The sequence below is a fragment of the Heteronotia binoei genome, chromosome 3, assembly GCF_032191835.1.
Source record: "Heteronotia binoei isolate CCM8104 ecotype False Entrance Well chromosome 3, APGP_CSIRO_Hbin_v1, whole genome shotgun sequence".
NCBI lineage: Eukaryota > Metazoa > Chordata > Lepidosauria > Squamata > Gekkonidae > Heteronotia > Heteronotia binoei.
Window position 1 is genome coordinate 65592540 of NC_083225.1, and position 144179 is coordinate 65736718.

Sequence of the window (144179 nt, forward strand, 5' to 3'; positions counted from 1 at the left end):
TCTGTGCGAAATCTGCTATAGTTGACCCAGGAGGCTGAGAGCAAAGTGGAATTTGGGCTATTCCATCAGTAGAACTGGCTGGTTTCGCAATGCCCAGAGAGGTGGAATTGAGATGCAGGCCTTAGCACTGTTTCTTATTCTATTCTCAAAATGATTGTTTAGGAAAATAAATGAGAGCCAGTTTGGTGTAGTGGTTAAGGGAGCAGAATCTTATCTGGGAGAACCGGGTTCAGTTGTCCACTCCTCCACTTGCAGCTGCTGGAATGGCCTTGGATCAGCCATAGCTCTTGTAGGAGTTGTCCTCGAAAGGGCAGCTGCTGTAAAAGGTGGAGGAGATTGTGAGCTCTCTGAGATTCAGAGTATAGGGCAGGATATAAATCCAATGTCATCACATCAAAATGGCTGTCCAGGAAACCAGAGCGCTTACCAGAGTATTTGCCTTCTACATTTAATACATTGTACTGGCTTCTACATTCACTATGAATTCAAGAATAGGCTCCAGTACATGATGAATGTTTCACAGAAGTCTCTAGATACATTTATGCACTTTTCACATGCTCAGTGTTTACGGTTTTTTATTAAGTATTTTAATTCTGCTTTTTAATGGTCATTTTTCTATTGTTTTTGTTTACATTCTTATAAATCCCACTGCATAAGAGTGTATGTGAAATGCATGGGGTGCTATAACTAAATAAAATATTTTCTTTCCCCACAGCACCACTTTTTTTGGGGGGCCCTGAAGAAGCAGTGGGTCACAAAGTATAAGTGATATATGTTTCTCTCTTCTCTGTGATACCTGAAATAGATACTCATACTATTCCTACTTTGTAAGTTTTACTACATATAGGTTGAACTTTTGCATAAGTTTGCTATCTGTGGGATAACCATATTGAAAATGGTAGGATTCTATCAGTTTTAAAAACTAATATTAAGAACCAAGATTACAAGCTGACAGAGCAATGCTGTGATGCGCTTGCACTGCAGTGCCCATTTGCACAGCCATGGTGTCACTAGCCACCTCCCTAACGGATAGGTACACAGTGGCCAAATGAAGAAAGGTGTCCCAACAGTGTTGCTGGGTGTTCATGGTGACTCCACCAAAGCATTCCATTTTGTCATTGATGTGAGATGGGGGTGGGCATGATAGATATGGCAGGCAGACCAATGGGAGCCATGAGTTCAGGAGGCTGAGCTAAGTGACTGTCACTGATGGGGGCAGAGAGAGGCAGGCTATAGGAAGAATGCCCTTCTTCTGCCACACCCACACACCCTTAAAATGACCAGAACCCATCACTAGCCCTGACCATCTGTCAGTGGGGAGGAGGGTATCAGCAGGCACCCCACAGTAGCACTCCACACACAGAACGAACAAGGATCTAGAGGGTACTGATGGACAAGAACATGGATGCAAGAGCACCCTTGTTTATGTTGTTAAGGGAGTCCCCCTGCCAACCAGCATGCCACTTCCACAGGAGGCACAGAAGGAAGAGGCAGCCTCTCAATGCACCCTTGTCTCCCTCCCACATCTCTCACTATGGCAAGAAGCCCCTACAAGTGCCCCAGCATTCACAGTTATATATGCTGTCAGCCCCTCCATTCATTGCCTGCACCTAGAAAAGACTTCCCACCACTCATGATGGCTCTCCAGCCACTCCCACTTTGGCCCATAAAAGCTTGTGTCATGCTATGTAAGACTCATTGTACATGTGTGTGTGTATGTGTATGTATATGGCAGACTGTGGGGCAGGGCTATCCCTCCGGAATTTGCCATAGCCTATTTACTGTGCTTGTATTGGGGCTTTCAAAAGATACAATCTCAACAATGATATATTTCTCAGTATATAATTCTAAATCACTAAGATCCAAAGTTGCCTTTTCCCCCTCTGCTCATAGGATAAACTGCTCTTCATGGAAACTATCTTCCTCTAATGAAAGGGCTCCTGCTCAGGGAAGGAGTTACTCTTTCTGTAACTGGAATATATCTTCATGTACAGCAGGACACCTTGGGATTCATTGTTTCCCACTATTTTGGCTTCTGAGATAACCTTTCAAATACATCATCATGGACAACGTCTTTTATGGTTTCTTTATTTCAATAGTTGTACTAACTTCCTGCTATAGTGTGCATTGTAATTATGAGGCTGACATGTTATGAATCTTAACTTTATAAAACAGAGAGAGATTTTGCATAACTAAGCAGCTCATTTCTATACAAAATAAATGACACCACAACACACCAACCATATACAATTGACTCCATTCCTTTGTAATGCTGTTAAATGAAACTCCTAAAACTTTAGATGCATTGAATTAAAAGCTCCCTCAAAAGACTTTGCTAATGTCCACATAATATATATGATCCATTTCTCCTGCAGTGTAGGATTTATGATCTCACAATAACATTGTCAAAGTGCCAGTAATTCTTGTACAAAATGGCCTGTCTCTAGCACTGCATGAAGACATTATACAAATCTGTAGAACATTAGAATTCAAACTTCAGTAACTGCTTTCCCAAACTGTTCTGATATGTAAGTAAAACTGTGGAATATGATTTATGTTCAAATTAAGGATTCCAATTTATGCGGCATTAAGACTCTGAATATCATTGTTGAACAATATTCAGGTATTCTTTTCACTGTGCACTCTTGTTCTAGTCTCTAGACACACATAAGTTTAGAATTGGCAGGGAAATATTTTGTTTTGCTTTGGTAACTTGGCTAGTTGATCAGATGTGCAGCCAAGAATGATAAAAAACCTCCAACTGTCTCTGTTCAATTTGTCATTCTTTCATCCATCCTATTTCAAGAAGATGGATTATCAGTCTTTTGTGTTCCATTAGACCTTAACCCAGATCTTTCAAACTGGGATGTGCCAATGCATAACAGCAACATCCCTGTGGTGGGTGAATGGAAACCTAAATTTCCTGCTTTCATCCAGTGGGAGAACATGGGTTTTTCAGCTGTCAGGATAGTGTATATTTTAATGATGTGCTTGAGTAAACAAGGCTATAGTTTTTAGTGTTCATTCACCCGCAGCTGCCTTTTGTGTTATGCACACTGACTAGAATTCATCAGAGTATGCATTAATGATGATGTAGTTCCAGTAAGGGGAAGGTCAGTCATATAGCTTTTACATTCAATATGTTTATTAAACTGGAACCTTATAACCCAGGTCTTGGGATGTGGCATGAGTTTAGCATATAGAAATTTATTCAGAGGTCTTATGATTACTTTTTATTGTACATAAAGATAAAGGACAAATGAAGCCTGCAAATATACAGTCTAGCACCCTGTTTTTAACATCCACTTGGCATTCCAAATGGCAGCTCTTACTTCATTTTCAGTCTAAAATTTATAATCTTTGAAGATAATTCTTCTGACTTTTTATCACTTGAGTACATTCTCTCTTAAAAGTCCAATTAAACAATACTTTGGTTTTTAGACCATCTTTATAAGGTCCATGGAACTAGTTCCCCGGGCCCTTATTTATTAATCTCCATTTTCTGTGTTTCAAACAAGATATAGCTAATTAATATCAACATTTGGCAAATTGTATGGTATCTCATTATTTCAGTCCATGCTGTGGCTGTACATGGAAAGTAGTCTGGCAAGTCAGTATGTGACAAGATATTTGTTCAATCAGCATGCCAGAAAAACACATACTGAGAGGAAATTGGTCTAATGGGGTAAATTTTGTCAGGTTCAGTGTTACACAGAGCTATACAAATATGAGCTGAATTATTTTTGGTCCTAAGCATGTAATATCTTGCCTATCAGACCCCCAGATTCACTGTTGAAGTATATTCATTATTTACTTGTTTCATTTACTGAAAATACGTATGTATATGACTATAGCCAAGTAACTTACAGTATAAATGGAATATGCTTAAAATAAATATCAAAGACAGAATAGAACCAACAATTAGCACCCATGAAATGCATCTGAACAGAGAAAAATAAATGTCCTACAATCCTCAGAATGTCCTATAAGCAGCTTTAAGAAATCATAGACTAAAAGCACCCATCACTGTGATGAGGTTGCAAAAATCAGCTTCAAGGGATCTGAAAGTCTTGAGAGAATGCTGCTACCTTCCTTCCACTTCAAGGTTGAAAAAGAAGATGAGGTTGCTGGTGACTGCATAGAAGAGGAATTCATAACAATACGCTGACACTAAGCAGAAATGAGGTTGGGGTACCCTACTTAATACACTGTTGGCATCATTCCTCTCCCCTGAAACTAATCAGTAACTTAGTCCTCTCATAAGTAGAGGTAAAGCATTATAAATTGTACGTGAGCACCCTGAAGCATCAATTGAAGGGTAAAGAAAGGTTATTTGGGTCAGGAACTTAGAGTTTATATGTGGCTTCAGGAAACTGGGGGCGTTTTCGCACTGATCTTAATCGGCAGCGACGTTCCTCTTCACCGCGCAGGATCTGCGCGGATTTTGCACCAATTGCTGCGGAGCACCCGGAAGAGCCGCAAAGTCCCACGGCTTTTGCGGGGCAAATGGAAACCGCCAAAAACCGGTTTCCATTTGCGCCGCAAAAGCCGCGGGACTTTGCGGCTCTTCCGGGTGCTCCGCAGCAATTGGTGCAAAATCCGCGCAGATCCTGCGCGGTGAAGAGGGACGTCGCTGCCGATTAAGGTCAGTGCGAAAACACTCTGGGACTTGAAATCCCTTGAGGGGTACTATTATTCTAGCCACAGAGACTAGGGGGGAAAGCATCAGTAAATACTGGGCAGGAATAAACCTAAATAATTCACTGGACTGTATATGGCACACAGCCAGGACTAACCCAAGAAACAGGGATATATAGAAACCTTGATTTTTCTGCAGTTATCCATACTGGAACTGGATATCCATTGCTGAATTCCTTCTGCTCATTGCAGATCTTTTTTCATGGCAATGAATAAAATGTTGGCCATTTATTCTATTGATTTGTGTTTGCTGTCGTTATTCCACAATGACTTGTGATAAAGAATAAAGAAGCACCTTAGTTAGTTATCTTGCAGTTAAAAATCAGTCCTTGAAGTGCCTGGGTTCCGACAGGCTTAGGTCAATTTAATGGCTTTTTAATCCTTTGTAGATGATGGAAGACGCTCCCCCAACGTCGGATCTCAAAGCTCAAAAAAAGGCGGCTTCAGCCACCTAATTTCAGCTGAGATCAACAACTAAAGGAGTTTAGGCATCATCTTTGTCTAATCTCTTGCTGAGATTAGTGGGCAGGGCCCCCGAAAGGGTCTTTCTGCCCTAAACAAAGGGAAAAAAATCCCCCTTATTTAGAGGGCTGCAGCTCTGCTGTCAGCTCAGACCGGAATTCAAGAATAAAGAAGCACCTTTACCAGGCACCTGAAGGAATGCAGACTCAGTGGCAAGTAAGCTTCTGTGGGAAATGAATTCCAGAACTCAGAAGTCCCTCACTTGATTTCTGAATGTAAAGGCACAGAGAGCAAGATTTCTGATGGTTATCTCATTTGGAAGAGAGTTAAATAAGAGAAAAAGTGATTCTTCAGCTACAATGGAATGTGTTTACCTCTGTGTATATTTTCTGAGGCTATTTCCATACTGTTAATTTCCATGGGTTCTATGCTGGGGGGGGGGGGGGGGCAGGTTTTTGTCATCATGGTGTTTTTCTTTGATTTTTCTGAAATTTGGTTTGCTCCAAAATTTTGGGAAAGATCATAGTAAACCTACATGGTGGCTACTGTGTGAGTTGTAAAATTCGTATTTTCCCATCCACAAGACAGACATTTTCTGTAACACTGCCCCTTGGTGACCATTTTCTTCTCCTGCCTACTGGGGACTTTTGTATTTAAAAACAAACAAAACCAAATCAGCACTAGAGCATTGTTGCATCATTATAATGTTATTCCAACACGTGAACCAGGTTTTATGAATTCCCAGCTTTCATTTTAAAAAATAAGTCTCTAACCCTTTGCATTGCAGAGAGATATATCTGCAACGAAGGGGGTAAAGACTTGTTCTTTTAAAAAAAAGCTGGGGGGGGGGATTACCAGGCACATGTTGGCCCAGTTTGAACTGAGACCATTGTCAGAGGGGAGTGGGATTTCAAGCTTTCCCTTGTTCTACTTTCCTGATCAAAAATGGCCCTAGAGGATCATTTGCCCCATTTATTCTGAATCCTGTGGCATAAATCAGGCATTACAGTACTCCCATAGAATGAATGAAGATGGGCAGCTAAATTTTACTGATTTCAAATTAATTTTAAGTTATTTTTTCTTCACTATGGACTGGTGTAGTGAGCAAACAGGATTTTCTGGAAAGCACTCAAAATATGTTGCCCTGCTAAATGATGACTTAGCAGCTCTCAGATCTTTAAAAGTGTTCAGATCAATTAAAACGCATATCACTAGCCATTTGCTTTACATATTGCTGTTCCTTGGGGTAAATTGTGAGTGGAATAAGAATTCCAGTATTCCCTCTCCATGCCTCAGCCAATGTGCTCACATTCCTAGGCAGTTGCTCTCCTTCTGATCTGGTGTGGAAGGAAGAAAGGAAGGAAGAATGGGCAGGTGGACAGATGGGTGGGTGAACAGACAGACTGACCGATGGATCTGTCACGCTTGGGTCACTGCTCCAAAATGGCTCCAAATGCTGTGAAGGAGAAGGAGGGCCTTCTTGCTTCCCTCATGCACCATTTGTGCTGGCAAAAATAACACAAAAGGGAAACATAAAGTTCTCTTCTCTTGCAGCATTTGGAGCCATTACGACATTTTTAGAGGTTAATCCCCACTCTAACATTTAACTACAAGTAGGGCCGGTGCTGGGGGGTTCTGCCATCCCAGGCAGAGCTTTGCGCCCCCCCCCCCCGCCCTGACTCTTGGGGTGGGAGGCGCAGCAGCAGGCTGCGCGGAGATTAGCACCAAGTGCATCTGCTGCCACACTGCCCCCAACCTTGCCCAGCCTTCCTGGATCCCAGGACGGCTAAGTAGAGTTGTGGCAGCAGCGAGTGTGCTCAGAGCCTCCGAGTGCACCCAGTGCCACATCGCCCCTGACCTCACCCAGCCTTCCTGGGACTTGGAAGTCTGGGTACTCACTGCTGAGGCATCCCATTGAACCCACTCAGGAAGACTGGGCAGGGTCAAGGCAGCAGCAGGCATTCTTGGAGCCAGGCTCCAAGTGCACTCACTGCTGAGTGAGACTATGGCCATTTTTCCACTGACCTTACTCCGGAGCGACATCCCTCTTCACCGCGCAGCGTCTGCGCAGATTTCCCACCAACTGCTGCGCACAACCAGGAAGAGCCACGGCTTTTGCGTCGCAGATGTAAACTGGTTTTTAGCGGTTTACATCTGTGACGCAAAAACCGCGGCACTTCCTGGTTGTGCGCAGCAGTTGGTGGGAAATCCGCGCAGACGCTGCGTGGTGAAGAGGGACGTTGCTCCGGAGTAAGGTCAGTGGGAAAACGGCCTATGTTCAGCCTTCCCAGGGCCCAGGAAGACTGGGCAGGGTTAGGGGTCAGCCCCTTCATTTTCCCCAAATCTGTGCTACAGACCCGGGAAATGCAAAATCAGTGCAGTCCTCAGACCTTACTATGCAGGTGCCACCCACTTTCACATTCCTGAGCCTGCAACAGACCCGGGAGCAGCTGGGCAGTGTGTGCACTCCATGGAGCTTGCTTTCCATTAGGGAAGGCAGACTCCAAGGAGCACACACACTGTGTGTGTAGAGAGGAGACACCTGGTGGCACCTCAAAGGCCAGAGGGTGCCATAGGTAGCCACCTACTTGGCATTCTCCCATGTACCAGCTGTGATTATAAGTCTGATTGGGAACCCATGTCCCAGTGCATGTCCACATAATGTGTATTTTGGACCTAGGTGTGTACCTTGCTTTAGGAATACTCAAATACCTGCTGGTTGAGCTGACGCTCCACCACCAGTTGCAATCAGGGGAACCAACTTTTTTTCCCCAATGGACAGTGCTCTCTTCTCTGTTCAAGCCTATTAGGCACAAACATGAAACTTGTATCTGTGTCCCAGCTCTAGGAAGAAGCCTGGAGTGGGAGATGTAAATCCAACCCTCAGCTTCCATTCCTCCCCTCTTCAAGCTTATTGTGGGTCATAGCAAGGTCACCCCACAGTGAGAAGTTTGAGAGGTAGCTTCTGTTCAGAAGCTGTTCCAAGTTGTTTAGCACAAGTTGAACAACAGATCTAGGATCAGTTCGCTTTTGTTTTTGACAGAAGGTCATAGTATGTTCAGGTGTCAAACATATTCAGTGCAAAATTCACAGCATTCCTAAATTCCACACTGGTGAATGAATAATATGACAATCACAAAACTCCTGTATATGTATGACAGTGGACAATGGGCACAATTCAGAGGAATGTGTGGTTATTTCCCGTGTGTCCCCAAAATAGCTGTAGATCTTTTTTTTTTAAAGAAGCAGCAGCTTCCCCTAAATATACAGTCATATTGATTTTGAAATATTGGGGCAGTCTCATAAAGTAAATGATATAACAAGAAACAAACAACATCCTCTATACTCTTAGTCTTGTGGATCATGGCCAACATTTTCAGCTGCAAAATATGAAATTTAACATTTTTTTAGTATTTCCGAATAACAAAAATATCCTGCCTAATCTAGAGGAAGCCTTAGAAATCCAGTTTAATTCCTATTTTGAGATGTTTTGACAAGCCAAATCTTCAATTTGAAAATCAGAGAAAAAAACTGGGTCCTTGCCTATGAGAAAATATGAAACAAAAAGTTTGAGCCAGAGATCACCAGATGCAGAAGAGCATTGTGCACTATTAGTGCCTCACGTGGTACTTGGATGTGAATACATTGCCACATTCTTCATCAATGGAAATGTTCATTCAGAAACAGCCATACCTGTTTCCACTGTATAAAATTTTCTGCAGACAGAAATGAATACACATCTGCTTTGCCTTGTGCATGAGATTCATTTGCTGCTCATATGCAAGGTCTGATGTAGATTTTTGCACAAAGAAAGAAAGAGTAGTGATTTGTTCTCCTCCCACACAGATTGATCCTATAGGAAGATGGACACAGTGGTTTTTTTCCCCACATGATGTTCCGGGGAGACTGAATATGATGGGGGGGAGACACATGTTATCGAAGCAGCAAGTTCTTCCCAAATACACGTGTTCTCTTGAAAGCAGGAAAATGTCCGACTTGAGGACTGTGGAATCAGCCTATCCTGGAAGGGATTGCAATTCCTTCTGGAAAAGTATGTTCTAAATTTAAAGATGCTAATAGATCCTGACCTATGGTTGGAAGCAGGGCCAGCGTGAAGGAGTAGGCAAAATAGGCCGCTGCCTAGAGCAACCTACTTGCCACGGGGCAGGTTCCTGGTGCCCACAAAACAAGGGAGAACTGCTGGCCAAAAGGAGCCTGGCAGGAAGCTGTGCCTGGATTGTCCAACGCTGCTCCAAGTCCTGCAGAGAAGCAGCAGCAGCTCCACACTGTCCTCTTTGTCTCTCCGGCACCACCACCAGCTCCGCTCCTTGTGCCCACTTCCACCCAGTGGGGAGCTATCAGCAGTGCCACTGTGGAGGCTGGCCTGGTGCCTCTACCCTTGGGTTGACCCCAAGGTTGTCCCTTTCTCACTTGTATGCCATTTCTATGCAGAATTCAAGCAGGGTTCTTTTAAAGAGACCCCCCCACACACACACACACACACACTCCACTTGTGAGGAGATGCACAGCCCTAATTTGTGATTTGGTTAGAAACTCCTGCAACTGCACATCGGGACACACCCCCCACACACACACACACTTTATCGGAGTAAGTGATTTGGGGCTTCGCTGCTGCCCCTGTGCTCCTGGTCCTATCTCAGCTGCCCAACTCACATGACAGGCACAAATTCAGTAGGAGTGGCTGACCTGATAGGGGGATGAGCTTCATCGGTTGAATTGTTTTTCCTGTCAAGGAGCCAGGAATCCTGGATAACACTAAGAGGGAGGATGGCAGTCCTAAAGTGAGGGTTATGTCTCATTGTTTTTGGAAAACAAAGCAAAGGTATTTTGGGTATCTGGCCAATTTTGGTCTCTCCGAGTGACAGAGAGCCCCCAGCCAGCAGATTCTGTTTTGGTTCAGAATAGGGAGAATCTCAATGCCCAACTGGCTTCCTTCCTCCAGCTCTCTTTCTCCTCCTCTCCCCTCCTTTCATTGCCTTGCATTTGTTTGGGGTGGCAGGTTGCTAATCATCTTGTTGCTGTACCAATCTTCTCCCCCCCCCCTAAAAAAAAAAAAAGATCTACAGCCCAACAGCTTCTTTGGGGAGGAAAAACAAAAACTGAAAATAAATCAGGTAGCAGCTAATTGCATGAGTGATTGATGTGCACATAAAAGAAGACATGTCAGGCAGTGGGAGTCTCTCCCAAGCCCCAAGTGTAGACGTTTTCTTCTGGCTGGTGACATTTGTTTCATTCAAAAATGGAAACTTTTTTTTTTTAAGCCAGTTTGGTGAAGTGGTTAAGTATGCAGAGTTTTATCTGGGAGAACTGGGTTTGATTCCCCACTACATGACACAAGGATAGCAGGATAACCTGCAAGGATAACCTTGTGTCAGTCATAACTCTCTCAGAGCAGATCTCTCAAGAACAGTCCTCAAAGAGCTCTCTCACTCCCACCTACCTCACAGAGTGTCTGTTGTAGGGAGGGGAAAGGAAAGGAAAGGAGATTGTAAACTGCTCTAAGACTCCAAGTTAAGGCGGGGTATAAATCCAATCTCCTCCTCCTTCTCCTTTTTCCTCCTCCTTCTTTCTCCTCCTTCTTTCTCCTCCTCCTCCTGCTGGGTAACCTTGGGCCAATCATAGTTCTTTCAGAACTTACTCAGCCCCACCTACCTCACAAGATTCCTGTTGTGGGGAGGGAAAGGGAATGTGATTGCAAGCCACTTTTGAGACTCCTTAAATTAGAGAAAAGCAGGGTATAAAACCTACTCATATTTTTCTTTCCAAGTCCATTGATTTCAAACAGTGTGCAACTCTGTTTAGGATTGCACTGTAAATCTGTTTGCTTGTTAGAATCATATAAGATGCCAAAAATGAAGCTTCATGGAAATTACTCAAAGGACCGAAAACACATGGTTAATACTTATTGTTTGTGAGCTCGTTCTTACTGGAAAAGATTCCTTTTTTTCTGAACTGCATCTCAATGGATTATATTTTACAAAAAGACATAAGAATCAGTAACATAATTCCCTGTGTTCTATAATTATCAGTCTAAACCTGAAGAGTGTGATTTTCCCTCCACTTTCTAACATAAAACACCCACATAGCTAAAGTTCATCCTTCTGTTTGTATTTCTCATAAACAAAGCTCCCAACTGCTGAACTCCTCACACATAAAATATACATCTGGTCTAAAACTGTCACACACTGGTTGTTTCACTGCCTCTTTCTATATACCTTGATCCAAAATCTCTACGATGTCAGACTCACACTGAAATAAAATTTACATTCCTCTGTGCATAGCAAATTAAATTTCCTTCCAGAACAAATAAAGCTGACTTTAAAAAAATCCCTTTTTTGTTTGAACACAGATGTGGATTACACTAATTGGAGTCTTGTCAACCAAATCTCTCCACCACATTGTCAGTCAACCTCACTTTGTTTGCTAAATATGTACCCCATTTACAAATAAAATGAGTTCAGCTTCCTTCTCACACAACCCTTAGATCAAACTTGAAAATATAAATATATCTATTGTTCCTCTGGACTTCCATTTTCTGTGAAGCAGCAGGGGCTTGAAATCCCGATTGATTCATTTGTTAATATTCTGTTTATCCTGCTGGATTTTGAAAGACAAGGATCAGTCATAACTTATTTTAAAATGAATAAGGTCTAATGAGGAAAAGAGATCTAAATATTTATGTTATAGCTGGCAATGCAAAGACTCCAAGGACAAGTCATTCCAGTGCAGAATATCTAAAAGATATTCTTTAAATTTCAGCATGCACAGACACAGACACAAAGGCTTCTTGCTCCAGTTTGGGCTGTCATGTGCACTGGAGCTTATTTCTAAGCTAACACACAGCATTATTGCCACAGTACCAGTGGACTGGAGAGTAACAAATGTTATACCATGATTGGGTTGCCAGCCTCCAGGTGGTACCTGGAGATCTCCAGCTGGCACAGATCAGCTCTCCTGGAGAAAATAGCTGCTTTAAATGGTGGACTCTATGGCATTGTATCATGCAGAGGTCCCTCCCCAACCCAACCTTGCTCCTGGCTCCACCCCCAAAGTCCCCAGGTATTTTCCAACACAGACCTGGCAACCCTTTTTATCCTCACAACAACCCTGCGAGGTAAGTTAGATTGAAAGTGTGTGGGTGACTGGCCCAATATCACCTGGTGAGCTTCCATTGCTGACTGCCTGGGCCTCCTACCCCTTACTCTGAAGCTCTAACTGCTACATCACACTGGCTTTCATAGGATGGCTGTTGTTGAACTGTAGCGAGCAGCCAGGGCTAGGTGACTCATGCAATCATGTGATATTGAGTCATCCCATGGTGCTGCTAGGTCTGACCCTCTGTCAGTGTCCAAATGGCCATGATTAGAATACTGTGGTTCCCTAGCAACTGCCACTGAGGACTTCCATTTTTTAGAGCTACAGGCATTCCTTTTCTCATTCTCATGGTGATGACCACAGTGGTTTAAGAGAAATCTCAACATTACATTGATAATGGTCTTGAATGATGAACCATAAAACAACAAGCTGGTCTTTGTCACTGGCACTATTATTCCCAGTTATCTTTGATGGCACTGTTCAGCAGAACTGTACAATTCTATGCTCCTAAATATCCCATATAGATCACATTGGCCATATCCATTTCTAAAGCCTAAGAGAAAGATTTCAAAATCTTATGGAAACCATTTCTCATTTACAATTGATGCTATGTTCTTATTGTCCATTGCCACCAGTGTGTGTGTGTGTGTGTGTGTGTGGAGAGGGGGGGTTGTCTTCCAAAACCATATTTTTAAAATTATTGAGTAAGTGACAAATTTGTTTTTGTAGGCACACTTTAATGTTACATGTTTAATGTGGCTAAATGCTAGAATTAAGCAAGATATCTAATGAATTCAAAATGGTCTTTAAAGTCTTTTCTATCCCCAGTACATTTACTACAACAACAAAAAGAGTTAACTATTAACATTTTTTTTTAACTGGAGGAAGTTGGAAAATAATGTGGGCTCAAGTTGTAGCTTTAGATGTGGTTGCATTCATGATCCTACTCAAGTTTATTTTCCTTATATAAACAGATAAAAATGCTTATATTAGGATAGCTTTTCCTTTACATTGATGAACATTTTACTGTGCCAAAACTATGTATTATTTATATGAGTAAGGACCCTAGATGGGTAACAATCTTACCCTCTACGTATGTATCTATCCAATAGAACCCAGTATATTTTGTTTTCCTAGAGTTCCAGAAAGTTTTTGATAAAGTTCAACATCAAAGGCTCCTAAGCAAACTCAGGAGTCATGGAATTTAGAAGACAAGTCCTCTTGTGGATAAAAACTGGTTAATTAGCAGGAAACAGAGAGTGAGTATATGGGCAGTTTTTGTAGTGTTAAGCTGTGGAGTACCGCAGGACTTGGTACAAGGTCCAGTGCTTTTAACTTATTCATTAGTGAATATGGAGTTGGAAATAAGTAGTGAAGTGGCTGATGACACTAAATTGCTCAGGGTGGTGAGAATGAGGGAGGACTGTGGGAAGTTCCAGAGTGATCTGATAAAGTTGGGAAAGTGGGCATCGACATAGTGAATGAGATTCAGTGTGGGCAAGTGCAAAGTAATGCACAGTGGAGCAAAAAAATCATAACTATAAATATATATTGATGGGGTCCAAACTGGTGGCAACTGACCAGGAGAGAGACCTTAGAGTTGTGGTAGATAACTCACTAAAGATGTTGACTCAGTGTGAAAGTTTCTCTCCCCCTCCTTTCCGGAAAGGAAGGAAAAGAACTTCCTCCAGGGGTCTCTTAAAAACACATGCAGACCTCAAAGCCAGTATGGCTCAGGGCCCTCACGGCAAGCTTCTTGGAGGCCAGGCAGGAGTTGGCTGTAGCCGTGGAAGGGTGAACTTCGGGGGGGGGGGGGGAGGGAGCTGGCTGTGGCAGGGCAAGCTTCGGGGGTGGGCAGGAAGGAGCTGGCTGTGGTAGTGGCAGGGCGAGCTTCAGGGGGTGAGAGGGAGCTGGCTGTGGCAGTGGCAGGGTGAATTTTGGGGGCGGGAGGGCTCTGGCTGCAGTGGTGGCAGGGCAAGCTGGCTGCAGCAGCAGGGCGAACTTTGGGGGGGAGCTGGCTGCAGCAGCAGGGCGAACTTCAGGGGACAGGCAGGAGCGTGGTGGGTGGGAGGGAGCTGGCAGGGGAGGGAGGCAAACTAGGTAGTTGTCTTGGGCACGGGGGGGGAAGCCCAATTCAGAACGGAGGGTTGCCCTAGGCAACCACCTAGTTTGCCTAGTGGGCGAGCAGGCTCTCTGTGCAACTGCAATTTTTCAAAAAAGCAAATGCTATTTTGGGGATTATTAGGAAGGATATTGAAAACAAATCATCCAGTATCATAATGCCCCTGTATAAATCTATGGCACAGCCTTATTTGGAATACTATATATAGTTCTGGTCACGGCAGCTTAAAAAAAAACATATTATAGCATTGGAAAATGTACAGAAAAATGCAACTACAATGATTAAGGGGATGGTACACCTTCCCTATGAAGAAAGGCTGAAGAGGTTAGGGCTCTATAGCTTGGAGAAATGATGACTGAGGGGGTGACATGATAGAGGTTTATAAAATTATGCATGAGACAGAGAAGGTAGAGAAAGAAGTACTTTTCTCCCTTTCTCACAATACAAAAACTTGTGGGCACTCCATGAAATTAATGAGCAGTAGGTTTAGAACAGATAAAAGGAAGTACTTCTTCACCCAAAGAATAATTAACACAGGGAATTAACTACCATAGGAATTGGTGACAGGTACAAGCATAGACGGCTTCAAGAGGGGATTGGATAAACATAAGAAGCAGAGGTCCATCAGTGTATATTAGCCACAAAGCATAGATGGAACACTGTCTGGGGCAGTGATGCTGTGTATCCTTGGTGCTTGGGGGGGCAACAGTGGAAGGGTTTCTGAAGTTCTGGCTCCACTGGTGGACCACCTGATGGCACCTGTGTTTTAGCCACTGTGTGACACAGAGCGTTGGACTAGATGGGTCACTGGCCTGATCTAGCATGGCTTCTCTTGTGTTCTTATATTCCTTTGTTAGGAACGACGTGTATGAGATTTCTCTGAAGAAAAGTAAAAATCAGGAATATTTGATCAATACATACTGCAGATTTTTTTTAGGAATAATATTTGTATAACTGTTAGGGAAACATCTATATTTTCAGTACAATATTAGTAGTAGGAAACAGCATTCCACTCTAAGGATACATGGGAGAAACTCTTTATAAAAAGTGTCAAAACTGCTGCCTCAGCCTCACTCTACCTCACTGCAGCAGCCTGCGTCCTGCCATCCCTTGGTGCCCCCCACCAGCAGGTAGCAAAGGCCTAGGGTACATTGGCCAGCACATGGGTTGACTGATGCCTGGATCTGTTTGCTCCATGCTGTGCCAAGGCTCTTAAAGCTGCTGTAACCAATAAAGTCATGGCCATTTTCAATTCAGAAGACTATATGCTGTCTCCTTAAGTTCACCCGGAAGTGAGTGGTTGCCTTGCTATCCCCTCACTCCTCAGCACTGGCTTGGCAAGAAATCCCACATAAATTCAACTGCCTTTTTTGCAGCATAAAATGGAGAATCATGTCTCTAAATATTAGTGAAAAGCAAACATGTAAAGGATTGGGCACAGGTCCATAGCATGTCAACAGCTCCTTGATCTTTGTTAAGATTTACTTGTCTGGCTAAAACCTATTACTTCAGGAAGTTTTCAGATTTCACTGAAGTTTTTCTGGTGGCTAAGAGGGTAATTTGCAGAGGTATTCTTTCTGCTGGGTATTCTTGGTTTTATTACTTTGTTTTACCAACGTCTATTGAATCCCATTGTGTTTTTTTGTAATATTGTGACATTGATCTTACAGGATTGAAAAGTGGGATCCATATATAAATTCTCCAAGTCTACTTTTCACACATTATGTTTTCAAAACATGGAATAACACTATAAATGCAGCACACAAAGCTGCTTCAAACTCTGCTCAGGCCCTAGTGGTGCATGGGTGTCCATCAAGACATGCATCTCCATCAACTACATCTGCCGTCAACTGTTTCTACATGAAGATCCCTGTTGCTGGATTACGATGCATGCGCTGGATCAGCCTCTGGTAATCTTCAGACCATTTCATTTCCTATAATTCTCAGCATCCAGTTGGCTCATCTGGATTCCTGTGGAAATATTGTTAGAAGCCTGGAACTTTCAAGCTATTTGCTAAAATAGGGCTTGGGCTAAGATTTAGTTGTTTAAGCCTAGTTTCTTATTAGTAGTCTCAGAGAACTCCTAAAGCTATTACAATCTTTAAGTTTTTTTAAGCACTACTATTCAGTTTTCTAACATCATGGAAAATGAATGAGTCCAGGAAAACCAAAGAATCACTAATATGCAGTATATTGATCTGACCACTAGGTGTCATAGTTTGCCCCACCATTGTAATGCCATCCTCAATGTTGATAGTTAAATTTAAGGTAGATAGGAAGCTGGTGGAAGATGTGATCTCAGAAGTAATGTGTGAATTAGATATAATTAAGCATTTTTCTTAGAACAAACTAGAGGTGCTTGTCTTATTTTTTAATATTATTTGAGGCTATCCACAATTTCCATTTGGTAGTCAAATTTCTCACCAATGAAACCACAACCATTCCACATGAAGCTTGTTGAGGTTAAAGCTAGCAAAACAAAGCAAAACATTATAATCTATTGCATATGCTTGTTTTTGATACAAGTGACATAACATGACCCAGACAAAATTGATGCCATTGGCATATTTAAACAAATTGAACTAAAAGGAAGTTCACAGTTCTGTCCAGGAGATCTAAAATTTTACCATTATCTAGGGTTGCCAGCTTCCAGGTGGGGCCTGGAAATCTCTCGCTTTTACAACTGATCTCCAGGTGGCAGAGATCAGCTTCCCAGGAGAAAATGGCTGCTTTGAAGGGTGGCTCTATGGCATTGTAACCATACAGAGGCCCTTCCCCCCCCCCCAAAATCCAACCTGCTCCTGGCTCTACCCTGAAAGTCTCCATGTATTTTCCAACAGACCTGGCAACTCTATCATAATCTTAGGTTCTCTGAAGAAGCTGGAGGTCAGTTATCTACAAAGAGTAACTCTTTTCTGTGGTGGCCCCCAAATTCCATTCATAGGGTAAAACATTGGATTCTGTCTTCCCAGGATTTGAAGAGGTTATCTGTCTCCAAAAACATTTTGATATGTAGTTCTGAGGGTACTATCACAATGAATTTTTGGGTTTATTCTTTAACTGACTATGTTAAAGGGTCATTTGTATATTTCATATGCATATATACAAGGCACAAGTATAAAAACATTATACTTAAATAATAGCAGACCAATGAAAAGCGGCTAATATTATTAAATTACTTTTATCTCTCACCTTTCTTCCGCCCATGAAAGCTGATACAGGAAACAGAAGCCTCCAGAACATGTCCCTTCAAAGCACTAACCAGACCTAGTCCAGCTGACCTCAAAACCCCTGCTGAAGAGTTTAAAAACTGACTTTCTGGATAAGACTAATAATGTCTACCTGATTTATATACTTTACAAGAATCTTTAAAGAATCCACTAGAAATTGGCCAATGGTCTGTCCATGAACTGTAATTTATTGTCTGCCTATGGAAGTGGAGCAACGTGTCATCAGTTCACTGCTGACTTATGGTGAACCCATAGGCAGATGTTTCCCAAGGCAAGAGACACTGGGAGATCTTCTTGCTATAGTCTCTAAATACAAATTATGATCTCAACACAATGAGGTAGCAGTGCTTCAGTTTTCAATAACATGAACTTGAAAAACATTAATTTTGACAGGGTACAAAAGAAGCAGTCATCAAATTATGCGGTGACATTAATTTAGAAATAGAGATATTATTTAGAAAGATGACACCACAAAGTGATATGAAAAATCACACCATAGCAGGATCATCCCTCCCCCCCCACATTTCATATACCATAAGCTTAATGGGCCATGGTAGTACTTTGAAATAAGGAAAACCATCTGTGTCGTCCATGCACAAGCTTTTTAAAAATCTGCAGCATTTCTCTGAAATCATTAAACATTTGCATTATCAGTTTCTCCTATGTTGTTTATTTTCTAGGATCTATAATAGAATAAGTCAGTAAAAGCCATATTATTTCTTCTAATCATGCCGAGATGAAGTAAATGCAAATACAATAAAAATTATATAGTAAAACACCAGTGTGGAGTGGAAGTGGCCGAGGACCTGCCTACCTGAGGGACCGTCTTTCCCCATACGAACCCCAGAGAGCACTGAGGTCAGCAGGGAAAGACCTGTTGACTATCCCAGGGCCGAAGGAAGCAAGACTGCAGAGTACCCGCACCCGGGCCTTCTCTGTTGTGGCCCCACACCTGTGGAACCAGCTCCCAGAGGAAGTACGGGCCCTGCGGGACTTTGACTGTTTCCGCAGGGCCTGCAAGACCTTCCTCTTTAGTGAAGCCTTCACCAACTAAACACTGAGAGACTGCTTAAATGAGTTTGTTATCTGTCAGAATAGCACCAAGATGTTAATTTTATTGTTTTACTGTTTTTTAGAATTTTAATCAATTTTTATCTACTGTTAAAGTATTGTATCATTTGTTATACTGATTAATGTTGTTAGCCGCCCTGAGCCTGCCTCGGCGGGGAGGACGGGATATAAATAAAAGGTATTATAAATAAAAGGTATAAATAAAAGATATTATTAGTAAACTGGTTTTAATGCAAAACAATGCATAAATTTCATATGTGTTAATAAAACCTTCCAATGCTAAGAGATGAGAAATTAAAACTGATTACTCCAAAACTGATTGTTGTATAGTTTTTGTCAGATAACTGGGATCCCAGAAGCATAAGCTAACCAGAGAACAATTTTAAAAAAGCCTTAAGAAGTGGGATGAGGGGAAAGATTAGCAAAGATAAAAGGATAGTCCTTTCTATCACAATTTTCTGGCATCATATGTAATATTATATGGATGCAACTGAAGGACTGTGTTCTTTCATAGAGGCAGGATGGTAGAAGAAACCATTCAAATTAAAATATTAACAGAGCAATCCTAAGGGGGGGGGCTGAAAGTGCTGGCTTTTTCCATAAATAAAATTGGGGGGGGGGAGTGCTCAGGGAGCCAATTGAACTGCATGTCAATGTATGTCAGAGATATGACAACACAAGGGCCATTTATGTTGCACACAGGCCTCTAGTACCACATAGTTGCTCGTGTGCACCACAGCAGCCACTCATTGGACCAACTGAAGCGTAAGCCCCTGCATTGGCATGGTTGTGGGTGGTTTTAGGGGTATGGCCAGAATTAGTTCCTCAATCTGGGAATGCCCCCTGCCAGAGGTGGAAAGTTACACTAAAAAAAACATGGCATAGCCCATAGGTGCCCACTGAACTTGAAAATCAAGTCTTCCCCTACCACTGCAGCCTCGCTCATTAGGCTTGGAGCTAAGGATAGCCTACTAAAGGCTCAGTCAATCACCTCCCTCCCCGGGGCAGCCAAGCTCCCCAGCACCCAAATGCAGCCCCTCCATCCTACAAAAACTAAATCTGAGAGACTTGGATCTCATTCCCCACTTGTTCCATGGAAGCTAAGTGGGGGGCCTTGGATCCAATGCACACCCTCAGCCTAACCAATTTTACAGGGTTGTTATGAGCATAAAACAGTAGAGAGGGGAATTATGTAAGCCACTAAGGGGAAGGGTGAAAATAAATTGTGTGCATGAACGAAGTTCATTACAGTCTGTCTGCTCCAGAGAGGGGGAGGCCTTCTGAAAGCCATCTCTCAGACATTTCTGAGGGCAACACTGAGGGGGCAGGGGATCACAGGGGTTCCCAAATTTAGTGGCTGGGGGGAGCCAATGCAGTGGACAGACTCAATGTTTTGGAGGGGGAGGGGGTTTCAGAGGTATGCCCATTGGACATATTGGCATGCTGGAATGACAAATGACTTGCATGGTTCCCATTACAATACATCACAACTACATCACTGCACATGAAAGTAATGATGCATGATGAATGGATTTGGTCTCATAGTCTCTGGGCACTGATTGCTCCAGAACAGGAATGGCAGAGCCCAGAGTGGAATGATGCTTATTCCAGTCGAAGAACAGCTCTGCACCTTTGAGGAGGGAACTGAGGAATCTGAGAATTTTGCTGCATTCATCCACATCTGAGACCCTATCAGTGACCCATTCTCCTGCTCTGCCATTGGCAGGGGTGGTACAGAAGTCCCTCCACTAACAGACTGCTTGAACTCCAAATGCACTGACTTTGTCTGCTGGCTGCTGCATAAATTATGCCATTAGGGAATAGACTAGTGTCTCTATAGTCATGTGGCAGCCAGCCACCACAGTGTAGGCGTGCCTCAGGATTGCTCTCCTGTCTTTCCTTTCCATATGACAGAGAAACAGGCATGTGTCACCTTCATAAAATGAATCTTTTCAATGAATATATAATTTATAACGACGGTGAGATTTGCTGCTGTGTAAAATAAAGCAAACAACAATTGTTTTATTCAAACATTTCTATCCCACCTTTCCTCTTGGTTCAGGGTATTTGTTTCAGGGTATAATTATAAGCATGCCCAAGCAAACCCTAGTTCAACTTGTTTCATGACTAATTAGCAAACATGGAGTTCATAAGTTGATAGGCAAACAGTTTTAGCCAGTTGGTGGTTTCCACGTTAATGTATTCATAGTCAATGGCATTACTTTGTGAACCGAATCCATCCCACAGCTATGTTCTGTCTCCACATGCTGCATGAGGCCTTTAGTTGCTTCAAGGAAGAATGCAAACAGATATAAACAACCACTTCTAGAAGGCAAACCAGGTCTTACCACTTGGTATTTACTGAATGTGTGTAAAGAATTGTGATACCATTATGTTAGTAATAATATTTGTTCTGTTTTTGTCCATGTCCAGCCCAATATTTTGAGACAATATTTCCATGCTTCGTCAGGTCCACATTTTTAAATAACTTATCACAACCCTGTGTTGAAAGCCACATATATGAGAACGGGGAGGGACGGTGGCTCAGTGGTAGAGCATTTGCTTGGGAAGCAGAAGGTCCCAGGTTCAATTCCTGGCATCTCCAAAAAAGGGTCCAGGCAAGTAGGTGTGATAAACCTCAGCTTGAGACCCTGGAGAGCCGCTGCCAGTCTGAGAAGACAATACTGACTTTGATGGACCAAGTGTCTGATTCAGTATAAGGCAGCTTCATATGTTCATGTTCATATGTTCAACTGCAGTCCACAATCCACCTAATCCATAGCAATCCAAACTTGCAATGAACTGTGATATTAGACTATTGAATTGTTTCTCAGAAATTATGCAGAGGTGGCCCTGATTAGCATTCCAGTGGAAGACCACAAAGGAAGTCCAAGGTTGCTACACAGAGGCTGGCAATAGCAAACCACCTCTGAATGTCTCTTTCTTTGGAAACTCTACAGGGTTGTCATAACTCATCTGCAACTTGACTGAACTTTACATACACAGAGAGACTCAACCAAATTAAATATAACAGTGTCCAAGCTTTCAAGTCCAGTAGAACCCTTCATAAGGATTGATGTTTTAAGTAAATTAAAAATATGTCAAAAAAGATAGGTAAGAAAGGTGAGTCCTCCTAGCCATGCTGCTGTGAGCGACACTGGCTTCAAGTTATACACAGATTTTTTGGGGTAAGAGGTAATAAAACATTTGAACTCTATCTAGGCTTTAACAAATTCTAACAATTGTCTCTAATTACTTTATAAACCAGTGAGATTTAAAAACCCTTTTTGGAAGACAGCACAGAAAACATTTGGTAGTCTTTATCTTAATTTAGGAGATCAATTTAGGAAGCTGCATGAGGTATAAAGTAAATCAGTCCAGATTTGGCAGTTTATCTTGTACTGTCCCTTGAGCTATCCTTTCCCTTGAAATATCATTTGAACTTTTGACTGGTTTGTAGCAGAATTTTTGTTCACCTGGAGTTGCTAAACCAGTAACAGAAGTTACATTTCTGATCATTATGCTTGCCTCACAATTACATTTTGGCAAAGGTCTTTGTTCATCCACCCACAACGTCTGGAGATGTCTGGAACAGACCTTTTGAAATGTTGTTTAATTTTTACACTTGGATAGCTTTAAGTCCCTTATCCTTTTTTGTGGATATGTGGATGACAGATGTATTCATTTGCTTCTTGTTCTGCCAAGCAACTGCATAGAAGACATAGTCTGTAGCCTGAGCTGGTACAGGGGGCCCATATAATTAATGCTTCTAGTAAGGACCAGAAAAGCTTCAAGCCAAGATGCTCTACCTCTTTCAGGACCCTCGAGATGTATAAGCAACATGCCTTGTCAAAACAATATATTTGGAGCAAGAGACTTCCAAGCATTATAATTTTTCCAGTTTGTTATATTATTTAGAGCATCAGGTGAAACTCAGTTGGGAAGTACTGCTATAAATTCTGGCCCAATTCTTTGTAAACTAGAACTTTGCAGGCCTACGTTTTCTTCATTTGTTCAGGGTCAAAAGTTTTTTTGATGCTGAACAAATATCTGAAAAGTAATCCTTGGAAGAGGTTGTGAATCATTTTGGATTTGCAGCTGATAACATAAATTTTCTTTTCAGTCTCACTTATTTTTAGTGAGTGTAGAAAATCGCACCAGTGATGGGATCTCAGTCTTTCATTTCTCGAAAAATAACTTGATTCCTCACAGAGTTTAAATGCACTGTTAGTACAAGAGCCTTGGGGTGGGAGAGGGGTGGTGGAAGCAGCTTTGTTGTACTTACAATTTGCCATGCTATATATTATCCTGTTGAGAAATTTGTACATCAAAACCTTGACCCAGATTTGCCCAGAAGGCAATGGGAAGCAAGCAGAGACTCTAGAGCACTAGCACAACATGATTACAATAATATCCACAGAACTGTATCCATTCATTCAATTATTCTAATGGTTTTATGCTTTTTGTACTTCTTACATGTTACGACAGGGCCTTTGCCCCCCAAAAGACAGAAAAGTGGTATGGAAATTAAGGAGCAAAATAGATGTATACGAAGCTCAGCTACCATGTATCAGAGTTCGATACAGTTGTGTAACTGTTAGAAAAAAGGAAGTGAGCCATACTGAAGAGATGTTAAGCTATGCATTCACACATTATATGGACAAGGAATCAAGCATATCAATACCATCTACCCATGATACAATTGGGAACAGTGACACTGTCAGTGCAATCCTGAAAGCATGTCCTTCTAAACCCACTGAATTCAATGGACTTAAAAGTCTATTTCCAAGGAATATCTCACTGAAATTATGACAGAGAGATAAGAACAAACAGCATACAAAGCCAGCAACTCCAAAAAGTGAGCAACACCATGCCCCAAGTCAAGTCAAAAACACAGCATATAGTAAACAATTTATGAAACAGTTACTCATGTTACAGCTGAAGAAAACTGAGGGACAATTTAGTCAAGTGTGCCAGTAAATCTATGGCAGTGCACTCTGAAGAACAGCCAGACACAAAAGGAAGACAGCATATGTGTGGCCAAACTGCCCTAAGGATCACCTCAAAAAGGCACAGAGGCAGACTCATGGAAAGCACAAAAGACAGAGGATAAATGGGCTAAAGAGAAAGGAAGAGGCATGGAGGCAACAGAAGGAAAGAGATAAAACAGTGCACAAGCAAATGTGATATAAATTTGGAAAATTAGTAGAGAAGGTTTAAAAAGACAGAGAAGGCAAAAGACCCTACTGCTAAATTCTGTACAAATGCAAATGTCCCTGCTTTATGGGCAATTAAAGGAAAAATACATCCAGCTTCAATGTCTTTGTTTTCCATCCAATTTGGATTAAATTTTCTGGGACTGTATCTCTCAATCAACCATCCTTCTTGCCAAAGATCAGACAGTTAATAGAAGGGGTCCCAATTTTATAAGCAATGTAAAATAAAACACATGGCAATTAAAGTCAAAACATGGGGAAATGAACTGAATGAATGGCATTCATTGTTGCACCCACACACATACAAATGAAAACTTGAAATACAATATATGGACTCAACTATATTGATTCTTGGATAATCTATGTTATTAAAGCATCAATAAAATCCTACTAAGTGCAGGTTGTGGCTACCAGGTAATCTCTGATTGGCACCAGTGGGTAAATCCACCACTGTTCCAGGTTTGGTCAGAAATGCAGCCAGTTTCATTAATCTAGGTTGTATATAAAAAAAATATTCTGAGATGTATTAGGGATGCCAGCCTCCAGATAGGACCTGAGGATCCCCTGAAATTACAGCTTGTTTCCAGACTACAGAGATCAGTTTCCCTGGAGAAAATGGATGCCTTGGAGGGTGGATTTGGCATTCTATCCCACCAAGGTCCCTGTCTTTCCCAGGCTCCATGCCACAAATCTCTAAGGGTTTTCTAACCTGCAGCTGAAAACCCTAACCTACATCCTACCATTCTAGCTGAATTGTAAGTGATCTCTGCATGCATATTCTCACACCATTTTGCCTGGTCTCCTGACCCTCTTCTAATTTGGTGGTAGAAAGGAAGCTGCATGGTTTGCCTCTTTAGCATTTCAGCCTGGCTTGTTTTGCATGCTTGACTATCAAGGCACATTTGACCTCAGAAGATTTATTTTTGTTGTTATTACTCTGACATATAAGAAGTATAGTTGTACACTGTAAGTCAGGGTCCCCGATGTAGTGTCTAAAGGCACCACTGACAGCTCTTCCAGAGCCTACCAAGTGTTTTTAGAAATTTTACAGACCTATTTGGCGCTTTTACCCAGCAGGGTTTCTGACTAAGGGTATGTACAGAGAAAAAACAGCATGGGGGAGGGGGGTGGGCTGGGTAAACCAAACCCCCAAAATATCAGTAAATACTGATATTCCAAATCCTGGTATTGGTATCATACCAGGAATACTCAGCATTTCCAAAAATATTTGGTGGGCAGAGTGTCAGTTTCATTTCCCTTCCACTTCCAAGCAGAGGGGGAGTGAAACTGACTCACTCTTCTTCACCTGAGCTTCCCTAGCCATTAGTCTAGTTTGGTAACAGCAACTAACCCAGCAACTGTATCTTTTCAGCTCACACCCTCTGCCTCTGATGCTCCTGCTTGGTAGAGGGAAATATTGGTGGGCTCATAGTCTGGGTCCTGGTCTTGGCCTTAGTTGCACCAGGATGTGGGAAAACCGATGGAAGTTCTGGTGGAAAAGCATCAGCTACAGGTTCCTTAGGGGACCCTCTGGAACAGATGGATCAGAATTGTCTAATGTGCTCAGATCTCCCTGAGTTCCCTGGTTTTCCTAAGGCCATGGTTCCGGCTGCCCAGGCTCTGAATCTGAGGTGTTGCAAGTTCAGAGACAGCTCAGTGGAAGACAATGACGTCATCTAGTTTCATAAGTACAGTATACACTTATATGTTCAATGTCAATGTGTCCTGGCAATTTACATTATCAGAGAAAAAAAGGAGATTGGATTTATACCCCACCCTTCACTCAGAATTTCAGAGCCGCTTACAATCTCCTTCCTTTCCTCTCCCCACAACAGATACCCAGTGAGCTAGATGGAGATTTAAAAAAAAAAAACTCTAAGAGAACTCCTCTTGAGAGAACAGCTCAGAGAGAGGTCACCCAGCAGCTGCATATGGAGCAGTGGGGACTCAAACATGGTTCTCCAGATTAGAGTCCATTGCTCTTTACCACTACACCAAACTAGCTCATAACCACTACACCAAACAGTTTGACTATATTAGTGTCATTTACTTTGTGTGTGTATGTAGAGAGAGTTGGGCAAATATAATTATTTAGAAAGCATAATGGGACTGGAGTGAGACTGCTTGTAGATTCATTCTCTGGCCAGATGGTGGTGGATAAGTGACATAAAAGCTAGAAAAAATACAGAGTAGTATCATTTCAATAAGAATTAGTGATAGTGGTACATAATATATACATATTGAGATGAAAACAGGAGCATTCTGTTTTTCCTAGATTGGATAAGCCTCCATTTATAGTAGTAGTATGCCAAAATTTTGAGGTCTCTAGTCAGTATTCTCAGTCCTTTCAATTGATTTGTGCCTGACTACAATTGCCATGTCATCAACATAAGCAAACTTCTTGGATATTGTCTTAGGACATCAGACATGTATAGACTGAAAAGAAATGGAATGGTAAGCTGTTATTCAGTTTCTTCTGCTTGCTGGTTGACTGACACATAATTACTCAGAAAGTTCTATCATTCAGCATGTTATTTAGGAATCAAAATAATGTTCTGCAGGGAAAAACTAGTAAAAATCTGTACAACAGGCCATCGCTCCAGACTGTGTCATAAGCAGCAGTCAGATCAATAAAATCTGCTGTCTTAAGACACTTTTGATACCCTAACTCAATGGAAGTTTTTAAGCTGAGAACCTAGTCCGATTTCACACTAGGCTTATTCTGGGTGGAGAGCCCTTTTGCTCCTGGTGCTTCTTGTTATTTTCCCACAAACTGCCTCGGAGCTGCAAGTTGATGTGCTGCTTTTCTACAGCAAGCAAGATCCTCTTACAAGCAGTTTCTGCTTGCCACAGAAAAGCAGTGCGCCAACTTGCAGCTCCAGGATAGCTTGTGTGAAAACCAAGACGCATCGGGGCACAAGGGCTCTCTACTCGGAACAAGTCCTAGTGCAAAATCGGTCCTAGTCTTTACAACTACAATGGGTTCTAAATCCTGCTTTCTCTATAATGACATGTTTGTTAATTCTGTCATTGATTCTGTTCAGAATTAGCCTCTCAAAGAGTTTATAACAGGAGCTCAGAAGGGAAATAGGTCTGTAACTTTCCGCCAGAGCAAACTATCTTTGCTTTCTTTAATTCCCCTGGGAGTGTTCCTGTTCTCATGATGTCAGAGAGAAACTTTACAAGCCACTTCTTAGTGAACATGCCACTGTTGATCAGGAACTCATTATTGATGCAGTCAAAGGCTGGTGCCTTCTGCTCTTGATGTCCTTCAGTACATTGGAAATGTCATCAGGACTGAAATTCCTTGACAGCTCACAGTCTCCAGGGGAGGTGCATTTCAAAGTCTGGAGTACTTTCTTAATCCTAATTGTAAAATCTTGATCCTTTGGAGCTCTAGATAGGGATACTAGATGGGCAGCTACCTGGTTTGATGTTACCTCTGAATTTCCTCTGAGCACAGATGGGCTTGCACCTAGTTTTTTCAACAGACTTCAGGCTTTCCCATTGGAACAGAAAGGAAATGAATCAAAAAGCAAATGAATCAAAAAGCAAAAAGGAGAGTTACAAACCAAGAACATGGACAATTACTAAAAACACTAAACACTAAAATATGTATAACCTATGTAATATCAAAAATACACATATTTATTGTCAAAGGGCTAAAAGTATTTATGGGTCCAACTGTAGCCTCGTTACAGAATAAAAATACCATATACACAAGTGGGAACTATTGTGACCTGATGTATTGCAGCCCAAATAGGCCTTCCTCAGTGGTCAAGCAATATATTTTACATAAAGGCTCATGATACAAAAGTAAAATGATTTACAAGTTGTTCTGTTGCAACAATTGTCTTATGATTGTCTGTCTGCCAGAAGAAGATGCTCTTCTTTGTGAATACAGAAAGATCATTGAAAAAAGAGAGTACCCACAAAGACATGGCTGACATGGGCCTATCCAGACTAAGATCCCAACAATCAGCAGTAAGATCTACACTAATCCTGCAATCACAACATTTTGTTCTAAGGAATGAATGGTTGTGAACATGGATGCAATCAGTTCCACCCAAAATCCATAATCTGATAAACTCCAATGAGAGGCCTGTAGGATTTGACTTGCCACTTAAAGTACAAAAGACAGCTAATTGAATATGAATAGGCTTTGGCAGTTGTGCAGACCTGTTGTTTAGATGGGACAAAATACCAGGACCCAAATGCTACTGCGGTGAAGCCCACCAAACTATTTTCCATTTGTCACAGGAGTGTGCGCTTTCTAGGGAAATGTGATGGAACTCTGAACTCTCTCCAGCTGTGACCAAGTGGATTGAAAATCTAGATATTAATATTTAGAGTGATTGCCCAATCTATTATCATATCCATTGTATCAACTTGGTTAGTTTTTAAATATTATTATATACTTCCTGTGTGTAACTGTGCCATACAATAAATGAATAGTATATACATAGGTTGTATGGATAAAAATAGATAACCATTTGTTCAACATGCATTCCATCAATATCTCGGGTCAAGTAAATGAATGACTGTAACATGCAAAGATCCTACGCATTCCTTCTGTTACTTCCTTATCAAGCTGCTGCAATCTGCTAAAAATGAAATGCTTCATTATTTTAATCATTCCTGGAGCATTGAAACAGGCTTATATCCTCAAATGTGTCTATAGAATTTTGAGAGAGTTATGCCCACTTAAATGAGCCTGAGCACATAGGAGATTTAGAGTTCAGTTTTTTAAGTTCAGTGTAAGCCAAAATGCCCTCAAAACGAGGTTGGGGAATTGTCAGGTGGGCACCTGGCTTAATCAGGATCTTTCACCTGTGTATACAGGATTCCACATCCAGAAATTAATGCTTAAAAATATTAGGGACTCTAATCAAGTAAAACAATTAAAATTTATTCCAGAAAAATATAGGCTTCCATACAAGATAAAATCATACATACAGTCCTAAGAAAAATAGAGAGAGAGATAGAGAAACACATGGGTAGACGAACAGGGTGATATTTACCGATCGTAGTCTTCAAGGAAGGCTCCAATGGCGACGAGCGAGGAAATGGGAGAGAGGACCCGAAACTTGGCCTTAGAATCGGTGATGGATCTAGAAAGTGGAAATAGGATACTGCTAGAAGCACACCTGTGGGTAGCTAGTCCACAGGTTATCTTGAGCCCTTAGGGGATGGGAGGTATGAGGGAGGAGGAAGGTGGTCAGCTGATACATGACCTCTCAAAAAAGGGAGGCTTCGCAGTGACCATAAGGGCTGGACTACTGCGATAGCCAATAGAAAGTTCATTGGTGGCACCTAATTGGATGTCCATAACTGACCAATGAACAGGCTTGGGTCCTGGTTACCTGAGTGAACTTTCAGGTTGAAATGGACCAGGGTGGGGGTGCTCCAAGGTGACAGTACAGAGGAGAATGGGGGAAATCACTGGGTGGAGGTGTGCTTGAGTTTATCACACTTATCTAAGAGGGTGACAATAGATGGCCAAAATGTTATCTAAGGTAACACCCAGTCGGTAAAAAGATACTTGGCTCCGGGTGAAGATGTTCTTCCTCTTCTTCAATCTTCTATTGTCACCAGTGTTTTGTCCAAGGTTTCGCTGGACAAAGACAGTGGCGGTTGGACAGTTGTCCATGCCTGGGGTGGCTCAATTGCCTGCAGTCACAGGTGACATCTGGCGAGTATGTGAGCCATTCGCTTCGCTGGAATAGAGTCTGGCATGGTAGGAAGATAGCTGCGTGTGGTGTTAGCCCTCCACAGTGGATTTCATGGTTGGCGCTTCAAAACCGTTCGCCTTGATAGCTCCTGGCGGCGCAACCTCCTCTGCTCCACGGCCAAGATGGATATCATACGACGGGAAGCCATCTGTTCTCCTGGTGGGCACTCTTGTACCAGTCTCGAGTGCCTTCGTAGCATTATGGCTGCTAATACTGCTTAAGTCCCTTTTGCCCCTGGATAGGTTTTAGTCACACTCTCTAGCCAGACATGTATGAGTTACTTCTCCAGGTGCTCTGGCAACCAAGTTGGTGACTACGATGTTCTGTAAGGGGTTTTTCCTCACATCAGACAGTCCCTGTTTGATGTTCCATTGCTGATCTTTACAACACCTAAATAGTTTCCAATCTCCTTTCTCCAACGGTGGAATTGTCACAAGTAAAGGGATTAAATTACTTCACAATAAAATAAAAACAAAGCTCTCCTTAGCCATGAACTACAATAATATAGGTATTTAGTTACTTGTAATATTCACATATACCAGGGGGCACAAAGTCTTGTGGTTTCTTCAGCATGGGGAATTTGAGTCAATCTACTAGCATAGCATCAGAGCAGCATTGACTCTGAAGCTGTGAGTGCTTTGGATATAGCCAGGCCGTAAAAGTTCCCATACTTCCTATTTGTTATTAATAATTTCTATAGTGCTTCTAGTATGCAACACTTATGGATTGCATTCATCCAGATAACAGCTATGGTAGACGAAGTACCACTATTCCGCATGTGGAACTAAGGCATCAGCCTAATACCATATAGTAAGTTTATAACAAAGCTATAACTGAAAATAGCTATGAGCCTTCCAAAATGTTTGCAACCATATAACAAAAGCTTGCTACGCATTCAACCCAGTTCTTTCTGGACCAAATATATATGTATGTATTATTTATTTATTTGATTAGGTTTCCAAAGGACTCTAGTTCTAAGACGTAGTTACTCCTCCTTTTATAAAATACTGAGAGATGGTTTAACCAGACAAACAGTTCTTGGTCCAGATTCAGTCTCCCAGCAAAGTTACTAGGTCCAACTCATGAAATTTCTGGAAATTTGGGGAATGGTACCTGGGAAGGGTGGACTTTGGAGAGGGTAGTGTTCAGCAAAGATGAAATATCACTTCATAATATCATGTCCTGTGATGTCACTTCTGGTTCAAAGTAAGTGATGAAGATCACTATGTCACTTCCACACAACCTGCCCTTCTGGTGAATACTTTCTTTTTTTTCAAATTGACACTCCCCCCCCCCCCCCCGCCCTGATTCAATGCCAACCCTTTTCTTGCTTTTTTGGGACACATTTGTTTAACTTTCTCCAGATCTCCCCCGAGCCCCAGAGGAGGCAGAAGCGCACAGCCACCACTACCAAGCTAGCTACTTGAGACCCTGGGGCAGGGTCTTGATGCCTAAGGTCAAATGGATGTGCATACGGAGACCTCTGAGCTTGCACTCACCCAGGGATGGGCATGAAACTGCCACTGAACAGGCTACCCAAGCCTTTGAGGCAGTGCGTATGAATAGCTACCATCATCAAGGTGGCTGTTTGAGCCCCTGGAATCATTGTTTGCCATTTCTCCCCACCCCCTGCTTTTTTAGCATAATACTATGTGGTGCCTTATTTTCCTGCTCTTCCAACAGACACCACTCCTGGCAAGATCAACCCTCTGGATTGACCTTTACCACAGAGACTAGTGAAATCCTAGAGTATTGTCTAAGCAACAGATCCCACCCCCCCACCGCTTCCCTGTCTCCCGAGATGGATACTTTAAGCAGAAATGTGCCTACTGGATAGGCTTGCCAGTCCCCAAGTCCTGGCAGGGGATCCCCTGATTTTGCAGGCTCCTCCCTATCATCAGCCAGTGGGGTAAAGCCCTGTCCCAACAAACACCTGTAGATCTCAGGCAGGTTCAGAAGCTTGCAACTACTTCTGTTTTGGAAGGTGCGTGTGCCTTTAAATCTCAGCGCGACTGAAGCTGCAAAGGGGGCAGCAGGAAGAGCTATGTGTATGAGAGAGAGGAAGGCAGAGAACCCAGTCCCTCTGTTTGTTTTGCACTCTTTTCAGAAGCTGTGTAGTATATACAGCATAGCATCTGGTGCCTCTCCTTCAAAAGTATTGGATAGTAAAGAGGAATAGAGGAAACTCCACTCCCTACACCTCTCTGTAAGTTGGTTAAATACAGCAGATTGTTACATTCAGCAACTCCCAGGAGTAAAGGTATCTATACCATTGCCCCAGGGAGATCACAATAGGGTTGCCAAGTCCAGTGAAATAAATATTTGGGGACTTTGGGAGTGGAGCCAGAAGCAAGGTTGTGACAAGCACAATTGAACTCTAAAGGGAGTTCTTCCCATCACATTTAAAGGGACCACACCCCTATTAAATGCCTTCCCTCCATTAGAAATAATGAAGGATAGGGCACTTTCTTTTGAGGTTCATAGAATTGAACCCCCTGGTCCAATACTTTTGAACCTTGAAGGGAGTTTTGAGGAGAACCACCAGATGCTATGCTGCAAATTTGGTACATCTACCTAAAAAAAAACAGCCCACCCAGAGCCCCAGATACCCGTGAATCAATTCTCCATTATACTCTATGGGAATCAGTCTCCATAGGGAATAATGGAGTGCCCAGCAGACATTTCCCTCCCCCTCTCCTGCTTTCTGATGACCCTGAAGTGGGAGGAGGGCCTCCAAACCGTGGGATCCCCTGCCCCCACCTGAGGATTTGTAAACACACACAAAAATGCTGTGAGGTAATTCAAACATTTATTAATATCTTCTTAATTACAGCACCTGATACATCAACACAAATCTTTTCCATAATTTGTCAGAAGAATATACATATGCACACAACTACAGACTTTAAACAACTATTTCTATTAACTTAAAGAAACAGTCCCAATAATTTTCATTCCATGAGTCTTATTCCATTGCCAGCCTCACTTCCTCTTGATAGTAGACTGCTGTCTCACGTGGACTATGGCCAACAATGTACCAAAAGATCACACCCTGGAATTCTGTTACATTGTATTCTTCAAAGGTAACAGTGGCGACATGAATCCTAGGTTAGTTTCATATTTCTGATTTCCTTCTTCCTGGCTGCAACTTAAGTCAGAACTGACGCACATTCACCATTTTTGATTATACATATGTCATAAAGTTACAAAATAAAGTTATGGAATTAAGTATACTCACCCTGTGCTCTAACAATTCTTTCATTCAATAACGATGGCTTCATACAGCACAGAAGGTTCTCATTACGCTACCTGACAGAATACTACTGGAAGTAGGCAAATAGCCCTATCTTCCAGTGTGTTTCAAGTTAGAATGTATCGTATCTTATGAACAAGTTATTATACACATCTTAGGGCTTCCACACATACAGAAGTAGACCTGCTTGAGTGTGTATGAAGTCCTGGGGAAGACTGGGAACAAAAATGCTTGAAAGTAAGGCCTCAGTGGGCCTTGACTGAACTTTAGTGGCCTACCCAATCTGTGCTGCTGTGATGACAGTGGGTAGAATTATATTGGCAGCCATTATACATCCCTGTTATGATTGCAACTACTGACATGGATTAAGAAGGAGGAGAGGAGGAGCAAGTCCTAGCTCTTTGCTTTAATTTCTGCCCTTAAAATACACATCTATTATACTCAACCTAAGTATTCTAGTTCAGTAATTGAAGTAGAAGACTCATAAGCTTTGAATTTAAACAAAATTCATAATGTTTAGAGCCAGTACTCCTTTTTTAAAATCTCATACTTCTTTCAAAGCCAGAAGTGCATGTTGCCAGTAGTGGTTTATGCACAAATGTTTATCGTTCACCTTAATCTTCAACTCTCAAGAAGTTTTCAAAAATGTAGGCCAAATTACATGACTAGTTTGTCAAATGTTCTCATCATATTGGCTTCAACCATATTTGAACTTACTTTGACCTTGAAGTTTACAAGCTAAAGAGTTTGGTTGTATAAGTGAGAACATATAAATATGGAAGAAACAGACAGCTAACTTCACGTGTCTCTGGCAGACCTGGAAGCCAAATGACCAAGTGGAGTGAATAACAAACACAAGAACCGCCTGCAGGTCTCTTGTTTATAACACTTTACTAGATTTGTTGCTTAAGAGTCCTTAAGTCTTAAAGTACTTTGGAGTGAAACTGTGTTTACCCTTTTATTTAATCAAGCAGCATTACTTGTTATATTGCTATATGCACATTGTGCTTTCTTCTACTGGAAGATAGAGCTTAGAAAAGGTGCAGTGGGATAGATTCCCTAGACTTATTTGTAATGTACTTTTAGGAAATGTATTAGGACTGTCAACAGTGTACACTTTTCTTTTAGTTGAGCAAGCATTTCAACAGGTTAAATAATCATTGCATGTTACCAATCATTATATATGACTATGTAAAATATCTGATAGAAGCAGGGCTTTTTCTGAGCAGGAATGCACAGGAAAGCAGTTCCGGCTGGTTTGATTTTAAGGGTATGGCCTAATATGCAAATGACTTCCTGCTGGGCTTTTTCTACCAAAAAAGCCCTGGATGGAATTGCAGCAAGATTTAAATTGTAAATCTTATAGTTTAATAAATGAAAGGACACTAAAGGTCACTATTTTTTCTCATTTCCTATTACAGTAATACATCGAAATCAAAATTCTCATAAAAATAAGCTAATATCTTTCTGAGTTGTGGCAGTTAGCAATTAGATTTGTTCACTCTAGTTACTTAATTAGCAACTTTATTTAAATATTCTTCAGGTGAAAGGATTCAAGGTTGTAGGCATACAATTAGAAAGTCTGTCTTTTGTAAGTGGAAGGATATTTCTATTTATGCAACAAGGTGATAGCTTTGGGGTTTTTTTTTTACTAAATTCCTCTCCTACAGGAGGGTCCACATAACAACAGTCTGCTCCAGAGAACATATACTTTCAGGAACACCTGGGATTCAAGCAGAAAAGAAGAGGCAATAAAGATCAATTCTGTGAGCACTCTGCTCATGACCCATTTTGGATTCAAACTACAGTTCTGGCATCCATATAAGGTTTTGCAAATGAGATCCAGAAACAATATATCTTTTATAGTTATCCATGTTTACTGTGTTAGACACCATGAAACTTCACACCACTAGCCTCCTATGAGACCAGCAGATCTGTTTTACTGCTGTTTTATTCCAGGTATAATTTCATTTGTAAGATTAATAAGCAAAATAGTACTGATTTTCAAATTCAGTTGTTCAAAACAAGTCACAATGTATTTGGAAATGTATTCCACGTTGTATTGTATAAAAATCTTACAATCCTCTAATCCAAAATAAAGTCTGAATATAAATTCTTCACCAATGAAATCTTTTTTTCCATGCCATGTTGCTTTCTTGCTAGGATTGTCAGGTCCCTCCTGACCACTGGTGGAGGATGGGGGTAGGGTTGCCAGATCCAGACTGGGAAACTCCTGGAGATTAGGTATGGAGCCTGGGGAGGACAGGGACCTCAGTGAGGTACAAGGCCATAGAATCCAACCTCCAAAGCAGCCATTTCCTCTTGGGAAACTAATCTCAGTAGTTTAGAGATGAGCTGTGATTCCTGGGGATTTCCAGGCCCCACCAGTAAGCTGGCATCCCTGTTTCTTGCCAGTTATTCCTTAAGAGTCACTTTTATTTCACTAACTAAAATATTTTGCAATACCTTTACTTTAACTTGCTTTATAAATCAATAATGAGACAATCTTTCTGCTCTCAAAGATGAAATATCTATCATACACACATATCCTGGATCTTAAGCCAAATACCGCACTTTCTGCTTCAAAGATGAAATATCTATCATACACACATATCCTGGATCTTAAGCCAAATACCGCACTTCTGAAAAAATACTTTGAGGCAGGCCTCATTTTGGACAGGCACTCACAGGAGCGGAGCTCCAGAAGCTTTACATTTTATTGTGCTCTTTCTTACCTCTCCCCCTCAAAAAACTTGCTCCTAGGCTCCATTGTTTAAACCTCCTGTGAGAATTTTGCTGATCTCTAAAGATTTTACAACCTTTTCCCCCCACAAAAAAATGGGAAAATAACCAAAATATATCAAGTGGACACGAAATCTTCATCATGTCACTGTGGCTACATCCCCCTGTGCAAGCACAAGTTGTTTCCGACTCTGGGGTGACGTCGCATCACAACATTTTCATGGCAGACTTTTTATGGTGTGGTTTGCCATTGCCTTCTCCAGCCATCTACGCTTTCCCCCCAGCAAGCTGGGTACTCATTTTACCAACCACGGAAGGATGGAAGGCTGAGTCAACCTTGAGCCAGCTACCTGAACCCAGTTTCAGCCGGGATCGAACTCAGGTTGTGAGCAAGAGAGCTTGGATTGCAGTACTGCAGCTTTACTACTCTGCACCACAGGGCTTCTAAAGGTAAAGGTAGTCCCCTCTGCAAGCACCAGTCATTTTTTACTCTGGGGTGATGTTGCATCACAATGTTTTCACAGCAGACTTTTTCACGGGGTGGTTTGCCATTGCCTTCCCCAGTCATCTACACTTTACCCCCAGCAAGATGGGTACTTATTTTGCCGACCTTGGAAGAATGGAAGGCTGAGCCAACCATGAGCTGGCTACTTGAACCCAGCTTCCACCGGGATCAAATGCAGGTCATGAGCAGAGTTTGGACTGCAGTACTGCAGCTTTAAACTCTGCTCCACGGGCTGCTTGTGGCTACATAAGAGAAAGTAATTTTAAAAGTATGATGGGATGGGAACAAGGTTTGATTATTACCATTATAATTCAAGAAGCATTTTAAGGTAGATGCTGAGCTGATATAATTTAGTACACCTTCCGGTGATGTCAGGATTATGTGGCATATGCAAATAAGTTATGTAAATGAGTTGTGCTAATGCGCTCTGGCACATCTTTTTCTACGAAATGATCCATGCTTTGAGGCATGTTTAAGATAGTTATCTAAAATCCCTTCATTCAGTTAGGTTTATTTTTTTCTTCTTTACTAGCTTTACGCAGAGATTTCTGATTAAGCTTTCCTTGCCATATATGCATGCTGTAGAGAAATGAAGACTACACATAAATTTTGCAGTAAATTAATACAATTGATGGAGAAACCATCTTTCACAAATTCTGCTCATTCAATTGTATGATGCTTTCCTGTGTGACTGTAGAGTGAGGCCCAAAATAATCTGAAATTAAAAACAGTTATCTATCATAATAAAACAGCATGCAAGAAATATTTTGGGGGATTAAGTGTGTGTTTCAGATAAGAAAATTGAAACGGCATATTACTGATCACTTTTTTATGATTACCCACTATGTTCTCAAAAGTTTTTGAATTTTATCATTCAACATTGATGTCTCTGTATTATAGCAATTTGCTCGTCAAACATGGTTTACTGTTACTGACCATAAAATCACCCAATCCTGATTTGTAAATTGATGGCTGAACTGAACCTCAGTTTCACAATGACATTCAAGGCTGATTCATATGCTGACATTTTAATGAGGCACACATGTTCAGGCCTCTCAGAGTGCTTTTACTAGCCTTTCACTTTGGCAGCTCTTTTTCCTTACTCTTTGCTTTGCATTCCTGGCAAGATGACAAACACTTCTGATGCCATCACTAGTGGCAACACACCTTATAAAAGTAACTCTGTGTCAGAGGAGGAAAAGAATTTATTCTACCGACTGTTTAATTTTTTTCTCCATGGATGTAGCTGCTTGTCCTTGCTCTTCTCCATCCCAATGGGAGGCCTCAGCAGTCAGAATCACTGAATAGTGGCTGTGGTCATAAGGACATTTTCCTGGGAATATGCTCCATTGAATAACGTGGGAATTACTTCCAAGTAGAAAGAAAGTTTAAGTTATTTACATGGTTTGGGAGTGATTTCAGTTGTCTGGAAACCTGTATCTTTAGTGTCTCATCTATGATGGTTCATTCACATTTGGTTATGCAGTCATCAAGTATTTCACATGCAAACATAAACCAGCCCACTGAAAAATGAAATATTCAGTCAGTGATAAAATAGCATTTTTTTTGTAACTTGGAGCTGCCTATCTGGAAGTGATTTAAGGTTCAATTAGAGATGGCCTGGAATTATCACATTTTCAAAGTCAAAAAGTGCGCTTAAGGAGTAAAAAAAGAAACACCTCCCAAAAACAATTGTTTCAGTTTTTCATATGGTTATTGCAGATGCTTCTAATCACTGATTCCATCATCAGTTACTGCTTCAGTGACATTTTTACCTTTTATTGTTTCTTTCTCTTCCACAGCATGACTCCAGCCAGAAATCACTTATGATGATATCACTAGGCTTGCCAGCCCTTAGGCCCCATTGGGGAATTCCCCAGTTTTGCAGTCTTCTCCCCACTGCCAGCCAGCTGGCCAGTGAAGGGAAGCCCTGCCCCAACAGCCATGATATGCCTATCCATCCTGGCAGGTTTAGAAACTTGTGTAATTTGCCCCAGTGAGATCACAAATGTGTAAGTTTGCAAACTGTTTATTTTGGCTGCTTTGTGAGTGTGTGGGTTCACTTTCATTTAGTGGAAGTGCAACTGCTGGAGAACCCTTTGAAAGCAAAAAAGAGGTGGAGAAAATGAAGACTGTACTCAGCGGAACTACACCGCTGTATTGTTATTATTTATTTGGAATGGGAAAGTATCTCAGCTCCACCCCCAAAGTCTCCAGATGTCCTGAGTTGGACCTGGCAACTCTAGATATCACAGAGAAGTCATATTTAATTATATAATGATACATGGTCTTCATGCTTAAGGCCTGATCCCTAGGAGATGTGCCAGAAAGCACATGAGAAATCTAGAATGTTCATCCCAGTGTGCATACAATTGAGAACAATACAGTGTAGATGCACAGTATGCAAGCTGATGGCTTTTCCACACCATGGCAGTTGTACTGGTAAACATGGAAATTTATATAGCTTCCTCAAAATATCTCTGAAAATGGGAATCATTTTTCAGAGACTGCACAAACTGTTTGCAAACTCAGCCATTGTCAGTTTAAGATTAGATCCCTCACCGAGCTGAATTATTACTAAGCATTTTGCCGATTAAAAAGGTCAGTTTTCTGTGGCACAGCAATTACTTTTTGTTCAACTTTCACTTGATACTAGTAGTTTAGAGCAAATCAACTTGTATTCTTTTAAGGTGGATGTTTAATAGTTCACATACACTTTAAATTACATATTACAAAGAGACAATCCCAAAGAAAGGAAAAGGAAATTTAATTAGTCTATTTCCTTACTTGCTCTTATTTAAAACATTTCATTTCATGAAGTTTAGAATTAAACAATCAAGACATCCATTCATCCTGTAACAAAGGCTTTTACTGAGAAGACCACATCAAATAAAAAATGGTTTGAGGTTTCTTGAATTTATCCTTCACTTCAGTGTTTTCCATACAACTTCTTTAAAAAAAAATAATGAAAAGACACCAATAAAATGTAAGAGTTAAACATGCAATCCATTTGGCCAAGCATCAGACAAAGCACATCAAAGATTCTGGTCTTTGTCTTCACTGCTTAGGCTACCTTTTCAGGCTCCCTGACAGATTTGAGATTTTATGTGAGTCATTCATATGATGAGGTCTTTTCTTTTTGTCACATGTACCCCAAACAATGAACAGTTTGTGGTTATATGTGCCCTTTCAGCATTTTGAGCATCGATATGGGCAGTCTTTCCTTTAGAAAGGTTTTCACAAACACACCTGGACTAGGGTTTTTCTTTTTGCTTTTTTTTTTTAAATTGGATTGAGAAAATAAAACTACATGCTTGATAACATGCATCATTCTTCTGGAACTGTTGTCTTCACATTTTTTTCCTTCTTGTCTATCAGACAACAAGTTTATCTACTGCTAGGTTTTAAAAAAAGAAGAAAAAGATTAAACCCAAATAAGCCAAACTAGACACTTAAATCTAAAAACAAACATACTTGAGCTAAAATAGCCTTTTTCGTTTTGCAGAGCTTATACAAGTTTACAAATCTGGCAAGTGCTGAGAGAATGGCGTTTTATGAAGAAGTGACCTACTGTTTCAAAAATGAATCAAGGGTGATATATTTGCCTGTGCTATGGCAAACTGTTGAAAACACACAATTTCTCTCCCCCACCCCAACACAAAGAGAACTGAATTCCTGAAAATCATGTAGACAGTAGTAATAATCAAGCTTTCGAAGAAGCAGACATTCTGAATAAATATGACAGAAAGTTTTCTTATTTTAGAATGTGGTATAAGCTAAGTGCTGTAAATATTTGATAAGGTAATTATTTAGACTCATTGGGAACAATGAGGGAGACAAAAAAGGGGTGTTTTTGGTTATCAAGAAGATCTGCAGAAACTCACCTGTCAACTTTATTTGTTTCCACCTGTGTTTGCTCAAAATATCACAATTCTTAGGAGTGCTAAATGTTAGAGGCGGGCTTAGACTAGATGACTTTGCTTACTTTAAATTAAGCTATATTGGTGTACCTATTTTTTGAAAGCCTACCCAGCTGTCAATGAGTAACATAGTTTAATTGTATAGATTGTGCTATTCAGATCAGTTTCTAAAAAATAGGTGTAAGTCTAAGTGGCTACTTTTGAGAAAGAAGTTTTGTTTTCTCAGTATTGATATGAGAAATTACCAGGATTTTTTCTACTTAATGGCATTTCTACCTGTAATGTACTGGGTTCAGACACAAGTAACCGTCAACATAATTTATTGGCTAGTACATTACAAGACAACATGGCGGGGCTGGATTCCCAATTATATACATTACCTGGAACAACCCACTTGTCAGTCAGGTCCACTCCTGACCCTTTAAACTTCCCACCACAGATCTTCATAGGCGGTTAGCCTCTGTCTCTTACAGTCAGGTGACAGTGGATTCCCGCTGCTCACCTCAGTGCTTGTAGCTGTGCTGTGTTGTAATTTCAGGGGCTGAATTGCAAGACACAACACTACCTTTAGTGTCTTCATTTGCTATCTTACAGTGCAATATTGAGTGCAGTTGGTGGGGATGCAAAGTGCTGTCAACTTGCAAATATGGCAGCCCAGTAGAGTTTTCAAGGAAAGAGACAAAAAGAGGTGGATTGCCATTGCCTACCTCTACATAACAACCCTGGACTTTCTTGATGGTCTCCCATCCAGGCCTCAGATTCAGTGGAAGCTCACAGGAGCACAGCTCTGAACCTTTCTGAGAGTTCCACCTTCTCCTTCTGAGAGTTCCACCTCCTTATCCATTGAATAGTAGGTGCAGCTGCATAACAATCCCTGGATGAGTTCCACCACCTATTTTTCTACAACATGACCCCTGCTCCCATCCAAGTACTATCCAGGGCCAACCCTGTTTAGCTTCCGAGATTGGGCTAGCCCCGTTATACCCCTCTAAATTCATTGACTTCAGTAATTCTAAGGTACATCATTTACATGCTCACCAGATAATGCATTAAGGTGATCCCACATAAGCATAATGTTAGAACAAGAAGAAGATATTGGATTTATATCCTGCCCTCCACTCCAAAGAGTCTCAGAGTGGCTCACAATCTCCTTTACCTTCCTCCCCCACAACAGACACCCTGTGAGGTGGGTGGGGCTGGAGAGGGCTCTCACAGCAGCTGCCCTTTCAAGGACAACTTCTGCCCGAGCTATGGCTGACCCAAGGCCATGCTAGCAGGTGCAAGTGGAGGAGTGGGGAATCAAACCCGGTTCTCCCAGATAAGAGTCCGCACACTTAACCACTACACCAAACTGGCATGTTAGATCATACCATACATACATCCCATTTAGATAACAATAGTTTGTTCATTTGTCTGCAACACAAATGTCTCTGAAACACAGCACTTTGTATAATGGAACTCTGGGTCATGTTTAAGCTGAAGACCCACAAAAGATGAGTAGCTAACCTTATCTAAGGAAAAAGGCTGACATTCATTCTTGACATTCAACATCTTATGTTCTGCTGACATTTCAAAGTTTTATCCCTTGGCAGAAAAGAAAGGTTGGTAGTATCTTTAGTAACTATCAAATTACACTATCCAACATGCTTTCACCATCGTTCAGTAGTTTTTCAAGTAGTTTATTGATCAGTTATCTGGATGCTCAGGAAAGACAGGAAGAAAGAAAGATGATGCTCCCCGTCTTGCCAGATTTGCATTGGTAGTTTCTGTAAGCCAAAATGCCCTCAAAACGAGGTTGGGAAATTTTTCAGGTGGGCACCTGGCTCAGGATCTTTTTACCTGTGTATACAGGATTAACCGTCCAGAAAGGTAATGCTTAAAATATTAGGGACTCTAACTGAGTAAAACCAATTAAAATTTATTAAGAAAAATATAGGCTTCCATACAAGATAAAATACTCATAAAATCATACACACAGTCCTAAGAAAAATAGATAGAGAGATAGGGGAACACATGGGTAGACAAACAGGGTGATATTTACCTATCGTAGTCTTTGAGGAAGGCTCCAATAGCGACGAGCGAGGAAGTGGGAGGAGGGACCCGAAACTGATCAGGAATCGGGGATGGATCTATGCAGTGGAAGTTGGGATACTGCTAGAAGCACACTTGTGGGGAGCTAGTCCACAGATTATAAGGACTCTCTTGAGCCCTTAGGGGATGGGAGGTACGAGGGAGGAGGAAGGTGGTCAGCTGATGCATGACCACCCAAAAGGGGGAGGTTTTGCAGTGCCCATAAGGGCTGGACTACTGCGACAACCAATAGAAAGTTTATTGGCGGCACCTAATTGGGTGCTTGCTCTTGGCCAATGGACTGGCTTGGATCTTGGATATCTGAGCGAACTTTCAGGTTAAAACGGACCAAGGGGAGGCTCCAAAGTGACAGCTGGGGAGAAGAATGGAAAGATTACTTGGGTGGGGAGATACTTAGGACTATTGGACTTATCTAAAAGGGTGACAATAGAGAGTCAAATCATGGCCTAGGTAACACCCAGTCTATACAAAGGAACTTAGCTCTGGTTGAAGATCGTCTTCCTCTTCTTCTGTCTTCTCCTGAGCAGCAGTCTTTGTCTAAAGTTCCGTTAAACAAAGAAAGTGGTGGTTAGACGATTAACCACTCCTGGGGTAGGTAGGTTGCTTGTAGGCCAAAGGTGATATCTGGTGTGTATGTGAGCTGTTCGCTTCACTGGAATGGAGTCAAGCCTGGTAGGAAGATGGCTGCATGTGGTGTTAGCCCTCCACGGTGGATTCCATGGTCAGAACTTCAAAACCGTTGGCCTGGATAGCTCCTGGCAGCGCAGTTGCTTCAGTTCCAATGCTGGGATGCCTGTCATATGGAACGACGGGAAACCATCTGTTCTCCTGGTGGGTACTCTTGTACCAGTCTAGAGTGCCTTTGTGGCATTATGGCTGCTTGTACTGCATAAGTCCCTTTTGCCCCTGGATAGGTTTACCCACACTCTCTGGCCAGACGTGTGTGAGTCACTTCTCCATGTGCTCTGGCAACCAAGGTGGTAATAACGATGTTCTGTAAGGGGGCTTTTCCTCACAGTTTCACAGCTTCAGGGTAAGGCTACCAACTTCATTTGCAAGTGGATAATGCAAGACAGGTTGGGAACAGAATGTAAATGTGGTTTTGCTTCTGAATGCAGTTGTTGTCCACTCTGATCACATTACTTTGAATGTGATGGACATTCTCATTGGGATGTGAATGCTTTCCACTTTCTACCTTGAGCAGTCAATTATGCACATCTGGATTAGGCCATGGCAGTATCAGCAAACTGGCCTCTGCAGTGGGGTTGAACAGCGATTCTCCATAACACTGCTCTTCCTGTGACTACTTTGCCTCCTATTTCAAACAGTGCCAGAATTCACCCCCAATGTGGAAGGTTTATTGCAAGAGGAGTTTGCAAACTGCGGTCCCATATTTCATCTTAGCACTAGTACATTTTCCAGCTCAGTTTTTGTGAGTTTGTTGGTTTGAGCTAGAACCTACCGCCTGAGGTGCATCATCCCAAAAATACCAAGTGGTTGAACCCAGCATTCATAGATGGCTAAGATAAATGATTTATATTACCTACTGAAGAATAACCATTGTACATCGCTTCTGCATCTTGAAGATATAGCCAATTTCAGATGGTCCACCATGTCTCATTAGGCTTTTGTCAGCCTCCAGCCCCTGTTGTGTCTGTCTTGAGCTGTGTTCATGACAATGGCACAAAATCTCCAATGAACCTGATAAATAGTTAACAATATGGTGCTACTTTTATTTCCTAATTTAATTCTAACAACATTGAAGAATAATCATTCTAGTAACACCACTTGCCCATTGGATTTGAAAGTAATTGATTTCAGCTGGGCTACACCAGGGCACAAGGCTTGAGATCTGTAGCCTGCAATAATATCTAGGCTGACATGCCAAAACTAAGGCACTATCTGCAGCTGTTGCAAACTTTGACCCCAAGAAATAAAGAAGTCTAAATGAGTGCTGGTTAAAAGGCACTACAATATATGTGCTATGTCAGTAATTTTAGGCAGATGTTGAAAAGTGTGAAAATACCATGAGACTTAGATGCATTTTCTGCTACTTTGTGATGTGCTTTTTCTGCTTTGCTTCTGGTCCATTATATATACCATCACCATTTTTTTTCCTTATTATTATAAAGCAAGCATACATGACAATTTATTTTATTTTATCCTCTGTAGCCATTAGGTTGGTGATTATGGCTGATCCAAAGATCAAATTATGCTGTAGGATGATTTGCCCAGGCCCCTAACTTACTTCAAATGAAGCACAAGTCTCCTTTGACTGCAGAACTCCTTTGACAGCAGCCAATCAGATGAAGGTAACCAGCCATTTTACCTGATGCTGTCTCTCATATTCAGCCTCCTTGCTGCATCTGAGAGAGACTATCCAATTACACTACCCAACACCCTTTCACTGTCATTCAGTAGTTTTTGAGTGGTTTATTGATCGATTATCTCAATTTACAGAACCTGCCTTTTCAGCTGATTTGATATTTATTGTGGGAGTGTGTGCTGGCATTGGTGGTTTACAGTGTTACCATTTTGTAATTTAGAGTTCTGTGTGTGGAAGTGGAAGTGTTTATCTGTTCTTTTATTATTGTATGTGTAGAGGAATTTGTATGTGGGATATATTTTCTGTTTGCTGGCCCAAGTAACTTAGTGATTTTTGCTCAGATCATGGCAAGCTTTGCAGAGTTGACACAGGAGCTGAGAGTTCCTTTGGCAGCTGAAAAGATTGAAGGCCCATCTAGATGTTCATCATTTTTAGACATACACATATGATAGCTGAGGCTTGCAGGTTCCCTTTGGACAAGCTACAGAAGTGTGTGACCCTTTTGAAGGCTTTTTGTGTAAGAAGGGAGTTTACCTTAAAAGATAGGCAGTCTTTGGTAGGACATCTTAGACTGATTCCTCACTAGCAGTTGCTCCTCCTCCCAGGCTTCTGCTTTAAATGGCTCAAGCGATCAGTTCACCAACAGTTGCTGTGTGGATGCATTTTGATCTGCGGCTTCCTCCAATTTCCCTTGCAGCCAGTCCAATCCAAATGAGGTCCAAGTGGTCTTTCTCATTTTGTAAACACTTTTTTAGTGGGCACTGTTCCCATCCAACAAGCTGTTAAGATAATCATTATTTATATATCCACTAAAATGACAAGAATTCAACAGTTGTAATAACAATCAAAGGCTTACAAAAACTGACTGTAATATAACACAGAAGACCAATACTTTTAACACTCTTATTCCACGCAAACTTCATTTGACTAATAGAGTCAAATGAAGACATGACACACATGGCTGGTGTATGACATTGCTTATTTCAGTTGCTGACTATTTTGAGGATAGGTTGCACTAGCCATCCATGTGGATTGCCTTCAGGACAGATCCACACTGGTTCCAAAGTATGACTTCAGAATCTTAATAGACAAACCACATGCCTTTAAGGCCATCCAAACCTGCTGAGCATGTTTGACTGGTGAAGGCCACTGCAGCCCCAGACCTGAAGATTACAAATTCCTGCATGTGCCTGATGTAAGCAGCTCTTGTGCTCAGAGCCAAGGATGCTGTCACTTCTCTCTGGACCTCAACTGCTGAAGATACCACTGGCTCTCAGGAATCAGTGTGGGGTTTCTGTCTGCCTCAGGCACCAGCTCTTGAAAGTACTGATCCTGGAAATGAGATAGTGTTTCCCCTACACTGTTATGAAGACCTGACATGTGCCATGTCTTAAAGAGAATATTAAACTATAGGCACAGCAGTAACAATTCCCTGATAAATGCATCACCCTCAGGCTGTGTGATGACTCGCCATTAACAACCTGCACAACAGCAATATTGTAGCACCAGAGAAGGACCACAGAATTCCTCATCATGCTTCCCCACGAAGAGACTGCTACTACTATTGGGAAAAGTTCTAAAAACATCAAGTTGCATAGCAGCTTTGCTGTTCCCAACTAGGCAGCCATCTCTGTGCAGAGCAATGGCCCAGAAAATATGTGTCAAATCTATGACCCCCAACAGCATCTGATTGGAACTGGAAATCTTGACCAGCAAGGCAGGCCTGCTTTCAAAAGACCCTCCACTGAAACTTTCCAAGAAACACAGCCACACTAAGGTATCTGCATTCATGTGACCAGTGAATCTACTTTATGGTGGGCTTCCCTAACCCCTACCATGCACCTAAAAAACCCCTACATGGGGCAATCATATAATATGCAAAATTAAGACCCATTCCTCACTGGCAGTTGTTTTGCCCCTGGCTTCTGCTTAACCCAGCTCAAGCAATGAATTCCCCACCAGTTATATTACAGTCAATTTTTGTAAGCCTTTGATTGTTATTACAACTGTTGAATTCTTGTCATTTTAGTGGCTATATAAATAATGATGATTATCTTAACAGCTTGATGGATGGGAATAGTGTCATTTGGATTGGATTGGATGATTTTGGAATATTCATTCCCTGATCTGCAATGTTATGGAAGATTTAGTTCTTTATGACAGTATAGAAACTTAGTGGCCGTTTTCCCACTTAGCGTTTGCTCCCCTTATTCCGCGGCGCAATTATCTCCGGATCATTTTTCTCGTTTTCCCACTAGTGACTCTTTGCGGAGTCGCCCTCCCTGAAGCCCCGGCTCAAATCGTTTTCCCACTGGCGTTTTCCCAGTGGCATCGACTTGAGTTCGATGCCCTGTCAATCATTTTTTTTTTAAACGCCATTCTAGTTGCGTAATTACGTAACAACGTAACAACGCGACAACGTAATAGAGAATCCCCTTTTTCGCGGGCAAACCATCACGTGACGGTTCTGTTTTAATACTGGCCGCAGCAGCGTCCTCCACACTGCCTCGTATCGTCAGAAGCATTCACAATGGAGAATCCTGATGACGAGACTATGGCGCTGCTTTATTCAGCAGTGGAGCTTCTGATTTTGTGTCTCTACGCCGGGCGCCAAGTCCTCCGCACCGGAGAAAAACTCCTCGCTCATGGACTTGGATCACCGAAACCTCAGGTCGCCTCTAGGAAGTCTGACGCCCGGCTTCGGCTGATTAGAGGTGGCAGTCGCCGCCAGGAACGTAGATGGCACTACCTTGCCGGTATCCGGTTCTCGCCCAGGTATTGGGTGTTCCCCCGTGAACTCGGCTGGTGGGAGAACTTTGTGCTTGTGTACTGGGGCGACGAGCAATGGCTGGATAACTTCCGGATGACCAGAGGGACCTTTATGGAGATTTATGCCGCTTTGAAGGACAAGCTGGAAAGGCAAACCACACGGATGAGGTCTCCGGTCCACCCTGAGAAGCGGCTCGCGGTAGCGCTATGGTACCTCGCTACCGGAAGCGCCTATCGGGAAGTCGGTACGCAGTTCGGGATCGGCGTTACCACCGTCCATGGGATTGTGATGGAGGTCTGCGAAGCCATCGAGAAACGTTTGTTTTCAAAGGTCGTGTGCCTCAGTGACGACATCGGAACGGTGTGTATATTTTTTTTTCTTTTTTCCCTAGTTTTGCGTTATAATGTGACATCGATATATCGGACCATGATGTGATTCTCTATTGCTAACACAGTGGAAGTTGAAATATCCCTGATCCATTGTACTACATTTCTCTACAGATTATGGATGGTTTCGGTAAACTCGGTATGCCGCATACGGTGGCTGCTCTTGATGGATCGCATATCCCGATACGGGCGCCTGGGGGCAGATCGGAGGAGTTCTGCAACCGGAAGATGTTCTGCTCCGTGATCCTCCAAGGCACGGTTGATCACACAGGACGCTTCGTGGATGCAGAGTTTGGCCACAGCGGAAAGACCAACGATGCCTTTGTTTTCGCGAACAGCCATCTCTGCTCTGGCAATGATGCAGGGCTCTGGGTTCCGGGGAACCCCAGGGTGACTTTGGGAAATGTAACCATACCAGCGCTTGTATTGGGCGACGGAGCGTACCCCCTTAGACCGTGGCTGATGTCCCCGTACAGGACACCCGTCGGGCCCGTGCAGAAGCACTTTAACAAGAAACACGCCAGGGCCAGGAACGTGGTGGAGCGTGCTTTCGGGAGGCTTAAGGCTCGCTGGCGTGTCCTGCTAACGCGAATGAACGCTCAGTACCGGAGTATTTTCTCCATCGTGACCGCATCTGTGATTCTGCACAATATTTGTGAGGGAAAGGGACATGCGGTCACGCTGGACATTCCAGATAAGGAGATAACACTCCTCCCAGACCCAGAAGAACCAGACTTCAGGGTTATAAACAGGAGGCAGTTAGAGAGTGGGAGGATTGTGCGGGATGCTGTCGCAGAATATATTTATCAAAGGAGATGATTCTTCGGCTTTCTGTCCCGCTGCCTCTCGCTGCCGCTGCCCTTGAATGAAAGACTGCTTTTTCGGTGCTGCGAAGTTACGCTGTTTCAACCGTTCTCTGTATAACCGCCTTAACATTATGCCTGCGTTTGTTTAGACTGCTTCCCGTTTCAGCGAATAAAGCTTTGGGCATTATAAACTACATTGTTTTCATTTACTTTGGTTAAGGTTGGGGGGGGGGAGCAATATTTCGGTGCACCAGTGGTCCTACACGTGCTCCTGGGCTGGCTCTGTTTTTGCCTTGTCGATCATAAAATGCCTTCCCCATGATTGGATGAATGAATTTTGAAGTTGCTGTTTCGCTACATCGAAGGAGCGTTATTTCGAAATGGCGGCCAGAGGGAGAGGAGGGAGAAGAGGCACTTTCTGGCAGCGAGAGGAGGTGCTGGCAATGCTGGACATTGCTGAAAGGGGCGGCCACGCTCCTGAAGTGATGTCCAGCACCCACCTCTGCACCAGCCACGTTTATGAGGCGATAGCAAGGAGGCTGCAGCGGAGGGGGTTTGAACGGACTGCAGCGCAGTGCCGTTCCAAGATGAAACGCCTCCGCTGCAGCTTCATGGCTAGCCTTCAGGCATGGGGCGGTATCCCCAGGGCGTCAGGCAGGACGCCCTACCACGAGGCCATGGTGCGCTTGTGGGAGTTGGCGGGGAGGCCCCGTTGGGAGGACCGCCATCATGATTGTGAGTACCGCCGCACACACAAGACACAGCACACAAACGACCCCTTCCTTCTTTATTACTGCTTGATGGCAGTACAGTACAATTTCCCCCCCCCCTTCCCCCTTCTAGTTTCTGATATGCCTTACTGGTGGAATGTGTGCCAGGGGGAGGCACCAGGTCTGTGCACAGACTACCACCCCCACCCACCCTTCCCTGTTCTGATAAGCCTTACTGGTGTAAAACCATTCTTATCAGAAACTATTTGGATAATAAATAAATAAATCACTTAAAATGTTCTATGGCTTTTTTGTGTTTTATTTATATTTTCATTATTATTGTTTGTATTTTAATTTGCTATTGAACATTTTAGCTACTGGGAAAGTATTTTATAAATATTTTAAATCAAATAAAATTTAAAGTTGTATTTATTTATTTACATTATATTTATATCCTGCCCATTCCATACAGACTCAAGGCAGCTAACAGCATAAAATAGACAGTAAACAGACAATATTAAAACAATAAAACAATCAGATAAACAACAATGCTGCTACTTCAGGCAGATCATATAATATTTTCTTTCTCACACGCACAGATCCTGGGCAGTTTGTAATAAAAGCACTATGGATCCAGGTGTGGTGGCAGCCCTCCCCTATTAGATGTAATATGCCATCCTACAACCATAAAGGAGAAGACTCAAGAAAATTACATTTTCTTATGCTATTGCTATTGCTAATGCTAAGAAAAGAGCTACAATGCATGGTGTTTCTTTGGATCCCGCCACCAGCCACCCTCCCCTGTTATGATATTACTGGTCCAATAAGTGGCACTGCAGATTCCAGTGCATTTCTCACATCTGCTGTGTGCTTTCATTCACATGAGTCTAATTACTTTTTTCTTTTCTATATCCAACCGCAGTCGACAACCGTCCACGAGGCGCAGTGGAGCAGCCAGGCCCACCCCTGGTGGAAGAGGATGATGAGGGTCCTCAGCTGGTTGCCCAGGAGCAAGAAGGTACATTGCCTGACAAAGCAGCCACTTGTGGGTTACTGCACGGTAAAGGCACTAAGAAGCCATGTCCGAGAACATAATAATATGGGTATTAGCAAGCCGGTGCAGAATTGCTGCAAATGCTGCTTATCATGCTCATCAGGGTTGGTGAGGGGGTGAGGAAGGGATTAAGTAATGTTTGAGGGAGGGAGGGAGTGTCAGAAGGGTGGCAGCCACGGAGCTTGCATATGGAGGCGGGAATTTAGCACGAGAGGACGAAAAGCAGGAATGCATATAGCGTCATGCAGATGTGTGTTGATCTTTCTCCAGCACTTAATGATTATTTCTACAAATCTTAGGTGGTGGTGAGCCTGCCCCTGCAATAGCAGAGCCTGCAGGAGAGCAAGAGGCCGCAGAAGGAGCAGGTGGGTTGTAATGCAATACTAATGGTCCTCTCTGGCCAGTGTTCAGTGATGTTGCTACACAATGCACCCATGCCTAAATTTTTGTAACATGCATTGTGTGCTTGCATTTCAGGGCCGCCTGGAGGGGAAGCGGGTGCAGAGCGTGTTGGCCCAGCAGAAAACTTAGGTGGCGGTGAGCCTGCCGCTGCGATGGCAGAGCCTGCAGTAGCTGTGCCGGCAGGAGCTGAGCCTGCAGGAGAACAGGAGCCCGCAGATGGAGCAGGTGGGTTTGCTGAGATAGATAGGTGGGTTTGCTGCAGATAGAAATCAATAGGCATGGCGTGCAAAGTTTCATTAAATATGATGCTTTTCAACCTTTTAAACCGCCCTGTAAGATGATTACAGGAGTGCAGTGCCTGCTGCAATATTAATGGTCCTCTCGGGCCAGTGTTCAGTGATGTTGCTACACAATGCACCCATGCCTAAATTTCTGTAACATGCATTGTGTGCTTGCATTTCAGGGCCGCCTGGAGGGGCAGCGGCTGCGGGGCGTGTGGGCCCAGCACAGGAGCCCCAGCTGGAAGCAATAGCGCGGCTGGACGCCCTCTGCCGCTCCACATGTGAGTGCTCAGTATTTTGCATGATGGATAGTTCTTGTGAGTGAATGGTTGAGAGGTGTGCGTGCATTAAGGAGGATGTTGCACTTACTTGAATCTTTTCTAAATTGCAGTCAGAGCCTTCACTCGCAGGATTGATGCCCTCGAGAGAAGATTCGAGCGCCATTTTGCTCGAATTGAAAGGGCCATTGGGAGGGGTTGGGGTGTTGGGAGGGGTGGGGGTGTTGGGGAATAAAGTTTCATTCTCTTAAATGTGTTGTTAGTTCAAATAAATTATTGTTACTGTTGAAACCTTAAGGTGTCGTTTTCCTTTACCTAGACACTGAACAGGGAAAAGTGCAAACATAACTTTAATAAAAGTGCGTAAACATCAGAAGAACAAAGCAATAGCTAGGAGCACACTGCCTGTGCAGGCATAAACAATGAAATAACATAATAAATAACAACATGCACAACATGTGAACAATGAAATAACATCATATAAACAGGTATAACCAATGAAAAAACATCATAAATAACAACATGCACAACATGTAAACAATGCCTGCAACTCACACCTTCCCTTGATGGGCATTGGTTCTGGTACCCATGAAGGGGACATTGCTGGAAAACACAGCAAAATAAGAAGCATCTGTCATAGACAGCAGTGCACGTTAGAGGCAGCCTAACAATAATCCAATGGAGTTATCATCATATCTTCCAAAGGGAGTGGTTTTAGGGCTCAAAATACACCCTCTGCTTCCCTGTGCAAGATCTTTTCTTGCCCCTACGTGAGGCCGCAACACTGCCACTGGAGCAGGGTGCAGGAGGCAGGATGCTCTGACTCTCAGGCACAGACGGGAGGGTCTGACTATCAGGCACAGACGGGAGGGTGTGACTCTCAGGCACAGAGAGGAGGGGCTGACTTTCAGGCAAAGATTCCTCTGCCAAAACTGGGTACTCTATATCTGAAGGCAGAGTGCCCCGATTATACCTGCAGTCACAATCCAGGTGCAGCTGCCTACGTGTGACGGATGGTGTAGATGCTCGATATGGTGGGGATGTTGCAGTGGCTGGTATCTCGCCCACCCTTCCCTGTGCCCGACCTTCCCTAAAAATTTGGGCAATGCTGCCTAGCATATCAACAGCTGCCCTCATAACATCCACAGTCTCCTTTGTTGCCTTTTCAAAAGCCTTTACCAAAGCCTCCCTGTTATGTGTCTCACGCTCCCCCTGCACTGAGAACCTGCGTTCTTCAGATTCAAGCATACAGTCAAACCGCTCCATTGTGTCTTCATGATCCTGACGGCTTTGATTCATCATCTTCTCAGCCACATTATTCAGCAAGGCAACCCTTCGCTGACGTTGAGCTTCGTTCTGCGCACTCTCTTCCTTTCTTTGCTGTGCTGATGACACCGGCAGATGATCTCCTGAAGCATCTGAAAGAAGAAGGATGGAAAGAGTACATTACCTGGAGAACTCTGGCAGTGTACCCATTGTTTTAGCTATGGTACAAGCTGCCTTAAGTGACATGCACTACTGTACTGCAGGCATTGGCACCGCTGCTTCAGTTTACGCAGAAATCCCTGGAGCATACCTCCTTCCTCTGCTTCCTGCTCCGAGAGGACAGCATCTCCAGATCCTCCAGTTTGGATACTGCACCCTTCTTCCTCCTCAAAGCAACCTGAAATTGATACAACACTCATTCCTTAACATGCAAAGTGCTGAAAAGCCCCTGCCTAGCTTAAAGTTCTTCAGTATAACATGTGTTCAGGAGCAGCATCAGTGTCAGCAATTGTAAGCTGGGCAATAAATCTGAGTTCCACTGAAAGCTTTCACATTTATTTTATTTATTTATTTATTTATTTATTCGGGATTTGTATCCCGCCCTTTCCACTAGTGGCTCAGGGCTGCTTCCAACAATTAACAATTTAACAATTTAAGTATAAAACAATTAAATGCTTGACATTTAACATTAAAACCAATACATTTCAATTCATAAAACAACATAAGACTAATCAGAGGCACTTACCCCCCCGCAAGGACTCCTCTGCTGGATGTTGAGCAGTAAATTCCTGGCTCTGTTCCTGCTCCTGCGACGCATCGCTTGGGGTCATGATGCTTGAGCCTATAGGAATGCAGGAAAATCAGCAGTGTTAAGGCAGAAGGCAGAGAAGTTTTGCGAGTCTAATAAGTGCACAGTACAGTGAGGCAAGCACCCACGTCTCCCTTCATCGAGGGGCGGTTTCATTAAGCTTTTCCCCATGGCTCCCAATCACCGGCGAACCCACAGCGACTCACGCATGTTTGGTAATTTCGTTACTTCAAAGTATCGATATTACGCAGGGAAATAAGGGTTAAAAAAACATATATACTGAGGCATCCTTTGCGTGGGTTTCCTTAGGGGCGAGAAGGGACCCCATACAAATAAAAGTACAGGGCTCAGGGGCACTGCATCGCCTTGATACTCACCTGGAGGTGACACAGTGGTGTGCGTCCGGAGATCAGCAGCGTTGATTGTTTGGAGGTCAGCGGAAAAGATGTTATCTGATCCCTGAAGCGGTAGGTTTTCCTTGTTTGCCTTGTAATACTTCGCCGCCCAGCTTCTCCTCATGTCGGGGGGACGCGCGGACTTATCATCCTTAAGGATGCGGTGCAGCACATCAAAGTGAGCGCAGTAAAATGGGGATACTCCAGTCTTTGCATTGTGGCTAACGCATCTCCTGTAGTCCGCACGCAAGCCCTTGGTCTTTGTTCGGCACTCAAGCGCCGACCTCTTGTGTCCCATGGCATGCATGGCCTTAGATATAGCCTCGTAGACATAGGTGTTTTTGCGGTTAGAGGCCAGCGCATTCTGGATCTTATCCTCGACCCAAATGGACAACAAGGCTTCTGTTTCGGCCTCCCGCCAAGAAACTCCACGAGCCCCCATTGCCTTGCCGCTGGATGCCATTGCACGTAGCTGCTGTGCGGTGGAGGCAGTAAGCTGATCAATGCCGGCCAGCCAAATCTGTCCCTTCTTCCTCCCAGTGTCCAGTTCGGCTCATGCAAGTTGTGACGATAGCTGCTACTCGCCTCATGATTGGCCACTAGCATTTGCAGCCTCCAAGCATTGGCTAATTAACAGTGATGTGGGCGATTCCCTGATCCTCATTCAGCGGTCGCAATTCTCGCGAGACCCTCGCCACAACACCCATTAATTTCTCGCGAGACCAAACATCCTATCAACCCTAATGTATCAACCATAATGTATAATGTTTACTGGAGAAGGGGGGGGGGTGGGGGGAAAGCTAGCCGTGAAAGTGTGCCGCAGATACAATTGTATTGACCCATCGCCGCGGCGAAATTACGCAAATGCAGTCAGAAATAAAAAAATTCTACAAAAACACATTTGGAAATCGGTTTAGTCAACGTAACAATGGAGAAGCGCCGCCGCCGCCAAATGTCTCTGGGCGGCTGGGCTCCCTTTGCCAAGGCGGCGGCGGCAGCGGGCAGCGGGAAGCCGGCGGGGTCAAGCGGGGCGCAAATGGAAGTGAAGTGGGGGGGTTTGAGCTGGGGAGAGTCGAAGCTGCCGGGGCCCCTCCGCCGGCCCGCTGAAACCGCCTCCTTCCCGCTCGCCCTCCCCAAACTAGACCAGAAACGAACTGGCTGGAAAAGGCCTGCTGGGGGGGCTGCCGCGGTCACCCCACCGGGGCCCCTAAAGGGAGAAGAGTCGGGGGATAACGCAACAGCGAAATAACGCAACTATTCCCTTTGTTAATTTCGAAATATCGCTATTACGCAAAACTGTGAAGTTTAAAAAAAAAAAATGGCCGCGCCGGCACTTCGGGGAACCGCCGCAAAAGGCTGATGATTGGCCAAGGGGGTGGATGGGGTGGGAGGACGGAAAGGGAGAGGGTGCCGCCCACAAAGCAGTCGATCCGGCGTGGATGGATTTCCCACATCAAACTCCGCTGAGTGGATCCGGAGTGGATCCGGAGGTTTTCGGAAACTCCGGCAGAATGCTGAAAAACATACTCCGGCGTAAAATCCCTGTAGCGCCGGAGCAAACCGCAGCGCCGGAGCAACATGTGCGAAATCCAAGAGAAGATCCGGAGGTAAATGGGGCGCTACGACGGAGCAAACGCTAGTGCGAAAACGGCCAGTGTGTCTTATTATTGCTTCGATGAAGGACTTTGCACTGATGTTTAACTAAGTACTCTATAGTGTTGGATATATATTGGAAAACTAGATATTTTGTATGCAAATATATATGCTTGTAGCAGAATTATAGCATTTGTATGTGTGTATGAGCTTGAACACAGCACATTGTTTATTGTTATACACTGAGGTGCTGTGAGCCCTTGTTGTTGTACTTTCATTTGATGTGTGCCAGGGCCAGTGTGCTATGTAGCTAAATAATAATGTGAGTGTGGTTTTGTTGGGATATTGCCTTTAAATTAAGGCTGGGGCATGCAAGAGGCATACTTCATGTATTAGTTTTAAAATTTTACTTTATTAGAAAGATAAAAAAGGGTAGGGAATATTTGGATAAAAAGAAATGTAGATAATGCAAACAGTCTCATTGCTAGAGGAAACGTAATGGCTAGTCTTCTCTTCGGTCAGCAACAAAGACCAAAAGATCAGCGATAAAGATTGTAAATACATGCATACAGCATCAAAACAATTTCTACAAACAAGATGCTAACTTACCAAAATGACAGGTCAAAATGCTTTAATTTCATCACAGGAAATATTCCTAGGGAGTTGTATCTTTAGTTAGCAGACTCTAACCATACAATTTTGTTTTTTAAAATAATTTTATTTTTCCTAATAAGAAATACATTTGATGAGAATAAATAATATGTACATCCAATCCAGATAAGGGCATACATGTTCAAGACTAGACTTTCCCCTGTGTATCCCTAGTTAAATCAGGATTTCTGCCAACTTCTTGCTGTCTAACTAGGCTGCATTCAAATAACTGGTGATCAGCCAGAATAGAAGACAGCTGAATGTTGTTTCTTTACTTTTTTTTCCCTCACTGAACAGCTGATCCACTCTTACTGTTATTTTTATGGGCCTAATAGTACTCAGTGCTTATCTGTACATAGATCTAGATTTGCAATCTCTGTGTTCAACAGGAGAAATTTCAAAAATGAAAATGTAAAATATCAAATATTTACATTTTTCTCATTCCATAAGTGCTGTTCATCAGTTCTGAAACAAACTCATGCTTATGGACTGCCTCTTGTAAGGCACCATGGGACCATATGTATTTGGAAAAGAAATAGTGTCAAAATGTCATTTTGTGCCATTTTTACTAACCCAATGAAAAGGATCCAACAGGGAAGAAATATTCAGACTTAAGAACCTGGATCAAAATCTGGAATGCATTGTATTCCTTCAGGGGGTAAAGCCATTTATAAGGTGTCTCCTCTTAGCCATGGGTCTGCTTTACATCAAATTAATAGAACAGCTCATGCTTAACAGTTGTGACCATATGTTCTCAGACTTCTTAGAAATGGCTACATTCAGATCTGTCATCTTATTTTCCTTCCTGACAATTATTTTCATGGCTTTGCCAGAGCATCATTTAAGGATTTTCCTTTTCCTTATTTGTAGCCTTTTAGTGTTCTTTAGTCTACATTTAGCTTTACATTTTGAAATATATTTTTCCAAGTAGGAGATGTTTTATAAAAGTTCTGGCACTTTCTAGATTGAACATTACTGTTATACATTGCTGTTACAATTCCATTAGCCTGGAGCTTTTAGGTCCTACTGCACTCAGGAGGTCTCATTAGGATCTAAAAATCATCAATCAGATCAAGAATGGCTGTTTGTAGCAGCACCCTGAGTGAGTATTTGGACCAAAGGCAAAACCCGAGCTGTCTGCTTGGAAAATTGCATAATCTAAGCGAATCTGTTGTCTTTTAAATGTCCTATAGAGCATAAAAGCCAACCTTTATATAAGGCAGTCTTACAAAGGTTAGTGGTTATAATGATTGTTGCCAGCAAAGAAATACTCAATAACCAAACATAAGGTTTTCATTACCAATGTTTAAAGGGTGGTTAATGGAGAAATAAGTTATAAGTAGATACAGAGAATGGTAATAATAACATTTAAATTCTGTAGCTGTTTGCAGCCAAAAATTCTGCTAGCCAACGTACTGCCAAAGAGAATGATGCTCTCCAGGGTGAGATGGAAATATATTCAAAGGAAACTTGAAGTGTAAATATAACAGGCCAGGTCAATTCTTTATACATATAGAGATCAGCAATAAATGATATGCTATTTGGGTCCAAGATCAAAAAGTGGATCTGGAGCAATCTATAATCATTCCTTTGAACAGGTACAGATGTATTTAGTTTCCATAACATATGTGTTGCAATTATTTCAGAAGCAGAGGACACTGGATTTTTCATACTGTAAAAGTCACTGGAGCCTGAACACTTGGTTCTTCCACAAAATAAATGACTTACAGGGTAAATAATGTTTTATCTTATCATGAATTGTCTATGGCCATGATAAAACAAACATGATTTCTAAAATGTATTTAGCATGGTCCAGGCTATCAAGTGTTTTATGGGGGTTAAACCATACAAACACCTTTAACTGTCATTCTTTTCATATATGGAGCAGAAAAGAAAAAGAATCTGGCCTTTTTTTCTTGTGTAAGAGCAAATATCTTTGTTTCCTCAACATGTTAATCCAGATATTGTAAAGTAAAATAAGTAAAATAGCCTATTCAACTAGAAAAAAAAATATTTAGGGAGAAAAGAGAGGATGGCACAAGAGAAATGAAATAAAGAGGCTTTGCTTTTCCAAATATTGTTCTATGAGAGCCAGTTTGATGTAGTGGTTAAGTGTGCAGACTCTTATCTGGAGAACTGGGTTTGATCCCCCACTCCTCCACATGCAACTCTTATCTGAGAAAACATGGTTTGATTCACCACTCTTCACATGCAACTGCTGGAGTGACCTTGGATCAGTCATAACTCTCTCAGAGCTGTTCTGCATAAGAGCTCTCTCAGCCCCACCTACCTCACAGCGTAGGAAAAGGGAAAGGAGATTCACTCCTTTGGGTAGTGAAGAGTAGGTTATAAATCCAATCTCCTCCTCCTCCTCAAGATACCAAAAATGTAAAGTTAAAAATTCTGCAGATTTTCAACTTGTTGCTATTATTCTATGGGCGTTTTCGCACTGACCTTCAAGTGGCGCGACCACCCTCTTCACACCGGAGGATCTGCCCGGATTTCGCACAAGAAGCGCCGGCGCACCCAAAAGAGCTGGCTACTTCCGTCGCGAAACCCGCTCAAACGTTTTCCTGCTTCTTGGCGGTTTCCGTTTGAGCGGGTTTCGCGACGGAAGTAGCCGGCTCTTTTGGGTGCGCCGGCGCTTCTTGTGCGAAATCCGGGCAGATCCTCCGGTGTGAAGAGGGTGGTCGCGCCACTTGAAGGTCAGTGCGAAAACGCCCTATGAGTTGCCATCAGTATGAACACTATTAATCCTTTAGATATCACTTTTTCATTTTGTTTCCCTCAGATTGTTAACAGTGTCAATGCTGGTGTGGCATAAGCTTTGCTTAAAGGATTAATAGAATAATAGAATTGGAAGGGACCTCCAAGGTCATTTAGTCCAACCCCCTACACCAGAGGTTCCCAAACCCTGGGTCCCAGACCAGGACCAGCCCATGGCTTGTAAACAGCCGGGTCACCACTCCCTGCCCTCTGACACCCCCCCTCGATGCCGCCGCCCCCTGCCCTTCTGAGCAGCACAGTCACTCAGTCACCCCCCCCCCCGCATGCCGAGACTCGACTCGCCGCCACTGCCAGGACCCATTCCCTCCCTTCCTTTCCCCAGTGCCCAAGCCGTGCTCTGCCCCCCTCCCCCACCTGCATGATCAGAGGAAGCTGGAAGGTCCTACCCGCTTCAACAGGGCCCGGCCTGATTCGAAGTTGTCAGAAGAGCAGGCTGGAGGAGGGAGGGGGAGAAGCCTTCTTCAGCATGCTAGAATCAACCCAGCCCTCTCATGGCTTCCCTCTGATCTCGCATGGGGTGGGGTGGGGAAGGAGTGGGCAATGGAGCTCAGCTCTACACCAGGTTGGTTCCTGCTGCCGTTTTCATCAGGTGATCAGCGGAGGTTGGGGGCGCCTTTATACAGCCCAGAGTGGAGCCCTTCCAGACATTGAAATTGACCTGGGATGGGGAAGGGAGGGAAAAGGGGGACAAACTAAGTGGGAGGAAGCGGGAGGCAAATGCCTAGTTTGTCCCCCCTCCTCCCTTCCCCACATCAAGTCAATTTCAATGTCCGGAAGAGTGCCAGAAGACAACCCTATTTGCTTTATTCCCCCACCCTTTCTGTCAGGCAGACTTTTCCTGTCTTCCTTCCTTCTCTCTCTCCCTCTCTCTCTCTGTCAGGCAGTCTTTTCCCCGTCTTCCTTCCTTCCTTCCTTCCTTCCTTCCTTCCTTCCTTCCTTCCTTCCTTCCTTCCTTCCTTCCTTCCTTCCTTCCTTCCTTCCTTCCTTCCTTCCTTCCTTCTCTTTCTCTTCCTCTCTCTTTCTCTCTCTCTCTCCCTCCCCCTCTCTCTGTCATTCTTTTCCCCTGTCTTCTTCCCCTGTGATCCTTGTGCTTTTTCTTGATTTTTATTTTTAAAATTGCATTGCAAAATCTCCCTATTCTCCTACCTTTCCTAAACAAAATATTGCAAGCGTTTTAAGCATGTTTGTACATCATTTCCTGGCTTCACCCACAAAGTCTCCAGGCTCCAGCCCCAAATTTTAGTGGGCCATGAAGGAGAAGCATCAAAATAACCAGGCCACGGTGGGGGGGGGGGAGTTTGGGAAACCCTGCCCTACACAATCGTAGTGTGGTTTAGTAATGAGGAAGCTATGTGTTCCCTAAAGGTATCATATTTGCCTGCTAGATCAAGACTGTAATTAGTTATGAGGTAAGTAGAAATCACTGTTCCATAGATATTTGAATAGATCGAGAAGACATAAATGGAGGAACAAAAACACTTATTTAACAGACAAGAAAATATTTAATAGGATAATGATCTTGTGTGGAAGTGTTTCAGTATATAAAGTCGGCTGCTTTCCCCAGTAAGCGTAACCACATCATAGCTGAGCCTGAGGTAATGTAAATAAACCTGAGATGAGATTTTATTCCCCTTTTTTCCAGAAAGGTTAACTCAGCAGGTTCTTTTTTTTACCATACAGAGCTCCTGTCCACAGAATCAATACATGTAAGTTAGAAATGTAGGGTCCTTAACAGAATGCTTATTTGTCTCACTGAAGCAACATTTCTTTCCTAAGCCAGCCCCAAACCCTAAGTAAAAACGCTTTTAAGCGAATATTTTTATGCAGAGGGAAAAGATTTTTCTTCACCCTTATTAAGCTGATGCTTGTTTACCATCTCCTATCCATTGGAGTTCCATTGGCTCTGACTGGCTGGATTTGCATGAAGCCAAAATGATAAGGATTGGTTCAGAGCCCTGGAAGAGTGGCAGGATTTTGGTGATGATTGCCACAGCATGTTATCAGAGGGTGAAATGGCTGGGAGCAATTGACAGACTTTACCAGGAGCATGTTGGTTTCTGTGAAAGGTTTAAACCAGAACATCCCAGGTAAGCAATGGTGGACTACTGGCACAGTTCTTGCAGTTTCATGCCTTGGTAGGTGGGATCAGTGGGTCAGAGAAGAGTTGCACTGCAACACCTTGGTTTTGACCACTGGCTACAGAGGATGTGTGTGTGTGTGTGTGTGTGTGCAATTGCACACATTGAAGAGAATTGCTCTGTGCTGCCAGGATATACAAAACAAACAAACAAACAAGTACTCTCCCATTTTCTTATTTATTACAAGAAATGATGCAGGCAAACTTCATGCAAAGAAAGTCTCTCCTCCTTTCCCCCCAGCCAAGAAAAAATGACTAGTATTGTTTGCAGCTGTTTTGAATCCTGTTCCAAATGCTTTCAGGAGAATGCAGCTGGAAGGAAGGTGGTCCCTTTTCAGACACATTGACAAACCACTCTTTTAAACAGCTGGAGTTACCATAAGTGGTAATAAGGGTATGTAGCACCATGTGCACAGCCCCAGATCCCTGTGGTTCTGATGCCACCTCTGAAATCAGAAGGTCCATAAGTAATCTTGGAGGTGATCATAAATGCTCCCTCTTTTCATTTATTCTTTGGAAAGTTTATACCCTTTGGAAAACTTATACCCCCTCACTAGCATTCCCTGTTGGGTCAAGGGTAAAGAACTGTTTTGCTCCGTGGTGCTCAGAAATATTGATATGCCCATCATCAATAGGGATTAGCACAAGGAAAGGAAAGGTCCTCTGTGCAAGCACCAGTCATTTCCGACTCTGGGGTGACGTTGCTTTCACAATGTTTCACAGCAGACTTTTTATGGGTGGTTTGCCATTGCCTTCCCCAGTCATCTACACTTTCCCCCCAGCAAGCTGGGTATTCATTTTACCAACCTCAGAAGGATGGAAGGCTGAGTCAACCTCGAGCCGGCAGCTGAAAAGCCAGCTTCTGCTGGGGATCAAACTCAGGTCGTGAACAGAGTTTAGGACTGCAGTACTGCAGCTTAACACTCTGTGCCACGGGACTCTATAAAAGGTAAAGGTAGTCCCCTGTGCCAGCACCAGTCGTTTTTGACTCTGGGGTGATGTTGCTTTCACAACATTTTCACAGCAGACTTTTTATGGGGTGGTTTGCCATTGCCTTCCCCAGTCATCTACACTTTCCCCCTGGCAAGCTGGGTACTCATTTTACTGACCTCAGAATAATGGAAGGCTGAGTCAACCTGGAGCTGGCTACCTGAACCAACTTCCACTGGGATTGAAATCAGGTTGTGAGCAGAGGGCTCCAGCTGCAGTACTGCAGCTTTACCACTCTGCGCCAAGGGGCTCTTAGCACAAACCAGCTGACAAATTAATGTTCATCATGTATTTTGGCTTGTTTGTGGTTTGCTAAGTGATTTTATCATACTAAAGAATCACCTTGAACTTCCATGAATTTTGGTGCAGTTAATGGTGGTTCCAGGACCGGATCTACATGATTTTTGAGGAGGAGCAAAATTAAAAAATGGTGCCCCTTATGGACCCATTCTACCTTATTGGCCCATAGAATATGGACTCCATACCCAATTTGGCACCCCGCCCTCCAGTGGCGCCCTGGGCAAGCACCCCCCTCTAGCTCCCTAGATCCGGCCCTGGGTGGTTCATAAAAAGCAGAAAGCAGGGGTTAAAAAAAAAAAGCAATTTAAACCCTGCTTTCTACTTCTCACAAAAAGCTGCAAGAAACAGACAGCATCCCCCCTGTTCAGCTGTGTGGAAACCTTTGCTTTCTGCTCCCCACAGCTTTTTGCAGGGAAGCAGGGGTTTAAACTTTAAATGGCTCACGAAACTATATGAACTGTGTTGGTTTGCAAACCAGCCTCCTGGTATGTATGGGGCTGCGGTTTGGTTCATGGCTCAGCCACAAACCATGAACTGAACCACAAAAACGTGGTTCATTCCAATCCCTAATAATCAATCTTAAAGTGGCACAAAAACATGTGCCAGAGAAATGTACTTTTGCATAAAGGGAAGACTAGGTGAAGGGGTCTGTCTCATAGCAAAGAAGACTGGATGTGCTCAGTTTGAGATAATGGGGGCTCAGGTGTTTTCTTTCTACTTCAGTGAACTGTTTAAATTGAGATGTTGAATGAAACCCACACACTTTTCTGAGTTATATTTGTGTAGTGTCCAACCAGATGATCTCATTTCCAGGTTTAGAAATGTATGTGTGTACACCCTATGCCAGAATCTACAGCCAACTTCTCTCCCAAGTAATAATCACTAAAAGAGATGCCCCCCATGTATTATAAGCTTCCATATGGATAAAGCTGCAGAGACCGGATTGGGGAAGGCTCAGGGTATGTTTCATTTTCCAAGTCTACATGCCAATAAAGTGCAAAGCATGAATTCCTTTCAGATGCGTGAACCAGCTCCTCAATTGTGTGTAATCTCTACAGATACCCAGGAGACTAAAGTGGAGGGCCTCAGGCAAAGGGAGAAAATACATCAGGCTGAGAAACGACTGGTGCGTTACAAAGATTTGCAATCTAGGACAGAGACTGTTGCCAAACGCCAGCAGGGCTTGCCATTTCTTCTTTGCCAGCCTAAAATGTGTGTCTGGCCTCTCAGAATACAAAAGCTCCAAAGGGGTGTGTGTGCTGAGACCTCTTAAAATGCTCTGAGATAATCCAGGAAGCAGCTGTAGCTGTAGGAGAAAGAAATCTGTGCAGTGAAAGAGCTTGAACTGCACCCCCCCCCCCCTCCATCCATTGCCTTAACATTGAAGTTACCAAAATCAATGTGTTGGAGAGCCAGTATGGGTGGGAAAGGGGAACTGCTAGAAAAACAGAACTTATTTTCCTTTTAATAAGCTTAGAGGGGGGAAATGAGTGCACTCCCCCCACTTTCCATTCTTTACATGTTGCTGCAAATCATAAGGCTTTATATGAGTGTGTATCACCACCAGGCACACTAGAATAGGATTTTTTTAAAAAAAACACCTTAGTTGATTGGAATAAAGAATTTGGAACCAGGCTCCTCTACTAACATGTGTAGTTGTTTTAATCAGAGTCCAAAAATACCTGGTGTGCTGCTTTTTTTTCTGGCAATGAAATGCAGACTGCAATCACACACACTAAATTATGCACTTTCAATCCACTTTTGATGCACTTTCAAACTGGATTTTGCCAGTCCACACAGTAAAATCAATGCACAGGAAAGTGCATTGAAAGTGCATTATTTAGTGTGTGTGATCACAGATGGAGTCTTCCTGAAGAAACATCAAAAGAGTATCAGGTCTATCATTGCCAACTTTTTTTTTTTTTTACAAGATTCCCCACCTGCAAAGGGGAGCCTAAAAGACAGAGCGCTGCCAAAGTCCTCTCGTGCTCCATGTCATCAGAAAGAGACAGGCTTAAGTGAGAACAAGTGGGGCAAAGTATAGAAGGGGCTGAAAATGTATGTGCATCCAGGGGGCAGGTGCTGGACCTGCTGTCTACAGGCAGATATATAAAACCAAGACACCCTTAAAGAACATGGCCTCTTCAGGGATTTGAGCGAAATCATTTCCATTTAATAAATATTTCCCCCCTGACATTTTGCATTAGGTAGCAATTATTATTTCTTTATTAAAAGAAAACAGATGTGGAAGGGGATGGGGGGCTCCTATGGGTATTTTGTCCTCTTCAGAAGTCCCATCTTAAATAGTTACTAAACAACAACAACTCCCCTGGACCAAAGGAGAGATTTGAAGTTGAGGAGAATAATAGAAAGATATCACATAAGGGCATCACAAAAGCTTAGGAGCAAACGGCTTCATCACTTCAGCACTCCTGCCTGGTATACAACCGCTCTCCATCTGCTCACTTGAGCCAGGAACTCAGGGGTTTTGATCCTGTCATCTTCCCATTTACTCCTCATGATCCACTACGTTGTGAACCTTAATATCAAAAAGCAGAAGTTTCTCTCCTGCCCACTCCCAGACATTTCATCTTCTGCTTTCCACTTACCACCACTTTTAGCTATTTAAACACCTGTTTTCTGCTCCCTGCCACTTAGCTGTTTTTTCATGAAGACCAGAAAGCTCATTTAAAACCCTGCTTATTGCTTTTCATGAACCACCAGAAACCTCCACTAACTGCCTTAAAATTTGTGGAAGTTTGTGGTGGCTCTTCAGTTCGCAAACATTACTTCACAAACCACAAACTGGCCCAAATTAATTATGAACTTTTATTTGTGAGCTGGTTCATACCCATGTCTACCCCAGAATTATTTTGTAGCATCTATACATAGAAAGTTTCAGATGATTGCACTATGTATAGTAACAGCAGCTAAAATAATTTTCGCCAGATTTTGGAGGCAAAAGAAAAAAGTTCATAGGAAGGGTTTTTTCACAAAGGTTTTAAAAAAGGTAAAAGAGCCCCATGGCACAGAGTGGTACTGCAGTCCAAACTCTGCTCACCACCCAAGTTCGATCCCGGCAGAAGCTGGGTTCAGGTAGCCAGCTCAAGGTTGACTCAGCCTTCCATCCTTCCGAGGTCAGTAAAATGAGTACCCAGCTTGTTGGGGGTAAAGTGTAGATGATAGGGGAAGGCAATGAAAAGCCACCCTGTAAAAAAAGTCTGCCATGAAAACATTGTGATGCAACGTCACCCCAGAGTCAGAAATGACTGGTGCTTTCACAGGGGACTACCTTTACCTTTTTAAAAACATTTATATGCTCTGCTCTGGCTTACACCTTTGCAGAAGAATGAGAATGTTAAGAGAATATATATACAATTAAATGAACTGCTGCAACATATGGAATTAACTTTTATATAAGATTATGTATTGGAATATCTTCTTAGCAAGAGCTGAATGTCTATTGATTTAAGTTAATATTATGATAGACTGGCTTCATCTAACCTTATAAAACTTTGTTCTATTTTTGTAGTTTCCTACCTTCCTTTTTTTGTAGGGAAGGGTTTACTATGTTCTCTCGTACTTATACTAGAACAAATAAAAACTTTATAAAATAAAAATAAATAAATAAATAAAAGTGATTCCAGGCCCTGGAGCTTTTAAGAGGAGTAACAAACAATCACAGGATGAGGTGTCTTCACTGAAGAAGGCAATCAAATGAAATTACTTGTCTCCTCTTGCTCCATACAAAATCAGAATTATATTCTTATCCTGTTCTTTCTTTTAAAGAAGGGATTTTGCATCTTTGCAGAAACCCTGTAAGGTTAATGGAAATAGTGAGTGACTATCCCAAATGAGCAGGAATTAATCTGACTATCATTTTGCATAGTCTCATCATTCTGATGCATATGACTGAATAACTAACCATGATAGGACCGATGAGACTTAATAGATTTAGTTATTTCATCAGAGGGACTTAGTCCTAAATTCCAATTTATTAATTCAGTTGGGATATTACCCCAGTAGGTATACTGTTGCCAAACTACCACCTTGCTTTAACCATATTTGAATCTCATTCTCACATGTCAGCTAAATCAAATGGTAAGCACTCACACCAGCTGTAGCTCCTGGGAGAAATTTCCACAGAATTCAGCAGAGCTACATAGGAAGCAGATTTAAAGGTTACCACAGCCATATGAAGCCCAGATCATGTGGAAGTGGTTTGGGGTGGTGGCCACATCAATGAATAGCTTTTACAACAGCATCCTGTGTGGCCTCAATTCCCTCATCTAAAAATGGGAACAAATAGTCACCTACGTCAAGGGGCTGTTTGAGAACAAAGAAATCTAAAGACAGTTTAAAAGTCAGAAAATTATAAGCATAATACAACCCTTCAAAATTTAGAACATCTTTGGAATATTTCTTTTTTCTCTAATTTTATTATATTTTGCAACTAATTAATTGTGTTTCCTAATGCTCTGTAGCTTGGGTCTGTACTTTATGATTCTTCAACCAAATAATCCATATTAATTTATTGTTGTATGTAATTTCTTCCATCTTTTTGCCTTCTGATCCAGAAATTTTGGGAGGAATTTCCATCCATTAATTCTTGTATCAACATAACCAGAAATTACCTGAGCTATCCTCATTCTGGTTCTCATATAAAGAGTGTTGAGGTTTAATAAGGTACTCATCATTTGCTGCCTCTGGAACTTTTGAAAGAACAGTGACATTATTTTGGGTTTCAAGCCCCTATTAAATGTTTTTAAACAATATAGGCATCATCCTCACTACGCTGGCCTGAACTTCAGTATTATATTTCCTTTGCACTTTCTATTCCTTTGAACCTAAGTTGTAACTTTGGGGCGGTAATGTTTCTATTCTTCAGATTTTTTTGTCTGACTGCAGCACTGGCTGCATGCTTAAGCTGTTACTCTTTGGAACAGGAGGCGATTGTCTACCTCCTGCTTCGTTTTGCCCCCCCCCCCAAGTTGGAATAAAGAGACAGACACATTTGATTGGTGAAACTATGGGCCACTTTATTAAATAACACAGCAACGGCAAGGGCAACCAAACTGCGGCCAGGTCAGGGCCAGGGGTCTCATCAGACCGCTCACCTGCCTTTTCCAGTGGGTGAGAGACCCGGCCCTCCAACCGGAGCTGTGAGCCACAGCTCCCGTTAGGCAGGCCCAGCTGGGAGGCTCGCATCGGAGGGCCCCAAACACCAGACGCGAGTCTCAGCGAAAGGCACCCATCCAATCGAGTCTCCAGGACAGTCTGCATTCACACACCTCGGGCCACACCCAAAGGTTGATCCTGCCAGACCCCTAACTCCCCAAAAGGGGGAGGTTAACCGGTCCTCCCCAGGCCGCATGGTGCCATAAAACCCGTAAAACCTGCCCTAAAAAGTGACCAATCTATACCAAGGCACCAACCCGAAGCCAATTCCTCAATCCACTGATATGCTATGCAAGGTAAGCAAAAATCACCCCCCAGTCACCAGCCAAACAGCCGGGGAGTAAAAAATTCCTACCCGGCCCCTCCACAAAAGAGGCGACCAGCAATTGCCTACATAACAAACAGGGCGGGCGGGAGGGCCGAGCACCAAGAGTGGACTGCCGCGACGAAGAGCGGGGTTTCTAGACAAGCTCTGAAGCCCCGCCCCCACCAGACGCGCCTGAAAGCGTGCCGAAACATCTGCTCTCCCTCCGGGGGGGGGGAATCTCCCCTGTGGCCACGCCGCAATGCGGCGGGCCTCAGGAGGCTCCGTTCTATTGATAATTACTGTCCCTAGACACAAAGTGAAGCTTTGTTTTGTGGAGTTTACAGTTATGTCATCCAAAAGCAATCTTTAACCATATGTTCCCACTGCATTCCTATTTTCCCACTGACACACATTACATTGTTGTGTCCTTTGCCCTTTCTCTTATAGTGTCCATGCTTCCTTTTTCTGCTTGGCTTTAAAATGTGATAACAACACCTTGATCTGAACTTAGAAATAGACTGACAGCCAATGAAGCTGTTTCAAAATGGTCAACATATTTTCCTGGTGGCTAGGCCCTGACAGTAGTCAGGCTGCTGCATTCTGGACCAGTTGTATTGTCCAGGTTGTCTTGAAGGGCAGCCTTATGTAGAGTGCATTGCAGTAATCCAGCTGTGAGTTTAGAGAAGTGTGGTCAGTGTGGCAAGATCAGCTGAGTCTAGATGAAAAGAAAGTTGGCAAATCAGTAGGCACTCTTGATCCCCTTGTCAACCTGCTTTTCAAACAGCAAGGTAGGATCCATGAGCACCCTCAAACTCTTAACCTTACTCCATCTTGGACAAGTGGATTCAGTTCCTCTAGAATGTCTCCCTTCCCAGCCAGCATTGCCTCTGTATTGTCTAGATTCAGCTTCCATTTGTTCTGCCTGGCCACAGTCTCATAGCATTTGTTCATTATATTACTTCTAGTTCTTATAAGTGATTGAGCCTACTTTGTGCATGGCACAAATGCACACTTACCAAATGTATATTCTTTTTCCCTCAGTGGTCATACAGATAAACTGCATCAGATTCAAAAGAGATCTTTTCCTTCCAAACCTTCTTGGAAAATCCCATACATAAAAATAATAAACTTTAAAATGAATTATACAATCTTTTTCTCATTGCATCATATCTCATGTAGCCAAAGAAATAGAGGAAATTGCTGCAGCAAAGCTGGGATTAATTTCTTGGGCTTTTTATCATATAGGCAAATGCAATATGACTGGAAGTGGATGACTGCAGAAATGACCTTTCCAATATTTTTCCATGCTTTCAGCAGTAAACAAAAGTGGAACAAAGTTCAGCCTCACTAAAAAAGATGCTAAGTCCAAAACTTTATTCCCAGATCATCTCAGCATAGAAGAAATTTGTATGCGACTTCAATATATAGTATCTACTCACATTTTTCAATGTTGGGCAGACGTGGAAATAGAAGATCTGATTCAGAGCCCTGTCATTCTATCAGACCTAAGAAATGCCATCCAAATTGCTGTACAAGCAAATATCCATGACAATAGGGCTTTTTTGTAGAAAAAGTCTAGCAGGAACTCATTTGCATATTAGGCCACACCCCCGACCATCACCATTGTTTCACATAGGGCTTTTTTTGTAGGAAAAGCCCACCAGGGCATCATTTGCATATTAGGCTACATCCCCTGACACCAAGCCATGCGTTCCTGTGCGTTCCTGCTCAAAAAAAAGTTCTGCATGACATCATTACATTATGTCCAATCTTCGCTTGGATTCTGTGGTACCCCACTAAGAACGAAAGGATCTTCTGCCTCTATAGGAGGAAGTCTGATTTGTACTGATTTCTCCTCCCCGTCATCTAAATTCTCTACACTGCATCAAAGGCCCTTCTCAAAGGTTCTTCAGTCCAGGAAGGGACACTAAATGTTGAAATGGGAAGAAAAAGAAAGGACACACAATTCCCAGGCTAGACATCAGATCTCTGAAGTTAAGCAGAGTTGGCCCTGATGAAATCAGTCTAGCCTCAGCTATCCAGTTCACGGTAATGCAATCAATAGGCTTGGATATTAGGCTTGCAGTAAATCTCTCCAAATAGAAGGCATTTTTCTCAGCAGAACAGAACTTCCTTGTCTCCCTGCTTCTGCTGCAGCGCAAAATGATCGCTAAAATACTGTTGTGGAGTGTAGGAGAACCACTGGAACAGGTGTGGAGGGTGAATGGGAGGTCTACAGTGCAATGGGGAAATTGGTGAAAATGTTTGGGATTTGCCTTATTTATCTCTGTGGGCTGGGCCCAGTTTCTGAAAGCACTTAAGCTTTAGCTTAATTAAATAATAGCTTTATTTTCTTTACCATGTCTTGTTTTGATACATTTATAGTCCATCTTTCTCCCAGAGACTCAAGGAAGATTATACACATTTTAATAATTCTGATTATTTAAACCCCTCATCTAAAGAATTCACATTTTTAACTAAGGTCTGTTTAAAAGCTTTATGACTGAAGTTTTACTGCTCTACAGTTTTGTAAATATTTCAAATGGCTTATCAGTATCCCTTAATAATTTTTGTAAAAAAAAAATTGAAAAGTGGTGCTTTATGTTGTTTTTTCATATTTAAGACTGTGCTAGTTTTCACCAATTACCCCTTCCCTCTTAGCTATTCTTGAGGGTTCATACTCTCTTTCACTGGATGAGTGAGGTAGGCCAATGTATGAGGATCAGGACATGGGGAAAAAGTTGTGAGTGCTACTACTATAACAAAAAAAAAAAAAACCCTGCTGAAAAGCATGAGTAAATGAGTGACTTTTCATCTGCCCTTTATTTAGAACTCCTGTTTCCCTGTGTTGTTATCTTCAGATATACTGGTTCCACAATGACATTCTCTAATCAGAAAAAAAGAAAGAAAATGGAAGCCTTCATCAAACTGGTGGACAAGGAAAGACATGAACTCCTAAAGTATTTACATATATGGAAAGGGATTTGTGTATGAGACTTAACTAGGTAAGAAAAGGCCCTACATTTTTGTGAGTTCATAAGATAAAAAGGTTTGACAAGAGAGAGCCTGGAGATTGTAAAGCAGTGTTAATGAGATGTTAAGGATGTTAAACTGTTAAAGAGGTGTTAAAGTGCAGATAATTAGATTCAGTTTAATGTGGAAAGAACTAATCAGAACATGGTATACGTGATAATTTGTCATGTACACAAAGGAAGTCTGTTATAGAAACATACAGAACTTTTTATATCCAATGGTTTTTCTAGAATACAAATGGTGTGCATGGTTTTAACACTTTGCTCACTTACTGAACTCATACATTTTCAAATTTGACTCACTTGTTTTTATTTCATTCATATTTATACCTTATTTTCCTATATACTTGAAAACTGAACACAGCCATAATTGACAATATTGTGGGAAATGAAATTGGAAAAGAAGATTTGCTTGAAAATATTTCCCCAAATACATTTAATCTGTAATCTGAAATGTAATGCTGGAGAACGATATAATACAAAAGAGATCATTATTCCATCCAAATTCACAACTAAACAGATAAATGACAATACCTGGTTAAAGTCAATAATTATTCTTGCCACTTCTCTTACAATTGGCTTCCTCTAGATAAGTAAATGCTGCTGAGCCAGAGGAGGAGGAAAAGAAATGGGCAAAACTGGTGGATGTCAACCAACTTTTGATTCATTGATTGTCAGTTTAATTCTGAAAGCAAGTTAAAGAATGCTCTATATTACACTTGTCTCCAGTTTAAGTGTTCCAAAAGCAGTGCCTGCCTAAATTGGGCTCAATAAAAATGCTTAGAGAAGAGACTCACAAGTACCATCCTTAACTGCAGGTAAGGGTGAAAAAGTATATATTTCGAAGATAAAATTGTAAAATATTATAGCTATTCTGCAATTCAAAATTCAGAATTTAATGCTGCTGATGTTCATAGACCAAAGTAGCACAGAGAAACTAGATATAAAATTGGAAATCAGAAAAAGACAACTTATTAGGGACAATGTGGGGGTAGAAGATCTCCCAATGTTTGGGTTTCCCAAGACACTGGCCAAGTGGCCAGTGGGAGAAGCCCACCCCCAGTGGTAAACTGCAAGTCAGGCTCTGTAACTCTATCATATTAAAATTATAGAATACTAACCAAATGGACTCTCCATACTAACCCAAAGCCTTTTGTTATACTGTAGCTAGCGTGCATATCAAAGGGAGGACGTTTGAAGTGTTAACTTTGTTTAGGTTGTAAAAGGAGCAAAGGAATGCGACCGTTAGTAGATACTGCGGTCGACCAGCATCTTCCCAGAGGCAAAGAGATAAGCGGAAGCTCTCGTGTGAAAGGTTGCACCTTCACTCCCTGTTGTTTTGAGAATAGTGGTTTTGTTTAGATATCGCTTTGATGTAGATTCCATAAGACTAAGAGACACCCATTCCCAGGTATTAGTCTCAACTTTTGTATCCAGCTATGAGTTTCCAATAAAGTATACATTGTTTCAATGAATACTGCCTTGAGTCTCCATCACCTGACACTGCAGCCCTGCCTGAAAAAAGTGGGCACTGTGCATACTTGTCCCACAAGCCGTGAATTTGCAGCTTGTAGGGCTGGCATGCATGGTGTCTGCTCTTTTTAAGAAGGAGGCACTTGCTCCTGTCCTGCAAGCAGTGAATTGTGGCTTGCAGGGCAGGCTTGTGCAGTGACCATTATTTTCAAGCAGCGGTTGTATGCGCCAGCCCTGCAAATGGTGAATAAGTGGCTTGCAGGGCATTCATGTGCAGTGCCTGCTTTATTTCCAGCCCTTTAAAGGGAAGGTTCCCCCTGCCAGGGAAAAGATGGAACCTGGCAACCATACAACTCATACTTTCTGGGCTAGGAGGTAATGGTAATGAAACAAGCTTGTATCATTACATATTATTTTAGCATCAGAACAACCCCCATTCATAACATCCTCAGCCTTCAAATCAGCCATCAGCAATTGACAACTAGTTCTGAAAGGTTCAGGAAATCTTAATTATGGACTATCTACTCAGGGGTGTCAAATTCATTTGTTATGAGGGCTGGATTTTACACAAATGGGACTTTGTGGAGCTGAGCCATGCATGTCAGAAATGTAATGTCAGGTAGTGGAGATATAAACTTTATAAAGAAAACAGATAAAAATAATAATTTTAATTGTGTTGAACTTAAAATATGAGCATGCTTAAAACTCCTGTGATATTGTGTTTAAAATGGAAAGGTGGGAAATAGTGGGATTTGGCAGTGCAATTTTTAAAATAAAACATCAAGAAAAAGTACAAAGATCACAGCAGAAACTGAAAATATAAAATGCTGTTAATCTAGGAAACATGAAATTGCTGGCCATTGCAAGCTTCTCCCCTGCCCCCACCCCCAATTGACAACAGGTCTCCAGTGTAATATGTCTGTGAGTTCCCAGGTTAGAGTACTCACTAGGCACCAGTTTTCAGGTCATTCAGCATAGACCAGCTGGCTCAAAGCATCAATCCTTTATTTGCAAGCAGCTTCAACTGGCCATAAACACTGCAAAAAGTGAAACTGCCTTACCTCCACTCCACTGAAATACATTGCAGCACAATGTTGCAAGGTAAACATGGAACAGATTTTCTATTAAGGTCTCTGGGTGCAGAGACCTTCATGGAAAATCCATTCTGTGTTTTCCTTGAAGCTTTGTAAGTTCAGAAGCCAGCAAAGACAAGGCAGAAGTGTAAGCCAAAATGCCCTCAAAACGAGGTTGGGGAATTGTCAGGTGAGCACCTGGCTCAGGATCTTTTTACCTGTGTATACAGGATTAACACATCCAGAAAAGTAATGCTTAAAATATTAGGGACTCTAATATAGTAAAACCAATTAAAATTTATTATGAAAAATATAAGCTTCCATACAAGATAAAATACTCGTCAAAACACACATTCAGTCCTAGGAAACATAGATAGAGAGATAGGGGAACACATGGGTAGACAAACAGGGTGGTATTTACCTATCGTAGTCTTCGAGGAAGGCTCCAATGGCGACAAGCGAGGGTGTGGGAGAAGGGACCCGAAACTGATCAGGGATCGGGGATGGATCTATGCAGCGGAAGTTGGAATACTGCTAGAAGCACACCTGTCAGTAGCTAGTCCACAGATTATAAGGACTTCCTTGAGCCCTTAGGGGATGGGAGGTGCAAGGGAGAAGGAAGGTGGTCAGCTGATGTATGACCATCCAAAAAGGGGAGGTTTTGCGGTGCCCATAAGGGCTGGACTACTGCGACAACCAATAGAAAGTTCATTGGTGGCACCTAATTGGATGCCTGTTTTTGACGAATGGACTGGCTTGGACCCTGGATACCTGAGAGAACTTTCAAGTTGAAACGGACCAGGGGGAGGCTCCAAAGTGACAGTTGGGGAGAAGAATAGAGAGATTACTTGCGTGGGGAGATGCTTAGGACTATTGGACTTATCTAAAAGAGTGACAATAGAGAGTCAAATCATGGCCTAGGTAACACCCAGGAACTTGGCTCTGGCTGAAGATGGTCTTCCTCTTCTTCTGTCTTTTTCTGGGCACCAGTCTTTGTCTATAGTTCCATTAAACAAAGAAAGTGGCAGTAGGACAATTAACCATTCCTGGTATGGGTAGGTTGCTTGCAGGCATAGGTGACATCTGGTGTGTACGTGAGCTGTCCACTCCGCTGGAATGGAGTCAAGCCTGGTAGGAAGATGGCTGCGTGTGGTGTTAGCCTTCCATGGTGGATTCCATGGTCAGAACTTCATAACCGTTCGCCTGGATAGCTCCCGGCGGTGCAGTTTCCTTCACTCCAATGCTGGGATAGATGGCAAACGGAATGACTGGAAGCCTTCCGTTCTCCTGTTGGGCACTCTTATACCGGTCTAGAGTGCCTTTGTAGCATTATGGCTGCTTGTACTACATAAGTCCCTTTTGCCCCTGGATAGCTGTACCCACACTCTCTGGCGAGACGTGTGCGTGTCACTTCTCCAGGTGCTCTGGCAACCAAGCTGGTAATCACGATGTTCTGGAAGGGGGCTTTTCCTCACAGAAGGAGCTGGGAAACTTATCAGCAGCCTTTGAACATTAAAGGGAGGGGGGGGGAGAGAGAAAATTGCCGCAGGCCTGATTGAAGCCCTGAGCAGGCTGGGTGTGGCCTGCAGGCCAGAAGTTTGACAGACTTGCTCTACATCCTATCTAGCTTGTCCTTAATCAGGGATTCTAATTCCCTGGAGGAAAAGGTTCCTGTCTTTTTAATAGAGGCTTAACAGGATATTACTTAACAGGCAATGTTATTTATCTCCATGCCAATGAATAGCTTCAGCTGCCTGTTTCCACACATTTAGCCTCTATTAAAGGCCTAGAACATTATCCTTCCAGTCTGTTGGCAACCTTACCCTTAAATGAAAATTGTCTAGTCGGTTCCTACTGTGTTTTCTTTTTATATTGCTTCTTTATGTTGGATGTAAAGAAGGATATCAGTTGTTTCTGAGGATTTGCATTTAAAGGAAAGAAATTATTTTCCTAATATCCAAATCTGTTTGTACACTACCATATGCCTATATTACCAAACTGTTCACGTAATGACAAAAATTATAATATTTTCCAATTTAGTGTTCTTGTACATAATACATTATCTGTAAAGGTTTGTTTTAAATTATTATAATTTTATTACTCTGATCAAATTGCAACACTCCCACATACAAATTTTTAAACGAACCTTATCAGAGACAGATTTCTCAATGATATCTGGTTTCCAAAGGGTGATCTGTTGAAGAGCTCATTTAACATTTTTTGCTTCACTTTTCTTCACATCTAACTTTTTTCCTTCACAGGTAATAACCCTATTTTCCAGCTCTTGATGATTACCAACATTAGATAACTTAGCAAATTGTTATCAAACCCAACTACACTGTAGTGCCTGCTATTTCCTTAATAATTTGAGATATAAATTTTTAGACTTATTTGAGGACTTACCTTAGGTCAAAACCACCTCCTATGCACATAATTTCCTTGCCTACAGCTGTCCCTCCAGTGTTTCCCTCTTACAGCTATCTTTACAATTTAACTCTTTTTTGAAAATCTTCAGAAAAATGACAATCTCTTTCAACAAGCTGGAAAACCTGAAATTCACATATCTGATCAGTTTGATTATCAGGTGCCTACTTGGTGATTATTACTCATGATGTTATTCAACTTTCTTTTCATATTAGCTGAGCAGCCTTTTACTGACTGCTGAGGTAATGTATAATTGAACACAACCAGACAGCCCATCATGCTAAGCCTGCTTTAAAGCTGATGGGAGGAGGGAGGTTTGTATTACAGTTCAATTATAATTCATATATTCACCCTCTGGAGAACTTCTAAGCATGGTGAGGCAAAAGCACTACTGTCCATGGATGAAGCAGTGTGTGTAGACATTAAATTCATATGTCAGCATTTGTGTCATTGCCATGAGAGCCAGTTTGGTGTAGTAGTTAAGTGTGCAGACTCTTATCTGGGAGAACCAAGTTTGATTCCCCACTTTTCCACTTGCACCTGCTGGAATGGCCTTGGGTCAGCCATAAGCTTTCACAGGAGTTGTCCTTGAAGGGGCAGTTTCTGGGAGAGCTCTCTCAGCCCCACCTACCTCACAGGGTGTCTATTGTGGGAGGGGGGGGGGAAGGTAGAGGAGATTGTGACCGCTCTGAGATTCAGAGTATAGGGTGAGATATAAATCCAATATCAATCAATCAATATCAATTCACTTTTTGTATATGAGTAAAATCCACATTGCATAGGGTTGCTACCAGCTCCAGGTTGGGAAATATCTAGAAATTTGGAGTACGGAGGCAGAGGAGGGCAGGGTTTGGGTAGCGGAGGAGCTTCAGTGTGGTATAATGCCACAGGCTTTATCTTATAAAGTCGCTATTTTCTCTAGGTGAATTGGAGTCAGTTGTAATCCCAGGAGATCTCCAGCCATCAGTTGGAGGTTGGCAAACCTAAATTGCAGCTCACCTTGTATATGTGGTGCAGAATAGTTGGCATATAGGTGCTTGTTTCTATCACCTGTTTGTGTGAGGGCTAGGCTTGTTTAAGAAAATGTCCTCACAACTCAAAATGTTTACCTGTACCTGTACCTTTACTGGTTCACATCTCTTGTAACCATACTCATTCCTTCTAATCTTGCTTTCTGTTGTGGGGGTTGGAGGTGGCAGATTTGTATGACATGAAAGAAGCAGGTTCATTTCCCAGTTAAAATGCATAGTGGAGTGGCAATGTGACTATTTCTCCCTAATATAAAGAGGAAGGCTGGTACCAGCAGTGCAACAAACATGAGCAGAAGTTAGCACAAATCAGCCACCTCAATCAGTATTCAATTCAGACAAAATAATTTTCAGCTGAAACAATAGACCTGTAGACTACAAATAATTTGTGGAAACTTCCATTTCATGGATTCAACTAATGAAATGTTGGACATTCTCATATTAAACTGATCAGTACAGAGAGTTTATATAATCCACAACTTAAAATGCCTGATGTTTGAGGAAGTTGGCCACCCAGTTCTATTGTTAGAAGACAATGTGGCATTAGGTAGGAGAAAACTTACTTCTCACTATTCAGGCTTAGATGGTACAACCAATTAATTATGAGGATTCAGACTGACTAAACTACAAAGCAAATGTCCAAAAGAAAACACTGAACTGTCAAAATTAACCCACCCAGCTTCTTTTATGCATGATTGTGGTCACTGCATATGTATTGGCTCACAGGAAATGTCATAACTGCATTGTGAGGCATATTACCAATTCAAATCAAAGTAAAATCAATCTATTCCAGAGGGGATTCTGGACACAGCCAGACACTGTAAGATGTGGTTTTGCTTGTAATGATAAATATTCCCCTTGATTGTCATATTTAAACTATTAGACAAAATCTAACAGGCTTTCCCTCACTTTCTGGACCACCATTGTGTAAGGATTTATGTCTGATTAAAGTGACTGCCTAATACAAATTCCAACAGATATATGCAAGCCAAGTATTTAATCAACAAGCTTCATCACATTTGTCTCCAGACCATATTCTTATCTCTCTATTCAGTAAAAACAATGGACTCAGAGAGAATCAGAAATGAAAGAATCAAAGAAGAAATATGCTAATAATTTACAACATAGATCAGCTATTTAAATAAACTAATTCAGCTAGATAAACCTGTATCTTATGTCTTTATTTGAGAATGGTGCTGGGTCAGTTATTAAGTTTTATGTTTTTATAAATAATTGTTGACTAAAAATTATGGGCCCTGACCCACTGGCAGAGCACATGGTTTTCATGTCTTAAAATATCAGGTTCAATCCCTGCTTCTCAAGTAAAATATTTGTCAACAGTTGATGGAAAAGACCATTCCTTTCCTTTATGTATCTGGCAAAGTTTGTTCTGACTCATGAAAGTTTATGCCTTTAATCTTTAACCGCACTGATCCTTAAGATGCTGCAGTAATGTTCCTACAGTAAATGTTGAACTAGCTGGGCCATTGGTCTGACTAATTATACAACAGCTTCTTATGTTCATTTGAGGTGCAGGAGTGTCTCCAGGGTTAAGATTCATTTTCTCATGACATGAATAACAGAATGCATTAGGATGGACATTAAAACCTTACAAGTCTTGGTGGTGATGGAAAGTACCATCAAGTCACAGTCAACTTTTGGAGACCCCATAGAGTTTTCAAGCAAGAGGCATTTAGTGGTGTTTTGTCATTGAGGAGATGATGGGAACACCACCATTAAAAATCTTTTGGAGGTGCTACAAGGCCATTTTATTTGCCAGAGACTTTAATACAATATAAGGGGTATCTAGGATTTTCTTCTTCTGGTTTTAATTGTACTGTTTTAACCATAACCTTCTGTGAGCCCCAAATTAATTAATGAATAAATTACAGTGTTTTCTATGATATGGCCTGCTCTTTTGATTCTAGTGGCAACTGTAAGACCACCATTTTATTCATGGTATAAGCAAAAATTCAAGTATGCTTGCACATGAAAACCTATACCATGAATAAAACTTGGTTGGTCTTAAAGATGCCACTGGACTCAAACTTTGTTCTGTTGCTTCAGACCAACACGGCTAGCCCCACCTGAATCTGTGGCCAGATTTAGTCATTCTAGCATTAAAATAATCACACCTACCAAAAAATAAATCATTTCATGTTGGTTGTAGGATTCCTTTATTATGGTCAAGTGATTTGAAATATCAATAAGTTCTCTCATGATTTTTAAAGATACTTTCAGTAATTTAAGGCCCATCTTCCTGCCACTTCAAAAAGCTACCACTTAAGAAATGGTAGCAATTCCCCCAAGCACTTCTCTGCCACCTTTCCTGGCTGTCTGAATGGCCGAGGAGTGCCTGAGAAGTGTCTGCCATGCGCATTAGTGGTCTGACCACTCCTCCCCATTGTGCACAGCCTGTCCTCCTAACAACAGGGAACACACTGTCTGACCACCCTGGGGGCGCTTTCTCCTCTGCCAGCATAATTCCGGGATGGGAGGCTGCGCTCCAAGCCACCCATCTGTACCCAGCCTAAGGGTGTAGAACCCTTTCCTCCCATGGTTGTTCAATGATCTAAATCACATATCTGAAATGGCATTTAGTTCCATGAAAGGAAAAACAGACAGATACTACTAGTACTGCACTTGTGTTTTTCATCATCCAAAGTTAACTGTATCTGCAGAAGGGTAATGCAAATAATGTAAGACTAATGAGAGGAAACCACTTCCCTTCCCTTCCCAGATCTGCTAATTAGCTTTTTTAAAAACACAGCAGGTTATAGTCACTGATCTGTTGTGTTATATCTGTCTTGTTTCTTGGTTACTTTCCCAATCTGTTGAGAAGATTCCATCCTGCTCTATCAGTTTTTAGAGAGACCCTTTCAAAATTCATGTTTTTATTTCCAAAACCATTTTATCTGTATAAAATACTCAATTGTTGTTGTTCAGTCGCACAGTTGAGTCTGACTCTTTGTGACCCCATGGACCAAGTCACACCAGGCCCTCCTGTCTTCCACCATCCTCTGCAGTCTGCTCAAATTTGTGTTAGTTATATCAGTAATGCTGTCCAGCCATCTCAGCTTTTGCCATCCCTTTCTTCTTTTGACTTCTGTCTTTCCCAGCACCAGGATCTTCTCCAGTGAGTGCTCCCTTCTCATTTGGTGGCAATACATACCAAATAAAATTGTTTAACTAAAACAATGACTATAAAATATATGCTAGAATTTTAGCAGAACACCTTAAACAGCATTTGAACAATTTTATTAAAGAAGAGCAAGCAGGATTTCTTCCCAGGAGGCAAATTAGAGATAATATCAGAACACTTATAGACATTATTGAATATTACAAAAAACATCCAGAAAAAGAAGTAGATTTTTTTTTGCAGACGCAGAGAAAGCATTTGACAATGTGCAATGGGATTTTATGTTTGCAGTGATGGAGAAACTGAGATTGGGAGAAGATTTTATAAGAATGGTGAAGGCAATATATACTGAACAACAAGCAAGACTCTGTATAAATGCAAATTTGATGGAAAAAATGACAATTAGTAAAGGAACAAGACAAGATTGCCCTCTATCTTCATTGATATTTATAATGACCTTAGAGGTTTTGCTTATGCAAATTCAAGAAGATAAGGAGATAGAGGGTCTGAAACTGAGAGGTTTTTCCTATAAATACAGAGCGTTTGCAGATGATGTAATGTTTATAAATGAAAATCCCACTCATGTAACACCATTGTTGCTGCATAAGATACAAGAGTATGGAGAACTGGCAGGTTTCTAAATAAACAAAGAAAAAAAGAAAATTTTGTGTAAAAATATGTCAAAGAGTAAACAGAAAGAACTACAAAATTTAACAGAATGTGAAGTTACCCCTAAAGTAAAATATTTAAGTGTGGAAATTACAACAAAAAATATTGATTTGTATAAAAATAATTATGAGAAGCTTTGGCGTAAGATTTATGGAGATTTGATAAAATGGAAAAAATTGAATTTGTCTTTACTGGGCAGAATTTCCGCAATTAAAATGAATGTCTTTCCAAAAATTATGTTCGTGTTTCAAAAAAATTATATGCTGCCTTCATTGACTTGAAGGGCACATTTGATTCAATAGATAGAGCCCAACTGTGAATTAAGCTAGGTTACCTGGGAATGGATCCTCATTTGCTGTTTCTCTTGAGGAAACTTCATTCTAATACTTTTTGCCAAGTGAAATTTTTTTCTAGTGGTGACCTGACTAGCAAAATCCCAATGTTAAAGGTTGCATGCTGGCCCCGCATCTTTTTAATTTATTTTTAACTGACCTGGTACAATTTTTAACCCTATTAATGGTCATCTGCCTAAACCAGCAGGTCGAGCGGTCCCCTTATTACTTCATGTCGATGATACTACCATCCTCTCCTGCACAAGAGTGGGCCTGCAAAGGTATTTGAATGCCTTCTATGACTACTGTAATTGTAATTCACTCTCTGTCAATTATGCCAAATCTAAAGTAGTTGTCTTTTCAAATTGCTGGCTCCCACAGAGATGATTTATTGGCAACTCAACAATTGAGCAAACAAAAAAAATTTAAATACTTGGGGATCACTTTTAACCACAAGTTAAGCTGGGTTTCATATCATAACAACACCGTCAACTTGGCTAAATGTTCAGTTGCTCAAATTAATCAATTTTTCTTTGCAAGGGGCAACCAATTAGTTCCGGCAGCAATTAAGGGGTTCAAAGCTAAAACGCTAGCCCAAATTGTTTATGGTATCCCTATATGGATCTCAGCATTTACCAGGAAAGTGAAGGGCATTCAAGCCTCATTTTTTAGACAAATTCTTCGTATGCCGAAATGTGTGTCCTACTTTGCTCTCTGCTCTGAAGTGGGTAAGTCTTTGGTGGAGACAAAAGCCTGGATTGCAGTGTTTAAATTCTGGCTAAAAATTCACTTTAGAACAGATCCTAACAGCCTTCTTCACTGTATGAAAAGAGACCCATATATTTCATCCTGGTCAGCAGCTCTTATGTCCAAACTTAACCAGTTGGGGATAGCGGTTGATGATTTTTTTTACTTCTGATGAGTCATATTTTCAGATGTATTAAATTGAGATTGTTGGAGAAAATGAAACTACATCCAACAGATCCTTATATTTGCTCCCCTGCTTCCTTAGGTCTTTATGCTTTCTGTGGCAAAATGCCCCATTATCTATCAAACCTAAACATTCCAAGTCACTGCAGGGCATTTATGTTAGCTAGACTAAATGCATTTCCCTTCAAGGTTTTACAAGGGAGATATCATCAAGTCCCTTTAGGCAACAGACTCTGTTCCTCTGGAGCAAATACTCCCGACTCAATTCAGCATATATTGCTTGATTGTCCTTTTATCATAATCTCCGTAAAGATTTATTTTGCAAGCTTTCTTTCTCCCCAGATTGGTCTATTCTGCCTCCCTGTTATTATTTATTGAATGATTCTGAGGGGGAGGTTAGCGAGGCTGTGGCAAAATTTTTGGCTGACATCCTTAAATTTAAATCTGACCATGTATGAATGTATCTGTAAGCTCGGTTTCATTTTGATTTTATCTCCAATGTTTAAATTTTTATATTCTGTGTATTTTTATTTGCAACTGTTATGCCATTAAAGGTTTGGTATGGTCATAGAAGAAGAAGAAGAAGAAGATATTGGATTTATATCCCGCCCTCCACTCCGAAGGGTCTCAGAGCGGCTCACAATCTCCTCTACCTTCCTCCCCCACAACAGACACCCTGTGAGGTGGGTGGGGCTGAAGAGGGCTCTCACAGCAGCTGCCCTTTCAAGGACAACCTCTGCCAGAGCTATGGCTGACCCAAGGCCATTCCAGCAGGTGCAAGTGGAGGAGTGGGGAATCAAACCCGGTTCTCCCAGATAAGAGTCCGCACACTTAACCACTACACCAAACTGGCTCTCCAAACATACTCAATGTTGTCATATCTACGGAATAAAGATCTAGGCAAATATTATTAATTGTACCCTCATACCAGAATTTGACCTGATGTTTCTACTTTGGTAGCAGAGAAACACAGCAGAAGAAAAACCTGAAAACGCCTCTTACTCTCTGAAATTAAGTTCATTACCCATCAGTTTAATCCAATGATTCCTTTCCAGTCTTACCACAGTGGAGAAGGCTTCCTCCAGGGGATGTTTTTATACTTAGTAGAGGTGAATTGAAACCTACAAGGAGAGCCAGTTTGGTGTAGTGGTTAAGTGTGCGGACTCTTACCTGGGAGAACCGGGTTTGATTCCCCACTCCTCCACTTGCACCTCCTAGCATGGCCTTGGGTCAGCCATAGCTCTGGCAGAGGTTGTCCTTGAAAGGGCAGCTGCTGTGAGAGCCCTCTCCAGCCCCACCCACCTCACAGGGTGTCTGTTGTGGGGGAGGAAGGTAAAGGAGATTGTGAGCTGCTCTGAGACTCTTCAGAGTGGATGGCGGGATGTAAATCCAATATCATCTTCTTCATGTAATCCAGGGGTGTTGAACTTATTTGTTTTGAGGGCCGGATCTGACATAAATGAGACCTTGTTGGGCTGGACCAGGTATGTCATAAAATGCAATGCCAGGTAGCAGAGATATAAACTTTATTGTGAGGAAAAAAACCCTTACAGAACATCGTGATTACCAGCTTGGTTGCCAGAGCACCTAGAGAAGTGACTCATACACATCTGCCCAGAGAGTGTGGGTAACCATATCCAGGGGCAAAAGGGACTTATGCAGTACAAGCAGCCATAACGCTACAAAGGCACTCAAGACCGGTACAAGAGTGCCCACCAGGAGAATGTATGGTTTCCCGTTGTTCCATATGACGTCCATCCCAGCCATGAAGCAGAGGAAACTGCACCGCCAGAAGCTACCCAGGTGAACGGTTTTGAAGTTCTGACCATGGAATCCACCATGGAGGGCTAACACCATATGCAGCCATCTTCCTACCAGGCTTGACTCCATTCCAGCGAAGCAGACGGCTCACGTAAACACCAGATGTCACCTATGCCCGCAAGCAACCTACCCACCCCAGGAGTGGTTAATTGTCCAACCGCCAATTTCTTTGTCTGACGGAACCCAAGAAAAAGACTGAGACCAAGGAGAAGGCAGAAGAATAGGAAGACCGTCTTCAGCCAGAGCCAAGTTCCTTTGTGTAAACTGGATGTTGCCTAGGCCATGATTTGACTCTCTATTGTCACGCTTTTAGATAAGCCCCATAGTCCTGAGTATCTCCCCACCCAGTAATCTCTTCTATTCTTCTCCCCAACTGTCATTTTGTAGCCTCACCTTGGTCCATTTCAACCTGAAAGTTCACTCAGGTATCCAGGATCCAAGGCAGTCCATTGGTCAAGCGCAAGCACCCAATTAGGTGCCACCAATGAACTTTCTATTGGTTGTCGCAGTAGTCCAGTAGTCACTGCAAAACCTCCCCTTTTCGTGAGGTCCTGCATCAGCTGACCACCTTTCTCCTCCCTCGTACCTCCCATCCCCTAACGGCTCAAGAGAGTCCTTATAATCTGTGGACTAGCTACCAACAGGTGTGCTTCTATCAGTATCCCAATTCCACTGCATAGATCCATCCCTGATTCCTGATCAGTTTCGGGTCCCCTCTCCCACTTCCTCACTCGTCACCATTGGAGCCTTCCTCGAAGACTACAATAGGTAAATATCACCTTGTTCGTCTACCCATGTGTTCCCCTATCTCTCTATCTATTTTTCTTAGGACTGTGTGTATGATTTTATGAGTATTTTATCTTGTATGGAAGCCTATATTTTTCTGAATAAATTTTGATTGTTTTTACTTAATTAGAGTCCCTAATATTTTTAAGTATTAATTTCTGGACGTGGAATCCTGTATACACAGGTAAAAAGATCCTGAGTGAGCCAGGTGCCCACCTGACAATTCCCCAACCTCGTTTTGAGGGCATTTTGGCTTACATTATAAAGGACACAAACACAATTAAAGATTTTTTTTAAAAAAAAAACTTTAAATAAAACATGCTTAAAACATTAGCACTTGTTGGTCTTAATGGTGCTTTCTTTGTATCTCTCCCATGGAGCAAAGGAAGCTAAGGCTCTTTCCTTCCTTCTCCAGGGAACCAGGAGTGGGAGGATCCTAACAGAAGGAAGAGAGGCTTGGCTCAGTAGCTCTGCTGTGCAACTAAGAGAGCCTGGCAAAGCAAGCTGTGATGCAAAAAGAAGCAAGAGAGAAGTAGAAAGAAGCAGATGACGGCCAGTTGTTCGGAGGCCTGATAGGAGCCTTTCAGGGGCCTGATTTGGTCCCCGAGCCGCATGTTTGACACCCTGTAACCTTTCTGTTGTTTTAATGTATATTGGAACTTGTGTACATAGCTAGATAAAAAGATCAGAAATGTACACTATATTACAAATTACTATAAGTAGCCTTGGTTTAGCACAGCTTTTCAACTCATCCCTCACCTGTAAAAGAGGAGTGCAAATTATTTAATTCCAATATTTGTTCTAAAATACCTGTGAAATAGAATAAGAATTATAAATGGGAATCTACAAGAAGTTGAGCCTTTTGACACAAATTGTGGACACCCCTTCTCACCACAGGTATGTATCTACTTCATATTCTCTTGCTCTGTCCCTCAACCCTTCCATTGCGTGCTTTCTAATCATATAGTCTCCAACCTTCCTGGAAAGCCAGTTTGGTGTAGTGGTGAAGTGCGCGGACTCTTATCTGGGAGAACCGGGTTTGATTCCCCACTCCTCCACTTGCACCTGCAGGAATGGCCTTGGGTCAGCCATTAACTCTGGCAGAGGTTGTCCTTGAAAGGGCAGCTGCTGTGAGAGTCCTCTCAGCCCCACCCACCTTACAGGGTGTCTGTTGTGGGGAGGGAAATAAAGGAGATTGTGAGCCGCTCTGAGACTCTTGAGTGGAGGGCGGAATATAAATCCAATGTCTTCTTCTTCTGTTAATGCATTTTCTACTTCCTCATTGCTGATCCTGATTTTTTTTTGGGGGGGGGGGGGAAATCCTCCTAACAGTCCTTGTCAATATCACTTCTCCAATTTGGGGTAGTTCTGGGATTCCTGCAAGCCTATGGGAACATATCCTTGATCTCTATGCAGCCACACTAAACAGATATTTTCAGCCACACAGTAAAGCCAAATTTGGAATTAATTATAGGAGTAATATGCCACTTTTCATTTAGGATTCATAGATATTTATTGGGAGCATTTTGTCCCATCTGTTGTTCTTTGATGGTTTTCCTACTCCTCCATTAACTTTACATCATTCTAATGCAATGCTATGCTATTCATGAACAAACAGGCATCACTTTTAATATTTCTATTAAACTTTGCTAGAATAATTAGGCAAAAAGATGAGTGTAATTTCCCTGTAGTAGGAAAATACATGTCACAAAGAGGAATTTTAAATTAAAACAGTATGTATATGCAATTTTGTAACCTTCTCAACTATAAAGCTTCTTGCAAATAAAATTATACTTATATCCAGAAGTTTTAGGCCATATGAAGTACAAAGACTTAAAAGGACAATAGAACAACTTCTGTAAGAAAAAATATGATTGTAAAGGAAAGAGTTCTTTAGCCCAAGGCAGTAGCTGTGATAGCTTTGTAATACTGTGCTCATATTGAAAAGAACAGCATAACAATATGATGGCTGCTTCTGCAGTGTGAAAGGACTCACAGCACAATCCTAAACTGTGTTAATACTTCTAAATCCATCAAAGTTAACAGGCTTAGAATGGTGTGATTCTACTTAAACCTGCACTGTAAGAGATAACTCTAATAACGCAAGTGCTGCTGTTCACTAGTTCAAAGCCTTTGGGGCTTATTTATTTATATTAATCTGTTACCAACAGTTTTTCAAAACTTACTGGAGGGCTTGTTTCTATAGTGATGCAAGGCATGGCTTGGCAATCAGCAGGAAATGGAGGAGGCAGGGTGTCTAATCATCATGTTGGTGATAATGCTCTAGTATTCACCCAGAACACTATGTTTAACCAGAGTTTGGTGTGAATACTAGAACATCACTTGTTGTTATGACATCACTTCCATGCTAGAAATGATGCAATCACATTGGAGATGTTGTTGAGCCTTCATTTTACCAGGGAAATTCCTTCTGCCACCCAGGTAAGTTGCAGCAGGCAATGGAAATGGGTAGGAAGTCTTCTGCTATACTCAAAGTTATATGTATTGGTGACTGAACCTGGCTTGATGGCTGAGCCAGGTTGTTCTTTTTGTAATAAAACTGGGTTCTGCCAAAGGGAGGGGTATCTTGCCCTACTTTCAGTAAAACAAACCCTCAAAATTCAGCATGGTGGCAGTGGCCTATCCCACCTGCCCACTGGTTAAGCAGGGGGAGAGCTGAAAAGGAGGTATGGGGCAGTCAGCAGTCCAGTGAAGGGGCTCTGTGTCTCGTTGCTCCCACTGTAGAAGTCCTGTTTCTTTGACAGCATACATGGGGGGAGGCCTGTTTGAAAGCACTTTGGTAAACTCTAACAGACTATGCTCAGATACAAGTCAGTATTCACAATTGTAACTCTTCGGAGATATCATTACTTTTAGACTTAAAATTACAGGAAGCAGAAAACATTAGGTTTTGGAATGCAGCTGTTCAGATGGACTCTGCCACATACATTGTTGTGACTCTCTTCATTCTTTGGCATAGATTCCTTCACTGGTTCAGGGATCAGCATAAATAACATTCAAAGGCACTGAGCGCCTGAATCCCAGAGACAACACCAGAAGAAAGCCTTGGCCTCTATGCCCTATTGTTGGCTGTCTGGAGGAACTGGTTGGCCACTTTGTGAGACAGGATGCTAGATGGTACTATGGGTCACATGGCAATTGCTTGCAAGTGGATTTTGCTGTTCTTACACAGTAGAAATCCAGTTGTAAAGTATGTATGAATGCACCCTACGATTCCCTAGATGGACTATCTGATCCAGCAAGGCCCTTCTTATGTTCTTAATTTTCATCTATCTATCTATCTATCTATCTATCTATCTATCTATCTATCTATCTATCTATCTATCTATCTATCTATCTATCTATCTATCTATCTATCTATCTATCTATCTAGGGTCATTTTGTAGGAAAATAGGTGGTGGAACTCATTAGCATAACTCATTAGCATATCCCCCCTCCCAGCCAAAAGTAACCGGATGCAAGAAAGGAGAGACCAGGCAAGTGAGGCTTGCTTGGGCTGGCTAGAGAACAAACCAGGCCTTGCTCACCTGGGGCTCCCCTGGGCCACCATCACCCCAGTCAAAAGGCCAGCAAGCCACCCACCGCCCAAAATCACATAAGAAATGGAGAAAGGGTAGAGCAGGCTTCTCCAAGGATTAATGAGGGCTGCTGGGGGCATGGCAAAACCCCTGATGGCTGGCTGGCTGCCTACTCTCCCAATACAGGTATTGTTATGCAGCTGCACCTACTATTCAATGGGTAAGGTAGGTGGGGAGGAAGAAAGGGAACCATCAGAAAGGTTCAGGAGCTGTGCTCCTGTGAGCTCCTGCTGAATCTGAGGCCTCTCTCTCCCTCTCTCTGTGTCACACACATACACATACTTGTACATATCTATATATGTATTTGCTTTAGCTTAATGAAGCAAATGTAATACCACAAAATAATTCATAGAGAACTGGGTTAGCTGCAGTTTTAAGCTAAAATGCTGAGTTCTTAAGGTGATCAGCATGGGTGGTCTTGGCACACTAGTTATAATTAATTAGGACTAGCTTGGCAAGAATAACTTGAATGCATTTATAAACAGACAAATTAAAAGTCATCTTGTGATATCTTTTTAACTAGGACTTATCTGATGTTTATAGTATAGATACTTTCAAGAATGAGCTACAGAAGACCATATGGTTTATACAACAGAAAAATGAACATTTTATTTTTTACAGTTTACTTAGCTCTCTGATTTTAGACAAAACCTCACACAACATATTTCCTTCCTCTCTTTGTTAGTTTTCAGTTTATAACATTCCAAATGTTCCTCTTTTGGATTTCCCTCTTCCTCATTGAAATGATAAAGTAATAAAAAGACTTACCATAAGCAGGGGCAACAGGGTAAGGCCACTGCATAGGTACATTTAGAAATGGATCTTGTATTTCCTGCAACATGCAATTTCACCTGATTGAAAGTCTGTTAAGTGTTCACAAATGAAGAGAAACAACTTTTATTTCTAAAGCAGCATTTTTATTCATGCTTTGTGGGCCTAGGAGCAAAGGAGGGAGGGAAGGCATGATGGGGAATAATGAACCCAAACACATGATTGGCGAAAAAGGTGACTATAACTTTTATAGGAAATAACAACAGGAGCATTCACACAGCATGGGGCACAGATCCAGCACTAGTCTACTTGCCTGTAGGCAAAGGCGTCACTAGGGTGGGTTGCACCCTGGGGTGTAACTGGTTCAAGTCACCCCCCCCCCCATTGGGCATCACCCCTTTTGGAGGGCTGCGTCACCCCCTCCGCACACAACCCCTCTCGGCTCCCGGGGTTCCTGTTTGGCCCGGCAGGCCCCAGGAGCGCGCCGCACACAATCAGAGGATATACCGACCAGAAATGCAGCTGCGGCCCGAGAGGCACGGCCGGCTTCCCAGCATTCACACCTCTAGGCCGGGCCACGCTGGCGGGGGTGCACCGGGCCTCAGGACGGATATCCAGCGGAGGCTTCCAAAGGCACACAGAAGCCCCGCCCCCTGCCAAAAGCACGCTAGTTTGCCCACTCTCTCCTCCGTAGGGGGGGAATTCTCCCCGGCAGCCACGCCGTGATGCGGTGGGCTGCTGGAGGCTCCGTTGTCCAGGGCCAGCCCCTTCCTGGGGCCAATGAGAATGCTCTGGGGGAGGGCCGATGGCCCCCTTGGCCCCGCCCTAGTGACGCCGCTGCCTGTAGGCTAATTACAGCAGTTGTCCACTCAGTCTGCCTGTTGGGGGAACAACACGGGATGGCATTCCGGGGGGGAGGGCATAGAATAATTCAGGCCTTCTACAGATAGTGGGGTTCAAGGAGAGATAAGGGGTGAGGCAATAAAAGGAATAGCACAGAGAGATGCAGTCTTTTGCTGAAAACATGGCAACAGCTTATTTTATTGAATACAGCTGAAGGAACATTGGTGCAGCATGAAGATGGATCCAACATAAGATTACCCACCTGCCCCTGACAACTACCCCCCCCCTCAGCCTGACAGTAGGGGATCAGAACGTGGTGTGGCAAGAACTGGGATCCAAGGGGGCACCAGCCACTGCATGGTCCCCCTGCCAACTTGTGGTGGTAGCCAGCCAACAGCCCTCACCTGACCATGTAGCTGAGTGGTTCCACCCCCAGACCCCTTAAGGGAGTCTTCAAAACTGGGGAACGCAGACACACAATTACATCCTCCCCCCATAAGGATCCCTCATGATGCTGAAACCATCATAGAATAGACTACCAAAATCAATATTTCTACACCTGTAGGCAACCCAGCAAACCCAACATGAATCCAATGCAACCAGATACCCATGCCTACTCCATCAAACCTAAAGAGAACATGCCATCAAACCTAAAGAGAACAGATAATCTAAAAGAAATATCAAAGTGCCCTATCACCATCCCATAGAAAGTCTCAACATCCTGTGATGCCACCTTGCAAATGTTCCTTCTGACCGCTTTGTCTGCTGAGAGTGCCCCACACCATTCCCAGCATTCCAGCAGACAGGACCATAGTAATGTTGTTCTATGAAGTCTGTGATGCAGTGTCTGAAAGTCAGCAGTGATGGTCCAAGATAAGATGACACCTTTTGAGGCAGAGAGATCATTCTTTCCCAGATGAATAATGATGGCATTTTATATGGTAGCAAGAAGTTACAGCAGCCTTATCCCTCTGTGTCCCAACCAACCAAGTGATGCAAAGGTCACTGAGACCCAGGTTGAAGTCCCATTGGGAGGATGCTGCATAATCACCTCCCCAGGACACAATGCTATTTTTAATAATCAGTGCTGCTTTTGTAGTAGCTAAAGAAACTGAAGATACACATTAGACAGAACAAATTCATGGGTATGCGTGTATATACACCGTAAACACTAAAGAGTGCCAGTTGCTCGGGGGCCTGATTCGGCCCCTGAACTGCATGTTTGACACCCCTGTTTTAAGGTGTGCTAAATATCATAAAACCAAAACCTCAGGGAACAGCCAAGGATCAGACATACACACAGACCCCACAAAGAAAGAAGTGACAGCACATTTGTAGGTTTAGTGGGTAAAGGGGGCAAGGGATTCCAAGAATCCTTGAACAATTAATGGGACTACCTCGGTGGGAACATGTACGGACTAGGCTGCAAGACCTGCACTGGCTGCCAATTGTGTACCGAGTCTGTTACAAGGTGCTGGTTATTACCTTTAAAGCCCTATATGTCCGAGGACCTGTTTACCTTAGGGACCATCTCTCTCCATATGTTCCCCAGAGAGCACTGAGATCTAGTTCACAAAATCTTCTGGAAATCCTTGGGCCAAAGGAGGCTAAGTTAAAAACATCTAGGGAGCAGGCCTTCTCGATAATGGCACCCCAATGGTGGAACTAGCTGCCAGAAGAGGTGTAGGCCCTGTGGGACTTTAACCAGTTCCATAGGGCTTGTAAAACAGCCCTCTTTCAACTAGCCTTTTAAGTTGAATTTAGCAGTAACATCAAGCCATATATATACTGAGTCTGTAGCACCATTAAGTTTTACTGGATTTTAGACTATTTATGTAATATAATTAATAAATGAACAGCTTTATATTGTTACTGTTTTGATTTTATTGTTGTTTTATCATGGTATGTACCATGTCCTGTAAGCCGCCGTGAGCCTGCCTTGGAGGGGAGGGCGGGGTATAAATAAAAATTTATTATTATTATATTATTATTATTATTATTAAACACTGCAAAGCATCCACAGATCTGGGAAGTCATCCAGCTGCTGCTTTGTGATGAGGACAGGAATTCAGAACCTTTCCTTCTGGAATCAAGACATGGAATCTGCAATGCTGTTACTGGAGCCTGCAATGTATTGTGCTGAAAAATGTGTTAAACACCAAGCAGGCCAAGACAAACCTGCCTGCTAACTGCATGACCTGCACAGAGCATGATGTTTGCCAATTAATGATTCTGATTAACTGCTTGACAGTCACACCAGAAGAGGACACCTTTAGTCATAAATAAATCCTGCCATATGCAGATGACAGTCAAAATTGGAAAACAATCAAGAAAAGTGAGGTCTCTGAGGACCCCATTTTTGCTCAGTGTGAGATCAACACTTGGCATGCCAATGACCATTTTACTTTAATGATACTGCTCGTACAGCCAACTCAGCTCTGAACAGTGTCACACTAAGACTAAAATTAAAAGAAATTGTATTAACAAGTAAATCTATATAATATAAAGATTTAATTGTTTTTAATCTTAATCGACTGAGAAAAGAACTTGGTGACTGCCAATGTAATATTAAAATCTACTCTCGCTAAAAGAAGCCTCAAATTATCCAATTCAAACCTAGAATCCTGGATATATGGTTTTATTCAACTGTCTCTTGCCACATTAAGCAGATTTCAGTGGAATAGACTATGTTGAAGGGTGTCTGTTTGACCAGAGCTGCATTGACACACTTGCTCAAAGTAAGGCACCTGATTTAAGTTTCCCATTAGCTCCCCTGAGGAGATGGCATTCAATCTAACCAGCATAGATAACCATCTGTAGTATGGGATTGTCAGAAAATCAAAATAGGCTGGAGGAAATTGTGGCAATAATAAACCTAAAGGTGAACCCACTCTGTGAGTTCTTATCATGGTACTTTTAGCATCCAGTTTTTCCAGACACTTTAGGATTGAAGAAAGAGCTGCTGAAGACCCTTGTTCTTTCAGATCATAAAGGGAAATTCCTAAAGTCCTAAAGCTTTCAACCAGTTTACTCCATGAACTTTGGTAAGAGTCTGTTTGCAGTAGATGTAGACTGGGCTTTTTTAATTTTTTTTTAGCAGGAATGCAGTTTCAGCTGCCTTGGTGTCAGGGGGTGTGGCATAATATGCAAATGAGTTCCTGCTGGGCTTTTTCTACGAAGAAACCCCTGTTGTGGCCCAAATCTGAGCTTCAAAGGATCTGAGATGTGGTTCTGCCCTCAGTGATACTCCAGTGATGAAGTTAGGAGCACCAGTAATTTTTTGAAGAAAATAATCCAGATGGAATCGATCAATTCTCCACAAGTGTCATCCCACAAAGGTGCTCCATACAAAAATTGTGATTCTACTTTTCTGTTAAATACAGTGATGGCAGCTGGATGTAAAAAAAACTGGATTATTGCCTTCGCAACAATAAGTGCTGTAGTTTGTGCATTTCTAATATGAGTTGTCCAAAGCATATTAGATCAGAAATGGACCCCACAGTGACCTTTAAAGAAGATGCCAAAACCCAGACTGCATACAGCATCAGTGTGAACTAGCAAGGAATTCCCCAGGGACAGTGTTAAATGCCAAATAGCAACACCATTAAAGTGAGATTAAAATTTCAACCAAATCCAAAGATCCTTTTGCCGTGGTGAGGGGCAGATACCCACAATGTGGACAAGCCCAGCCAGACACAAAAGCCCACCCTGGGGAGACTACCTTGCAGACAATATTTAGGTGACCCAGCAGGGCAAGAATTTCTTTTAGTGTGCATTTTTTATACCCATGACCCTGGACAGCAGAGTTATGAGGGCGGATATCTTATTCTCAAGAAGGTGGGAGGTACCACACACTGAATTCAGTGATTCCCCCCAAGTACATAAACTGAGTGGCCAGTCCTTTGGTCTTATTTTGGGCAAATGGGACCCCCACCTCAGCTGTGAGGGTCTGAAATGTAGCAAGGTGGTCAGTGCAGGCCAATGTATGCCCATAAGACCTCATCCAGATAGTGTGTGATGCATGGACACTCCATGAGCTCTTTAACCACACATTCAAGGAAGATGCTGAATTTTCAAAAGCCACACAGGCAACTTGATGACTTTATCAGCAGACCAGCTCCATCAAATGGGAAGCTCAATAAGTAAAAATCCCCAGGAAGGATGAGTAATAGGCTTAAGGCAGATTGTATATCATATTTTGCCAAGAGGGGACTGGGCCACATACTGACTGCATGATCCAAGGAAGTGTATTGGACAGAGCAAAGCACAGGGGTGATGACATCATTAACAGAAGTCCCTTTGAGGTAAGAGATTAACAGAAGTCCCTTTGAGGTAAGGTAAGGGATGATTCCCAGTGACAAAACCCTTAGGTTGGGAAGTGGTAATACTGCAAATAGGCCCGCCACCCTGCCTTACATTCCTTGGCTATTTTGCACAAACCAATGTCAAGTAGCTCTTGAGTAGACAGGAAGTTACCACCTCGGGATGTGTGGGCCCATGAATTGAATACAAAATATCTTGCTAAAACCCTCCCAGAGGTATGTAGAGGCAGCCTTATTGAGATACTTGCTAAGGAGGAGAATAAGTGCCTTGATATGCATGGGGATCATTGTGCGGCACAAGTCCAAACTGGAGCTGGGTCTAGGGCTGCTTTATGCAGGTCAAGGCTGAGGTTCTGGCAGCACCTGGCACCCAGCAGCACCTTCTTGCTGCTAGAGATTATGGAGGGTTAGGATTCAAAAGGGCTGCTGTGAACTACCTCCCAAGTGCATGATGGCCTCAGACAAGGACCAAAGCATGCATCACATAGATGTTCAAACTTACAGTAGAAATGCTGACATCTAAATGGTAGTTTTGCCTTTCCCAAATGTTTCTTTTGCTTTTTGTGAGAGTCCACAGTTACAAGTCAAATTTAATTGCTACGGAGATCTCAGCTAGACAGCTCATTGTGTGAGGCCCTCCTTTAGAAGGCCTCATAATAACTGATAGCAAGGGGATGACTAGCTAAAGATCTTGCCTTGCAGATGTTACCTATGTGGTTGGCAAGACGCCAACCCTGCTCTGGGTAGGCTGCAACCAATAAATTCATGTAGACCATATAGCCCATGAGAGTACTGAGGTCTGGGACTCAAAACCTTCTCACCATCCCCGGGCCCAAGGAAGTCCGTCTCAAGACAACCAGAGACAGGGCCTTTTCTACAATGGCCCCCACATGGTGGAACCAGCTGCCGGAAGAGGTGAGGGCCCTGCGGGATCTTACTCAGTTCCGCAGGGCCTGTAAGACAACCCTCTTCCGGTTAGCTTATGCCGACTAGATAAATGTAGCTTATCAGATTTTAGTGAAATATACTGGATAGTTTTAATGTTAAGATTTTAATGTTTTTAGGTTTTTTAAATGTTTTGACTTTTAAATGTATTAACTTTGTACCTTGTTTTATTGTTTTGTCGTTGTTGTGAGCCGCCCTGAGCCACTCTGTGGGAAGGGCGGGATATAAATTATAGAATAAATAAATAAATTATAGAATAAATAAATGAGCCAGTTTTGGAAGGAACATTCAGTGCTGCCTTTGGATAACCTTTTTTCTCATGGCAAAGGCCAGATTTACCTGCATCACCCTCCAGTTTTAAAAGGGAAAAAATGTCCACATAGTAACCATCTAGGACACTTTCACACCATGTACATGGTAAATAAATACCTTGCAAATCCTCAAAGTCACTATACTGAGGGTGGGAAGAGCCCCACTGGTCCCATTGGATGGCTCAGGTCCTCAAACCCTACTGGGACCTCCCAACACCTGTGCAACTGAGAGCAGATCCAGGATAACTGCCCTAAAAAAAAAAAGGTAGTCGTTTTCAACTCTGAGGTGATGTTGTTTTCACAACATTTTCACAGCAGACTTTTTACAGGGTGGTTTGCCATTGCCTTCCTCTGGAGCCGGCTACCTGAACCAGCTTTTGCTGGGATCGAACTCAGGTCATGAGCAGAGGGCTCTGACTGCAGTACTGCAGCTTTACCACTCTGCGCCTAGCCCTCCAATAATTACTGTCTATGTATATGGGATCCTCATCTGAAAATGATTCACCAGAAGATGTGCTACTATTTGATGTATCTTGATGCATCCTTTGCTTCTTGGCAGAGTGCTTCTCTATGCAACATGGATTTCCCCAGAGCTGCTGGATGACTAGGTCTCCACTGGTGACCAGGGCCTCCATCTACTCCTGGGACCAGGGGACACAGGAGGTTTAGGTGAGGCTGTGCAGGATCCCAGTTTTTCTATCATTCATTCATTTATTCATCCATTCATTATTTGATTTATGAATCACCAGTTCCCTACAATGTAAGGCTCTAGGTGTTGTACAACCATTAAAAACATAATTTAAAAGGCAAAACCAAGAATCATTATCTTAGATGGTGTGGAGAAATGTCTTGGCTCCTGGAGAGGTGGCAAGCAGACTTTAAAGGTTTCTGTCTCTGCGCCCAGAGAAAAGCAGGGAAATTAGCCCATTGCATTCCAGGATAACCTGGGCTACCTCTTAAAGAGATGTTAATGGGTGTTGCAGAAGAGACAATGGGGATGAGTCTGCTAATACCCCTCGTCCAGGCAAGAAACAGAGTTGGGAGGGCATTGGGCTAGACCAGCCTCAAAGACTAATCTTATATTAAATCAACCATAAATATTTTAAAAAATTATTTAACTGTTTTGTTATATTGAGATATTATATATAACAAACTGATTGTATACAATGATGAACTAAGATCAGCACAATATCAAAGATATATCTGTTGATGTATAGTCAGCCAGATGCTGCCCCAGCAAATCTGGCTAAGGGCTGGAGGCTGTAGTGGAATGGTTGAAACAGATCTGGCTGACACTGATTTCTGTTCAGATGGAGGTTGTGAATTGGGTAGGGGGAGACTCAGGTTTAGGGTGCTGACTTCTGGGAAAATACAGAGGGGAAAATGAAGAGGCTGAGCTGACCACAGAGTGCGGTTTAAATAGCAGCCAGGACATCCCACCCCTGCCCCCAGTAGGCTGGCATGAAAGACATGGGGTGTTGATGAAGCAGCAGACAATCCTGCCCCTACCTAATCTGAGGGCAGCATGAGGCAGCCAGACTGCCCTTCTTCCAGCCTCTTCCCCCTCCTGAACTGCAAATGACAGCATAGGTGAGTCTTGGCCATGCTTCTAACCTCTACTATAACCAGGGGTGTTGTAAGCTCTTGGAAGATTGGCTACATCAGGGGTGTGTGGCCTAATATGCAAAGGAGCTCCTGCAAGAATTCCACCCCTGACTATAGCTATCACATTTTAATCAACATAGAAATGACAGACTTATTACTTTTTTACTTAGCTTAGTCACAAAAAAAGGGAATGATTTATTATTTCAGCAGAAACCTTTCTCAATACTGCTTCTATAAAAATTGTATTTGCAGATAAATGACAGACAGTAACCATAACATAGGATATTTACCTGTTTGGGTGAAACTACATAGGCCTTCACATAAATTATGGTTGACAATGTAGCCCAAAGACCATTATTTTGTCTGTTGTTGTCAAATGGTTTGGAGCCTCTGAGGTTTGACTCTTTCTTCTGGGTGGATGCACAATGCTGTCAGTTCTTTTCAAAACAAGAGTAAGATTAAACAGCAGAAAATGAGTAAAACTCAAATGAGAGCTTATAAACTTCACAAATAGAGATTTATTACATTGGCTTTCTGCTGAACATTTTTTTCCCAAACTATAAGATCTCAAAAATTATTTGAGCTGGTTTACAGACAGTTACTTTGCCTTGGCACTCAGACATCTGTGTTTAATAGAACTACAGTTTCCAGTTGTTTTCAGAGAAAATACTAGAAATAAGACAGGAGATGTTCTGTCTCACATCTAACTATACTGGAGTGAGAGAAGTTTCATGGTGGTCATACCAAAAGTAGTAGAATCACAGGACCATTGTTCTGGAAGTTCCTGCTACTTCCACATGAAACATGAAATTCCACACTGGTCTACTGAATAATGTATCACATTTGCATACAATTAAATGAAAGAACACTGTAGAAATGTGCTGGTTCTGTAGTATTATACTTCTATACCCAGTGTACTTAGAAAATGAGCCAAAACTATGTAAATCTAGTCCATCTAAATGTTTTTTTTAATTAAAGTTTAATGTTGTATTGAAAAAAAAAATCCTTTCATTATTACTTTATTAATTAGTAGTAATTAATGTCGTCTTTTTGTTTATAGTTTATAGTTTTATGTTCTCTTTTTGAACAAATAACTCAATTGTCTATAACATGGGTTGTGAACTCATTGCCCCCCAAGTCGGAATGAAGAGTCAGACACAAAGTGTTGGTATAACTATGGGCCACTTTATTAAGCATAATGAAAATGGCAAGGGCACCCAGAACTGCGGCCTGGTCAGGGCGAGGGGTCTCAACAGACCGCTCCCCTGCCATTCACGGGCGAGAGACCCAGCCCCCAGCCGGAGCCGTGTGACACAGCTCCCGCCAGGCCAGCCCAGCAAGAAGGCACGCCCCAGAGGGCCCAACTACCAGACGCACGTCTCAATGGAAGGCACCCTCTAGTCGAGCCTCCAGGATGGTCTGCATTCTCCCACCCCGGGTCTTCAAACCCAAAGGGTAATTCAGCCAGACCCCTAATTCCCCAAAAGGGGGATGCTTCATGGTCCTCCCCTAGCTGCATAGCACCATAAATCCAGTAAAACCTGCCGAACTAAGTGACCAACCTATTTAACGGCACCTCCCTCTAGCCAAATCCACAATCCACTGAACTGCTATGAGGGTAGGCGAAAAAACACCCCAGCAAATGGCCAATCAGCCGGGGAGCAAAAAATTCCTACCCGGCGCCCCAAACATGAGGCGACCAGCACTTGCCTACATAACAAACAGGCGGGCGGGCCGATCTCCAACGAGGAACAGAAGCTGGGGGCCCAAGCCTGCTCTCAATTTAAAGTCTTGCAATATCTTTAGCTTAAGTCTTGGTTTTTTACCATGTCAAATATATTTAGAGGTCATCTTATTCAGTTCTTGAAAAAACACACTAGTTAAAAGTACTGGAATAGTTTGAAATAAAAATAACAGTCTTGGCAAAATGTTCATCTTTACTGAGGCTATTCTTCCTATTAGGGATAAATTCAAATCCTGCCATTTTCCCAAGTCTTTTTTAATTTCTTTAGGTAATTTATCATAGTTATCCATCTTTAAGCTGCTGCACTTATTTGAAATGTGTACACCTAAATATTTAATTCTTTTCTCATAGGAGAATCCTGATTAATCCTAATTAATCTCAATCCCTCCCATTGGTCAAATTGGTTGATCTTTTTTTATCAAACTATCAATTGAATCCATTGGTTGCTCTAATATAAAGACCAGATCATCCGCAAAGGCTCTCAATTTGTATTGTTCACCTTTAATTACCGCTTCCTTGATACTTATATCTTCTCTTATTTAGTTATTCAGTATCTCTAAACACAAAATAAAAAGGAGTGGTGACAGCAGGCAGCCTTGTCTTGTACCCTTTTGAATAGCAATTGCTTCTGTTAGTTCACCATTCACCATCACCTTTGCCCTTTGCAAAGAATATATTGATTGTATTGTTCTCAAAAACTTCTCACCACATTCCATTCCTTTAATTGTTGCAACATAAATTGCCAATGAGCATTGTCAAAGGCCTTCTCTGCATCCAGACAGATTAATGCCAGTTGTTTCTCTGGATGGTTCTCATAGTATTCCATTATATTACATACTGTTCTAACATTATCTTTCAGGTATCTTCTAGGAAGAAATCCTGTCTTGTCTTGGTGTATTGTAGACTGTAAGACCTTCTTCAAGTGTTGTGCCAATATTGCAGCAAAAATTTTGTAATCCACATTTAAAAGAGAAGTTGACTAGTAGTTTTTTATATCTTTCAAATCTGCTCCCTCTTTTGGAATTAAAGATATTGTAGCTTCTTGCCATGAAACTGGTATCTGGGCTTCCTCTTGAATCCTTTCAATAAGACGTTTAAATGGCAACAGTAAGGGCTCCTCATAAACTTTATAGAACTCAGCAGGTAGGCCATCTGGACCCAGTGCTTTACCATTCTTTTGAGATGCCATTGCGTCTTCCACTTCTCTTATCTTTATTGGTTCATTTAATTTTTGTTGTTGTTCTTCTATGAATTTATTAAGATTATTTTATTTAATATATTCTTCTAAGTCTACCTTTTGGACTTGTTTATCTTATAGTCTTTTATAAAATTGTTCCACAATTTGGCGTATCTTCTGTCTTTGGACTTCCTCTTTACTATTTTCATTTTTCAATACCGATATTATTCTTTTGGCATTCTCTTTTCTCATTCTATAGGCCAACCATCTTCCAGGTTTGTTAGCATGTTCAAAAAAGTTTTGTCTGGCAAATCTCATTTTTTTCTCTATAAGTAGTAGATTAAGTTGGTGGTGTACAAAACTCCTGTTTTGTAGGTTGTGCTTTTAAATGCTTTTCAGCTTCTCCTACTTGCAACATTAGTCTTTGAAAATTTTCATTGCTTTCTTTCTTTTTCTTGGCATTGTGTCTGATTGCAAGGCCCCTAAAATATGCTTTGGCGGTATTCCAGACCACTTGCATCTTTACACTTGAGTTATATTCTGTTTAAAGAAGGATTCCATTTCAACCTTGGATTCTTTAAGAAAGTCTTTATCTTTTAAAATAGAAGTGTTTAGCCTCCAAATTCTTCTTAATTGGGTACCTTTGAGTCTTATCATTACAGGACTGTGGTCTGATATAACTCTTGTTTGAATTTCTGTCTCAGCTATATCTTTAAACAAGTTTGTAGAGAGCCAACACATATCAATTCTTGACCACATTTGGTGGCTGGCAGATTAATATGTAAAGTCTTTAGAATTTGGGTATCTTGTTCTCCACACATCAATTAGCTCCAATTCTTCTACAAGCTTCCAAAAACTTGTTGGTAGTTGACCTTTGGCTTTAGTGTGTTTGTGTGTTTTTTATCCAATTGTCTGTCAGAAACTGCATTAAAGTCTCCTACTATACAGTATTCTGCATAGTCCAAATCTGACAACCTAAGATATAAGTCTTTGAAGAATTTTTCTTGGTGATCATTCGGGGCATAAATGTTTGCCAATAAATTTTTTTTGTTATCCACCATAACTTCCACTTGTAAAATTCTTCCATCTTCTGAAGCATACTGTAATTGTGGATTAAGTTTGTCTTTAATACATATTGCCAATTCCCTTTTATTTTTATTTGTATCTGTTGCTGTAAACAAATTGCCAAGTTTCTTATTTTTCAAAAAATGTTGATCTTTTGCCAAAATATGAGTTTCTTTTAAGCGAATTACATCAATTTCCAGTTTTGTTAAATATCTAAAGATCTTCCTCCTATTTATAGGAGAATTAAGTCCATTGACATTAATAGAGATTATTGATGCCATTATGGATTTTTCTTATCACTGTCTTTTTTATCTTTTTTAGTCTGCAATTTTGTTGGATGTTTCCTTAGTTCACTTGGATCCTCTTCATCTGAGACTTCTTCTTCCTCTTTGTCCTCCTTCTTTTTCTTCCCCTCTTTTTTCTCAGCTTTCTCCAAAAAGTTTTGAGCTTTGAAAATAGAGTTTATCCTATATCTGTTCTCTTCATAGGTAAAGAGTAAGCCTTCCGACATTAGCCATGTATAAGGTATTTCTCTTTCTCTCAGAAAGTTTGTCAAGGTTTGATATTCTCTTCTCCTTTGTCTGGCCATGGCACCTCTCTCAAAATTTTCTCCATATTTCCTGCTGTCATCACTGGTTTATCTCTCGCTTGCTTCAAAATATTGTTGCCAGTCTTCTTTCTTGTGAGCTTCAGATGGATTTCACTGGGCAGTTTATTCTGGCTTGTGAAGCTTGACGGTACTTGCTTAACTTAATCAAACTCTTCTTCCATCTTTTCAGGTGTCATCTGCGAGATTTCTGCCAGGACTTCACTTAGTATTTTCTGTAAATCTTCAGTTTTTTCTTCTGGTACATTTTGGAACCTCAGCATGCAGACTGCTCTTTCTATCTCTAACTGTAGAAGTCTACTGTCATATGCTTTCTGTTCTTTCTATCTCTAACTGTAGAAGTCTACTGTCATGTGCTTTCTGTTCTTTTTGCAGTTGTTCCACCTGTTGTGTGTTGTCAGTCACCTGTGCATCTAGGACCTTTAAAGCTTTATTGGTCTCTGCTGTCTGTTTTCTGTTTTCTGTTCTGTTTTCTGTTTCTTGAAGCTCTTGTTTGATTTCTGCCATCTGTTCTCCTATATTGTCTACTTTGCCAGTCAGCTGTACTATGGCAGTTAATAGAGTATTTTGCATCTCTTTCATGTCCCTCTGCATGGTTGTAAACTTCCCTAGACCAGACGAGGAACTGGGTGAGGGGGTTGGGGGGTTACCTTCTTGATTGTCTTTTTTTATTACCTCTTTAAAGCCAATAGCAGCTTTATTTTCCATCCTTATTAGTATATTTGCACTCACAGCCACAGTAGTCTGTTTTGGAACACAGGCCGTTTTCCCACTCACGTTTTACTGGCGCCACGACCATCCTGACGCCGGCGAATCTGCCTGGATTTCGCATCAGAAGCTCCGGCGCTCCCAGAAGCGCCGGCTACTTCCGTCGCTAAGCCAGCGCAAACGGAAATCGCAAAGATGCAGGAAAACGTTTGCGCTGGCTTAGCGACGGAAAGCGCTGGCGCTTCTGGGAGCGCCGGCGCTTCTGTTGCGAAATCCAGGCAGATTCGCCGGCGTCAGGATGGTCGTGGCGCCAGTAAAACGTGAGTGGGAAAACGGCCACAGTGTTCTTATTTATATTAATTGAGCTAGTATCTATCAGACAGTGTCAATATTATGCAAAGATAGTAGTTTCTTTAAAAAAAAACAACTTTCTTGCTTTTATCAACAATTTAACAAACCCCAAACAGCAATAAGTCTTATATTAAACCGAGTCTTTTTACTACAACAGTCTTTAGTATCGCCTAGCCAAAACAGTTCAACTCACAGAAACTGTCACAGTTCACTGTCGTGTGTTTTTTTTTCAGAACAAGTAGTTCAATGGAATCCAAGTCTTAACACGTTCGTCCAACTATCCCAAGCTATAAATTGTAATCCAGGACTGAATGCCCCATTTGTATAATTCACAGGTAAGAGCAGGAATTGAAAATAACCCCCCCCCAAAAAAAAAGATAAAAAAATTTAAAACAATCCAGGTGAACCCAAAATGAAAATGAAGAAATAAAAATTCCACAGAGAGGGAAGAAAAGAAAAAAAAATGGAGAAAAATAAATGAAAAAAGGTAAAAAGAAAAAATGCTCAGACCATATGTTTAAAAAGGAATCCTCCAGGAAAAAAACACTTGTAATAAACACACAAGAAGGAAAGGAGAAAAAAAATGCCAAAATTAAAAAAACATATTCATAATATCCACCATCAAAAATTTATAATCCACTTAGACGCTTTCACAGCTATTCTTCCAACAGTCAACAATATGGCTGCATTTTATAATCCACTGTACAAATCCAATGTGACCTTAAGTAGTACTGGAGTACTGTGTGCAGTTCTGGCCGCCGCACCTCAAAAAGGATATTATAGCATTGGAGAAAGTCCAGAGAAGGGCAACTAGAATGATTAAAGGGCTGGAGCACTTTCCCTGTGAAGAAAGGTTGAAACGCTTGGGACTCTTTAGCTTGGAGAAACGTCGACTGCGGGGTGACATGATAGAGAAAGCAGAGAAAGAGGTACTTTTCTCCCTTTCTCACAATACAAGAACTCGTGGGCATTCGATGAAATTGCTGAGCAGACAGGTTAAAACGGATAAAAGGAAGTACTTCTTCACCCAAAGGGTGATTAACATGTGGAATTCACTGCCACAGGAGGTGGTGGTGGCCACAAGTATAGCCACCTTCAAGAGGGGTTTAGATAAAAATATGGAGCACAGGTCCATCAGTGGCTATTAGCCACAGTGTGTGTGTATATATAAAAAATTTTGCCACTGTGTGACACAAAGTGTTGGACTGGATGGGCCATTGGCCTGATCCAACATGGCTTCTCTTATGTTCTTAAGTGTATATTTAGGAGCCACAAAGATTTATTCAGGGTACTTCAACATAAACGTCAAACTCCTTCCTTTTCTTATATCTTTCAAAATCTCAAAGGTTTATATAACACTGTATCTGTCCATTAAAGTTCAGTTCTTTATAATATTCATTGGCAACTGAGCCTTCTTACACCAACTATCCTTCTCATCCACATATGCTTGCAAGCAACTTTCCCACAGCAAGATCTTCCTCCCCCCAAAAAGTTTAGGACAGATCAATTCAATTCAGCCATCAAGTCTTTTCTATCTTTAGAAACTGGTGTGATTCATATCTTCCAGGATAACTTTAAGAGAGTCACCAAATTAGGCAGGAACTTTTGGAGGCCACCGAAGAGAAAAGAAGAGAGTTGTATTCCCCACCACCTTTCTCTCCGCCTTTGCCTCTGTTTGTGCTCTGCTTTGCTCCCAACTCTCCAGTCCCCTAGTTGCAGAAATGCTACTTTCAAAATTCAATATTAGAAGAAAAGAAAAAACTTACAATCTTCGTAGAGATAATACAGGCTGTTCAGATCATGCAGAAGACCTTGATAAAAAGAGAGAAAGAGTCCAGCAGTCAACCCCGATGCCATTTAAAAATGGCGATCGGGGCAGCGAGGCTCACAATGAGCTGGGCTCGGGAGACAGCTGCTGCTGTCGATCTTGACCCTCAGCTCAAGCTGTCCGCCTTCTGAGATCCTTGCTGGGTCCCAGAGTCGGGTCTCTCAGTAGGAGAGACCCCTCAACTGCTCGATTAAGGAGTTCTGGACCAGCTGGTTCTGGACCAGCCGGTCCAAGTCGCTCCTTAGTTCAGGTCGTCGAAACCAGATGTCCAATATATGTAAATACATATATTTTGATGTAATTAGGATGAAAACAGAGAGTGGCAGCTTTCTGCAGCTTGTCTCCAAAGGTGATTGTCTGGGAGTGCTCTGTTCACCTAGCTTGCAAGGATCTGATTGGAACAGAGAAATGCCATTGGCCAGGAAATCAGTGGAATCAAAGAAAAAGATGAGTGCATGCTGTATTGTTGTAAGCATCTGAACTGAGTGAGGAAATGGGTTGTTCTTGGAGATCGGGTTTCTTTATATGGAGTTTGTTTCTTAACAAACTCATATTTGCATCCTAGTTCCAGGGAATCACTGTATTGACCTGAACCAATGATTCTGCATATATCTTCAGCATAGGAAGCTCATTATGAACACCCTCACTAATAATAATAAGAAAGCATTTTCCACATCACCTCAATTTCTTGCTGGTTTTCCTTTTTCGCCACCTTATACAATTTTAACTTATGTTTTCGATCTATTTTTTTTTCATCCTTTCAAATTTGATGCTTATGCTCCTCTCCAATCCAACCATGTCAAGAGACAGCTGGTTTCTATTCCATACAAAGGTCACATGAAGTCAGAGCATGTTGAGACCTTGTATTCTGAGATGAGTCTCCTTAGCTCTGTAAAAGTATGCTGAAGAAGAGCTATCAGTTATATATGTCTACTTTCTTAAGCAGAGACATCTGTTACAGTATCTGAAATTTGAAATTATATATGCCTGTATGTTTTGTAAAATGTAATATTGTTGCCTTTTATATTACCCTTTCTTGAGTAGCCGTCTTATCCACTAAGTTATTGTATGAGGTCACACGGTAGTCATGTAAGAATGTTCTTTATCAACAAATGGAAGAAGTCACTAATGACCTACCTGTTCATAATATCAGAATCTCTATTCTTCCAAATAATAGGTAGACTTATTTGGCTTTAGCCCTTCAAGCTTATCCTCTTTCACCAGACATTTGTCTGCATTTTATTTCTTTTGGTTTTTCCAGACTTTAAAAAAGAGTTATTAGTTGTGGTTTTGTTTAATGACATTATTATTTTGAATTGCTGTGTTCTAGATATAATTTTACACTGGTTTACTGACTGCCCCTTTGGGATTCATTTAGCTAAAAATCAGGAAAGATGTTTTTAAAATATGAACAAATTTATGGCAAACGGCATGCATTCATTATCATGCAATGGCCCCTAAACCTATTATGCATACTGGAGGATGCTAGGGTTAAAAATTTGGAAGGATCTATCAGACTGCAGTACTTTTCTTCTTGCAGTAGCCATGCAATTTATTCATTACATAGCAATAGTCCAGTTCTGTTGACAAATCTGCTGGATCATTGCCTCTTCTCTCAGTACTTAACACAACAAAAACATTCAATCAATTTACTTTAGGAAGCTCTGACTTAAAAATACACAGCTATAAATATATTTAGATTATTTAAGTATCAATTGCATTTTTAATCTCATTTTTGGAAACGCCAGGTAGCATCTATCCTTCCCATTAACTTACAGAGTTACATTTTTAAAAGCTGCTCAAGGAACTTCCAACTGATATGTTAAGGCTTAATTTTAGCTCAGACATATCTCAATGCATTGTACAACCCTGTTTATTATAGACAACAAATCTAGGTTTTAGTTACCTAATACTACACCAACTAGTAATGCTCCATTGATATCTATAGGAAATAAGCACAGACTTTACTATTCTGTTGAATCAGAGGGGATAAGTGTGTTTGGTATAGTCAGGGTAATACTGGCTAACAATGTGGGGGTGAAAGAATTAATTGGGAGGAGAAGGAAAGGGGCATGAAAGACTGATGTTGCATACTGTTGCTGGAAAAGCTGCCTCCAGAAATACTGTTTTCATCTATCATCTACAGAACCTCATACAGTAAAACGTATGGTTCTGTGACATGTGGTATTTTCTAGCTGAAATCCCAGATATCAGTCAACACTCTTTCTTAATTAATTGTGCATAGTTCATTTTACAAATTGGTAACTTTTTTCTAATTGTCTTAAGATGACACTATGTTGTTCTGTGTCCTTAAAGGAGAACCAGTTTCTGGACGTCTTTCAGGGTGTTGATAAGCATGACCAATCAGCAGGTGATGGATTCTTTTCAGCTATCGGTAGAGTTATTTAAAAAAAAAAATTAGTATCCAAGGTAAATAGTCTGACAATAGTGGTAAAATCGAGGGGGCTACCCAGATCATACAAAATGGGAAAACCAGCAGGTGAAACAGCAAAAGCAGAGGCAGAGTGTGCAACTGTGAGAGACTGCACTTTTTAACAAGGTTAGAAGTGCTGTACCAACAACTAAAGGACTGTAAAGGGTTAATCTTCACAGACACAGAGGGCTTTAAGTGACAGGCTGTTTAAGCAATCTGACTGGTTACCATCAGATCAGCAGAAAAAGTCTTGAGAGAGCTGGATGCAGAGAAGATTCTGTTGGATTCCTATCCCAACTGAGAAGAGATGTGTACTGAGACCATCTGAGACGCATTCTGACAGAAAAAGGGATTAGTGTTGACAGAGTCAGATTTCAACCATACTGAACGCAGCATTAGCTGAGAGCAGTTTGAACACGGATGGAGAACTGAGGGAGAGTTTGGCAAAGAAGTTTGGGTAGTAGAGAAGACTCCCATCCTGGCCAAAGGAAAGAGAATAGATCTTCTAGAGAGAGAAGATTCCCTAACCCAACAGGGAGAGTTATCTCTGAGAAGAGTAGAATTCACTGGTCTGGTGTGATTAGAAACTGCCTGTAGAGATCTTAAAAGTCAGTGCACAACATAAGAAGAGTACTGGTGTTCCAAGAAAAAGAGTTTGGAAGAGGGTACCAGCCTTTTGGGCAATGTTGTCTCTAAGCTGCAGAGTCTTATGAGCAAAAATTCTACTTTGTGAGCTACTGACATTAAAGTTGTGAGTTACTGACATTAAAGTTGTGAGCTACTGCATAAATTAGTGTACTCTGGGGTCATCCTTCCTGAACTAAGACAAAAATGTGTGAACTGGAGGCGAAAAATCTGTGAGCTAGCTCACGCTAACTCAGCTTAGAGGGAACACTGCTTCTGGGCACCAATAGAGTCATCAAGTACCCAAATAAAATGTATTTGGGAAAACACTGGAACAAAAACCTTTCAATATAAAGATCTAAGTAACTGTGAATAAATTAAGAACCTCTCATTAGCCTGCTATATAAGTTCAAAAGTCTGTGCTTGCACTAGTTTTATCTCAGTAATTTCAGTCCCTGGTTTCACCTGAACTTTCCCCTTGATGTTAAATAAAGCCTTTTGTTATTTTTGAATTTTAAAGTGTCTCAAGTGCCATTTCAGGGGTTTAAGTTAAAGGGCAATCCTATCCTGTCCCTCAGATTCCTGGGTGGAGCAAATAACTAAAATAAATCTAACTGACTGGGTGTAATAGCCAAGGTTTCTTCAAAGGAAAAGAAAATCCGTTACCAGGGCTGCTTAGTCAGTGAAGGGGCAGAAAAATGGAGGGTAAATCTTGTCTCTGAGAGAGGGAAGTACACAGGGTGCATCATAGCAACCAAGGAGCAGAAAAAAGGATGTTGACTGAAAGATGGTAATAGATTACACAAGAAAGCTGGGTGAGGCAAGGGAAAAAAATGGGGAGATGGAATTTAGTAAGAATATCTTGATTTGGACAGGTTGTGCAAACCTTTAAACTTATGAGGATGACACATTTATATAGGAATGAATCAATGGCACTTACATAGGAGTGAATCTTCTGACAACTAAATCATCCTGCAATCTCTTGTTATTAAAAGAAAAAAGGCCTGGAGTACCTGGTATAACACACTTAGTGTGCTTTGCAAAGAAATCTATGCTTGAACCATTGCAAATCCTATTATGACTTTTTATTTCATTGTTAAAGTTAAGCAACCTTATCTCAATGGTAAAATGTGCCATTTTGAGACTCCTGACATTCAAGTATGCATTATCAAGTTTTGAGAGAAAAAAGACTAGAGCTTGCTTTTGTTTCTTTTTGAAATCTCTAGTTACTGTTTTAATTTTTTAACAGTTCCTTTGTGGTTTGCAAAGGTCTCCAAAGCATTATATGTTTTCTTGGCAGGGAATTTCTCGCAGCCTCCCCCAGCTCCAGTTTTAAAATAACACTGGTACTTTTCTTGCAGTTAAAAATATTCCTCTTGGGTCTCAGATTTTTCACAGTCAGGAGCAGCATTTATGAAGTTAGTTATAAATAGCATCATTTTACTAGAGTATTCAGCAGGACTTCCTAAGAAGCATGGGCCTTTGCATGTTTCCAAGACCATTGCTTGGACTGGTTGGCTCCATTTTAACTATTGGTTGTTTGAAAACTATCCCAACTTTTATGTACCTAAGGCTGCAGTAATGTGCACACATGTTGAATTAGATCCCATTGAATTTAGTGCAACCAATTTCCAGATATACATGGATGAAATTCTGTCTCAGCTTTCTTCAGTTTCATGTCCTTTGGCAGATTTAAATTTAAGGTATATGCATGCAGTGAAGAAGCTGGGAATGCAGCACAACATGGGGAGGAGTTCTCCTAGGAAGGGACTTAATTTAAGCTTCAAAGTGGTGGGGAGTAAAACCAAAGGGTTAAATGACTGGCAGACATTTAAACATAACAACTGATCTGCAGACCCCACTGCTCAGCTGTTAGGTTTAAATGGCTTTCCTAATCATAGAGGAAGGGTTTTCTTCAATCCTCTTGTAGTGATTGGTGTTATTCAGCTGAATAACCAGCCATTTAACCCTTTGGTTTCGCAGCTTTGAAGGGGTGAAATATGTGGGTGCAGTAGCTCCTAAGGGGTATTTCACACCCTCCTTTCTGCTGGCCCAGCTGTTTTGGGCTCCCTAGTGCAGCCTGTTTAAAGGGAGGTGCAAGGGAGCCTGAGGCAGCTGAGCCAGCAGAAAAAGACCTAACAGCCCTGAAAAGCTGAAGCAAACAGGCTGAAGTTTCATAAATGTTCAGGGAGCACATATTCATCAAGTATTGCTTTTCAAGACCTGACCTGGCCCAAGTTCAGCCTTAATTTTAGTTCATGAGCTGGTTCATGCCCATCCCTACATGAATTAGTTTCAGATATGAATCATCCTAAGGAGCTTGCACAAATTCAGGAATGTCCGTCCATTGTGTCAGAAAGCTAGTAGTTGCCTTCACATCTGTACTGTAATACACATGGAGTTGAATTTTTGTGAGGAAGCATCTCAGATGACCTCACATGACAACATAATAAATAGCAAACAAATTACACAGTGCTATGCAATAAATGAAGAATCACTGGTCAATGTACATCGTGAGTGAACTGTGCTTCATATGAACATGAGTGAGGAATGTCTCTTTCTAGAAGCAGCTCCACACACTTTATGGGTTTTACTCCAGAAAACCCAGATGCAGGGAATTCAGAATCTATATGGTGTTTTTATTGAAGGAGAAACTGAAAAGCTTCCATGCAGAAGCAGAACACAATTTCTGACATTTTGAACAATAACTACTGGAAGCTTTGGTAAGCAGAACTAATATCTTGTTGCCACAAGACAGTCTACATATTTGAAGTGAACTTAGCAGAGTTTGTATTACATTAGTGTGAGTGTCTGTGTCCATGCACAGGTCTAGCCTCACAGAATAAAATATGATGGCATTACTCAAAAGACCAGACTATCCTGGGGCCTTTAACTTAATCTTCAATGCCCCTAACCTGCAGTGAAACCGAGATAGATTGATTCAATATTAAATATTAGCCAAAGGGCAGGAATAAAATCACGCTTGGATTTATAGGAGCCATTGTCACAAGGGAAAAAAGGTTGAATTAAAAAAGGTTGATTTATATCTCACAAAAATATCCTCTTCTAAAATGCATCCCTGAAGCAGCACTCATTTGCACAGCAGTATAACCTGAACTGACCTGGAGTCATAATAATCTTTATCTAGAAGGGAAAGGAGAATTTTATTTCATCAAAGGAATGGCATTCATTCCAAAAACTTTAGCTTGATAAAATCAAGAAGGGTGGGTAGTAGTTAATAATTTCCTGAACTAAAAACAAAGATTGGGAAAATACTAGAGAGAACAGAACCCAAGAAAACTTCCATGTTGGCCATAGATAACACTCCCTTTAGGGTACCATGTCCCAGTTCTGCCTGTTTATGTGCCAAGAGTTAGAAATATTAAAAGTAGCACATGCAAGTGGGAGGGAGCATCAGACATCTGAAGTGTTCAGACCCTTTCTGTACTGTTCTCTGCTTCTCAGGATGTTACTCAAATCAAAATATACTGCAAAATGCAATGTAAATGGAAGAAATAAAAGCAGATTGCTTGTTTACTACATTTATACTCTGTAGGGTTTCCAATCCCCAAGTGGGGTCAATGGATCCCCCAGTTTGGAGGCCCTTCCCCCAATTCAGGGTCATCAGAAAGCAGGGGGAGTCTTTAAATGTCTGCTGGGCTATCCATTATATCTTATGGAAACTGATCTCCATAGGGTATAATGGAGAATTGATCCATGGGTATCTGGGGCTCTGGGGGGGTTGTCTTTTTTAGGTAGAGGCACCAAATTTTCAGCATAGTATCTGATGCCTGTCATCAAAACATCCCCTAAATTTCAAAAAATATTGGACTGGGGGGTCCAATTCTATGAGCCTCAAAAGTAGATGCCCCCATCCTCCATTATTTCCAATGAAAGGAAGGTATTTAAAAGGAGCACAGTCCCTTTAAATGTGATGGCCAGAACTCCTTTCGGCATTCAATCATGCTTGTCACAACTTTGGTCCTAGCTCCACCCCCCAAAGTATTCTGGATCCATCCCCAAAGTCCCCACTTATTTCCTGAGTTGGACCTGGCAACTCTAATACCCTGCCTTTCTACCCAGTGGAGACCCAAACTGGCTTACATCATTGTACATAGCCACATTTCTTCTTCACAATAACTGTATGAGGTAGGGTAGGCTGAGAGTATGTAAGCAGGACCAACTTATCCATTAAGCACAATACACCCAGTACCTAGCGCTCACAATTCTTTTAAGCAGGCCTCATTTTGGACAGCAGCTCACAGGAGCGGAGCTCCAGAAACTCAAAATTTCTTATCCCCTCTCCTCAAATACTTGCTTCTGGGCTCCATTGTTCAAACCTCCTTGAGAAGTTTGCTGAACTCTAAGATTTGACAAACTTTCTAATATTTTCCCCCACAAAAATGGGAAAACATATAGAGCAGGCAGAGGGAAATCTTCATCATGCCACTGTGACCACATAGGAGAAAGTAATTTAAAAAGCATGACACGAGTAAGGTTTTATTGTGACAATTATCATTCAAGAAGCATTTTAACATAGATGCTGAGCTAATATAATTTAGTACACCTTCTGGTGATGTCAGGGGTGTGTGGCATATGCAAAGGAGTTGTGCTATTGAGCTCTGGTACCTCTTTTTCTACAATATGACCCCTGCTTTTAGGGGTCCACAAAAATGTTTTCTTGTAAATCAGAAAAAAAAATGAACTTTTAAGGTTGAACAAAATGTTTTAATTTTTTTCTTACTTCAGAAAAGAATGAAATTTTAGGGCCCACAGAAATCTATTAAATTTTGCCTAAAACAGAAAAATAAAATAAAAGTTGAAGTATTCAAAGTTATATCAAAAATATTTTTAATATTAATCTTATCTTGGGTAGGAGAACCCACGAAGGCAAAAGTGTCTGGGTCCACAAAAGTCATACCACAGCTATGTGTGTAATTAGCTCAATGTCACTCAGCAAGCTTCTATGACAGAGTGGGAACACACTAACCTCTATACCACATTTGCTTTCATGGAACTGAGGTAAGCAAAACAGTTTTCAGTGAATTCATTAATTGTGGCAAGAAATGCCTTGAATTCTTCTCAAATTTATATGTGGATTTTTATTGTGACTATAGTCCACATATGCTTTGGATGGGTTACTAGTTCAAATTCAAGTTAAGTTTATTACATTCCAAGATCAGAATTGGGAATCAAAGTCATCAGCAAACATTTACATTAGTTTCATATCTTAAATGCACTAGATACATTAGGCATAAAATGCAATACTGGGTTTTAATATATTAATTCTGGGTCATGCGCTTCTGTCTAAACATGCCTAAGCACAAAATCTGGCTACTTTTTTTTTAGGTAATTCTTTATTTTTCAGGTCTTTAGGAGTAAGAAAAGTACAAAATAGTGAAAAGAAAACACATAGTATGGTATCATAGATGCAAAGTTAGAAGAACATTCAAAGATGATGCATCAGGATTACCAGGAAAGAGAAGAATATAAAACTGATTGGTTCTACCTGGGAAATTGGATAAAATTAGAATAACAGAAATATTTCCAATATTCTGGTAAAATTGACAGTATAATAAAACATGCCCAATTGTTTCTACTTTATCTGAGTGGCATTTCTCATACAGAACTCGAGCAAATCTCCCTTTCAGAAGGGCAGATGGGACATTCAGTCAGGCAAGATGAAGGCTCTGTGATGTTTAGGGTTCTCCAGCACATAGAGGTAAGTGGATGGAGCAAAGTTTTGATTGCAATTCCCCACAGCCAGGACAAGATGTGCTTTGGCTCTGTCCAGTTGAAGGAAGATATTCCATAATCTCTGCTTGATGTAGTTTTAGCTCCTTGATAGCCAAGATGCAAGAGAGCTCCGCTGGGAAAACCTAAGCATTGAGGTTTGTCCTGTTGCTTCTGACCACCTTGAACAAAAACTGTCTACCAGAATTAGGGAAATTAATCTAGGTGGGTAACAATTTAGCTTCAGCCAAAAACAAATGGCTTATAACCAAACTCTTGATTCTAGGGTTACCAAGCCTGCTTCTAGTCTGAGCACGGCATTGGATACACATCAAGGTACTCCAAATAAGGACCTTAACAGTTTAGATGAAACAGCTTCCAGTTTTTGGTAATCCCTATATAAACAGATTTGTAATCCATACACAGGTTGGGGGCACAACCTTGCCCTGAAAAACTTTCAGTGCATGAGGGATATTAAAGCCTCCTTTCATGTGGAAAAATCTCAAAGTTGCTAGAGATTTTGAACAGATTTTGAAACCTGAGAAAGTTGAGCAGCCCATGTACTGGTGGATTGAGAGGCAACACCTTGATAGCTGAACGCTTTGATGGTCACAAGATTGGCCAAGTTATTCTGCCATCTACATCTAGTGTACCTTTTGGAAAAAACAAGTGTTCTTATTTTAGAAATGTTAACTGTTAAGTGCTCCTCATTGAAATATTCAATAAGACAGGTGTCCCCAACCCCTGGGCCGGGGACAAGTACCAGTCCGCAGCCTGTTTCCAAAGGGCCATGCAGCCTCGCTGCTCCCCCCACGCAGCCCTGCCGCTCTGCCCCCAGGTGCCTCCTCCACCCCCCATTCTCACCATTTTAAGGCCAGGGAAAAGACTGTGAAGTGCCTCCCAGGCTGATCCCCCCCCCCAACCAATTAGGTGATCGGCAGGGAAAACGCAGCAGCAGCAACAAAAGAGCAATGCTGGGAGCACCACTTTTTCAGCAGGTTGCTTGCCGCTGCTGCTGCATTTTCCCCTCCGATCACCTGATCAGCTGGAGGGGTCAGCCTGGGAGGCACTTCATGGCCTCTTCCCCAGCCTTTAAATCGTGAAAACGGGGGGTGGTGAGGCTGCGTGTGAGGAGGAAACGGGGGGGGGAGAAAATGGGGAGGAGGTGGCACTGTCAAAGGCAGGGGGAGGCCAAATTGGGTGCCCCCACCCTGCCAGTCCTGGGGCCACGATGAGCAGGCCAGTCCTGGGGCCAGTCCCTGGGGCCACTGCAATAAGAGACTGGAGGGCTCTTCTTAGCCCTACCTTAGTGTATGACAAGATGGTAGTATCATTTGCATATAAGAGTGTGGTGATTGGTTTATTCACCAGTGTTGGTGAATGGAAATCTGGGTTTGATAGAGTCTGCATCATGGAGTTTATAGAAATGTTAAATAATAAAGGATGCATCCTTGTTTCACTCCTGTCTTGACCGGGATCTTACAGGACAGATGCCCACTTGAATTGTATCTTAGTTTCAGGTACTTATTCTCATGCACTGAGCGGATGAGAGCAAGAAATCTACGATCTATTGTAAAGGTTTCTAGTTTTGACCAAAGCCTATTATGTGAAATGCTGTCAAAGGGCGTCTTAAAATCCACAAAGGCTACATATAGGGCCCCTTGTGCTCTAGCAGAGTATTTTTCCACTAGATAGTGTAGAATCAAGCATTAATCCATTGTGAAGCACCCACTTCTGAATCCTGCTTGCTCATCCACCAAAATGTTCTCCCTGCCACTCCAATCCAATGCATGACTATTTAATATCAGTCTTTAGCATAATTAGAAGTGTAGCTATTCATTTCATCTGCAATGACTGCCAATTTTTGTAATTTTCTGGCACTTCATATGCTACAGGAATTAATATTTGCACTACTGTTTATCACATTTTGAACCTATTCATTTATTTTAACCGAATGAAATCCCTTGGAAAGATCCCCATAAAATCCTTTTGTATACCTGAAGTGCAACATTTGAAAACCTTTTTTCAGTTTTGAAGGATTTTGTTTCAGCTCTTATTATACCCAATTCTTGAGAAAGTTCTCCTGTAAACTTTGTTTCCTCAGTGTTGCCAATGAAATATGCTATAAAATATTCCATGAGATGGAGATGAAGGAAGGATTTCTTGTATGACACATCCACAGGAATTAATCACAAAGAGGTATATTTTCAGGGTTATATTTGAACTGGCTCTTTACTGCTATATGATCTAGGGTACACAGTAATACTAACATATAGGAAATATATTCCAGTTTAAGATAGGTGTTCCTCCCTTTATAAACACTGCCTTTGAGAATATGCACTTTGATAATATAGGATTTGTAGTCATTAAATTAGATATGTTTTATTTTTAAAGTCAATATTACACTATTGAGAATGAAATCATAATTTTTTAATTTTCTGTTTCAGAATGAATTCTTATTCATTTTTATTCACATGCCTTTAATATAAAGAGTGCCCTTTTTAAGGGCTCTAAACAGCTGGAAAATTTCAGTGGAATCTGCTCAGCCAAGAGCAATATAACTGAATAAATAAAATATATTCTCATTTTTAACACATTAGACCATGACAAGATCTTCAGCCTGCATATCTCTCACATCAGAAAGTATAGTGTGTGCACAGACTCACATAACTTACATTCTAAACCTTCCTCAGAGAGGTAGCCCAGAGCCTTCTAATGAGCCTTCTAAAGGTATTTTTACTTCCTCTCCCCCAAAGTTCCATGTCCCACCCAAAAGGATGGATATGCAAATCCAGTCAATGCAAGTACTAATAGTGCAATCCTATACTTTAATGGGCTTGGAATGGAAATTTTTTACATAGGATTGTACCGTTCTCCTCAACTCCTCTTGAGGAAACTACACTTCTTACTATGAGACCAAGAAATATTGAAACAGGGTGCACAAAACACCCATATTCCTCTCTTACAGTTTCTCTACAATGTCTGAAATGACTTTCACACAGGTGGTTAAGGAAGGCACATTCCAATAAATCTAATGATCAACACCATATTAAGTGAATAGTACGTTGCTTCAGCATCTGAGAGAGCCAAAATAAACCAGTGGTGATTTCTTAGTGAAGTATTGATTTCAAATTCACAGTAATGTCTGCCTAACAGCCAAAAGTCAAAAGTCTATAAATCTCTTGATGCATATTTAAGTTGTCCAAAGAAATTAAGCCTCCTTCTCCTGTACTGTATTTTTGAACTCTAAAACAAACTACAGTGATGTAACTTCCACAGAGACCAAAAAGGAAAGGAAAAACTGAACTCTGAGGTACAGTGCGGGGATACACATACTGAGCTGTTTAAAGCTTGGCTGTTTAAATTTAACGAATAAAGTGTTATTGTATAGAGACACACACAGATAATTATAGTATGGCAGCACTCAGTAATTATATTTTATATCCTTTAAAGACCAGATTCCTCCAGACTTGGAATGAGCCTGTGTATAGCATTGCCTACTTAATTGTGTCTAGATACAGATAATAACCACCTATTTTTGCATGAGAAGGGTAAGGTCACCTTTTGTCTAGAATGGGTTCATTCTATTGCAAGAGTCCAAGCAAAATTTGCAGGGATCTACTCAACCCATATTTCAGAACCTCCCAATTAAATTGCGTGGTTTGGAAATAAGGGTCCATAGGCTGGAAGAAGGCTTCTATCTCAACATAGCGAAGTGATAGGGCAAAGGCCTATGCACACTTTTATAATTATGTGTGTATACTAATAAGCCATCTATAAGCAACATAAGAACACAGTTCGTGGAAAGTTACACATACACATTTATAACAATTCATGGGATCTGAACAGATCTACAAAAGACAAAGGACAGTAAATTAGACATGGCCCATATTTACTTCCATGTAGTGTGATATAGCTGAATGTGTCTAAAACAAGTAAATCTGTTACTTGTGACTCCACCTCTGAGTAACTAGTCATGCTTAATCTGCTATTTTGCAGTATCTACTTAACTGTGCTATATAAGGCTACTAGCTCTATGCCCAGGTTTATGTGTGTGTCTGACCTGAGGATCTTCAGACATGGTACTTCAACCTGTTTTCAAAACTCAGGCTGCTTATTACTTTAAGGTTAAAAAAAATCTGCACTTTGAATGAAGCCTAGAAATTAATAGGCTATAGTCAGGACAGATCTATTTCTGAACCTGTTTCCATTTAGGTAAGCAGCAAACTATGAAACTGTCATTTTAAACTGTATTCATGGGCAGCTTAAGTTCATTAAATATTATCAAAGCATTATGGATAAGATTTACTTTATGTGCTGTTCTATAAACAAAAGTTATCCAAGGTTACCTGTTTTGGATACTGACTAGACAAGTGGGAATGGAGCTACTGCCCTCAACCCTCCCCCCAGCCATTCTAGACAGCACAGAAGAATGTGATGGTCTTACCATCTCATATGCAAGGTCAAGGAGCACCAGCTGGGTCACACTCCTCTGTCAAGCTTCTAAGAGTGATCATCTGTCAGGGTAACCAATCCAGTTTTCACTCACAAACCAAGCCTTGTCAAGCCTGACTAATATGGGTCTAGGTAAATCACTCTTTTTCACTTAGAAATCCTACCATGTCTAAGCCATTGTCTTATTGATCACCATGTTACAGAACATGGTATCCGGACTGGGTTATTTGCATTTATTTGTGATGCATTATGAATCCTTTCTAGCCAATTACTTGCAATTCTGTATTTGTGTGTTTCATTATATTTATGTATAAAAACATTTTAACTACATCTTGCTGAAACTTATTCCATTTCATTCCACTTTACCAACTTAACAATAATATTTTGAATTCCAGGCATGCCTTTTAATAGTTGAAACCCCCCCAACCCTTCTCTCTCTCTCTCTCTCTCTCTCTCTCTCTCTCTCTCTCTCTCTCTCTCTCTCTCTCCATTCAAATAGTATCTTAGTCCAGGGGTGGGGAACCTTTTTTCTGCCAAGGGCCATACGGATATTTATAACATCATTCGTGGACCATAAAAAATTATCAACTTAAAAAACAGTGCTCCGCCGAGGGAGAATGATTCAGGCCAGCAAAATTAATGCAAATAATTGTTTTTCTATTTGAAGTTATGTGGGGAGAGCCTAATCTGGCACATACACACATGACCTGCCGCCCTAGGCAAATGGGTCCAGGGCTTTTTTTTGTAGGAAAAAGTCCAGCAGGAACTCAATAGCATATTAGACCACATCCCCTAATAGGTCACATACTACTACTACTACTACTACTACTACTACTACTACTACTAATAATAATAATAATAATAATAATAATAATAATAATACTTTTTATTTGTATCCCGCCCTCCCCGCAAGGGCAGGCTCAGGGCGGCTCACAACATATGCATACAATACAATAAAATTATAAAATTATACATAGTACTTACATTTATAATTATAAAATCGACATAAATCCATTTACAAATTGTATTAAAATTAATTATGGTGCTATAACTTAAATCTTTGATACATTCTGTGGCTAAAAACATATCCAGCGACACTTTCTTAGCTCAGCATTAGGTGAAGGCTATTTTGAAGATTTTATTTTAGCATAAGAATATTTTAGCATATTAGGCCACACCATCTGGGATAATCAAGTGCAAACTGACCTGTGACAGTAACTTTTTCAGGCCCTGAAGCAATTCTGGCCGGCCAGTCAGGCTCCGGGGAGGCTGCTGCACAGTACATCTGGGCTCTGTGATCCCTGCCTGGCCCTTGGGAGGCTGCTGCACAGCGCAGCTGGGCTCCATGATCCTTGCTGGCCAGCCAGGCCCCAGGGAGGCTGCCACATGGCTCGGTTCAGTCCAGCAATCCCTGAGGGCCACACCAAGTGACCTAGAGGGCCGTATACGGCCCTGGGATGGAGGTTCCCCACCCCTGTCTTACTCCTTTGTCCAGGATAGGAATGAAAGTATTAATCAATCCTAAACCCCAAAGAAGCTTCTGTTAAAGTCAGTTGCTTTATTTTCCTTGCTCCATCTGTTATCTATAACTTATGCCTTTTAGTCAATTGCTTATCCAATAGTATTTCCTTTGCTTTCCCCGGTGCAGTACAAAGAATGCCATATGACATGCCACAAATCTGTACATCACTCAAGAAGTTGCACACACTTAACATACACTATGTGTTCATTATGCTTATTCAGTTACTCAAATGTTGAATAAAATCAAATTTGTTATACCAATAAATCTGACTTCTAGCCCAATAATATATAGCTATACTAAAAAAAAAAAAATGCTCATCTTTGAGAGTGGCTCCAGAACACTGGTCAGGGGGGGAGTGCTATCTTGGTTCCATACCCATGAACAAAGAAGTGGAAATATTTCAGGCAAGGTGGCTCTTGCAGCTTTGACATTGAGCCATTCTGAGTATGGCAGTGATTCACAACATGGTGCTTTTCAGTGTGCTTTCTGATGTCCACTTGCTTCTTCCTCAAAGTATGTCTTGCCCAACGCAAACAGTTCTGGCTTTGCTGTAGTCTACATCATTGATCTTAGAGGTGTTTCAAAACAGTCCAGGAGACTTGGCACATATTTGGAAACAACTGCCTCCATCATAGCCAAATGCTTGGCTCAGAACCTTGTATTAGTTTGTGTGTGAGTGGACTCCCGCCCCCATGGCAGCCATTTTGTGATTGGTCCCACCCATTTCCCATGGCAGCCATTTCATTGTGATTCCCACTACCTGAGTTCAAATTTTCCATGGTACACAGAGGTTCATAGGAGTTAGGAATCCTGTTTTATGTAATCAAAATTTATGAACCAAAATTGCACATTAAACCAGAGGTCCCCAACCTTTTTGATCCCACACAGGCACATTTGGAATTCTGACACAACATGGTGTGTTACCCAAAGATACTGTCTCCACTTAATTTGGAAGGATTGGTAAAGGATACAGGGCAAGAGCTGAGTAACTGGAATCTCCACTTATGTGTACCAGGATTTTCCCTTGAAGAGAACTCTTGAAATAAACTAGGCAGATGTTCAACCAGAAAGGTTGTAATTAAAAAATAAAATGAAAAACAAAACCCCATACCCACACTGAAATACACAGCGGGCCTTGAACACAAGAATGTAAGAGAAGCCATGTTGGATCAGGCCAGTGGCCTATCCAGTACAACACTCTGTCACACAGTGGCCAACAAAACAGGTGCCATCAGAAGGTCCACCAGTGGGGCCAGGATACTAGAAGCTCTCCCACTGTAGCCCCCTCCACTCTCAGGCACCAAGAATACAGAGCATCACTTGCCCTAGACAGAGAATTCCATCTATACCTTCCGGAGCTCTAAAGGTACATGGTGACTCTGGGGGTGGGGCTTCCCCCACCAGTCAGCTGGCTGAGGGCAGGGGGAAGCCTGTAAAAATGGGGGATCCTCTGCTGGGATCTGGGGATTGGGAAGCCTAGGTTAAGAGCCTAGGGGTTATAATGGGTAAAAACAACAACAAATAAATGCAATCACTCCCCAAAATGTTTTTCTTCTGATTTAGTTAATCCAGAAGATGGCCCCCTATCTGGGCCTAGATCCATGCCATGGTAACATTGATACTGAGATACCCATTTTGTTGGGTTACTAAAAAATACCCAATACTAATATTAGGCATTTTGTTTAAAATTTATGGCAGTTTGTATTAGTTTTATAATATCATAAATTCAAAGCATAGTTTTTGTTTGTTCAAACTAAAATTAAAAATTATTGTTTTATAAAGGAGAAAAAAGTGGCATGAGTTATTCAATATGCAAAAAGAAAGGCATGTATATTTTCAAAGGATAAATTCTGCCTCATGTAAAAGTGTGTTTTCAAGCTCTGTTTTAATATTGTCACACTCAGTGACTTCTGCCTTTGCAAACATTATTGATTTTGTGAACATTTGCAAGATATATATTAGAATTTGGCTTGGGTTAGAATTATACACCAAATGTAATATGTAAACAGTTGTTTATGTAACTGTTTGAGGGTTAAATCACTAATTACTGTGTTTTTGGCCCCCTCCTTAATCTACAAATTCCTCCAATCTTAAAAGCTACAAAATGTTGCCTGGTGTGCACTCATATCCCCCTATGAGACTTGTGTTGTGTGTGTACGCCAAGATGCTTTGGCCTTCAGATGCTAGATGTGGGAAAAATCCAGCCAATTTTATACGAAAGCAAGGTCTGTTGATTAAGGCAGATAGCCTCCCCCTCCCCAGGCACTTTTGGGAGGAAATAGTCTTACTGTCTGAACAGTCCCACAGAATATTAGCCAAGTCTTTGTAGTCTGACCTTACAAAACTCCTCATACCTACAGTCATAAGTAATGACTAAGTTTATAGGACAACGATCAAGTTCCCAGAACTTACTTCACAATGCAAACTTCCCTGAGCCATCAAACCAGGTTCTGGCTTCTGTCAAATGAATGTTGACTGGCTTGCCCCTTATGTAATTCAGTTTTAGGTCCATGAAAATCCATCATCACATCTTCTGTCCACAGTTGGCAGGTCTGAGTCAAGCCTTCCACCCTTCCTAAATCAATTGTCAATTAGACATATCTCCTATCCCTTTACTTCCCACTGATATATCCTCTAGGCAACAGAAAGTCTGAACTCTCCTACCAACCAAACTCATGATACTCAAACAGATAGATCTGGAAGATGCATCAATCAGAGCACAGCCCAAATGATATTAATAGGAAGATCAATGTTGCACTTTTGGACAAATGTCATTTCATATTCTCAGTATGCTCTACATTTGGCCAGTAGCAGGTCTTCTCCATTGGATTTTTGCTGGTGCTTCTGCTTCCAGACCTTGTTCCAATACAAAATCACTGACCCACCTCCACCTTCAAGACATGCAGAGTTTTCTTTTCTCCCATCATGCTCTGTTCACCAAATGTAACTCCCTCCCTCCAACTCTCCCTACACACTCCCTGTTCCTCAGTTCCTCTGTCTCCCATCCTTGGTAACACTAAGTAACACTAAATAAGCATTTATCTTTAAGCAGTACTCTGAAACACTAAGATTATGTTGTATGGATTGTTGAATAAATTGCTGTGGGACTATTGCAATTGCTCACTGTCCTATTACTGTCTTAATATCCCCTTCTCCAAATATCTTGGATAGGGCAATAAAATTATTTCTGGTTAAGTGCTTGTCTCTGTTTCATCTTTCTCTTGCAAAGGATTCATTTCGCCAAACTGGAACCCATGTGTATAACAAATTTAAGAGATCCCTTTTGACTCCAGAACTCCTGTTTCAAATTTTTATGTGTAGTGGATGCTCTTTATGTGACAGCCCTGAAATGAACTGATTTGGGTAACAATAATTAAAAGAGAAAAATTCAATTCAAGTCTTAGGGAAGTGTCTTTACTAGTGCACTCTAGATGTCTCTTTAGCTTGCCTCACAACTAATCAGGAAAGTAAAACAAGCTAATTCATCTGAAAATTGTGTATGTGTTGATGTTTGCAACCCATATTTACAGGCCTATAATATTTCTGATGTTTTAACATACAGAAAGGATAATGATGAGTAAATGATATATATAGTTTAGATACTACTACCAAAGAAAGCGAATAGCCTTCATGAGGGAGTATTATCTGATGAAAGCACTGAAGAAATCCCTCATGTATGAACTGATTAATTCAGGAAACATCTGCTATAAAAGCAACTCAAAAGCAAATGAGGTTGCAGTGAAAAGTCAACATTACAGGCCTTGAGTAGACAAAAACAACTCCCTGATGTAGCATCAGAGACATTTATAGCATCTAAGGAGCAAAGAGAGAACACCTGGGTTTATGAAATCATAACAGAACAGCTTTTAAAGCCTGAAAACATTGCCCCCCAAGTCGGAATAAGAGGCGGATACAAGTGAGTTGGTAAAAACTATGGTCCACTTTATTAATTAAACATATCAACGGCAAGGGCAACCAGAACTGCGGCCAGGTCAGGGCCAGGGGTCTCCACAGATCGCTCCCCTGCCTTTTCCACGGGCAAGAGACCCGGTCACAGCTCCCATCAGGCAGGCCCAGCAGGGAGGCCCGCACCGGAGGGCCCAGTCACCAGACGCACGTCTCAGCAAAAGGCACCCATCCGATCGAGTCTCCAGGGCAGTCTGCATTCACACACCTCGGGTCACCAATACCCAAAGGTTGATCCTGCCAGACCCCTAACTCCCCAAAAGGGGGAGGCTAACCGGTCCTCCCCAGGCCGCCTGGCACCATAACCCAGTAAAACCTGCCACAACTAAGGCCAAGTCTCTACTTAGGGCTTAGCACCCACCAAAAGGCCCAAAGCCAAAGCCAGCCCTTGCCGAAGATCCCACAGGAAAAGAATATTACCCTTCTCCGAGAGATGCACCCCATCCCCCCTGTAGAGGTCAGGATATTCCGTAGAAATATCCGGATGGGGCAAATAGTGGCCCAAACCATCCTCCAATACCTTATGGATCTCCTTGTTTGCTCTGTAATGAGCCCTCTCTATCCCAGCTGAATTCCAAGCACTGCGCCACACCAAGTGTGGAATCATGGCCAACCAAACTATAATGGTACCGGGCCATCTCTTCCTAATGTATTTGAAATCATCTCGAGCTTGCAAGATCAAAGCCTTGCCTTTAATCAACCCGAGAGCATCCCCCCCCCAGGTGAATAATTAAAACCTGAGGAGGAGGGCCCGTCCACCCATGAAATAAAAGCGGGAGCAAGCCGGGCCACTGAAGACCCTGATGCCCCCGCCATTCAACCGTAACATATTTGCTGAGCCCCAGCTGAGAGCCAACAGCAGTTCTCCGAGCTTGATGTGCTGCCCAAAACTGTGCCCGCAGATGAGAACTTGGCTTCTCCGGCCAGGAACAACAGCATCTAAAAAGAGAAACAGACAAATTATAAAACCCAAACCTTAAACTACCCCCAGCTTCTAATAACAAAGCTAAGAGTGGAGCAAAGGGCGAATATAACCTTTATAAGCCTGAGACCGCCAACGGCCAAGGCGCTGGATGGATGAAACAGAATATCCTAAGGCTGCGGCCGTAGAGACCCCAATTCTAAAAGAGTGGGTACCAAACCTTACTCCAGACAACCCCAACAGAGCTAAGGCCCTAGACGTCACTGCCCCAAACTGGTGTTTTGTCAGAGGGCTGCCCCCATCATGACAAAACAACAACCCCTCGCAGCCCCCCCCCCCCGCACTGCCAAATAATCAGCCAATGCGGACACTGGGCAAAGCTCCGCCTCTGAACACGGACCCAGCTCTAATACAGTCCCAAAACCCTGTTGGTTCATCTTGGAACGGTGGACGGTAAGAACTGCCTTACACCCCGTTAACCTAACGTCCCGAAAAGACAAAGCCCTGCCAGAAACATCCTTCCTGGAGCTTGCCACTAATTCACTAACCCTGAGTGCCCCAAAAAAGGCCACAAAAGAGGCTGCATGAAACAAAACAGCCTCAAAGTGAGATGCACAGACTGCACTCCAAACCCCTTTTAAACCCTTGAGAATCCCAGGAGACAAAGGGTTCCTGGTGTCAGGATTAGTCCCAACCTCCCTGGACCACCCTTCCAGCATCTTTCGAATATGAAAATCTGCTGTTTCCTCCTTATACCCCAATGCCTTGCTAGCAAAAGCCAGCACAGACAGGCATCCTCTAATTGATCACATGGCCAATCCCTTACCTTTTAAGCAAACACAGTAGTGGAGCAGTTGCTCCACTGGGAGGGGCCAAACGATGCAATACCCTACCTCAGCCCTAAAGTCTTCAAACTGCCGCACAGCACGTTCGTAAGACTTCCTGGTGCTAGGCGCAATGGCTAGGCCTATCGCTCTGCAGGCCTCGGCTCTCCAATCAGCCATAGCTTTTGGGGCATTGGCACCACCTCTTGATCAGCCTCCGGGGCCAGCTGAGGAAACCTCTCCATCTGTTTACAAGAGAGAGCATCAGCCACCCCGTTATTCACCCCAGGAACATGCTTGGCCAAAAACAAAATGTTAAGCCGCAGACAACGCAGAGTGAAGGCCCTCACCAACCTCATGACCCGTTGCGATTTGGATGAAAGGGAATTAATAACATGAACCACTGCCATGTTATCACACCAAAAATGAACAGTGTGATCAGCCATATCACTTCCCCACAACCAAACCGCAACCAAGATGGGAAAAAACTCTAAAAACGTGAGATCCCGGCTCAAACCAGCCTGCACCCATGAATCAGGCCAAACTTCCATGCACCAATGTCCACGGAAATAGACCCCAAAACCTAAGGACGCAGCAGCATGGGACATGACCTGAAGCTCCACCTCAAGCCTCATGTCCTCTCTCCAAAAAGAAATCCCATTAAAGGATTCCAAAAACTCCTGCCACACCTGCAGATCCTCCCTCATGCTGCTGGTAACTCTAGTCCTGTGCTGCAGCAGGCGATGGCCCACCATAGCATCACAGAACCTGCGAAGAAAAGCCATTCCAGGGGCAACCACTTTGCAAGCAAAGTTAAGATGCCCCACTAAGTGCTGAAGCTCCAATAGTGCAACCTTCTTCTTAAGGAGGAAAGTACTAATCCTAATTCTTAAATCCTCCAGTTTCTGCTGAGGTATTCTAGAAGATTGCACCAGTGTGTCCAACTCAATACCTAAAAATACAAGGCATGGGCCGGGCCCTCAGTTTTCTCCTCAGCCAGTGGCACACCCAACTCAGTGGCCAGCTCAATAAAGTCCGACAACAACTGAGCACAACGCCCAGCACCTAATGGAGCCACAAACAGGTCGTCATCCAAATAATGGACCACGTCCAGCAAGCCCACTTTTCCAAATAATGGACCACGTCCAGCAAGCCCACACTCAAAAGCTGCACATGAGACAGCAGCCCATAAACAAAGTCCTGTCCATGTAAAATTTCCCTGCAAAAGAGAAACCTAACAGCTCAAAATCATCCGGATGGACAGGGAGAAGGCGAAATGCAGATTTGATATCGCATTTTGCCCTCTTAGCCCCCTGACCACAGCGTCGAACGATGCCCACGGCCTGATCAAAGTTAGTATACCTAACAGAACATAGTTCCTCAGGAATGCCATCATTAACTGAAGAACCCTTGGGGTAAGAAAGGTGGTGAATCAATCGAAATTCACCAGGTGCCTTCTTTGGTACTACCCCCAAAGGGGAAACCCTAGGGTTAACCACTGGAGGACTAAAAAATGGGCCCAAAATCCTGCTGTCTGCCAGCTCCTTGGCGATCTTGGCCTCCACTACCTGTTCTAAACCTTTAACAGAACTAAGGTTCTGAGACCAAGTTGACACTCAAGAACCTTGAAAAGGAATCCTAAAACCCAATGTAAAACCCTACAACAAATATAAACTATTGGCCCTATGCGGGTACCTGCGTAGCCACCACTCAAGAGGTCCCAGCTTTATCGGGCTGGGGCCCTTTTCCAGCTTGGGAGGAACCCCCACTCCTGCCCTGTCTCTTTTGACCCTTACGCGGCCAAACTCTTGGACAGTTGCTAAATGAGTGAGGGCCGGCACACATGGGGCATTCATGTTTGAAAGTGCAACCTTTCCGATTGCACACCCCCTGTGACCCAAACTCCTAACAAAGCAAGCGGGGTTGAATCGCCTGCCCCGCTGACCCGCGGGAAGCTGAAGAGGTAGCCGAAGAAGAGGAAGCCTTAGCCACTAAATGGCCGCTGTCAGAATGGTCGCCCAAATTTGGCCGAGCCGGTGACATAATTTGTAGCCAAAGTTGCTGTTGGATGCAATCCCAGGGCAAAGAAGAGTACAGAGCAGCCCTCATCCTGAATTCCTCATCATACTGAATCCAGGCCAGGCCGCTAAACATCGTGTACCCTTTATATATGATGTCCATGTACTGGATCAACGCTGCTGCCCACCAGGGCTGAGCACGCGCTATCACACCCACATATACAAAGAACCCGGGCAACCAATTAGCCCAGGTCCGATTCACCTTTCTTTTCTTCAACTTCTCCTCCTTATCATCAAGATCCTCCTTATCCTTTTCCTCTAACTCCCTAAACAAAAGAAAGAAAATGTCTGCATATTCTCCCTTGAGGATCTTGTCCCTTGTGGCTGGCAACAGGTGGTCTCCTAAAGGCAAAGCCACCTCCCCAAAAGGCATGGCTCCAAATGGGACTGACCCATATGGGAAGGGGAAGCCCCAGCTTCCAGCAAAGGCAGGCACCACCCCCTGCTGCCCAGCCTCAGCCCAACTCCCATAAGGGCCCAACTTGCCCTGCGGCCATGCCCAGCTAGCCTGGGACCCCGCACCCACAGCAAAAGGAGTGCTAGAACCCCCAGCCACGTTACCCACACTATTGGGAGCCGCAGGAACAAAAGGCCCCCATGGCCAAATAATCCCCGGACATGTCATGGAACCATTCCCAGCCTTACCTGGCAACCCAGCAGGTACCACAGCCGCACCTGTTCCGACAACAGAGGAAGAAGGACCCGCACCGGCATCTACACCCATGGTTCCACCAGCTCCAGCAGCAGACCTACCCTCCAAATTAGACAATCTTGTTAGAATACTGGCTCGAAAAGCCCTTTTTGAAGCTCCCCCCCCTCTGAGAAACTAGCAAAGGTGGCAACCCAGCCGCCTGCTCCAACACCCGCAGCCTCAAAATGATGGCTGCATTTACCTCATCCTCCCCCTCTTCATCCGAAGATGAAGGTGGCGGAGGCCGCTTCTGCACGGGCTTAGGCGCCTTACGCACCGGCTGCTTCCCCTTTGACTTCCCTGCTCCCTTTTTACCAGACATCCTAAATGCACCACCAACCCAGCTGGTACTTATCCCCTTAGAGGCAGATGAACAAGGACCCAACACCCCACCAAAAAGGGCTGCTCAAATTTTACACAAAATGTCCGCCCAAACAGCCTCAGGGCTGTTGTATCCAGGCAGAAAACTAAAATTCAAAATGGCCACCAAAGAAAAGCCTCAGATCTGTTGCATTCAGGCAAGAATTAAATTAAAATGGCTGCCAGAAAGCAGCCTCAGGGCTGTTGTATCCAGGCAGAAGCAGTACAACAAAATGGCCCCTGAAGAGATGTGTCAACTAAGAGAAAGATAACAGCCCCTATAGTCCCGTTTAATGACAGGAATAAAATTGTAATCCTCTAAATTGAAAAAAAAAAATTAAGAATACTGGCCACGAAGCTAAAGAACCAGCAAGGGCTGTCCCTGCTTAGCTTCTAAGCCTCAACCAGACAGGGCTATCTGGCTACCCAGGGGGTAAACGAAGGATTGAGGGGGGGAGGTTAATAACCAATAGGGACAGCACAATGGCCCCTAAAATCAAGCCCCCACCAGCCCAGGCACCCAGCCACGCAGCCCTACACAACCCCCGACACCCCTCCTCAACAGAGAAACCAGCCAAAGCCTGAAATCCAACGTTGTGCTATCCTCGCCCCAACGCCAAACGATCCCAACGAAGACAGCAGAGCCCAATCCCCCACGCTGGCTGAGAGCTTGCTACGCTGCTCTCGTACCAACGATCATCAAGGGACTAAAAGTGAGGGGGGCGGAGGCTTACAAAGGCACGCTTAAGCCCCACCCCCTAAAAGACATGCCTAAAGCGCGCCTCGCCATCCACTCTCCCTCCTGGGAGGCAAACAATCCCCGTCAGCCTAGCTGCGAGGCGGCAGGCTGAAGGAGATCCAAATGTCAAGAATTACAATAACTTATCCAAACACAAAGATAAGTATGAACGCTACTGATTTTTTCTATTTAGAATTAAAGTGTTTCATTTTGTCTAAATATTAAGGACCAAATTCAATCATTCTAAATTTAGGCCACATTAACCATTGCATATCTATTTAGGTGCTTTTTCAGCATACATACAAAGTATAGATATCTGTTTTCATTCAAGGCTGGTTATTTTTGCACTACATGGACATCCCTAAGAGCTAACATGTCATTGAACTTTAAAGTTCAAGTCCAACATTTCAATTTGGCAAATGCCTTTTGACTGATAAGATTCTCTTTTGCAGCGTGAAATGATATATTTCTTTAAAAGAGTAGTTCCATTCTTCCAAATCCAGATAGAAAGGACAAGGCTTTCACTGCTTTAAACTTGCACTGGTGCAAGAAATCCTAATAAAGTGTCATCACTTTGAACGAGCTACAGACAAGGACAGATCAAGTCTTTGCACTAATGGATAACTCATTTTAAAGGTTCTGCAGAGGATCTTTCAGGTTAAATTCACCTCATTTTAATTCTGGTTTTAAAATGTAATGTTTAATGGCATTGTGTTTTCTAAGGTATTGAATATTTGTTTAGAAATGATATCCCCAATAACATACTACATATTAAATTTAAAATTATTATGAGATCAGATAATAATTTATTAAATGTTGCATATTGCTAGTCTAAAAAGGCTTTAGATTGATTTTTTTTTTACTGTAACACATACTTGTAGCTGGCTAGGGAACAGTTCCTCCTTTTTTCTGACATTCACATATGGAAGCCATCATTTGACAGCAATGAATATGCATATGGAAACAAACCTTTGGGGCTGCTCTTATGTTCTTATCTTTATGACATATCTGGAATTTCAAATTCCCATTCATAACCAAATGTTTGCTTGGAGAACTGATGATGTGCTACAGTGTTCCCATTTTGCAATTACTATTTTTAAAATAATTAGAGGATTTGTTGCTTCTCCTTGGATGGCTGATTCTTCTTGTTCGCCATTGTAGACCTTATGAAAAACATATTCCGTACAATGGTGAGTAGAGTCTCATGTTGAGCTTTATATACTGTTTCCTTTTTATGATATGTGTCAACTATAAATAAACACAAATGCCTGCTGGCTTTTAAGACAAAAGCATCATTAGACACTACAGTGATTCCTTCACAAGCCATAATACTTATAAGAACCATAGATGGGGGGGGGGCAACCATTTCACATATCCAGCAGTATGTAATGACATATCCTCCACATGCCATTGATGTTCTAAGCACTACCACAAAATAATTGTGGTTTCAGTAATCCTTCAAAATGTTAAAGCTGTCATAACAGGAGTGTCCATGTTAGTGTGTTTCCACAAGCAAACAGCCCTGTGTCAGCTCAAGGGAACAAAAAGAACACATCCCAATAGTCAAAGTAAGTTGCCCAGAATGCATGACACAACCTTATACATTCAACACATATAGGAGGGAGGAGAACGGTGCATACCACTTTGTGTGTTTAAGATTTTTTAGTTTTCCTTTCTACTAATGAGTTTAGGAGTCCTTCCTCTCATTCCTCCTCCATTTTATTATCACAGCATCCTACGATACAGAGGATGCATAGAGACCTTTGTACATGTGTAGGCTCTGTGTTGATATTAGGCTGAATTCAAGTAATCAGTAGATGAGTATACATCTACACAGCTAGCCTAAGCAATTTCTGCTGTAGCATAAAATTATAGTCAGGGGTAGGGGGGACTTACCAGGAACAGAAGAAGGGCCCAAGCTATGTTGGCAATGATATGACAATGTCTCTTCTGGTTTGTACTGGAAGTGACATCATCACATTGTGATGTCACAATGATGCTCTGTATTAGGGCAAAAATTATGTGGTGAAAATTGGTTCTACCATAGAGTTTTTGCCCAGATAACAGGATGTCACTGTGACATTACCAACGTGATGAGTACCGGAAGTAACATCACCGGTGATGTAGCCTGGGCCTCCCTCCATTGGCCAGCTGATTAGCAGGGGGCGTGGCAAGGCCTGTCAGTGGGAGATTCCCCACCTCCAGCAGGGAGGCTGCTATCCCTAATCCATCTTTATTCTGAAATAAACCTCTTTCACCATTGTTTCCAGTGTCATTTTTGTCTATGGAGGGACATTCCTTGGCATATAGGGAGTTGCATCTGGAAATACACACATTATTCATCAACATTTATTTGGTTTCTAGGCCAGGTTCAGCAATTGAGACAGATCTGATAAAAGAGAAAAGGCAACAGTAAATGTTCTATAGGCTAGAAACAGAGAATAATATATCGGAATTGTGGTTTACATGAGACATTACTTCCTGGTACACACACATTTCATTTTTCTCAAAAGAGTTTCTCCTGACCAAGATGGTTTTATAGGTTTTGAAAATATGAAAATCTGCAATCCCTGTTTACTGGAGAAGGAAGCAAGATTAATGTACATTCCACTAGCAGCAATCTATATTTCAAGCCTGCTTCAACTCAGCCTGAGGCAAACCCTTGATGGTTCATAATTGAAATAATGAATGGAGGGCCTCATTTTGTAGCCATTAATTCATTCAACCACCAGAAAACATCAACAAACATAAAAATATTGTACCAAGGTATAAAAAGGATTTCTGATTATGAGATTTATTATGTCAGAGGACATAATAAATTATGTCATTTTTAAGGGAAACTGTAAGAAAATAATATGTTGTCCAATATCAGGAAGCCTTCATTGTGGGGTCAAAGAGAAGAGTTGTCAAATATCCAACAACATGGTACATATATATATGTTGAAAGAGATACTGATTGGCTGATTTGGATAGTCCTCCTACACTGTGCAATGGTTAAGATTTTTATCCTAAGCTCTACTGTCTGTGTATGCCCTGCAGAGATAAGGCAGGCAGTGATCAGACTCAGGAAATTTTCAGTGGTAACACCTCATCTTTGAAAGGCCTAGTGCTTGCCTTATTATTCTTCAGGAACCAGGTTGAGAAGATCTGCCCAGTCTGGTATATCCTTGTCAGCAGGAGACACTTGTGTGCCCTTCCACAGGCCTCAGAATAAGAGGGAAGAAGTTTTCCATCACCCTGGTCCTCCACTTCTCTCCTGACCCTGCTCTTTTAAACCACAGGAGCAAGAGCCATTTTGTCTTCTCTGACCTGTTTCCATTTGCCTTATAAAGAGTCTGGCTTGTCCTGGAACCAGCTTCTTTGAAAGCTCCACCCCTCTGAAACTCTCACAGGATCTGAGCAATACCTTTGGGAAGCTATTGCTGCCCTCCCCACATCCTAGCTGCAACTAATCTTGTTTCCCCAATCCTGTCTTAAGGTTTCATCCCAGCAGCTCAATGAGCTGTTAAAGGGCCAGTCCCTATCAAGAAGTGGAACAGTAGGCTCTAACTTAAAGGCACCACGCATGTTTCTGCTTTGGCTCATGGTCACTAAGGGTGTGTCCACAGCTACCAGAATCTGGAAGCCTGGGGGTTAGGCAGTCTCCTGACACCAGGCCAAAACTTTCTTTTTACCCAGACTTAACTCCCATGTTTTTAAAATAAAATTTCTGCACATAGGGGTGCCAGTTACTCACAGGAGACCTGCTATCCACATGTGCCTGCTGCTGCTCAGCTGAGCAGTAGGAAGAAAATGGAAGGCAAAATAGTGAAGGATTCAAATGGTATCCTTGGCATGATAACCTAGTAGGGTTACCAAGTCCCCCGCAGCCTCTGGCAGGGGACTGCTTTTGTGTGCTCTTCAGCACGTGGCACAATGACATCATCCGTGAGTGACAACATTGCACTGGCAATGGCAATGTCGCGCACCAGCCACTCTAGGCATTTCTGAGAAAACTCTATGGTTTTCTCGAATGCGCCACCATTTGGGGAGGTAAAAATTCTATGGTACCTATTGTACCATAGAGTTTTTGCTCCCACAATGCTAAAGTGTTCGGGGAAACCATAGAGCTTTCCCTGAAACACCTAGAGCAGTCAGCACGTGACATCGCTGGTGCGATGATGTCACTCACAGGTGATGACATCATGCCAGCAATGTTGGGGGAGGTTACCCCGCCAGCCCAATGTGGGCCAGCGGGTTGGGAACCTCCTGGGCGGGAGAACCCTCCCACACCCAGGGGCTTGGCAGCCCTATAACCTAGAAGTGTTGTAATCACTTCAGTTGCCACTCTTCCATTCACTCACAACTCTATGGTTAAACCATGGCATTCATCCAGTAGGAGTAATGTGATTTCTGGGTCCTGCTGGTAGTGGCAACATGCTGTGGATGCCAATTGTCCACCTCTTCATCATAATGGCAATGGCGGTGTACTCGAGATGAAGAGATTAGAACATCTTATAGAGAGTTCATGAAGTCCTATGAGATGGCAGTCAAAGCCGCAAAGAAAACATACTTTGTGGCTAAGATTGCGTCTGCAACTTCATGCCCGGCACAATTGTTTAACGTAATTCGGACTCTTACAACGCTGCCACAAGGCAGACCAAATTCTAATGAATTGGAGATAGGCTGTGAGGCTTTTGCGAACTTTTTTGCGGATAAAATCATGTCGCTCCACTGCGACTTCCCTGCCATATTAGATACAGTTAGCAAACCCGAGGCTCTGTGCCTGTCTTCAGATCGTGTTCTGAATGGTTTTGGTGCTCTCAACCTGGAGGAAGTTGACAGGATCCTCTTATCTGCACACCCAACAACTTGCAATTTGGACCCGTGCCCCTCCTGGCTTATTAAAACCTGCCAGAGGGAGCTTAGATATCCTGTACGGGATATCATAAATAGATCCCTAATGGAAGGGCATTTTCCATCATCACTTAAAGAGGCGGTGGTCCATCCCCTCTTGAAAAAAACAACGTTAGACCCAGCCGAATTGGCACACTACTGGCCGGTCTTGAATTTGCCCTTCTTGGGCAAACTTATCAAGAGGGCAGTGGCGTTGCAGCTACAGGGTTTCCTGGAGGATGCTTCCGTCCTTGATCCCCACCAGTCTGGCTTCTGCCCGGGCCATGGGACAGAGACAGTGCTAGTTGCCTGGTGGATGACCTTCAACGGCATCTGGATCAAGGTGGCTCGGCAGTGTTGATGTTGTTAGACCTATCAATAGCGTTCGATACGGTTGACCATCGGTTGCTGTTTTGCCGCCTCGCCGATGCGGGGATTCAGGGGCTGGCCCTACAATGGCTTTCATCTTTCCTTGATGGTTGGGGACAAAAGGTGGCAATTGGTGATGAACTGTCCCGGAGGCACACGCTTGATTGCGGAGTGCCTCAAGGGGCGGTGCTTTCCCCGATGTTGTTTAACTTCTATATGCGCTCCCTTGCCCAGATTGCCCGAAGGTATGGGTTGGGTTGTCATCAGTACGCTGACGACACCCAGCTCTATCTACTTATGGACTGCCGGCCTGCCTGTGCCCCAGAAAATTTGGACCAGGCATTACAGGTGGTGGCTAGGTGGCTCAGGCTGAGTGGATTGAAGCTGAATCCTGCGAAGACAGAGGTCCTTTGCTTGGGTCGTCGTGGCCTGGGAGGGGAAATCCCTCTGCCAGCTTTTGATGGGGCGCCGTTGACAGTGGCGCACAAGGTCAAGAGTTTGGGGGTACTATTGGAGCCTTCACTGACAATGGAGGCTCAGATAGCAGCCATTGCCAATTCTGCATTTTTTCATCTTAGGCGGGCAAGGCTCCTTTCCTGGAGCACGACAACCTAGCAATGGTGATTCATGCCACGGTCACCTTGAGGTTGGACTACTGTAATGCCCTCTACATGGGGCTGCCCCTGTGTTGAACCCAGAAGTTGCAGTTAGTGCAGAATGCCGCTGTACGGCTGTTATTAGGGCTCCCAAGATGGGAGCACATTCGGCCAAGGCTTCGGGATCTGCACTGGCTGCCAATAATATATTGAGTCCGGTACAAGGTGCTGGTTATTACCTTTAAAGCCCTATATGGCCTACGACCTGCCTACCTTATAGACCGTCTGTTCCCCAGAGAGTACTGAGATTGGGTTCTCAAAACCTGCTTGTAATCCCCGGGCCAAAGGAGGCCCATCTGAAATCTACCAGGGACTGGGCCTTCTCGGTAACGGCACCTTGCTGGTGGAACCAGCTGCCGGAAGAGGTGAGGGCCCTGCGGGACCTTGGGCAGTTCCGTAGGGCCTGCAAGACAGTCCTCTTCCAGCTGGCTTATAACTAACTGACACTGGAAACTTTGGAAGGCTGTAGTGTAACATTCCGACAGACCACTGTTCTATATGTTTTATTATCTTACTGTTTTAAATTGTTGTAAATTGATGTTTTAAAGCTAAACCTATGTTAGATTTTATATGTTGTAAGCCGCCATGAGCCGCTTCGGTGGGAAGGGTGGGATATAAATTTAAATATAAATAAAATAAGTTTCTGCCACTTCCATCTCTCACCTTACCTGCTCCTGCCCCGAAGACTGTATTATGAACATTGTTTTAGGCTGCTAACCAGAAGAAGAAGAAGAAGAAGAAGAAGAAGAAGAAGAAGAAGAAGAAGAAGAAGAAGAAGAAGACTGCAGGTTTATATTCTGCCCTTCTCTCTGAATCAGAGACACAGAGCAGCTTACAATCTCCTATATCTTCTCCCCCCACAACAGACATCCTGTGAGGTAGGTGGGGCTGAGAGGGCTCTCACAGCAGCTGCCTGCCTTTTCAAGGACAATTCCTCGATAGCTATGGCTGCCCCAAGGCCATTCCAGCAGGTGCAAATGGAGGAGTGAGGAATCAAACCCGGTTCTTCCAGTTAAGAGTCCGCACATTTAACCACTACACCAAACTGGCTCTCATTATGCTTTGTCTTTATAGCTTGTTTTTATATTCATAATTATCATGCTTTTAAAAATTAAATTGTATTTTACTAAATGAACAGCCTTGAGCAGGTGTGAACAGAGGCAGCATATTACTTTTCCATTTCAATAAATAATACAGGTTCACAATCCACAACATTATTTATTAATATCACTGGTTCATATATATATCACTGGTTCATGGTTTTTTCTTCTCTAAGGAAATATTTAAAAAGGCTCCTAGCTTTAATTTGGAAAACCATTCAGAAATTAAAGAGGTAAGCTGCTTGACTTTATTCTTCATGTGTTTTGAGTCTCCGATGAACCGGGTAACAGCTGATAAGTTTTTGTGAAAGATGCCTTCGCTTGCCCATTACTACCAAAATTTCCTACAATATTGAGCTGTACAGAGTGTTAGTCCTGGTCTAAGTATGATCTTGCTGTTTTTATGGTGAGATCCAATAGGCCTAACAAATGTCCCTATGTAACAGAGGCCCCAGGATCCTCTGCCAGGAGTTCCAAAGCACACGTTTGAAAAGCACAGCTAGAGAAGGGGATAGGATCTTTTACTGCATGAAAGGATATGCTCCTTTTTCATTAAAAATGTCTAGTACAACCTCTGTACAGTTCATTTCCTATGTGGAATTATGTTATCTGAAACAAGGTGCATTTAAGACATCCCTTAGCATTGGATACTCAACGCTAACAGTATTTGTCATTTTAAAAAGTAAATCAGGTGGAAAAGAACATATTAACCCTATTTGCTAGAAATAGGGCAATTAACAGACAGCTTTCATTACCTTACTTGGTTTCCCACGCAAAAGCTATCCAGATCAAATGCTATCTAGACCAAATGTTTTTTCAATCTGTTAATTACACTATTTTGCTATTGGATTTTTAACTTTGTACCATTTTGAATTCAAAGCCACTGCCCACCAACTATATGTAGCTCTATTTACTGTACCTCATTCCTTGTCTGAAGAAGTATGCATGCAAACAAAAGCTTACATTCTGAATAAAACTTTGTTGGTCTTAAAGGTGCTACTGGACTCCTACTTTGTTCTATTGCTTCAGACCAACACGGCTGCCCACCTGGATCTACCTAGCATTTGTCAGGAAAGGTATTTATATGAGTACAGAATAAGTCCGTGGTGTTTGATGCTGGAAATGTCTCTTCCATATATTGTACATATAATATGTTTTATCCCTTGCTTTATTTGGTTTCAAAGAGATTAAAAATTCAGGCATGGCAATTTGGGTGCTGTTGTACCAGCCTTTTTGGTTTAAATGTGGCACATGACACAATTGGCAGGGTTGGAGATCCACCATCCTGTAGGATAAGTGCCCTGTCTTCCAGATACAGGCACTAGCTTCATGTTGCTGATCCACCCACCATCCTGTGGGTCAACATAGGATTAGCCAGTTGCCTTTTGGATCCCTGTGACTGGCTTAAAAAGGGGACTATTTTTGCCTGCTTCATGTTGTCCATAGGGGGTGGTATAACCTGGTATTTTGACTGGTTTGGACCAATTGGAGTTTCCAAAATGTTTTCAAAGGCAGAACCATATAGCACACATAACAGTAATCTAACTTGGATATGATCAGAGCATGGATCACAATGGCCAGTTTGCACTTTTTGAGAAATTTTACTAGCTAGTGAACCAGTTGGAAACGATAAAAGGAACTACATGACATAGAGGAGACTACATGAGTAAATGAGGCCTGGATCCAGTAGCACCTCCAAACTATGAACCTGTTCCATCAAGAGAGTGCAACCCATCCAGGACAGGCTGGCTCCAAGCAGTTGTACCATTGACCAACAGCACCTCAATCTTGTCTGGACTGAACTTCAGTTTACTGGCCTGCATGAATCCCATTACCTTCTATAGGCACCTATTCAGGACTTCCACAGACCCACCTGACTTAGCTGTTCAGGAGAAATAGAGCTGGGTTTCATCCACATATTGGTGGCACCAGGGCTTTTTTTTTTTTTTTGTAGGAACTCATTTGCACACCTCTCTAATGTAGCCGGTCCTCCTGGAGCTTACAGTAGGCCCTATACTAAGTGCCTTGCAAAGTCTTGGAGGATTGACTACATCAGGGGTATGTGGCCTAATACACAAAGGAGTTCCTGCTACAAAAAAAGACCTTACTCCAGATGATTTCTTCCATCAGTTTCATATAGATGTTAAATAGAATGGCAAATAAGATGGAACTCTGCATAGCATAAATTTGACAGGGCTGAAGAGCAATCCTTTAGCACCACCTTCTGTAACTGGTTGGTCAAGAAAGAGCAGAACCACTGAGGCAGCCGGATATCAGGAACCCCTAGATCTATCAGCCTTCTGAGGCAGACAATTATAATAATTTCCCCACCTTTGTGAAGGTGCCAAGTCATGGAAGGTGTCCATGAGTCTAAATCTCACCAGAAAATGGTTGGTTCATGACAAGGGCAGAATGGAACATTCTCTTATTACCAACCCACATACATTATCCCCAGAGAAAGCCAAATCAAGCATTTAATAATACACCATATGTGTAGGTAACAATGTTCTGGGACATTCCCATATTTGTCATAGTGGTAATAAAGTCCTGAGCTGCTCCAGCCTTGGCATGAACAGTCTCTGAAATGAATGGCATTTACATTAGGGAACACTGGCTGTCTTTGGTCTGTAAAAAAATTCCCAAATTCTGAAAAGATTAAAACTGTATTATTTTGCAATACCCTAATCTGGCCCTCCTGGCTGATCTTCCCTTGTGGTGGTTGAAGCTGCAGGCCGGGGGGCTGCCTTGCCCCCTCTGGAAGGAAGGAGAGGCATTGGGCAATTCCACACCCATCTGGGGCTTTCAGTGGGACGGAGCTGGTGGCCTTATAAGGCAGCTTTGTCCCTGGCCAGGCATTGCTTCACTGTGTGCTTGACCCACCCCACCCCCCCTCTCTGTGGCAGTGCAGGCTTTTGCTGGTTGCCAAGTAGGAATTTTTTCACCTCACTCCTGATTTGGTTAGTGGTGGAAGATATTTTGCCTACTTTGTACTGTACGCTGTGGGGGTAATTGGAATAAATAGGTCAGTCATGTGGCAGGAGAGAGCACATTACAATGGATCATTGAGCACCACTTGGCACCCCTACTTTGGGGGCAAGGGGTCTGGCACGATCAGCCTGTGAGCTGTGCAGCTTGCAGTTGTGAATGCAGACAGCCTGTGGCGGGGGGGGGGGGGGGCGGTGCTGAATAGGTCCTCCTCTTAAATTCCATGGCTTGGAGGACTGGAACTACAGGGGGGCAACATGTTTGCATGCTGGATGGGCATGACCCATACACTGAGCCAGGGGCAGGATGGCTTGCCCAATTTAAGGCAAGGAAGGTCCAGTGGTAACCCTTAGTTTGGTCTGTACCATTCAGTTATTTGGCCCTTGCCACTTGTGATATGTAGATAGTTTAATAAAGTGGCTCTTTAGTTACTCCATGTCTGTCTCTTTATTCCAACTGGGGGGAGGACTTCCCTGATTTTTTTTTACCATAATATACTCTCCCCAAATACGAAAAGGTTAAATGTAATACTGATGGGCAAAATACTGTGGATATAGTACTTTATCCAGAACAGGAAGACAGACAGACAGACAGATGACAATTAACCGTCAATTTGCTGAGGTAAAATACAGCTGTACAAAGAGACATTTGTAGCATCTGCCTATATGGCAAGCATATATTTTACTGTTTGTCTTGATTTTTGATGAGGATGCAGGTGTGTGGTGATGTTTTCCATATAGTATTGGTAGGTGATAGATCACAAGTTGTATGGACACTTTGTGAAAGACTGTCTGTTTTTACACCTAGTCTGGAGATGGTGTGAGCAGCGTTTGGTGATCCTGTGGTTGTAAACAGCATAAAAATAGAACCCCTTTTATTTCATAAATCTCTTTTACAAGTTAGTATACTAACACATAAAGGTCATAATCTTGGAAATCTGAGTTGCAGACACTTTTATTTTTTTTGCATCAAATTGCAACCAACATATGGCTACTCCATAAAGTTTTCAAGGCAAGAGTCTTTCAGAGGTGGTTTGCTACTGCCAGCCTTCTGTGTAGCAACACTGAACTTCCCGGAGTCCCATTCAATGCTAACCAGGGCCAACCCTGCCTAGCTGCCAAGATTTTATGAGACTTGGCTAGCTTGGGCTAACCAGGTCAGGGCAGCAGAGACATACAAAGGAAACTTTTGCTCACAGGGCAAAAATCAAGCAAAAATCAACATTCATATTGTCTATGTTATATTACCAGTAGTAAACAAACAAAAAGATACTCTTAGCATTTTATATTTTGATCTAAAAACTACATTTCACAGCTTCTATAGCCAAGCTTGCATCTGTTCCTATGACTAAGAACAAATATTATTGTATGTTACTAAATTGCAAAAAAATTACACCTCAGTCATCATTTCCATGACAAGTTCTTCACCATCTGTAATGTTTAAGAATGGTTTTCACAAGATGTAGCATTACAACTTGGTAAGTCTCCCATCCCCCCCCCCCCCCCCTCTCAGTGACACAGATGGAGAAACTCACAAGAAATCATCTCAGTTCTGATAGCATCTCTTTGCTAGGCATAGTGCCTGCTTCCATTCTCAGTAAAACAAACTAAACATAAGATGTTCGTCTGAATGAAAAGGACATTACAAGATTGGTGGCTGGAGCAACACAAATGGGTAAGTCATTCCATTGTTCCCATTGAAGGTGCACTGAAATGCAAAAACTTGTTTCAGCTTTCCAAGTCTTTGCTTAGGATTAAAGCAGAGGTGTTGAACTCATTTGTTACAAGGACTGGATCTGACACAAATGTCACTTTGTTGGGCCAGACAATATGTGCCATAAAATGTAACATGAGGTACCGGAGATATACACTTTATAAAGATGATTTCAGAGGCCAAATGGCAATAGGCTTGATTGGATTAGGTGCAATATACAGAGGGATAGTAGGCATGGAGATATCATCATTGGAAATGAGACAGGAAACCTAGGTCTCAGTTTGGTCCAGGACTGGACCAAAATTTTCAGATTGGGCAAAATTAACTCACTGCTAATGATGATAATAAAAACTTTAAAAGGAAAGGGGGGGGAGTTAACATGAAGAAAGGCAGCCAGTGAGGTGGGAGGGGAGAGAGGGAGACCATGGGTTGAACTGGAATATACCATGCATTTTTTAAATACTTAGTCATCTACTTCTAGTCATTAAATCATGAACTCCAATCCAAGTGTCATAATTCCCAAACAGAGTCTTTTTGAAAGAAAATAAAATCCCAGATACACATAAAAAATATAATCGGGGGGTTGAGGGGGACTTTTCAGAATAAACCAAAATAATTTCCCTTTAATTCCCCTTATCCCAGATGCATCTCTTTCCTGCCCCCTTCCTTTTTTAACAGGTGTGCATGTGTGATCAGGACTCAAAGAAAACAGCAGAGCAGGGCTTGTCAGAAGAATCTTTCCCCCACCCCCGAAGTGTGCATGCACAGGAAAGCTTATACCTGGAATAAAACTTTGGTGGCCTTGAAAGTTCCATGGGACTCCCTGTTCTTGCAGGCACACTTCCTTCCACCTCCCTTCCTCCCTCCCTCTGTCTCCAAATGAGGGAAGACAGGCTTGGCAACATAGGAGCAGCCTCAGTGGAGGAAGCAAGAGAGCAGGAGAACTTTTCTCTGGTGCACAGACATGCACTCTCTTTTTTCTTCCCCTTGCTTCCTCACCAAAGGAGGGAAGACAGGTTTGGCAATGTTGCAGCAGCTCCAGTGGAAAAAGCAAGAAGAGAGAGGGTGGAATTTTTTGCTGTTACAAGTTCATACACTTTCTTTTCCTTCCCCCTGAGAGAGGCTTGGCAATGCAGTAGCAGCGGGAAGAAGGAAGCAGCAGACAGGTAATCACTCCTGGGATGGATACCAGCCCTGCAGGGGACAGATCAGCCCACAGGCCAGATATTTGACAAACCTGGATTAAGGGGTAATTTTGAAGCAAGGCACCCAACCAATACCAGAGTTTCTTGAACTTCTGACAGTAAGATCAGAACAGCTTCCAGTTTCTTTGTGGAAACACAATAGATTAATTAGGATAATAATTATGTTGAATTTGTTAAGTATTCCTTTCTCACTTATGCATACATTTAGCAAAGAAGGAGTTATATGAATTTTAGTCACATCCCACTAACATGGTGTGAACAGATCAAAGTAGAGGGTGCATAATTTTGCCGCTAAAGTAGACGCACAAAATATATATCTTTATTAACTAGCAATAATGATAACTTATTCGCAGCTTTGATGTTAAAATGTGTCAGTACCTTAGCTATTCAGACAGCTGAGAGCTTTATGCCTTTGGTTCATTATCATTAATTTTAGAGAATTCTCTTGTAGAATAATAAGAGTCTTTCTCTCAATTTAAAATAATCCCAAACGTTCTACTCTTAATCTAAAATTTCAGGCAGTTTCAGATTAAAGATGCTTCAGAATGCTTTTTCAAAAAAATAGTAGGGAGGACAATATTATATTCTGAGCACCTACATTTTACTAGTTTTCCTAAACAGGAAGCAATTTTTTTTTTATCCTTAAAATGCATTCATACTGCCATATTAAATATTTTTCACACTGTAAACAAAAGTATTTGAGGTACTTCTAGTTTAAGATATGGGCTCCCTCTTTATTACTTACTTCCTGGAATGTAGCGACCTGGCAACTGTGATCCATGCAACGGTCACCTTGAGGTTGGGCTTCTGTAATGCCCTCTACATGGGGCTGCCCTTGTACCGAACGCTGAAACTGCAGCTAGTGCAGAATGCAGCAGCCAGGCTGTTAGTGGGACTACCTCGTTGGGAACATGTACGGCCTAGGCTGCGGGAGCTGTACTGGCTGCCAATTGTGTACCGAGTTTGTTACAAGGTGCTGGTTATTACCTTTAAAGCCCTATATGGCCGAGGACCTGCCTACCTTAGGGACCACCTCTCTCCATATGTTCCTCAGAGAGCACTGAGATCTAGTTCTAAAAATCTTCTAAAAATCCCTGGACCAAGAGAGGCTAAACTAAAAACAACGAGGGAGCAGGCCTTCTCAATAATGGCTCCCCATTGGTGGAATCAGCTACCAGAGGAGGTGCAAGCCCTGCGAGACTTTAATCAGTTTCGCAGGGCTTGTAAAACCGCCCTCTTTCAACTTGCTTTTAAGATGGAACCCTGGTAAATGACATCTAGCCACCCTTATATATGTATTGAACTGTAGCACCTTTAATCTATAATGGTTTTAATTGATTTATTTAATTAATTTATGAATTGTAATTTAATTGTATTTTAACTGTGTTTTATTGTAGTAACTGTATTTTATTGGAATCATGGTATATACCATGTCTTGTGAGCCGCCCTGAGCCTGCCTTGGCGGGGGAGGGCGAGATATAAAATAAATAATAAAATAATAAAATAAAATAAATGTCTCAGTTGTAAGGTATTGACTTTGGATTCATTCTTACATTATAAAGTCCTTGTGGCTGCCAGATCATGATCAGAGTTTCATCAATGGAAACTTAATTCCTAGGTGCAAGTGGGCACAATTCAGATCTCAACCATGTGGAGAAGGTGCTTCAGCCCAGAGCTGGTGCATGAGAATCGGCAAACTGGGCGATGGCCTGGTGCGATGGCTCCCACAGGGGTGCAGGTGACACCCCCTTCCCATCCCTGCCCGTGCCGTCCCTGAGCCTTTCTCTGCTCTGAGGGGTTGGAGGAGCTCCCCCAATCCCTTAGAGCCGAGAAAGAACATGGCTTCCCCTGCCCAGCATGATTCGAACTCAGAGCATGCTGGGCAGGGGTAGGGTTGCCAATCCCCAGGGATCCTCCGGTTTTGAGGCCCTCCCCCCACTTCAGGGTCATCAGAAAGCAGGGGGAGGGGAGGGAAATGTCTTATGGGAACTCTATTATTCCATATGGAGATTTATTCCCATAGAAAATCATGGAGAATTGATCTGCGGGTATCTGGGGCTCTGGGGGGGCTGGTTTTTGGGGGGTCCAATTCTATGAGCCCCAAAAGAAGGTGCCCCTATCCTTCATTATTTCCTATGGAAGGAAGGAATTGAAAAGGTGTGCTGTCCCTTTAAATGTGATGGCCAGAACTCCCTTTGGAGTTCAGTTATGCTTGTCACACCCTTGCTCCTGGCTCCACCCCCAAAGTCCCCAGATATTTCTTGAATTGGACTTGGCAACCCTAGACAGGGGAGGGCGCCCAGTGTTCTTTCTGGGGTCCCTAAACCCCACCACTGCCCCCTCCCTTCCTTTCCTGTCTCTTCTGCTCCACTTCCCCCCCCTTGCATGATCAGAGCGCATTGTGTCTCTGTCCCACCAGCTGCAACACAGCATGCATCTAATCCTTCTTCTAAGAATGTACTGGAGGAGGCTTGGCTCCCCCTCCCTTCCAGTTCCAGAAAGGAGGGGAGAGAAGCATCCTTCAGTACCTTCTTAGAAGAAGAAGGATAAGATGCACGCTTCATCGAAGCTGGTGGGGCTAAGATGTGGTGTGGTGTGATCACACAGGGGGGAGGTGGAGTGGAAGGGCTAGGCACATCACAGCCAGGGGGAGCTGGGACAGTGCTGTTGGGCAGGGGGCACACCATGCATCATCATGATGACATCACTTCCGAGTCTTCACATAATTCTGTCACTTCATTTAATTCTTAACCATTACTACC